General features: G+C 37.4%; 14 protein-coding genes across 48 annotated transcripts; 5 read left to right on the forward strand and 9 right to left on the reverse strand.

The window, feature by feature from the left end:
- Window positions 1–1068: 1068 nt before the first annotated feature.
- On the reverse strand, window positions 1069–12100 carry LOC133845402 (nidogen). The gene is made up of 10 exons (XM_062279864.1): window positions 11514–12100; window positions 7691–8170; window positions 6123–7628; window positions 4800–5213; window positions 4326–4735; window positions 4095–4252; window positions 2717–2971; window positions 2485–2659; window positions 1616–1900; window positions 1069–1550 (listed from the first exon to the last, which is right to left on the reverse strand). The coding sequence occupies exons 1-10, from the start codon at window positions 11760–11762 to the stop codon at window positions 1277–1279; spliced, it is 4206 nt and encodes a 1401-aa protein (XP_062135848.1). The 5' UTR covers window positions 11763–12100; the 3' UTR covers window positions 1069–1276.
- LOC133845404 (uncharacterized) lies at window positions 3658–5287 on the forward strand. Its single transcript, XM_062279866.1, has one exon. The coding sequence runs from the start codon at window positions 3745–3747 to the stop codon at window positions 4084–4086; it is 342 nt and encodes a 113-aa protein (XP_062135850.1). The 5' UTR covers window positions 3658–3744; the 3' UTR covers window positions 4087–5287.
- Window positions 12101–13403: 1303 nt separating the features above from the next.
- LOC133845540 (uncharacterized) lies at window positions 13404–15252 on the forward strand. Its single transcript, XM_062280019.1, has 4 exons — window positions 13404–14550; window positions 14609–14722; window positions 14782–14938; window positions 15004–15252. Exons 1-4 carry the CDS (start codon window positions 14437–14439, stop codon window positions 15213–15215), a joined length of 597 nt encoding a protein of 198 aa, XP_062136003.1. The 5' UTR covers window positions 13404–14436; the 3' UTR covers window positions 15216–15252.
- Window positions 15253–15775: 523 nt separating this feature from the next.
- LOC133846004 (uncharacterized protein C16C10.8) lies at window positions 15776–16694 on the reverse strand (the record flags this gene model as incomplete). The annotated part of the gene is made up of 1 exon (XM_062280701.1): window positions 15776–16694. A coding segment is annotated over one exon (837 nt), but the record flags the coding sequence as incomplete, so codon positions are not given.
- A 1048-nt stretch (window positions 16695–17742) lies between these two features.
- Window positions 17743–22704, forward strand: LOC133842764 (ribonuclease Z, mitochondrial). Its single transcript, XM_062275998.1, has 2 exons — window positions 17743–19057; window positions 20577–22704. Exons 1-2 carry the CDS (start codon window positions 17794–17796, stop codon window positions 21665–21667), a joined length of 2355 nt encoding a protein of 784 aa, XP_062131982.1. The 5' UTR covers window positions 17743–17793; the 3' UTR covers window positions 21668–22704.
- LOC133842761 (sorbin and SH3 domain-containing protein 1) lies at window positions 22626–72915 on the reverse strand. Of its 21 annotated transcripts, XM_062275997.1 has the most exons (19): window positions 63721–67118; window positions 58535–62411; window positions 55013–55309; window positions 53606–53668; window positions 42392–42778; window positions 41272–41370; window positions 40906–41045; window positions 40736–40808; window positions 40406–40438; window positions 39719–39872; window positions 38750–38870; window positions 37853–37905; window positions 37616–37794; window positions 33178–37311; window positions 24671–24977; window positions 24494–24608; window positions 24222–24428; window positions 23259–23491; window positions 22626–23199 (listed from the first exon to the last, which is right to left on the reverse strand). In XM_062275997.1, exons 1-19 carry the CDS (start codon window positions 66307–66309, stop codon window positions 23031–23033), a joined length of 13230 nt encoding a protein of 4409 aa, XP_062131981.1. In that variant the 5' UTR covers window positions 66310–67118; the 3' UTR covers window positions 22626–23030. The 21 variants fall into 21 exon arrangements, with proteins under 21 accessions (XP_062131981.1, XP_062131977.1, XP_062131976.1 ...); XM_062275978.1 differs by lacking the exons at window positions 22626–23199; window positions 23259–23491; window positions 24222–24428; ... (3 more) ...; window positions 37616–37794; window positions 37853–37905 and adding an exon at window positions 72816–72900 and having other exon boundaries at window positions 38435–38870; window positions 63721–66337; XM_062275977.1 differs by lacking the exons at window positions 22626–23199; window positions 23259–23491; window positions 24222–24428; ... (3 more) ...; window positions 37616–37794; window positions 37853–37905 and adding an exon at window positions 72816–72894 and having other exon boundaries at window positions 38435–38870; window positions 63721–66353.
- Window positions 72916–83178: 10263 nt separating this feature from the next.
- LOC133846011 (uncharacterized) lies at window positions 83179–83933 on the reverse strand. Its single transcript, XM_062280708.1, has 3 exons — window positions 83760–83933; window positions 83476–83576; window positions 83179–83395 (listed from the first exon to the last, which is right to left on the reverse strand). The coding sequence occupies exons 1-3, from the start codon at window positions 83931–83933 to the stop codon at window positions 83179–83181; spliced, it is 492 nt and encodes a 163-aa protein (XP_062136692.1).
- A 37-nt stretch (window positions 83934–83970) lies between these two features.
- Window positions 83971–91464, reverse strand: LOC133842766 (uncharacterized). Of its 2 annotated transcripts, none has more exons than XM_062276002.1 (4): window positions 91322–91464; window positions 87043–87205; window positions 85604–85910; window positions 83971–84844 (listed from the first exon to the last, which is right to left on the reverse strand). In XM_062276002.1, exons 1-4 carry the CDS (start codon window positions 91415–91417, stop codon window positions 84019–84021), a joined length of 1392 nt encoding a protein of 463 aa, XP_062131986.1. In that variant the 5' UTR covers window positions 91418–91464; the 3' UTR covers window positions 83971–84018. The 2 variants fall into 2 exon arrangements, with proteins under 2 accessions (XP_062131986.1, XP_062131985.1); XM_062276001.1 differs by lacking the exon at window positions 91322–91464 and adding an exon at window positions 87296–87688.
- A 4538-nt stretch (window positions 91465–96002) lies between these two features.
- LOC133845176 (keratin, type I cytoskeletal 9) lies at window positions 96003–102413 on the reverse strand. Of its 6 annotated transcripts, none has more exons than XM_062279548.1 (5): window positions 102212–102412; window positions 99404–99887; window positions 97846–97921; window positions 96940–97371; window positions 96003–96775 (listed from the first exon to the last, which is right to left on the reverse strand). In XM_062279548.1, the coding sequence occupies exons 1-5, from the start codon at window positions 102230–102232 to the stop codon at window positions 96553–96555; spliced, it is 1236 nt and encodes a 411-aa protein (XP_062135532.1). In that variant the 5' UTR covers window positions 102233–102412; the 3' UTR covers window positions 96003–96552. The 6 variants fall into 6 exon arrangements, with proteins under 6 accessions (XP_062135532.1, XP_062135531.1, XP_062135535.1 ...); XM_062279547.1 differs by having other exon boundaries at window positions 97804–97921; XM_062279550.1 differs by having other exon boundaries at window positions 96637–96801; window positions 102212–102413.
- Window positions 102414–104314: 1901 nt separating this feature from the next.
- LOC133842765 (chondroitin sulfate N-acetylgalactosaminyltransferase 1) lies at window positions 104315–113446 on the reverse strand. The gene is made up of 5 exons (XM_062275999.1): window positions 113362–113446; window positions 107496–108598; window positions 107296–107438; window positions 106014–106313; window positions 104315–105140 (listed from the first exon to the last, which is right to left on the reverse strand). Exons 2-5 carry the CDS (start codon window positions 108568–108570, stop codon window positions 104994–104996), a joined length of 1665 nt encoding a protein of 554 aa, XP_062131983.1. The 5' UTR covers window positions 108571–108598; window positions 113362–113446; the 3' UTR covers window positions 104315–104993.
- On the forward strand, window positions 109315–114943 carry LOC133842769 (synaptobrevin). 8 transcript variants are annotated; one of them, XR_009894434.1, is made up of 5 exons: window positions 109351–109518; window positions 110044–110117; window positions 110298–110629; window positions 112232–112568; window positions 112662–114943. XR_009894434.1 is itself a non-coding variant. In XM_062276006.1 (4 exons), exons 2-4 carry the CDS (start codon window positions 110071–110073, stop codon window positions 112724–112726), a joined length of 444 nt encoding a protein of 147 aa, XP_062131990.1. In that variant the 5' UTR covers window positions 109315–109457; window positions 110044–110070; the 3' UTR covers window positions 112727–114943. The 8 variants fall into 8 exon arrangements, 6 of the variants coding, with proteins under 6 accessions (XP_062131990.1, XP_062131994.1, XP_062131989.1 ...); XR_009894433.1 differs by having other exon boundaries at window positions 112232–112452; XM_062276006.1 differs by lacking the exon at window positions 112232–112568 and having other exon boundaries at window positions 109315–109457.
- LOC133842768 (uncharacterized) lies at window positions 112994–115764 on the reverse strand. The gene is given in 6 exon segments (XM_062276004.1): window positions 112994–113945; window positions 114806–114943; window positions 115000–115146; window positions 115356–115421; window positions 115424–115508; window positions 115566–115764. Coding segments are annotated over 6 exon segments (738 nt in total). The 5' UTR covers window positions 115691–115764; the 3' UTR covers window positions 112994–113768.
- A 256-nt stretch (window positions 115765–116020) lies between these two features.
- LOC133842767 (uncharacterized) lies at window positions 116021–118114 on the forward strand. The gene is made up of 6 exons (XM_062276003.1): window positions 116021–116036; window positions 116098–116248; window positions 116299–116443; window positions 116508–116633; window positions 117588–117737; window positions 117794–118114. The coding sequence occupies exons 2-6, from the start codon at window positions 116130–116132 to the stop codon at window positions 118055–118057; spliced, it is 804 nt and encodes a 267-aa protein (XP_062131987.1). The 5' UTR covers window positions 116021–116036; window positions 116098–116129; the 3' UTR covers window positions 118058–118114.
- Window positions 118115–119055: 941 nt separating this feature from the next.
- On the reverse strand, window positions 119056–127515 carry LOC133840166 (histidine decarboxylase). 2 transcript variants are annotated; one of them, XM_062271850.1, is made up of 8 exons: window positions 127021–127515; window positions 124894–125472; window positions 124679–124788; window positions 123033–123086; window positions 122256–122949; window positions 120481–120626; window positions 120166–120424; window positions 119056–120034 (listed from the first exon to the last, which is right to left on the reverse strand). In XM_062271850.1, the coding sequence occupies exons 1-8, from the start codon at window positions 127046–127048 to the stop codon at window positions 119358–119360; spliced, it is 2547 nt and encodes an 848-aa protein (XP_062127834.1). In that variant the 5' UTR covers window positions 127049–127515; the 3' UTR covers window positions 119056–119357. The 2 variants fall into 2 exon arrangements, with proteins under 2 accessions (XP_062127834.1, XP_062127835.1); XM_062271851.1 differs by having other exon boundaries at window positions 119887–120034; window positions 120153–120424; window positions 127021–127504.
- Window positions 127516–142249: the final 14734 nt, after the last annotated feature.

Genomic DNA, 142249 nt, shown 5'->3' on the forward strand with positions numbered 1-142249 from the left:
AGCGACATGCACGCCTAGATAAGCCTAAGCTTAGCACACCTTAAAGAAAGAAGAAAAAAACAAACAAACAAACAAACATATATAGTATCTATATTGTATAACACTAAGTAATGTACTTAGCAGCCACTACAACTTAGCAATTAGTCAATGTCTCAATGTACAAAACTCAGCTAAGGGCGACGCCCTCAATTGCATATGAAGCAAGAGAAAGAAAGAACCACAAATAACAATTAACAAAAGCAAACAATTAATAATAAAACAAAATGAACAAATGTACTTATTTAATAATGTATAATTGCTATAGAGAGCATATTATGGTTAGATTATATATATATATAAAACTTGCTGTAATATTTAACTCTGATCTTTAAGGCAGACAACATGAAACTTACAATAAATTCAAAATATAGTTGATGAAAACTGAAAAAAGTATTGTTTTTATTATTTGGTGAAACTTAATGAGAAGTGCAAAAATAGTAAAATGAAAATAAATTTGTTTGAGCCTTCGATAATACACCACTATTAATAAATATTGTCTGACAGCAAAACGCAATTTATTGCCTTTGAAATTTAACATCTAAATGCGAATTGAAGTGCACACAACAAACGCAGTTGTTGCTGATTTTGTTCGCCTGGTTGTTTCACTACAAAATCAATGAAATAAATGTCAGTTGTCGCGCGGCATCAAAATAGGTCAATGACATACATAGGTCGAAATGAGGGTTTGAAAATTGCTAAGAGATTTGGTAGAACTTGTCTCCGCTAAGGGTGGGTGAACTTGCTGTCACGTTTGCTCGCCTGATATTTCATTGGGGAAAATCAATGAAATAATGTCAGTGGCCTCTGCAGCATTCGACTGGTATTTCCCAGCTACTACTGGCTGCATTGAAAATAGGTCGAAATGGTGATTCGCACGCGCAAGTATTGGTCGAAACGAAAAGTGAAATTGGTTAAAGTGTGAAGTTGCTGTCGACTTTTGCTGCTCGCCTAGTATTTCATCAGACAAAATCAATGAAATTTCCATTTGCGCAGCCACGCAACAAACCATTAAAAAGAGCTCAACAAATTTAGTTTAATGTATAGAGATTTATTAAATTGAGTAGATTTACAAAAAATGGCACAGACATTAGTATATATTTAATATTTGGTTTTCTTTTGGTTTTTGGTTTGCTTTTGTTCTTAGTTATCTCTCTGTTATGCGTATACAAAAATATTCATTTCATTGCATTTTATAGTTTTCTTTTTTTTTTGTGATTTAATTAATTTAAGTGTTGTTTCATTTGCGTTGTGTTGCAAATGGATAAGGCGAAGGGACGGAACATCCAGTCGAAGCATTGGTGCACTTGCAACTCTTGCCGGATGGCGACTTCCTGTTCACCAAACACAGACGGGCATCGGTGCAGCCGCCGTTGTTAATCTGACAGAGACTCTGGTACTGAGGACAGTTCTGGACCACGGCAGTCATGCCGTACATCTTGTGGCTGCCAAACGAGGCCGTTTGAATGGGCTTCTGACGCACTCCCGCACCATCCACGCTCTCCAGTTTCTTGCTGTGAAAGTAAAAAGCACAAAGTTAAGCATACATCGAAAGGAAGTATTCAAAAGTGAAGCCTACGTTGTCCAGTCCGTCCAATAGAATTGCTCATGAGTGAAGGTCAGACCGAAGGGATAGCTCAGATTCTGGGCAATGGTGCGAATCTGACGATTGGCCGCATTGATGCATTCCACCTTCTTGGTGCCAGCATCCGCAAAGCACAGCTCACCGCTGTGGTCGAGCACCACCAGCGAATTGGGCAGCGTCACAGCATCGGAGCCCAGCAACAGTTCACGGCCAGTGCCATCCAGGTCGGAGAACTCAATCTTGGGGTTAGAGCGATCCCAATCCGACCAGAAGAGTTTCCTGCAAGCCAAGAAAATACGTTAAATAAATATCATACGTTTTAAAGAAGTTAAATTAAAAAAAGTGAGAAGACTGAAGACTGTTCAATTTAAGAAAGAAAATATAGTGCAGCAACTATTAATATGCAAAAATTTAATTGCAAATTTCAACTCGTAAAGTAGATAATACAAATAAATAATATAAAATAATAAATTCTATTGAGGTTAAATTCAAATTAGAAAAAAGACTGAACTGTTAAATATAAGTAATAAAATATTGATACAGCATAACAATAAAACAAATAACAAGAATTTAAATGAGTAAATGTAATGGTAATTATCGATTCCATTAAGATAAATAATTAATAAGATATAATATATTAAATTCAAGTAAATTCAAATAAGCAGGAAGACTGCAAGTATTAAAATGCATAAATTAAATTGCAATTATCTATTCGTAAAGTAGAATTGAAACAACTGATTTAAATACTTATATAAATATTATTGTTTTGGTACGATATTGGTATCGTAAAGTTAATACAAAATACAAAATATTTCAATACCAATTTAAATAATACTCAGATAAAATTATTAATCTGTACTCACTCTCTGTAGGGATCGATGGCAATGCCACGTGGATTCACCAGCTGCTTGTTGACGATGACAGCACGCAGTGTCGCATTATCCAGACTGGCCACCTCAATGGTATCCTTCACCGAATCCGTCCAGTAAAGACGACGAGAGATCACATCAATAGCAATGCCCTCAGGCGATTCAATATCTTCAAAAAGGAAACTATGAATAACTCAAATCGATTGAAAGCATTTGATTGACTCACCTGTTGTGATGAAAGGACGCTCATCGCTGCCATCATATTTGGCACTCAGAATCTTCTTAGCTGAAATGTCGCCCCAGTAAACGCGTCCCTCCACACAATCCTTGTCCAGACCAATGGCCATCGAGGCCACCCTAATGGGATGCGCATCACGGCCATTGAGAGGCACACGAACAATGACAACGCCCTGACTGACGAGAAGGAAGTCCGACTCGTGTTGCTGTCGCTCAAAGCACACAGAGCCATTGCCATAGAAACCTAAAAGAAAAGAGTTGGAGAATAATTGAGTTTCTTGAGTTACTAAACATTTTTAAAAAGTATGAATCGAAATAAATTGAAAAATAAATAAGATTAAACGCAAAGCAGTGTGGCATTATTTTGACAATACTATATACCAAAAAAAAATATAACGCAAAATTACTATAAAATTCCGAAAGATATATTTGGAATATTGATATAGCATAAAAATGATTGCTATTTAGGTATTTATTTGAATAACAAAATGCGAAATAATTATGCCAATAAATATTGTTGCTGAGAGCTAATCATATTATATACGTCTCATGAGATACAATGGCAAATGACGTCTAAAAAGACTAAATCCGTAGGATCTGCCTGCTAGGCTTATCCTTATATATTTGTGATGTACATATGTATACATTACTCCTGATCTCCCACTATAGTTTGTTCAAATATTCATTGAGTTTTATTATTATAAATACTTATACAATATCATACAATAGAATTATAGTAATGTTGTAAGATATATCATGCTCTTCCCCTTTTATTACCAATTTAATCTGTAAGAAAATTATTTTATATTCTTAATACCTAAAGAATATTTTTTCATCCACCTATCACAATGTTCAAATACATGATGTATTTTGCTCTCTATTCAACTAAAGTAGGCATTGATTTAGACCTTCATCTATGTCATTTCTGAGCAACTCTTTAGCATTTTCTACAGATAAATTCTAGTAAATATTTCGACCAAAACAAAACTGTACAAATTAATAAAAGTAAGTCAGAAGATGATGCGATCCGTGAACAGTCTCTTGCTGGCCACATCCCGAAGGGGCATGATACGGGAGATGAGTGTGCAGAGCCATCGAGCAAGCAAGAGATGGACTGCAACCGGATTGGGAAAGCAACAATATCGCTTCATGCAGGATGCGAATCAAATGAGGAAAACATCGACTCTGCAGTCGATGAAAGAGTTCTTTATGCATCCGCTGACCTGGGATCGCAACAATGGCTTTTTAAACGTGGTTCTGGCCTTGGCCATTTTCAGCTTCTGCTTCATTAACTCGTGTTCGAAATGTCCCGAGGAAGGAGCACAGATGACCTCAAAGACGGCAGCGGACAAGGATTAGAAACTTACCTTGATTGCAGACACAGACGAGTCCCGAGTTGGTGGACATGCACTTGGCATTCATGTCACACAGCGTGGGATTGTTGAGGCAGTTCTGCTCCTCGATGCAGACATAACCATCGCCATGGTAACCCGCATTGCACTGGCAGGTGTAGTTAGCCGGATCCCTGAAGAAGAAAGAGAAAAGAGTGTTAACTTCAAGAGGAATTCTCGAGAGGTGAAAGTGGTTCCTCCACTCACTCAGTTGGCTCGCAGGTGGCATGAATGCCGCAGTTGTTGCGCACGTTGCAAGGCGTGGGAGTGCTGATGCAGCCAGCCAAGGCATCGCCCTGATATCCCTCGATGCAGTCACAGTATTGCACATCCTGCTGATGATCCCACTTGCAAATGGCATTCGACCCACAGAACACAGAGCCACAGCGACCAGCTGGCACACAACGATCGCTAGGATCGCGTTCATAACCATCCTGGCACTGACAAACTCCGCCATCGCAGTACGCATTATCGCCACAATGTTCGGCTGCCTGGCACTCGGGGGCCAGCTGACAACGATATCCATCGCCAGTGTAACCACGCTGGCAGACGCATTCCGATTTGCCTAGTTGCTCATTGAAGTTGCACACAGCATGGGAATCACAGATATCAGGTCGCTGTCAAAAGGATTGCGAATTAAATGAATATACCACGAGTGTATAAGTATATAAGACCACTCACAATGGCGCAGGAATCCTCAATTGGTTCGCAGTTGTAGCCATCGCCGCTGAAGCCTTCGTTGCAGGTGCAAATGTGTCGCATCTCGTGTTCGTACCACGAGCACTTGGCATTTTCATTGCAACTGGAATCCACATCGCAGGGCACCAACTCCTCGTTCTTGTCCACATCGTAGACACCGCCGTAGCGACAACTCTTGCTGTCCTCGCTCAGCTCGTAGCCCTCGGGACATGAGCATGTGCCCAAGAAGTCGCAATGCGATTCAATCTCGTGATCATCCAACAGAATAGGCACACAGCGTTCGTGCTCCCAGACTTCATCGTGGCCGCAGATGTGCTGACAGCTGTATCCATCGCCGGAGAAACCTTCGCGGCAGCGACAGCGTCCCAAATAGCAATCCGCATCCGGCGAGCAGCGCTGCAAATTCAGATTTATATCATTATTGTACGGCAAATCAACAGAAGTAAATAAATTATTATTATTCTTTTTAATTTCTACTGATTTACTTATTTATCTATTCTATAATATTAATGCACATAAATTAGGGCAAAATTAAAATGTACCTAAAAGCACTTTCTTCTACTATAATTCATTCATTAGATAATTAATAGTTTACCAATTTGAATATTGTAGGACTATAACAGATTGAAGTCTTCGAGGCCTTTTTTCTGCGTTTTGCTAGCTTTTAAATTTAAATAATTAATAGTTTACAAATTTTATTTTTAAATGACTTTTATAAACAGAATAATTATTTAAGATATTTTATTGATTCGATAAAGAAGGAAAAATAATTTTGAAGATTTTGTAGTGTGGAAAAGAAAATCAATAATATTTAAGTCTTCATAGGACTATAATCAATTGAAATCTTTAGTAGCTATGTATGCTAAAATTTGAATTTAAATTTAATCCGAATGAGGATAGAAGGGTTTTATAAAATTGTTCCAAACAGAACTACTTGGTCTACTTGGTAGTAGTAGGAATTAAATTCGGGTCTTAGTTACTTTATGATAGTTGTCGATTGTATATTTTGAATGTATCAATGTGACGATATACCAAATATATGCATCGGTATACTTTTCTAATTTTTCGGTATATTAATTTTATAATTAATATATTTTAAAATTAATACCACGTTTTGCTTTTATTGAAAATGGGTAGCGGGTATCTCACAGTCGAGCATGCTCGAGGGTAGCTTTCTACTTCATTTATAAAATAAAGTATTCATATAATAAACTATAGTAAATGCTTATGGCAAGAACTTTTGTATAAACTCTTATAATTATAATATTCATTAGAATACAATGTTGTAAATTAAGTTTCACTTACCTGGCATTCATCGAGATGCTGGTTGTTGCCCTCATTGGGTGGATAATCGACATGTTCTCCAGGCAGTGGGTAACCCTGCTGCGAGTAGTCCGGTTGCTGAGGCTGTGGTGGATAGGGTTGCTGTGGTTCATAAGGCTGTTGTGGCTCATACGGTTGTTGTGGTTGTTGTGGTTCATAAGGTTGTTGTGGTTGCTGTGGCTCATAAGGCTGCTGGGGCTGCTGAGGCTCATAAGGCTGCTGAGGTTGCTGTGGCTCTTGGGTGCCATAGCCCTGAGAATCAGTTGGAGGTGTGGAGTACTCGTAGTTGTCGACAGAGTTGTTGCGCAGACAGCCATAGCCATTGCCCTCGTAACCCTCGAGGCAGACACATGAAAATCCTCCCTCAGTGTTGGAACAGAAAGCATGCTCATCACACACGTGAGTGCCCAGAGCACACTCATCAATGTCCACGCAGATCTCGCCCACACGTTCATCCAGCTGAGCGGCAAAGCCATGCCTGCAATCACAACGATAAGTGTCCTCATATGGGACACACACCGCATTCTCGGCACACTGAGCTGAGCCATCATTACAAGCATTCGATTCGGCATCGACGCCAATCTTACTAAGTGCGCTGGTACGCAGCGCCTGATCGCGATCCGAGTAGTCGAGCGTCACCTTGGAGACCTTCTGCAGCACAGTGCTGTCGGTGGGATCGGAGTCGTCGTCGCGCAAACAGCTCTTGTAGACAATGCGCTGATGAACCTGGAAGCCAAGCACACGCTGCTCCTCAACCAGTTCTAATTTATGCGATTGCACCGAGTAAAGTTCTCCGGGATGAAGAAAGCGATACTCATCCGTGTAGTCGGGCAGATGGAGTTTAGTTTGCGAAGAGATACGCGGCACAGTGCCGTTGAGAAGTATGCTGACATCCAGCTGATCCCAGTAGTTCAGACCCTCAAAGCGTTGAGTCACCTGCAGCAATTCACCCGAATCGAACTGCAAAGTGGAACTGTGCTCGTACTGACCTCCAGTCAACTGATAACCATTCGCCGCCCCATTGATGGACTTGGCAAACAACCAAGATACAGTAGTCAGCAGAGGCAAAGCCAGACGCAACTGCGAAGCCAGCTCATCGGTCAACGGGTTGATGGTGGTGTAAGTCCGAGCATCCGAGGTTACCACATACGATTGCAGCTTTGCCTCTTCGTCCACCTTCTGGCCATTGATCTGACCGGATAGGGAGCCAGCCACACGCATGGGTTGATCATTGGCCAGACAAGTGTGTCCATTGCCATAGTAACCAGCTGAACAGACACAACAGTAACCCTCGGACTTGTCGAAGCACTGCGCATTGCTGTGACACTGATGTCCGCTGGCTCCGCAGCTCTGAGCGAGCGCAGGCGATTCGGTGCGTGTCTCAGGATTGTTGGGTTCCTGCACATTCTCACTGGGATTGAGCGGCGCCACACGATACAGCCAGACACCGGGCACACCCAGATTGGTGCCCTCACTGAGGTAGCGAGCCTAAAAGGTAAAGGAAGAAAATTGAAGCACAAAAGTTTCAAAATATATAAAGTTCATATTACATTCTCTGATCCCGAACCATTCAGATTGAAGTAGCGTCCGTCTTCGGAAATGAAACCCGCCTGGGCACGAATGTCGGGCAATCCCAGCTCACCGGCCTCGCCTTGCAACCAATTGAGTCCGCCCTCGGGATAGATGAACTGCACAAAGGTGCGCTGCTCGCTGGCAATCAATGCCACCTGGAACGTGTTCACTTTGTCCGTCTTCGAGTTGAAGTAGCCCACATTGCGCCATGTGGCCACAATCAGTTGTTCGGCCGCAAAATCGAGCTCCTCGCTGTATGCGTATTGCACCAGACGCTCGGCACGTTGCAGCGTCGCTGAATCTCTGGTGTGGAAGAGGGAGATGCTGCTCTCATCGCCGCTGCTCGAGGTGTCCACGTTGGAGTAGAAGGCCGCTATCGAGGGATACTCGAGGGGGAAGGGCTGATTCAAGTACTCGGTGAACTCGACGTTGAATGTCAAAATGCCATTCGTGTTGATCTGTAAGGAAGAAGAAGAAGAAAAGAGGAATGAGTGAGAATGAAAGGAGGAAGCGAAGAAGAAGTGCTTGAAGTGCATATGGCGATCAATTAGGCCGCTGAAGTAAAGTGCCAACAGGCCACTTAACAAATTCTCCTGGCGGAAACTAAACAACAACAAACCATTAACAAGGCCCTCAATGATCATTAGGCTCTCTAATGACTTTGCCTAATTGAGTTCCGTGTCGGGAACATCCGCAATGCGCGCCTCTAAAATTAGTTTCCAACAACTGACGCCGACACTCTCCAGCTGCGCAACTCCTCAACTTCAAATATCTACAACTCCTGTTTCGTTTTCTTTCCAATCTCCCATTTTTCCCTTGCACAACTTTGCAGCGTTGCACAAATTTCCCAATTGCTGCATTTCTTCTCGGTTTTTCTTTTTTTTTTTTTGTGCCTGAATAAACAAAAGAACATTTTTGAAAAATTCCCATTTCGGTTTTTGAACATTTTTGTTCAAAATTTGTTATATTTGAAACTGGAGCACAGGTGTTTCAAATGCGAGTTTTTTGTGTGGTTTTTGTGGCACAACATTAATCAATTTTACACCCAGGGGGAGCCGCCACTTTATCTTCAGACTCTGCGGGTCAAAATGTGTGGAAACATTTGCTAAATGAGTGCAAAGACCACAGGAATGTGGAATGTGAACAGACAGCTGGACAGTGTGTTTAATTTGTTTAACTTTTCATCGCAAACTGCGAAGCAAAATATTTGGCAACAACTGAATCTAAATGGAAACAAATATAAGAAGATCTTAAGGCTTTTTAGACTTGTTTTTCTTACAAAATATGGGAAAATAAACTTTTTAAAGAAAGCAATTTGTTTATTCTATTTTTTGTAAGTTTAACAAAAGAGTCAAAAGTGGATGAAATCGCACTTATCTGAAGTATTTTAGATTTTTTAAGACTTACTATACTTGATTTAAAATTAATAGATTGATAAGTAATTTAAGTTTTACGATACTAAATTGAACATTAACAGATTGATAAGTTCTTAAAGTTGAAATTGCAGACCATCATCCTTTTAATAACTATAATTTAAAACAAATAAAATACAAAATATACAATAATCTCGCTTACAATTTATACAAAACTTAATTTGTTCGTAAACGTTTTGTAATTCAAGAAGACAGATTAGCTTTCAATTTTTTGTGATTCATAATCACATCAAATAAAGATTATATTCTGATACAAATAAATCATGTTTTTTCTAACATTTTGTATATGGTGCTTCCCCTGAATCTTCACCTGACTACAATCTAAATCTAACTTAACCCCATAACCCCAAATTCCCATTTTTCAAATTGATTTTTTATATGCTATGCGCATATTTCCACAGATTTGACACATCTATTTATACACATTATTTTGTCGCATAAACAATGATGAGTTCAACAATAATTAAACTGAATAATATCGTTTTTAGCTGGAACAAAAATGAGGCTTTGCTCATTTCACTTTTCAGAAATATTTTTGTGGAAATTTATGCATTTGTATGGCCATAATACGCGGTAATGCCACACATTTTGTGCCGCGTGCTATTTTTCGACGTCAGACACATAAATTTAGTTAATTAACTAACAAAAATAGGCGACACTTTCGCCTCGTACCGTGTGCTAAGCAACATCATAATTTCTGAACATGAAAAGTGAAAACAAATCGGAAAGGATCGACAAGAAGATACGCTATAGGTCAAGTGTTTAGAACTACTGAGAATGAATAATTTCTTAGAAACAAATATACGGTGATAAAAGAAATCAAAAAATAAACAATGTATGAATTAAAAAAACAAATTAAGATACACTATAGGTAAAGTATTTATAAATGCTTTGTACACAATTATTTTCTAAAATAAATTAAATTATGGTGGCCAAACAAATCAAATAAACAATTGATTTAGTATATATTATGAAAACAAATGTTGCTACCCGTTAGAAATAAATTATATAGTAGCCACATTTATAATAAGATATTGACATTTTTGATTTTGATTTATGCTAAAATGTGTAATTATTTTAGTATTTATAAAGTCATATTATTTAATGATAAAGTTGTTAGTTGATGTATTTTTCTTAGAGTCTCGAAATCATAGTTTGCATGAATGGAGCAAAAAACAAATTAATATATAAAAAAAATTTAATTTTATTTAAATGATAAAAAAAAAGTTCCTTTGCAGTAGAGGCTAAAAATAAAATTGAAAATATTTGAATTCCTACTCAACATTCTTAAATTAGTTCATGTTTTATATTGAATGGATTTCTGCGAAAACTAACTTTATCAGCAATCGTAGAGCTAAATATAATATAATATAATATTTCAATTTTATTTGCGTTAAATGTCTCGTTAAAAATTTGGAAATTACCCATTTGTAGATTAAATGTCATTATATGAGATTTTGTTATAATATAATAAAATGCAATCATATTTATTATGAGATTGATGAGAATGGGAATTTAAACTGTCTTCACTTGCGTTTAAATTTAATCAATGAGGGTTTTTTTCATTTTTTTTATTTTCAATAAGGATCTTTTGGTTGTAAGAAGCTGACTGACAACTCTGATGTATCTTCTATACAATATTTACAGGGTATGCAGTAAAAAGGCGGCTAACACTTTGGGAATGTGCCAAGGCGGCATAGCGACCGAACACGAAAAGAAACATGAAGAACACGAAGAGCAGATCACATCAATGGGTTGACTGCTTCTTCGCTATTTATTTGTAGCGTGTGCTTCTTCTGCCTCTCCGCCTGTCGCTTTTTAGGACCACCCCCAAGTGGACCTGCCTGATGATGATGGTATTCGGGTTGAGTGCGTGCGAATTGGTTTTGCGGTGTCGTCGTAAAATGTATCTCAAAGATACATTTTGTCGATTTTCGTTTCATGTTTTCGGTTTTCAGTTTTCGGTTCTCAATGTTTTGTGTGTGCCCAGCAACATTTGATAATTACACAGTTCTCGTGTCGAAATCGTTCTTTTCTTGTCCGCCTGTCATGTTTTGCCGAATATTAATGTAGACTTCTGTTTGTCTCTCTGGCTATTAATAAAGCGCACACAAGCACCCACACATACATTCTCATACGCTTAGATTAAGATGCCTCACAATGCAATTTGATTGAACTAAATCAACTATTAGCATAGACTCTTCTTATTGATAGCTCTTATCAGCAGTGTGCGACGCTTATCAGCCTGCAGTAAAATGCAAATTTTCATTCAGCGCAAAATTTGCCATAGCATATATAGTACGTAGCTCGACTTTGTTGTCGAATCTATCAGATAGTACCCGCCATATACATACATATGTATACTCACATAGATCTGTTCGTATTTCTCGCCATAGAAATTGATGGGTTGATCCAATTGGAGCAGCAGTTGCTCGCTGTTGCCCTTGGGCAGATACTGAATGCTGCCATCGGTGCCATCGGCGAACTCGTAGAGCTGATTGGACTGCAGAGAGTCCAGGTAATGCTCATACTGACCATTGGCCAGTTGGGGGCCAATGGAGCAGAGCAGAAGAAGCGACGCCAGAAGCGTGCATAATTTTTGTTTCATTGTTTGCATTGCAAAGTCTAAAATTTATATTTGTATTTGTTTTCTATTTCGTTGAAATAAATGTGATTTGTGTCCTGTGTGAGTGTGTGTGTGTTTCACAATTTTGCCAAAGACATTTTCAGACACAAACGCACACGCACTTGGCCAACACACTTCTAATTTTTTTTTTGGTGGATCCAAAAATATCGGATTTATAAATAAAACACTCTAGTGAAATATGTATAGTTTCTTATAGTTTTGTTTTTTTGGAACACTGTCTTGGAAACGGCGACGACACTGCGATCAACGATCGCTGGGCCGATTCAAACGATCTTCACACGAGCGAACGAGCCGATAAACGAACCGCATGCGCTGACAGTAAAAACTTGACTGAATCACAGCTCTGCTCAATTGGATGCTCTTTGCTTCGGTCTGCCATCTGTGTGACTGTCTCTATCGATGTGTGAGTGTGTGTGTGTGCGTGTGTGTGGGCGCACGAGACTGTGCTGCGTTTGCTGGAGTCTGCAATGCAGATGTGTGTATGTGTGTGTGTAGTGCAGGCCAGTCAACATAGCATCCACAAAGTGCATTATGTTAACAGTTGTGTGGATGCTATGCAGCTTGCTTTCAGGAGTGTATGAAAGAGAGAGAGAGAGCGACACAGACAGACAGCGATTTGCTTATTTATTTATGACATTTCGCTGTCGCTGTTGACATTTATGATCCACACGCATTAAGAACGAGAAAGCATTCTGCGAATAACTCGATCACTTCGGTTATGAGCACAAATAACAATAACAACAACAACAACAAAATAAAGAAAATTCAAGATACTAAAATAGAAGTTGCGAAAATGTTTATCGCAAGTTTATTGGGCGACAGCAGAACAAAAGAAATTCACTGTGCCACAGCATTATAATGATCTTTATTGAAGTCGTTGGTTTGTTTGTTTGTTTTGTTTTGATTGAGCAGTCAAAGCTGCTCAAAGAAATTTTTAGTTTTATGGATCAGAACTGCAAGTAAGAATTTTCACACTTTTCATTATAAGTCCTTGTACCAAAGTGGAGAGAAATTAAATAATGATCATTTACCTAACTATTTTTAAGGATCAGTATTTCTAAATAAATTTAAATTGTTTTTTTTTGTTTTTAAATGTAAAATATAATTAAAATGAATATGAATGTGAATTTTTTTATTTTTATTCAATCTTTTGGATATCATTTTTTTAAAGTTCGTTCTTATAAACATGATCTATACATTTGTTATTAAACTTTTTAGACTATAATTAATAAGAAACCAATTTCAAAATTTATATTTTAATTCCTGAATGATTTGATTATAAAAATTCACATTCAACTGAAATAATCAAAACAAAATAAATTATTAACACATACGTATTAGCATATTAAAATTTTGTATTTTATTTTTGATAAATAATCAATTTAAAATGGGGTAAGAACATTTTAAAAATATTTGTTTTATTTATTTTTATTGTTCTCAAAATATACATGCATTATAGATACATTTAGTTTATCTCTAGATTCCAAAGAAATTATGCTAAATCACACTCAATTCTACGAAATATTTTTAATTAAAACTTGCGTTATTTTTTTTTTTTAAGATCTAAAAATAGAAGTAGAAAATTCCAAAAGAATTTATTTTGTACTATCCAACTAAAAATAGATCAAAAGAAAGAACTGCTTATGTCATAATAATATTTCGAAATTGTAATGAGCTTGTTACAACTCCAACTATGGACATCGATGGGGCAAGAATCCGCTGCAATTCTCTAGCTGAAGAATGAGGCGCGTTTGCCTCAAAAGAATCGTAGGTGTGGCAGCCACAAGAAAGGTGAATGAGGTAGGTGGGGGAGGGGGGCGACCCAAGATTGCAGTAGGGCGACCCCAAAATACAAAAAACGAAATCAAAACAAGCCACACGGATGCGCCCGGTTGCCTGGGCGCGTTCCAATTCCATCGAAATGAACTTCAGGCGCGGATAAGGCACGTGCCGCATGATTGCGCCTGCTGTTGCTGTTGCATGCCACCATGAAGCGCCGCAGACGTAGCTGAAAGGGAGGAGTGGGAAAGAGGGAGGGAGGAGGCAGCACACCCAGTCGAAAATAAACAAATGGGAGAAGAGAACTTCTGAGGCAGCGACGCAACGTCTGCGCCTTTGACTGATGATGATTGTGCCAGGGGATTCGTCGAGTGCATTCCCGTAATGCTATTTATGATGTATTTCTCGGTTAATTAGTTGCAGCTGGAACGGCCAAGGGATTGCCTTGGCTTCCGCATCTTCAACAACATTCCCACCAACTCTGACTCCCATCTTCATTTCCATCTGCGCTCTTTTTGGGCTGTCACATCTATTCGTGCTGCTTGATCGCTGATGGATGGCTGCCTTTTCATCATTTATCTTCCAGGGAGTTGCACGTGGAACTGCAACGACTTCCCGGAATTGGAGCAGAACCTCAGTGCCACACAGTGGCAGCTGCAACGCCCTGAACTTCCCTCCCCTCTCAATGACTTGGCTCCCAAAAAATATTACGATCCACAAATTCAGACGAATAATTATAAACTTAAATTAAGCTCGCAATTAAGTCGTTAAATGTTGTTACGCAAAATTAACTCGTCTCTCGATCAAGTTGAAATTGGCATTATAAAAGTCGGATGAGCATTGTGAAGAGTCAAATCCATTGAGTATGTTTTCCATTTACTTTCATTTGATTCTCTTTGGCTTCGGTTGCCTGCTGCTTCATGTGCTGGCCAAACCGCAGCTGAACGAGGATTGCGAGCTCAATGCAGCAGACACCATGGTGACCAAGATGAGGCAACAACCATCATCTTCAAGTAACCAACTCCATCTCTTTGCAGCACGATTTTTGCTGTGAACTGCACGAGGAATCATCAGAGTTCACCGAGTGCCAAATGGATTGGTTCTCGAAGCTAGAGCCCAACAACGAACAGCTGGAGCAGGCCTACATGTTTGTGAGTGCTCCTCAAATCCTCTCCAGTGTCTCAATCTCACTCTAGTATCTCAATTGCAGTGCACAGCTGAATGCGCCTTCAACGCAACTGAGTATTTGGCTGGCAATCGTCAATCGTTGAATCTGCGCAGGATTAAAGAGCATCTGGAAGACGAGCTAGACAGCAAGGCGGAGCAGAAGCAGCTCTATGAAACCTATGTGAAGTGCGACAAGCATGGTAAACAGGCAGAGAAATCTCTCACTCCAACATGTTATTTAATTAAATTGTTCCTTCCCTTGCAGCTCTTTCGCTGCTGCGCCACAAAGGTGTTCAGGCAATTGCCAAACATTTGACCACACATGGCTGTCATGTGTATCCTGGCCTGGTGCTGGAATGCGTGGCTAACGAGATGATTCTCCACTGTCCAGCTGAACGGTTTAGCAAGGTGGCACAATGTCGAGCCACACGCGATTATTTGCGACAATGCTTCGCGTATCTGAAATACAAAACCTAAGAGCTAATTAAAGCGTATATACGTAATAAAGTAGTTCACATTATGTCTGAAAACTACATTTCAGATCTTTCTCTTTGACATTATCCTAAGCATATTTTTCTTTCTTCTAAGGCAGTTTATCTTCAATAGGATTCTAAGAGCAGCATCTTAGCTTCTATTGATAAAGCTCTTGACGTCTAAAAAGATTCTGTGTACAGCATAGCAACAGACTATTGTCAAGGAGCGGCTTCATCATCTACAGTCACATCTTCTTGACTTAAACCTAAGATGACACACCTTCCAGATGACAAATATACGATCTCTTAACAACAGAACTCAGAAGCTGTGATAATCGTTCCATCATCTTGTTTTAGACCTCAGACAAGTGCAAATAATGTTGTTGACAACTATTTAAAATTCAATTGAACAGGCATCTCGAGCAATTCCAGTCAAAACCGAGCCTTGAGACAAGATTTAGGTGCTAGGCTTGTTTTGCCAGCATCTCCACTAGGAACATAAAATTCTAGTCATGACTTCATCTTAAATTAACAGCTAATCTTAACACTCAACAACCAGTCTAATTATTTTTTGCTGCTTATGTGTTTAATGTTTGTCTACAGTTAAGTATTAATTACGCTAGAGACTTAAATGTAGCTTTACAGATCAACATGCTTTCACCAGATCCCCATCCAGCTTCACTTCCTTGCATTTATTGAGCTGCTTGTTGAAACGCTTCTCAAATTTCTTGGCTTGTTTCTCGCTCAGCTCCGTCACAGCCAAATGCTTTACGTATTTCTTCTCCAGCTTCTTCCTCAGCTTCTCCACAAAGATGGCACCGGGTTGCTTGGCCAACACCTTCTTCAGCTGTGCCGCCCAATCGAATTCGCGGTTCTCTGCAGCAACAGTATCATCAGCAGCAACATCTGCAGCAGCTTCACCATTTTCCACCTTGGACTTCTTCTTGGGCGGCTCCTCAACTGCAACAGCTTCTTCTGTTTGCTTTTGTTTCGCTGCCTTGGCAGCTGCAAGTTCCGCCTGTTTGGCCTCCTTCATTTTGTTCAACTCCTTCTCGAGTATGTTCCACACTTCAGTGGCCTGGTGGCGTGGCATACGCATGCAGTTGCCCACAAAGTTCTCGAATTTCGCCTTCTTGCGTGGAACATTGTCAACGCTCTGCAAACGCTGGAACGCATTGCGCAGCTGTGGCGTTAGTTCATACTCTGGACTGTCGAGGATGGCGCGTATGATGTCCATCCAACTCTCCTGTTTTTGGGCATTCTTGTTCCTAGGTTCCTTGGGCACAAAGTTTTGATTGGAGTACTTCTGGGCTTCGGAAATGCATTTGGTGTGTGCCACATATTCCTCCTCGTAGAAGTCTTTCAGGCAGTCCATGCACGACACGTTCTTGACGTTGCCACGGCATCTGGTCTGGTAGTGCTTCTCCACGGCTGGCTTCTTTACGGACTCGCCGCAAATGTTGCAGGTAAAAAAACACCATGTTTAATAGAATATTTATTCGAAATCCTGGATGCTAAATGCAACACGTGCGCGGCTAATTTTTTTATTTATGTGCCGCGTTCCATGTGTGACCGTAGTTGGGTTTTTAAGATATGCAATTTGAGGCATAAAATATACCAACATATACCACCTTCCATAGTTACGCGCTAACATTTCTTTTAACGTTTTTTTAAATACGCTTATATAGATTTAAAAATATTGATTGCTCTATTACCCGTGAACAATCAAAATTTTTATATCTATATAAGCTTTTATGTTAATTTTATACTTTTTTTTTTGAAGCCAGTCAAAATAGTGAAAGCACAAATGACTTATATATTAATATGCTTGTTATTAATATTAAAGAGGGCGTACAAGCCATTTAGACTCAGTCATCCTTGAAAACACGCAATGTAAGGAAAATAACATCATTTTAATTATAATATTTAAAATACGTTATAGTCCGCTTATAGTAAATCGTTTACTGTTATTTTCGGAGTCGCGTTAATGCTGCGTAACAGTGGCGCCACATTGAAGTTACGTACCAAGCAGTTTCTGAACGATTGCAATATATCCGACTTTTGTCATCTATAAATGTTGCTGTTTGTGATGAAATTACATCGCTCCAGTTGTTTTTCATATCATACGCATTATTTACAAGGTGACGTCATGCCCAGCACCCACATTTTTATGCCGTCGCTAGCGCCTAAAAAACTATGGCGAACTGGCGATGTTGCTGTCTATGATGAAATTACAATGCTTCAAGGAGTAGATGCTTATGGCACACGCATTATTTACATATTGTCATCACGTCAGGCAAATAATCTTTTCATGGATATAATAAAATAATACCATAATAATATATCATCATATATATACTACAATATTATATAAAATATTTACCATAATTGGTCATTTTACAAACATGATTGCCTATACTAAATTGATAACTGCCGTTACTACTCCGAATTTTCGGAGTTGCGATTGTTATGTGCAACAGTGGCGCCAGTTGTGAAGTTACGTAACAAGCAGTTTGTGATCGACATCAATACATCTCAACTTGTGCCATCTCTAGCGGCTGAACAGCTGTGGCGCGCACGCTATGTTGCTGTCTTTGGTGAAATTCCAACGCTTTAAAAGAATTGTTGTTGATGGCATACGCACTAATTACAAGGTGACGACACACCCAATACGCAAATTCAGCAAGAGTACAACGGCCATGGATGCCAAATACGAACGCCAGCCAAATGTGCTGCGCAAGAAACTATCTAATGTGGTGCCAGGATCAGTGAATCTCCAAGTGCTTGGCGCTGGTGCCAATGGATCTCCCAGTGCTGTTTACCTCTTCACCGATCAGTCTCGCTATCTGTTCAACTGTGGCGAGGGAACACAGCGACTGGCGTATGAGCACAAGACGCGACTGTCGCGCTTGGAGCAAATTTTTATGACACGCAACACGTGGACTTCGGTGGGCGGCTTGCCGGGCTTGGCGCTGACCATACAGGATGCTGGCGTACGGCAACTGGGAGTGCATGGACCGCCGCATCTGGACACCATGCTGCAGAGCATGCGACGCTTTGTGATGCTCAAAAACCTACAGATGCAGAACATAGACGCCACTACTTCGCAGCACTTCGAGGACTCCATTCTCAGTGTGCAGTCGGTGGTGTTGCGCAGTGAGAAGCAACCAGAGCAGTCTGTCATCAGCTACATCTGTAAGCTGAAACCACGCCCAGGTGCCCTCAATTTGGTCAAGTGTGTGGAGCATGGAGTGCCGCCTGGTCCGCTCTTGGGACAACTCAAGAATGGTCAGGATGTGGAGCTACCAGATGGCAAAGTGGTTCGCTCTGCCGATGTCACGGAACCAGGAGAAACAGCGCTCTCCTTTGTGTTCATCGATGTACCAAGTGTGGATTATTTGTCTGCTCTGCAGGCTCAAGCTAAGGAATACAAGCAACTTGCTGAATCAGAGCTCACGGAAGTGGCGCTGGTCGTGCACTTTAGTCCGCCAGCGATGACAGAACATGCAGACTATCGTCAGTTTATGGCGGAGAATTTCTCGCAGTGCACAGAGCATATCTATCTCAACTCCCCTTCGAATAGTTTCTCTGGCTATGCGGCTACTCATCGCATACAGTATCAACTGCATCAATTGGCTCCTTTGGTGTTTCCGCTGCTCGCCGAGTCGCTGGAACTACAGCACAACTGTCCCTTGAAGAAGACAAAGCTAGACGAGGAGGAGACGAAAGAGGAACTGACTGAGGAAGAGAAGTCGAAGCAAGAGCAGCCAAAGAAGGAGGACCAGAAGCAAAGTCTGAATCAGGGCGTTGTGCCCATGACCAGCTTTCATCTGCGACCCAAGAAAGGTGAGTGAGAGATTTCAAACTGTATATTGATATGAGGTATATTTGATATTTATTTAAAAAGAGCAGCTTGACTGCCTTAGTCGCTTTTGCTCATCTCATTCCAATATAGAATTCTATTCGTTATTTCAATAAAATAATAATTAAGAGCTAGCTTTGACACAGAGGTCAGAATCTTTTCCAGAAGGATTTTAAAATTGACATAATTTTACCATAGTTCTGGGTTTTTCAAAATTCCTTTTTTAACTATCCTACATATATCGCACATGAGGATGAAAACTTTTCATTACTTGTAAATTTATTTTTTAAACCTTTGAAATGGAGCAATAGTATATAATTAATGAAAGTATGGAAAACCCGTTTCAGAAGAATTAAATGTTTTTTAACAAAATTATCTGTTCTGACCAAATTGTAAAATCTTGAAGGCTGCCGTAGTTTAAGTAAGGTTGAATTTCATAATCTTAAGTCTCACATTAAAATTAATACGATATCATAGTTTCGAACGTCAATTACTCGCAAATAAGGAAGCAGAAGAAATGAATAAACAAATTATGCAGCAACCGTTCCAGCAAACATTTATGTTAATTATCTCAATAGGTCAGCGATTTCACAATGAATGGAAATAAATTCTATTTATCAAAACAAGTATTCCAATAGATGCAATCTTGATCCAATTATTAGTGTTCCTTATTCAATCTGTTTATACCCGCTACCCATAGGGTAGAAGGGTATTATAACTTTGTGCCGGCAGGAAATGTATGTAACAGGTAGAAGGAGGCATCTCCGACCCTATAAAGTATATATATTATTGATCAGCGTCAAAAGCCGAGACGATTTAGCCATGTCCGTGTGTCCGTACTGGATCTCAGAGACTATAAGAGATAGAGATATAATTTTTTTTCGACAGCATTTGTTATGTTTGCACGCAGATCAAGTTTGTTTAAAATTTTTGCCACGCCCACTTCCGCCATCGCAAATCAAAAATCGAATAACAAGCGTAATTTTAAAGCTAGAATTTTGGTATAAACAATAATTACTACAGTAGTTATGATTCCTAAAAATTTTGTTGCAATCAGATAAAAATTGTAAAAGTTATTAAAGAAATACTTTGTATGGGTAAAAACGCCTACTTACTATGGGTCTGAGTTGCTTTGGCCGACAATCTATTACATTGTGCCATCTATGGTATATTTTGAATATACCATTTGGTATATTTTTAGTATTTTCGGTATATTTTGAAAATAATACCGCAATATTTTGCCTTTATTAAAAATGGGTAGCGGGTCTCTCACAGTCGAGCACACTCGACTGTAACTTTCTTACTTGTTAATTTATTACCATACTAACAAGCCTTGCTTTTCAAATGATGATAAAGTAAATGATGTAAATCAAATTTGCACATGAATTAGAAGATATTAAATTAAGCGATTAGCCTACAACTTCCATAAATCATACAGCATACAATCGATATTTATGGACTTATAGTACTACATCATAAATTAATCAAAACCAAATATTCAAGGTCTCGATCGCACGCTGGAATCGAAATTGACGCCCGAGGAGTACATCAAGGAGACGCACGCGGTGCCTGGAGTCACAGAGTTGTTGGCCAAACTGAAGTGCGACGCAAAGCTGAGCCAAGAGTCAGAGCTGGCGACAGAAGGACGCAGCCACTATCCTCGCATCATTTTCCTGGGCACCGGATCGTGCATTCCCAACAAGACGCGCAATGTGAGCTCCATTCTCATCCAGACAGCAAAAGAGGCATTTGTGCTGTTGGACTGTGGGGAAGGAACTCACGGACAGATTGTGCGACTCTATGGAACCAAGCGTGCGAAGGAAATTATGCTGCAACTGCAGGCGATCTATGTGTCCCACTTGCATGCGGATCATCACATCGGACTCATTGCACTGCTGACCGAGCGACAGCAACTGGCTCCTGAGGCGCCTCTGCTCTTGTTGGCGCCACGTCAAATCGAACCTTGGCTGCAGTTTTACAATCGTCAAATTGAGTCTATTGCTGACTCTTACACGTTGGTGGCCAATGGCGAACTTCTAGAGCATCCACTAAGAGGCGAGACTGTTGAACGCTTGGGCATCGACTCGCTTGGCACTTGCTTGGTGCGTCATTGTCCACATGCCTTTGGCATCAGCCTAACCCTGCAAGCCGAGCACGAGGGCGAGCCCATTAAGATCACCTACAGCGGCGACACGATGCCATGCGAAGATCTCGTCGAGCTGGGACGCAACTCCACGGTGCTGATACACGAGGCGACCATGGAGGATGATCTCGTCGAGGAGGCACGCATCAAGACGCACAGCACAATCTCGCAGGCCATTCAGCAGGGTCGCGACATGCAGGCCAAGCACACGATACTCACACATTTCTCACAGCGCTATGCGAAGTGTCCTCGACTGCCCAGCAATGAGGACATGCAACATGTGGCCATTGCTTTCGATAATATGCAAGTGACTGTGGACGATTTGAAGGAATATGAGAAGCTTTATCCCGCGCTGATGGCCATGTTTGCCGAGTACACCGAGGAGTTGGAACAGCGGGCAGTGAAACGAGAGCTCAAACAGGAACGAAAACGAAAATTGGCGCAAACGTGATTTTGTAGATTTGTAGACAGTTTAACGCATCCACTTTGCCTTCACTTAGTTTCAGTTACAACGTTTATACGAACGAACATTTAATAAGGCATTTTATATATTTAAAAAGTAGTTAATGGGAAAGACAGTTCACTGATTAAATCGAGGTGACGGCAGCTTTCAATAATTATTTAAAATATTTTGTATATCGACTACTTTTAAAGAAATATTTTTAGGAAACTAAGTAGTTCAAGCTATGTCATCGTATTCAATTTCCTATACCTTCCAAAGGCAAGAATTTCAGATTTTATATATCTGTTTCATATCTGCAAATATTTGGTAACTTGCTATCAACAGCAGTAACAACCCATAAACTTTATTTCACACCTTGTCACATCGCATAAACGTTGTAAATTTGTAAAAATATGTCATTCAGTTGTAGATTTGGATCTTTAACCTCAACTCCAGTGTTAAGCCAATTGTTGAATTACTTACAATAAAACTAATTGTATTTTTACACAACAAAAGATAAAAAAGAGTCGATAATTTGTTTGTTGGTGTTTTTGTTTGATTTATTTACTTAATACGCATTCGCTTGCAACAGGTGTCTGTGTATTATTAAAACGCTCATAAAATTACAAATTTTGTTTTCATCATTTTAGTTTAGTTTCTCAGTTATTATAATTATTAATTATTAGACAAAAAGGGCACTTGATTTTCGTTTCATTATTTTAGTATGCATTAATTATTATTTACTTTCTGTCAAAGTCAATAAACATTTCATTTTTTTAAGGCACTTTTTGTGTTCAACATTTGAATTATTTTAATATCTGTTGATTATTTTTTTTGTATGTGGTTTTTCATTTTGTATTTTTTTGGAAATTAGCTGTGACTAGTTAAAATTAGTAGATAAACGAAATTAAAAGAAATTATATCAAATATCGCTGCTGATATTCTGTTTGGTGTGTCTGTGTTCGTGTGTGTTTGTGTGTGTGTGTGTGTGTGTGGAAAAACTTCTGGTTAATAATAGATATACTTTTTTTTTTTGGTTTTATAAATAAACATAATTTCAACATGTTCTTTAAAATTAAATAAATAGTTGTACATTATTTAAATTAAAGAGAAAACACATCCTCGGCAGACGGCGGCAATCGGCAAAAGTGAACAACAATTAAAATAATTATTATGATTATCATTGAACGCAAGAGCTCAACAATAAATAATTGATAATTGCTAATGCCTCGACTGCGCTGCAAGTTATTAGACTACAAATTCATTACGATTAGGCTTTAAAACTTCATCTCTTCTTTTTTGGGGTCAAAACAAAACAAATATCTTAACGGTTCTCCAGAGGATCTTTTCGATCGATTTTTTGGGTTTCGGTCTAAGCACGTTCCACATAGTTGCCGGGGAATGTGCCAAAGCAGCCGGTGCGCTGTGATGTGCCCACAAACCAACCATCATCGCACTTCTCCAGCACATGAACCAGATCTCCCTCAAAGAGCTCCAGCTCATCGGAGTTCTGTGGCCGATACTTGTAGAGTGCGCGATAACTGTAATTCAGATTAGTTATAGAATCTTTGATATATTATAAGTTGACTCTGCAACTCACGTCAATGGCTCGGAACTTGTGTCCACATGCAACGCATCTGTCTTGTGCAGCGTCCGGGTGTCCTTGAGTATTCCATTGGGTGGCTGGGATCCATTCTGTGTCAGCGTGTTAAACTCGTTGTTGATATTTGTGCGCAGCACGTCCAAATTGGGACGCAGATTTGTCGTGCTCTGACTGCTGATGACCGTTGTCGTTCTAGCCGCAATGTCCTCGGCTCCAATATCAGTTAGCACCTAAAGTGGGAAGAGTGATCTTAGATTAGACTTGGCTTCTTGATGTGTGATGAATATTCTATATTCTATTCTAAAAAGCTGACTTATCTATGGAACACAAGGTTGATATTAAACTAACTAATATTGAATGTTGGTTCAATTGTTTAAAATGAATTGAAATAATAACAGACATTTTAATTTATTATGCAACTTTTGTGGATGTGAAGATGAAAAATGTATAAGCTTATTAATGTAATTTCATAATTAAACAATTTTTCATTCGCATTCCAAAATGTAATTAAAGTAAATTGAAATCGATTTATTATTTAAGTCAAGAAAAAAAAAAATTATCCTTTTGAATTGGTTAAAAAATGCAATAGCACATATTTTGTGAAATAAAATTGAAAATTATTTAGAAAGTTAATTTGAATATTAAATGTTTTGCTTTTCTCATTTATTTTTGACAATTTATCTTTAGTCTTTAAGGTGAAAAGTTTGCCTGATCTTTATTTGTAATAAAAAACAACACAAACAAAATAAATCATAAAATATTTTTATATAATAAACAAAGAATGAAATATAATTGTTTTTATATTTTACTAAAGAACAAATAAAAATATATATTATAATAATAATATAAAATAAAAATAAAACTATTTTTCTACTACATAATATTAAAATATCACATAACAGAATTAAAATAGATCACCCCATCGTATCACTAACTATCTTATGCTGCTCTTTGACTTACTTCCACATAGGAGACTGGGAAAATGCCCTTGCGATTGGCGATTTTGCCCTCGAACCAGTTGCCGTCGACTCGTCGTGTCAGTGTGACCAGCTCTCCCTTGTTGAGGGACAACTCGACACCGGACTGAGCCTGGAAGTTGTACTTGGCACGCGCTTGGCCCTCCGATGGACGCTTGGAAGGTGTGCGAGCGCCATCGCGACTAACAATCTGCACAGCAAAAAAGGTAGGGTATTAAAATAGTCAAAGAGGAGAAGAGAGAGAGTTTAGTTTACCTCGACGTAGCTGGCGGGCAGCAGTCCAATCATCGCATTGTGTTCGCCCTCGTACCAATTGGGATCGATCTGTCGTCGAATGTAGATGACGTCGCCTTTGCGGAACGAGAGTTCCCTAAGATAAGAAAGAGTATTATAAGAAGTACTATTTTATATATATTTTATAGCCACTCTTACTTAGAGCTCTGTCCCTGGAAATTGTAGAGTGCCCGGGCAACGGTCTTGGGACCCACAAGAGATTTGAGGGTCACGTCTGTGGGGAAATCATCGTAGCGATTGAGAGCAATCGGTGATTTCTGTGAGGGTGTGAAATTGTCGGTGTGTCGTCGCGAATTCATGTCCTGCAGCTCCTGTAGATACTTGCGTCTGCGCTCCTCCTGATACAATTTCTGCATATGCTCCGCTTGTCGTATGGCTAATTCCTCTTCCGATAAGTTCTGCTTATACTCATGCCTCAACGGTGTCTTGAAGTGAACATTCACGTCTGTGTCGATGGGAGAAACAAATCGAAAATTTATTTTGACTATATGTCGATGCATTTATTTTGAGTAGAGCAAAGGCCAAAAGCCGAAAGCATTAGACGAAATTCGAGTTGGGTTATCGATCCATAGGTGTTGGTCTCGTTCTCTCGTAGCGCAACTAAACAATACCCTGTAGCAGTTAATTAAGACATTAACTGAAACAATGAACTATTTATAAATACGTAAAGAATTCTGGTTGAACGAGTTGGGCATTTTAACTAAGTATTAAAATCTGTGATTCCAAAAGGTTTACAAATTTTAGAAAATATGTAGTATAAACTTAAGCTGATACTCATATAAATATAATCTCCGTGAGAATTTTCTATGAGATCATAGGTAGATAAATCACATTTTAAATGTAACATTTCATATTCTGTACTCGAATCGAAAAATAAAACAGCGTAATATGGTTATAAACGAAATAATTATTATGGTTATAAACGAAATATTATTATTATATTATAACAATTATATATTATATTATAACAATTATAACAATTGAAAATTCAATAAAAATACCGCAAGACTTTTTGGCCAACCTAATATTAGAAGTTTTAAATAAGCTAAAAAGGATAACAGCCAAATGGATTGCATTATATGAACTCGATTTCTTCTGCTGTCGAATTCTTATGGTGATTTTACGTTTTTTAAATTATAATTGAACTATTTACTAGTAAAGATCAATTTCAATTGCGTTGAGTTGAGAAATGTGATGTCATCTAAGTAATAAAATAAATAAATACAAAAAACAAAGATAAAAACAAATTAAAATATATCGAAGCATAATTGCGACTCTGTTTGTCCCGAAAGGATAAAAATATATTTAATTTAAAAAAATGGTGAAATTCAGAATCAAATTTGATCTTTTTTTGGAAATCGTTAGCAGAAATCTTGACTATCTTTCTACTACTACATAATTTCTTTCATTTTACTTTACGACACAACAATAGACCCCCTTAGCAGTTGTTAATAAATACAGGGTATGCATGTTGTTGACACTAAAAATAGCAACAAGAGTCGTTAGGGCAAGTGTAAGACGAGCTAACCGCAGAAATATTGTCGCCGTCGCCGTCGCCTCGTTATGAAACTGCTGTTTTGCTCTTATCTCTATCACTAACTGTCTACGTAGCTTTAGCTGTATCTCTAACTATTGCTCTGGCTGTGGCTGTAGCTGTAGCTGTATCTGTATCTGTAGCTATAGTTGTAAATGTATCTGTAGCCATAGCTATGCTTGCCAATTGGTAAGCAAATAAACAACTAACATTTGTTAGCTGACACTGTCTCGAACTCAGCTCGGTTGTTGATCGCACGCTTCGCCAAGCAGATAGATCGCAGATAACCCCGCCAAAGATAGAGATGCCAACAAAAGAAGAGACAGAGAGAGAGACAGAGAGAGAGAGAGAGAGAGCAAGTGCTCGTTTAGTATTTGTAAAATTGAATTAACATTTCTCCATTGTATCGAAAATGAGCCGCAATTGAAGTTAATGCTCGTTAGCCAGCCACTTTTAGCTAAATGGGAGACACAGTCTCCTTCTGCTTCTTCTTCTCCGTCTCCAATTGAGACAAAGTGGTGCAATCCACATCTTTTCTGGGGAGTGGTCAATGCAGAGTGGAGAGTGGGTGACCAACTGACAGCAAAGTGCTAATTGACTTATTGCTTTTAGTGGCTTTTTTCTTTATCTCAAGCCATCAAAAGGGTAATTTGAATTGAAGAGCTACAAGCACAATTGTATGAATGCACTTAATGTGTTCTGAAGGGAGCTTAGAAATTGTGTATAATATGTGAATAAATAAGTCTATTATATATTATATTCATATAGAGGATTTTACGATCTAACTTTGAGACTGTCATTTAAAGCGATCAACTTAAATCAACTTTAATGATTTCAAATGGATTTGCATATATAAAAACTGTTTACTGACAGGCTATAAACATTGAAAATTTATGGCATATTATAAACAATTTATTGATTAACTATATCAGTAGCATTTCACAACTTAATAAAAATCACTACACAATTCAATTTTTTGATATAGTTAGGATTAATCAATATTTTAAGAGGCATTTAAAGAGAAAGTTAATTGTAAAATTTATGAAACACTTTAGCTGAATTATGGTTTGTATCAATAAAATTTCGCTATAAATCTGTTTTACTATGTTGAGTATACTATTTTCATTAGTTTGATTAATCGTTTTAAGTAGAAGAACTCCTGTGTACTCTTTATTCTGTATTATAAATTCAAGTTCACTTGTGAAATATATAATTTATTTATTTGAAAACTATCAACAGCACCAATAGCACTTTTAAAGTTTAGTTTTCATTAAAAATGTAAGACTTTTTATAACAAAAATTTGACTAATTTTACACAGCATTGAAAAAACTTTAAAAATAAAGAATTCCCTAGGAAATTAAAGTATTCACAAGTAATTTAAAATTATTAAAAATCCGCCATGGTTGTGCAACTCGCAGTCAATTATAAAATAACTGCCATAACTTAAGCACCCCCATTTATTTTAAAGGTCTCACTAGTGCTAAAATCAGTTGAGTTACTGTTATTATCTAAACAAAACCTCAACTCGCTCTTGTCGTGATTTATGAGTTCAACAAGATTGTCTAACTGAAAACAAAAGTGAATAATCTGCAACTTGAAGTCGAGTTAACTAACTATTTGTGTTTTGACCTTGTTTGGCATAGTTTTGAAGATACTATTTTATGCCAGCAGATAAAACACGACAAGTTATTCATGAACTTGAGCTGATGAATAGAATTAACTGAATGAATAGGAATGCGAAGTGAGTGACAAATCAATTGAGAATGCACGCAATGAAATTGCGCAGCTGTCTTTACATGAAGTTTCTTCTCCCGCTCTCCACCCCTCCTCTAACAAATAAATTGAAAATTTCTTTTGCGTCAAGTTGTCAAAAAAGGCCATTTCATGGAAACTTATTTGTGGGGGGGACACAAAAAACTTTGGAGCAACTGCACAAATATTTGTGTTTACACAGCGACAAAATGTTGAAAACGAACAACAAAAAAAAATGAAAGAAAAAAACGCCATAAACTATAAAGCAACGACAACAATTACGACAACAATTTGTTGTACAACAACAAGTAAAAAAAAAAAGCTTAATTGACACTTGAGGAGATTTTTCACTTTCACTGATTTTGCTTGCTGTGGCGCCGCAATTTGCAGCGTTTTGAAAGTGTTGCCGATTTTCATCTTTCACTGCACACACACACACTGACACTGCACTAAACTGCATTGCACTCACACACACACAGACACACATACACATAAACCAGTCTTGCCGGCTTTTCCGCGGCTTTTCCTGCACTGTTAATTGTTAATATGCTAAGCGAGTCATTTGGGAATTTGCTTTGCTTTGCTTTCTTTTTTGTATTCCCTACTTTACCCTATTCTCCCCACCTTCTCCTGCTGCTTAGTCACACTTGCAATCAATCAAAATCAGAACAACAACTCAACAGCTAAGTAGCCGAGAAGGCTACGAGCAACTGATAAAGCTTAACACACGAAGACCGAAGACGCGACACAACTACAAAAACCGACAACGACAACAACAAAACAGCACAGACAACGATCTCTGTCTCTGTCTCTGTTTCGCTCTCTATCTCTGTCTTTCACACTCACGTTGCGACTTGTAGCCAACTGCTCTGAAGCACGCGTGGCGCTCAACTGAAAACAGAAAACTGAAATCGAAATTGAAATTGAATGAAACTGAAAAACGGCGCAACTGAACGCTTGAGAGCATGAACAACTGAACAACTGTTGAACTGACTGAGCGCCAAAAGACTTGGTTGCTGTGAATCGTTTTCAGTTATCGTCGTACTACGAGTGCCGTTTCATTTGGCGCCCCAACCTCACGTTTATTCAGACATTACAATTGTTGTGGTTGTTGTTGTTGTTGTTTCTTCTTCTACTTCTGTTGCTCTTCTGCTTCTTCTTCTTGTTCGGTTTTAGTATTGTTGTGTGAATTACTCATGGCGTACAGTGGATCACATAGCACGCGCAACAACAGTGGAAACTATTCTATTGATAAGCGTTAAAGCAACCTGCGTGTTTTTCAAGTCTTTTCAGCTAACAGACGAATTGCTTAGCGGCATTTATGCTGATAGCCAGACATGTTAATGCAGCTTTTAACATTCACATTAACAGCAGCTGTGAAGATTTGGCATCATTGATAGTCAGACATGTTAATGTTTAACAGCAGCGGCAAAGACGTTGGAAATCGCTCATTCGACATGTTAGATGAATTGATAATTGATGACCAACATTTTAATGCTGCTGTTAAATTAATGTAAGGTAAATTGTAAACTTAAAAAATTACGCATTCGACATGTTACATTTTCAGCAACACAATTAACAATGACTTCTATGAACTTTTAAACTAAATATTTAATATATTTTAAAGCTTTTTTTAAACGAAATCTAGATCAACATTATACAAAAGTAGAACTATAAGAACTCAACGATTGATTAAATTGGAATTACCCATTACCAAATTATCGCAAACAAAATTCATATATAAGAATCGCAGATTTTTTATAGGGAACCAGAAATTATCAGCGAAATTAATGCAAAGAAATAACAAAAAAAACCCATAGGGAAACACTTCTTAAAGAAATCTCACTTCTGCACAAAAATCTGCAAACTTTGAGCAAGGTTTACACATTTAATAAAATTCTAAAAATAAAAATTTATAGATTTTGCAAACAGATTTTCAAGCTTTCCCTTGGGTGCGGCACTGTCTCAAGACTGAATATTTCCCATTAAATTTATTGTTATCGTTTTTTTAGTTTTATAGTACAACGAAAACTTCCTAGAATTTTTCCACAGCTGCGATGACGTAAGACGCAGCTTCGTCATACATTCCACGCCCATGATTCCGCATAATTAGCCGCACAGTTAGCTATTAGCCCCACTGTAGTTGCTGCAAGATCAGCGGAGAAGATCGTTAAACCCGAAAAAGCTCAAGCTTCAAGCTTTTTATCACGAGTTGCGCGAGACGTGAGCTGCCTGGTAAAAAGCTATCGAAGTTTAAGGTGAACTATCTCCCTGAGATTGTCTCGCTCTGTCGCGTCATCGCTGTTTCTCCCTCTGTATGTCTCCCTCTCTGTCTCTTGCTCACTCTCTTGGCTCTCTTTCCCCTCTGCTTGTCTCATTATCACATCAAGTGATAACAAGTTTTCATCGTATTTTGCACAGCAGAGAGAAAAGCTGTGAGAAAGCGCTTAAAAGCGGAAGGTCGCTTAGTCAAATGAGAAAGTCTGTCTGTGGCACTTAAAGGGAGCAAAGTGCTGAGGGGCAAGTTGCACGAAGGCTGCAACAAAGAGGAGCAAGTTGACTGCAATACTAACTGCCGCTTTGCCAGTGCAACTGTGGCTGCTGCTGTCGCTGTTGTTGTTGCTGTTGTTGCAAATGTTGCTGTTGTTGGAACTGTTGTTGCTGTTGTTGTTGCTGTTGCTGCCACCTGAGCAGCGGCATGGAGCCGCCAATTGCATGCTGATTGGCCAAGTACGCTTGCCGCTGTCCAGACAACGGCAGCGGCGTGTGTGGCAGGCCCACAATGTGATAGCCAATGCTTAGTTCACTCGCTGGCGGTGTTGGCGGCGGTGGCAACATTGGCGGCGGCGTCGGCGTCGTTGTTGCATAGTCGATGCTGCGTCGTATCCACAGCATCTTGCCGCAGTTGGGCATGTCGCAGACACTGCGATGCAATGAGGCAGGCGTAAGCTTCTCGCTATTGTTGTAGCTGCTGTCGGCGCCGCTGCTCAGCGGACGCTGCGGCCACTCAACAGAGGAGTTATTGTTGGTGGCCTCAAAGGAGGCATTGTGGCGCCACAAGCGTTGCCGCTGTCGCTGCAAGTGCGTGCTGTCATCTGTCAGCTCTAAATCATTGCAGCTGCCATGCAGCTTCTGCTTCCAATGCACGCGATTCACAGCTGTCGAGGGAATGCGTCTGTTGTTGCTAATGTTGCTGTTGTTCCGGCTTATGTTGCCGCTGAGGTTGTTGTTGTTGCCATGGAGATGCTGGCCTGCGTAGGTGTTGCTGCGTCGCGGCGCCAGCGTTTGATGTATCATGCTTTAAGTTATTTGCTCCCCTTTTTGTTGCACTTGCCACACGCACAAACACTTAATGTTGCATTATGCAACCGGCTAGCGCATTCTATTTTTGCCACATTTAATTAGGCAAAACACTTTGTGGCACACAGTTCTCCACTCGATACGACGTTTTTGGCACGGAAAAGTGAAACTAACTAAATTGTTGACGAACGTTTTACTTTTCCCTGAGCCACACTTGTTTTGTTGCCACACTGTTTTGGCCATGGCAACGTCGCCCTCTTTGGGGGTGGCTTTCCAATAACGGTGGCAACTTGCCTCGGATTCGTGCCTCGGCTCGTGCCTTGGACAGGTGTCGCGTGGTCGTCGTGCTAAGCGGGTCAACATTGTCAACTGTCCATCTGTCCGTCTGTCTGTCTGTCCGTCTGTCCGTCTGTCCTTCTCTCTGTCTCGCTGTCTTTGTTATTGGTGCTATCGATTAATTTGGCCAACTAATGCCGGCCGCACCTTCAAAATGTAATTGCAGCATTTGCGGAAATTTGTTGCGGTAGTAAAAAAGCACCAAACGGAATTTCACAAAGGTCATTCAATGAACTAAGCACGCAGCGGTGTCGTCCAAGGGGGGTTGTAATAAATTAACTGATTGTACAAAGATTTCCGAAATAAATTGACAGTGTTTTGGGGTGGAATTGAACTACCAAAAATTGGTAAATAAAATAAAAGTGGAGTATATTAAAAATAAATTAGGGGAAAGAATTTGGGGTGGTATCTATAAAGAACAGCGTTACATTAATGAGTACTGCTATAAAAATCGTGTAAGGTATTTTGAAATTATGAAATAATAAAAGGAAGAATTTCTGAAGGTCTATGCAGTCTATTGTAATGAATCTAATTTTATCATAAAATGCTAAGTACATGAAGTATTATTTGAAACGATCTATAAAAATTAATTTTTACTACCAACAAGTGACTGCCAGTGCAAGTTGTAATAATAAAAGTTTCGCTAAATATAGTTCCAAAAAAAGGAAACGAAACACTTAGGTAATTGTATTTTTCACATTGTGCAAAGTTCATTTCAAGCATTTAAAGGAATAGTTTTGATTATTATGAACCAGAAAAATAAACTATTTTTTGACTACGTCAATTGTAGAATTCACAATGAAGATTTAAACTATTGTTCACGATCATAACTTAACTAAACTAATCATAACCAAAATAGCTAAATATATGTAAAATGCATGGACATATTTTATATTGTGCATTACTTCAGATCCCACTCAAAATTTGTCATGTCAGCTTCTAAAGTTAGGATAAAGTTCAAATTTCTATACAGAGGGTGAGCTTTTTGAATGGATTTATATATTTTTTAAAACAAATTCGAGAAATTTGTACTTATTTTAAAGTTAGTTGGTTAACAAACTTCTAAGTACACAATTATATTTAAATTGAATCAACTCTTTATAATAAAATTAGCATGAATAAAGAGGAAACGATTGACAATTTTCTTCGTAAGTATTCCAAACAAAATACAATCAATAAGAAAGAAATAAGAAAATGTTTAGTAATTTATGACTTTTGAATAGACACAAGTGAAAAATTTATAATTAATTTGAATCTCTAACCAACAATATTTCATTAAATTAGTTTTTAGTAGAGCTCGAAGCAGCGAGTTTAGTTGGGCAAACCCAATTGTTGAGGCAGATCGCAAAGCGTGGATCGAGGGAGCGATCGGCTCACTCACCTGTACCTGAATCAAGCTGATCACCATTGGTGTGATGGCTCACCGCCGAGGAGGTGGAGGAGTAGGGCTCGTAGTTTAGGCCCTTGAGTGGCGGCTGTGGTGGAATTGGCGGTGCGGCGCTCGAGTCGAAATCTGCGCCAGCAATGACAGAAGTAAGGGAACAATTTGGGAGAAGTGTTTAAAAAACCAATAAGGATAATAAGAGTGGGGAGTGGAAAGCCTTGAAGAACCAAGCGACACAACACTACGAGATTAGCAGCAGCAAAAAAAGAAAGGAACAAACTGAACCACTGCACCACCGAGTTGTTACCTTCGTTGTTACCTTTTCAGCACTTTGTTACCTTTGAATGTGACAGCCATGCTGCGTTTGAGACGCTCCAAAGTGTTGACACCGCCAGCGCGCTTTGCTGTTGTTGCTGTGTTGACTGCTGTGCTAGTTGCTGTGGTGGTTGCTGTGGTGCTACTGGCATCGGCTCCGTCGGGCACATAACGTGCCTTGGGTCGATGCATCTGCGGATCGAACTTTTGGTTGGCAAAGATGTCTCCAAAGTTGGTCTGCGCATGTCGCTGGGACTTCGGAGGTCTTATGGGAGAAGTGCTGCTGGCACGCAACATTGCACCACCTGCACCACTTGCAGCAGCTCCACTGCGTTGTGGCTTGCGTGGCAATGCTGGTGTGCGTTGCGGATGCTTGTGTGCCACCCAATCGCCGCTTAGATGTGGCGAAATGTCGTGCACATCGCGCAGATCTGCCAGCGAGGTGGACAAGTAACGCGGTGGCAACTCTGGCGAGGATTCGTAGCGACTGCGCAGACTCTGCACTTGCCCTCCGGTGGCACAGCTGTTGCTGCTGTGACTGCGCGTGGGGCTGCCACGTGGCAAGAGCTCACGCTTCAGCGCTGCCGTCTTGCTGATGATGTCGATGTGTGGCATCAACAGGCCACGTTGCCGTCGCCTGCCACGCTCTGGGGATGGCGTGGCGCCACGTCGTTCGAATTTGTGCGTCAGTTGACTGACGTCGTCGTCTCGGGGCAACGCATCCGTGGCAGTTGCCAAGGCGTCTTTGGATCCTGCCTGAAATTCAGGATCGCTGCGCGCCTTCCGCAGCGTGCTAAGCCCAAAAAAATCACGCCTCTCATTGGATTGATCCCGCTGAATGCTCTCGAACTTCTGCTTGATCTTCTGCACCTCGCCGGTGTATACACGTTGCAAGTACGAACTGGAGCATGCCGAGATCTGGGATTGCGGCGACAAGCTACGCGATCGATAGTAAGCGTCGTAGAGCTCAAGACTGCCAGCGGGCGAACCAGGCGCGTAGCTGAGCAGCTCGTGATCCGGTCGAGTGTTCCCTTCGTTGTCTTCTTCGGGTGGACGATCGGGCGGGCTGTGCAAGTGAAAATTTACACGTGCCGCGCTGCGTTCGCCAAAGATGCCGCTCAGATCGGTGAGCGAGTTGCTCAACTCCGTGTGGGTCACTTGAGTTGATGTGTGCCTCGCCTGCTGTCGCGCCTGCATGTTCTGCTCGATGAGACGCATCACCTCCGCCTCGTCGGGGGAGCTGTCCTCGCGTGCATGGTAAATTGTCTTGGGCGGCTCCTCGAACTGACGATCCTCAAAGTATTGAATCTTTTGATTGATGGGATTGTCCTTGTCCAGCTGGGAAGAGTCCTCCACTGGCTCTACCTTGACAGGCTTGGGTTCACTCTTGGGCTTGGGACGCGGTGGCACCTCGGGTGCTTTAGTCAACGTCAGCTCTGCGTTTTTGGCCGCAATGGCGCCGCGTGTTTCTCTGGCTACCACCACGGGCGATTGACTGCGTGTGGCACGTGGTAGTGTTTGCGGTTGTTGCTCCTCACGCTTACGTAGAACGGGACCCAGCAACTGTTCTTTGGTTATGCTGGAGTTGCAGCGCACCTTGAGAGTGTTGGCATGACTGCTGGGCTTCGAACCCTTCTCCACGGTGACCACAAATTGCTCCTCGACGGCGGGTTTGCGATTACCCGCATAGATTTCGTTTAGTTGTTGGGTAATTTTCTTGATCTGATCCTTGGACAGTGTGCTGACGAGATCGTTGCTGAGATGGCGCTCAGGATGAGAGTCACGCGGCTCCCTTGATTCCCTAGGCTCTCTAGATTCCCTCGGCTCCCTCGATTCCTTCACTTCTCTCCCCTCCAGGCTGCTGGCCAGGTCCGCCACCGTGTTGCGGCGCCATTGTCGCTGCACCGGCGGCAGTTGTGCCGCCTCCTCACGCTGTTGCTTCAGCAGCTGCAGCTGCTCAAAGTTCTCGCGCAAATCCTCCACAGACTTTTGCTTGGCATGCAGCGCCTGATCCGCCTCGTGGCGCCACTTGATGGCGCTCACATCCTTTGAACGATAGTGCAAATCGCGGTCCCGCTGATCATCCTGTAGCTTGCCCACAAGATACTGCAGCTCCTTCTCCGCACGCTCATGCAGTCGCACCTTGCGCCACTCGTCAAAGTCGAGCAACTCGGCGTCCTTCCGCAACGGATGAAAGTTGCTGGCAGATGTGGCACGTTCCAGTTGCCCCACGCGCTCCAGGGTGCTGTAGAAACGATTCAGCTCGGTGAAGCGTTCGCAATTGTTGCGATAGCGGCAACTCGGACTATGTCGCTCCAGGTAAGTCAAGGAGGTGGCACTGTGCGCCAACTCTCCGCATTGATAGAGACTCCCTGTGGCTGCCACCTGCGCCTGTCGCTTGCTGCGATCGTCGGCGCTGCTCAGGCTGCTGGCGCGCGCCACTTGCTGTTGATCCTTGTCCTGGCGCTGACTCGATCGCAGACTGTCGATGCGACGACGCGATGGGGAACGCACCTCACGTTGCGGCGTTTGTGGCACACGTACTTCGCGTGTCGGGGAGAAGCGACGTTGTCCCAGCTGAGGTTCACCTTGCGGGGATTGCGGACGCGCAATGTCCGTAACAGGAACGGGACGAATGCTGTGCTGTCCCTTGTTCTCATACTGCCAGACGAGATCCTCAATGCAACTCGGAGTTTGCTGCTGTTGCAACACAGCCTGAGCCTGCTGCGCTGAATAGTCGTAAGTGTCCTCACCGTAAGGCGGCTCATGCAACGAGCAGTATTTGTAATCGCTGCTGCTGATATTTGTTGCCTGTGGCAGCGAGTGTGGCATCTGCGTTGCCTGCTTCGCATTGTAATCGTTCCAGAAGTTGGTTTTCTCGCGAACGCTCTCACTGTAAGCTTGCTTAGGTAGCGTCTGCTTAGCCTTTGGTTTCGCCTTGCTTGCTGTGCTAGTTGTGGCACGTTTGCGCGGCACATGCCCCTCGCTGCGGCTTGTTTGCAGCGCCGGCTTCGCTTTGCCCACATAGGTCTTGGGTGGCGCCACTGGCACCACGTATTCATGCCGCACCATCGAATCAATGGAGTAGGTGGAGTTGCTGCGTGGCAAACTATCGTTGGAGGCGCTGCGATGCACGGTGGCAATGGCCTTGACCAGTTGCCCCTGTCCCGGTGTTGTCTGCAACTTGTTGCTGCCACTCTTCGGTAGAACCTTCTTCAGCGAGCGACTGCAGTCGAGCAGATTCTGTGGACGCACCTGGGGAAAGCACATGGTGTGGCGTGTGGTAGTGCTCACGGTGCTCTGCCGCAAGCGTGGCAAGCTCTTGCTGCGCGTATGTTGCGCCTTGCAGGTGGCATACGAACGCACAGCTTCGCGGACTTCCTGCGGGGACTTCAGCGACGGATCACGCAGTATGTTCGTGCTGGCCTCGAAGTTGGTGCGATTGGCGGGCAGCGTGTTCTCCAGTCGCTTCTTCTCCTCGGCAAAGCTGCGCTCCTTCGAGATGCTACGACCAAAGGCCACCGGACTGCGACTCGAGTGGCGCAACGCCAACAGCCGAGCGGGACGCCGACTTGGACTGACGGAACGGAGGCGAGCGTGATGCTGATGCTGCTGCTGCAGATGTTGCACTCGCATCAGGCAACCATCCTTGCTGCGCGTCTCCTTGGTGGCGGTCAAAGTGGCCAGCAGAGTGGACACCGCGCCAGCGGACTTGGAGCGACAGATGGGTTCGCGACGCGAGCTGCTGACTTTCCTCAAGGTAATCGAGTTGCTGTTGGAGTTTCCTCCAGGTGGTTGAAAGCATTGATCATGACGCGACTTGGAGCAGCTGCTGGAGACCTTGACAGTGCTCTTGGTGCAGGAGGAGCGACGATTGGGTGGCAAAGGAGGCGCCTCCTGGACAAGTTGCTGCTGCTGTTGCTGCTTCTTGCTCAGCGGTATAAACGAGGGCAGATTCTTGGAGAAATGGGAGAACATGGCGTTGTTGTTGTTGGTAGGCGGCGGCGGAGGAGGAGGCGGTGGAGGTGGTGGTGGAGGGATAAACTTCGGAGTTGTTTCTTGTTGCTGCTCTTCTTCTTCCTCCAAGGGTTTTGTGCTCACGCGTATCTTCGTTAACGTCGGCGTTATCTGTATGAATTCAAATTCTTCCACAATTTCTTTTTGGAACGGAAATAAAGTTTATATTAACACGCGTTCTGACGTCTGCAACATTTAAGTGAGGTGCCACGGTGCTTGCTGTGCTGTAAACTCGGCTAACAACTTCAAGTGAATGCAGTGGTTCAATGTGTTCAATAGATTACCAAAAAAAGTAGTAAAGAACGAGTTAGGCTTGAGAGTTTCAGAGAGAGAGAGAGAGAGATAACCAACACCTTTTTGATAAACCATTAGTAAGAGAACTGCAAACTTAGTTCTACAGATTAGTTAGAAATTCAAATACTTTAACAGCTAGTTTAAGCTTACCTTTGGGTTTCTCAGGCGCTGGCTTACGGAAGCCCAGCAGAGGCGGCTCTCCACCCGCTTGCAGACTCTTGTAGGCTTGACGCTGCTCCACGGGACTCAAAGGACTGCTCACCGGCAGTTCCTTTTTGCGGAAGACTAGATTGGAATCGCTAGTATAGCCAGACTCTTTAGCCAGAGCTCTGTAAAGAGAGAGGTTATTAATCATTCGGAAAACTGGGTTGAGTTTAAATTCCTCACCTGGATAGATTGCCTTCAGTGTAGAGCGGCGATAGTTTTGATTGTTCCAAGTTCTGCGCAAATAAAAGAGAATAACCGAATTAGAAATACAATTTGTAAAGTTAGTTTAAGTTTTCTGGCTGGCCAAGATTAGTATTACGGGTGCCGTCTTCTGTTGTGGACACAGTGATGCCTGCAAACTGTCTACGAATACCACACACATCTAAACTAAACTATTTCATTAACTTACTGAATAGTAATAGTTATCAAAATCATCGACGAACTCTATGATAATACGCGGTATGCGAGTATGTTCCCTGAGCCACTTTACGTGAAGCATAGCAGAGAGATAGAGTAAATAAAAGATACTTTTTTATACAAGGATTGCGGGAAATATTATATGACAAGGAACTCAATGTAAATAGAGCTGATAACTTGTGCTTCTAAAGCACACTTAACGTATAATAAAAAAGAAACTCTATAACTAAAATTAGTTATCTATTTTATAAAAAAATCAAACAATATATAGAGATTAGAGTTCATACCCCGTTAAAGATGTCCATCACTTCGTCCCACCACTAGAATTGTGAACAAGATTTGAGATTTGAGCTGTGAGTTAGAATAATTGCTATGCGTTTTTTGTTGTTGTCAAATTTAAAGAGTGTGTGAAATGAGTGCTTTATGATTCATGACTGAGATGCAGGGAATTATTCATGATTAAAATGGATCAAATGTTTTAAAAAAGTGTTGAACGAATTCAAGCAGTCGAGATATTGATGGAGAGAAATCGAAAAAAAGTGTTATAGCATCAAGCATTCAGTTGAGTTATAATGGTTTATTGATATGCTTTTTGTGGTAGGGAGCGCAGTTTGATAGTTGTGTACACATGACAAAAAAGCTCACTGCTGCGGCACTTGCCTCCTTCTTCTCCTTCTCCGACACAGACGAATGTCCAGTTGTGTAGTTCTCAATGCGACCGGGTTGATTTTTGTATGAATTCGATGCCGATTTTATCGGATTGGGCATAGTACCATACAATCTGCAAAAGAGTTGATAATTGAGTATTGTAATTATTGAATTTAAAATATTTCATTTTTATTAAATTACTTTATTCAAATAATTGGGTGGTAACCTCAAATAAAAAATAAAATGATTTATTTCTATTAACCGAAAAACTAATGTAATAATAAAATCGAGAAATTCTTGTTACTTATATAGAAATTTCTTTATACAAATGTCTATGATAATTTAAAAAAAAGTCAAGATAAATTATTTCATTAAATAATAGATTCAATTATTTCTAACATCCAATTCACAAAGAAGTTTAAATGAAATTATTAAACTAAATTATGATTCTGATAAATACAATTTATCCGAAAAATGAATTTCCAATAACAATAATATTTATTAAAGAGTCGTGGGTGTTTTAAAGAATTTCTTGATATCATTTTCTATTTGTTGTAATTATAAATTCGACAAATTGAAGTTTAAAAAAAGATTAACATGCTAACAATAATTACATTGTTATAAAGAATTTTTTTAAATAGTTTTAATACAACTATTGGGAACTAAAAGTGTACAATGAAATTAATATGAACGCGTTGAATCGAATGGTAACTAAAAAATATATAAATCAAGCTAAACCAAAGTAAAATTTGAATAAAAATAACTTAGAGTCGTGACAGTTTTAAAGAAAATCTTTACATAATTTTCTTTCTAACGATGAATTGAAATTTGATTATAAAAATATTATATAGATTAAAATTAATTAACATTCTGTATCGATTATCTTTGTAGTAGATATAAAATGAATACACTACAGATTAATAAAGTTAAAAAGAAATCTATAGTAAACTAAAATGTACAAATTTGTGGTATTAAACTTACTTATCGTCCTGATTTAGATTGCGCACATTGACAGCCGAGGATACAGACTGCACACGTAGCGGATTCGGTGTGCGATACTTTAGAGTTGAGTAATCGGAATCGTAGTTGGGTTCAGGTTCAGACACATAACCATTGCTCTTATACGATGGACGAGCTGCATTTGTTTGTGGAAGAGAATTTCATTAGTCAAATAGATGCAAAATATTGGCATTTAGATTAATATTAGAAATTACTACGGATGTTGTTGTTGTTGTTGTTATCGCTGTTGCTGCAGCTTTTGTTGCTGTTGTCGTTGTTGTTGTGTTTGTTGTTTTTTGTTGTGTTATGTTCGGCAGACATGATGTTAGCGCTTTTAGCATGAGTTAAACCTTTGATTAGTGGCGATTAGTGTGAAAATTTAGTACAAAGCAATCCAAATCTATGGCACGTAAAAATAAACCAATAATTCGCATGCAATCCAACGAAATAAATGAAATGAAAATTCGATAAATAAAGACTACCAATTTAAAGGTCGCTCGACATTTTTATCTGGCAGCGCAAAGCAGAAAAGAAAAATAATATATGAAGATGGGTAGCTACAGACTAGAAAGTACTTTAAGGGCAAGCTTAGGCAAGAGTTTAGAGTACAGTTTACGTATACGAATATATATATATAGTTATATAAATTAGAAGAAATTATTGAATCACCTCTGGGACACTTGTAGCGTATCACGTAATCGTCTGTGGTTTTTTGGTTTTAAGTAAGCGTTTATGGGATGATTACGGTATGGATATCAATTTCGATTTCAAATTCAATTTCGAGACAAACACATTTAGAGAAAAAGAAAGACAGAGTGAGAAAAAGTGTTTTTTGTTTGGGAGAGATGATTAGAACTAGTCGAGCAGGCAGCGAAAACTGAAGCATTGCAAAGGAGTTAAGGAAAACGGGAATTGATATAGGATATATATATATATATACGATATATTTATAGGAAGAATGCTTCAGTTTTTCAAATTGAGATTGGCAACGACAATTACCGCCATTCTTCTGCTTATGTATGGTCTGATACAGTCGCTTGTACCATTCATGCTGATGCGGTTCCTGGACCTCCTGCAGCGTCAATAACATTCAAATAGATAAAGATACAAGATACATAGATAGAGGAGAACTGGGGGGTAATAGTGAGAAGAGTGTGCGAACTGTTTACCGATCTAAGTATTATGGGCATTCCATCGTTGGTCACCGGACCGATGCCTTCGTATTGCCGTCGACCTAATTGCGCCATTTTGCGCGGACGATCGTATTCCGTTTCCGGTTCGCTCAAATACTCGTGCTTGACTTTGTAGACTGTAAACCGTAGATTGCATTTAGTACTTTTGTGGGTGGTGGTTTGACGGGGGGAAACAGAGTGGGTATAACGTGGGTATAAACAAAGGGGCAAAAAAAGGTGTGTGTGCAACAGTTAAACACAATTAAAGTTGCCCTTCTTCTCTGTGAGTTTAGTTATATCGTTTTTTTTTCAAAATTGTGTATACGACGCGTACGCTTTGATCATTTCTTGTGGCATACTTACTGACTTCATTGGGCCTGTAAACAGCTCGGCTATTGTCTGACAGCTGACGACGCACAAACGGCCTGTTCAACTCCGATGTGGAAGCAGAGCGTTCAAATGCTAATAGCGTTTGAGAGAGGAGGAAAAAGAGTGCACAATTCGGGTTGAGTTTGGGTTCGGGGGTGGAAGAGAAGTGATGAGAGAAATGTTCAACATTAGCAAATGATTGGCAAAAATATCGCTAAGCGATCACTAATTATTATCTAAAGCAGCAAAATACGAGTGAAACATGACACTAGAAACTCTCATACTCAACACATATAATCAACTAGTTGAACGAAGTGGAAGTACAACTTTTTTTAAACAAAGAGCAAATGGTTTTAAAAAGACTGCTACTAAAAACTTCCTTTAAAGATTTAAGAAATATGAAATTATTGTAATTTAATAAATATATAATAATACTTATTAATAATGCAATATTCCGATCCGAATTTAAAACACTATGAATTTTCATTTGATGTAATCTGCATAGTGATAAATGAATTGCCCTGAAGCATATATAGAAAATACGTGCACTATACAAAATATTATAAAGTAGACAGAAGTTATATAAGCTTAAAAAGAGCTCTCTATAGAGGGTTCTGATATTCTATATATATATATTCAGGCATTCGTTGATGAAGATGTAAAATTCAATCACTAATAATGAATTATAATTTTGAACTTAGCTAACTCATTATTTATAAAAGAGTAAAAATTGCGATGTGTTTGAAATTCAATTCTCAAACTATGCTGATTTAGGTTGTCAAAAAGGAATCAAATAATAATGAAAATGGAATAAATGTTACGATGAAAAGTACTTGAATTAAAATATTGAATCTTTGTATGCAGCTTATTGTTGCAAAACGAATCAACCAATTATATAATTATTTAAAAAGTTTAAATGCTTAGAATGCAGAATTGTTCCATTTTGAAAAAAGAGTAAATGTTTTGATGGACTCTTTCTGAAACTTTCTGTTTAAAAAATTGTAGTTTTTAAAATTTACTAAAAAAACGAATAAAACTATTTGCTCTTTGCCTAATCTAAAATTGCAGTCCTAAGTTCAACAAAGTTATTTGTATTTCTTCTAGGGGTCAGTACTTTTGATCTTATCGGAGACGCTGGCAGAGGGCGCCACTGGGCCAAACTGAGTGGAACAATCGGTTTCGGCGTAATCCGAGTTGTTGGAGCTCAGAGTTGTGGTTGTGGCTCCGTTTGTATATGACCACGGTGGTATTGTCGTCGTCTGTGGTTGCTGCTGCTGCTGCTGTTCTTGTTGCTGTTGCAGTGCCGTGTAGCGACGTGGCAAGGTGGGCGACTCGAAACGCACGGGGCGAAACTCCTTGCGTCCGCTGAGCGCTGGCGATGGCTGTGGCGTCCACACGGGCTGTGAGGGGGGTGGCGGTGGTGTGGGGGCTGCCGAGGAGCAGCTGTTGGCCAGATCGTTGCTGGAGCCGTGCGGTGTTTGACTTTTGGGTGTCCAGACGCCTGTCGAGAATTGGGAATGATGCTGTTCAGTTTGATGCGTGGGTGGCTCAAGTGACACTAATGACAGGGACAGTCAAGGGGCAGGGGCGGGGGCGGGGGTCAGTGTGGCAGGTGGCAGGTGGCAGATCGCACAAGACACACATGACATTTTCAGGGGCGCAAGTTCAGAAATTGAGTTGAGGTTTCGTTGGCTTTTTTTTTTTTGGTTGGTTTCTGCTTCTCGTACTCTGACATTTACACTTGTCAACAAATTTATGCTCATCTAACGCAACAGTTTTACGGTTTTACGGTTTGATTTTTGGTTTCCGTTTTCTAACCGAAATAAATGTTGCAGTCAACCAACGGAGCGAAGACAAATTGACAAACAAACATCGCGACGTTGAACAGCAATAATTAATACAACCAAGGAAGCCGCATTTGGCACCCATTCAAAATTTGGCCACAAAAACCCGACAAAAAAACTATCACACACACATACAGTAAGCACACACACACATGAGACACACATACACATGCACATCGGGTGTATAAATGCTGTTGGATGAGTCAGAGCATTTGGCGCATGTTTAGAATTTACAAAATGACTTTTTCACAGCATACAACAAGAAATAGACAACAGACAAGAGTCTGATATAAAATTATATTTGAATCGAAGCGACACAAGGTGCTTCAATTGTTAAACACAGTGGAGCTTGACTAAGTAAACTTTAAATATCTAATGTAACCTGACAAACAAATGGACAAATTTAAAAAAAATTACAGCTATAAAAAAACTATGTTGCTATATATAAATATAGTTTTTTTTTTCGTTAACTCTTTCTAATATTATTGTATTTTTACGAGCGTTTCCCAAATAAAATTAAAAATATATATTAATAGCTTAATTCCCCTTCATAATAATGTGGCATTTGAGCTATCAACTTAAGCTAGCTAGCAAATAAAAATATAAAATAAAAAAATCTCATTGTGAAATATTCTCATGGTATAACTTTTTGTTTGTACTAAGACTGTAAAAACAAATTGTTTATTTTATTACTTTCTGCTTAATAATAAAGATGTAATCTCTGCTAGTTGAAATAAAATTTTTATTTTAGAAAAAATAAGTTTAGCACGTTTTTCTTTTACTGAAGAAAATTTTAAATTTATGCTTTATTGCTTTCTACGGTATATGTTCAATGCAGTACTATATCAATAACCGTCGTCGCATGCAGACGTGTATTTATTGTGCTCCGGGAAAAAATATTCAATAAGATCACATAAGTGCAGTGACTGGTTTAAAAAATCTACAATATCGCGAAAAGACGCTCTTTGCGATGAAATCGCTAATGTTTATATTGATTGATTAATTAATTAATATAAATCATAACAATTAAAACTCTTATTAATCAATCTCGATTACAATGAGTCAAAACGACATTCGTGCACAACGTCACCGTGAGCAAGACGAGAGACGGCTCTCACAACAACGAAACAACGCGTACTTCTCTTTTAAAGCGACCGAATATAATGCAAGCTCTGATCAAGTGCGGTCAATTACCCCAACTCGACCGAATTCTTAAACGTAGAGAGTAATAGAGCGCGCTCATGCTCTCCCTCGCTACCATCGATGTCTCTGCAGCCTAAGAGCGCAGTAACCAGCACCGCAATTTCGCTGACAACGTCAACCGTAACAACAACAACAACCGCAACTGTATCGACAGCGCGTTTAACGACATCATCAGCTAGCAGCGCAAACATTACTACGTCTGTCGCTGCGCTGCCCGAAAAAAGAACAAAACAATGAACCTATTAAGCCGGCTGTGCAGACTGGTATGGATCGCTACATTCAAATTAAAAGAAAGATGAGCCCTCTAAATTCTCAACGCAAAATAACCCGTGGCAATGCTAGCCTAGCTGCAATAGAAACGGACATGAACTCGAACCGATTCAAAATCTTGGCAGACGCCTATGAGGTTGAGGCGGCCGAATCTACTGAAGTCGAGAAAAGGAAGCCTAAGCCTCCGCCTATTTATATACGAGAAAAAGTTCCAATGTTCTCGTCAACAAAATTATTGAGCTTATTGGCAAGGATAACTTCCACATAATACCCCTTGTAAAGGGCAACATTCACGAAACAAAAGTTCAAATGAAGTCTGAAGATAATTACAGAGTATTATCGAAATATCTTACCGATAATAAAAAGAACTTTTACACGTATCAGCTTAAAAGCAGCAAGGGTTTGCAAGTCGTACTCAAGGGTATAGAATCTGAAGTAACGCCTGCAGAGATAACAAAGGCACTACAAGAGAAGGGATTTAGCGCAAAGACAGTCTTCAATATCCTTAACAGGGATAGAAAGCCGCAGCCACTCTTTAAGGTTGAGCTCGAGCCAGACAATAAGCCCCTGAAGAAATACGAAGTGCACCCTATATACAATCTTCAGTTCCTGCTGCATCGCCGAATTACAGTTGAGGAACCGCACAAACGCAATGGTCCGGTACAATGTGCGAACTGCCAAGAATATGGTCATACAAGGTCATACTGTAAACTGCGCCCGGTGTGTGTAGTTTGTGGAGAGCTTCATGACTCCGCACACTGCCCAGCGAGCAAAGATGACTGCAACTCGAAAAGTGCGGCAACTGCGGTGGCAATCACACTGCTAACTATAGAGGTTGCCCAGTTTATAAGGATCTGAAAAGCCGCATTCATCAAAAAGGAATTACCGCCCGCACCCAAAATAAAACGTTGAAAGTCTCCAGATCAAACCCTGAAGTCTTCTTCTCGACTGCAGCCAGATCCTCACTAGGACCTATTAACTCTGACAAAAGTGTGACATACGCAAGCGCTTTAAAATCAGGACCGGCTATCCCTGCCTCAAAAGTTCATTTCTGCAATCAGCATACCAAGAACCAAACATGGCTCAGCAACATCAATCGCCGGAGCAGTCAAAAGCAACTTCGAAGCTATGATATGCAGCTTACAACAAAGCCTTACAGAATTTATGTCATTTATGCGCACAACTATGCAAGATTTAATGCGAAACCAAAATCTATTGATTGAAATGCTGGTTTCACAACAATCCAAATAATGACTCCCCTACGGATCTCTACGTGGAACGCTAACGGCGTTTCACAGCATAAACTTGAGTTAGCTCAATTCCTACTCGACAATCAAATCGACGTAATGCTGCTTTCAGAAACACACCTTACAAACAAATACAATTTTCATCTTCGAGGATATACTTTCTACGGAACAAATCATCCAGACGGTAAAGCACATGGTGGGACTGGAATTCTAATCAGAAGCCGTATTAAGCACTACTATCATAACAAATTTGCTAAAAACTACCTACAGGCCACATCTATAAATATAAAACTAAATACCGGCAACGAACTTACACTAGCCGCCGTATACTGCCCCCTCGCTTCACTATAGCTGAAGATGAGTTTATGCAGTTTTTCAACTCACTAGGAGACCACTTCATAGCAGCAGGAGACTACAATGCCAAGCACACACACTGGGGATCTCGTCTCGTGACTCCAAAAGGAAAGCAGCTCTACAATGCCATTATCAACGCCAAGAACAAGCTCGACTATGTATCTCCTGGCACACCAACATACTGGCCGGCAGACCCAAAGAAACTGCCCGATTTAATAGACTTTGCGATTACCAAAAACATTCCAAAAATCTGATAAGCGCCGAATGCCTTTCGGATCTTTCATCTGACCACTCGCCTATACTGTTTATTCTACTCCGGCATCCAGGAACATTGGAACAATCACTAAAATTGACCTCACAGAAAACTAATTGGATTAAGTACAGAAAGTATATAAGCTCACACATTGAGCTAAGTCCCCATCTCAATAATGAAGCCGACGTAGACAGCTTTGTTAATTCACTGGAGTCTGTACTTGTCTCTGCAGCCCAAGCTTCAACACCTCAAACCATAAATACACAAAGCAATCGAAAGAAGACAAATCTACAAATCGAGCAGCTCGTCCTCGAAAAGCGACGCTTACGTCGAGAGTGGCAATTCCACAGATCGCCATCTTCTAAGCAACGTTTAAGACATGCCTCACGTGAACTTACTAAAGCTCTACAGCAAGAAGAAGCATATGTCCAACGCCACTACATAGAGCAATTGTGTACTTCTAGTACGAAAAACTCACTATGGAGAGCTCACCCTACTCTGAGCTCACCGAAAGAAGCCGTGATGCCTATAAGAAATCCCACAGGAGGCTGGGCGCGTAGCGATGCAGACAGAGCCAGCACGTTTGCCAACCACCTTAAAAATGTATTCCAACCAAATCCTGCCACGAGTGCGTTTACTCTGCCGACTTTATCAAATGAGCCTCAGCTTCAACGTGAGCCAATCGAATTTCGCCCAAATGAAATCGTTAGCATCATCAAAAATCAACTGAATCCGAAAAATCCCCGGGATGCGACCTCATAACTCCCAAAATGATCATCGAGCTCCCATATTGCGCCGTTTGCACTATCACCCAGCTTTTCAACACCATCGCAAAACTTGGCTACTATCCAATGAGATGGAAGAAGTCAATTATAATAATGATAGCAAAGCCGGGAAAAGACCACACAGTCCCCACGTCGTATAGACCTATAAGCCTACTTTCATGCTTATCTAAACTCTTTGAAAAATGCGTTTTGATTCGGATAAACACGTACCTAAGACTCCAGGAAGGAATCCCGTCACATCAATTTGGGTTTCGTGAAAAGCACGGAACAATTGAGCAGGTCAACCGGATAACATCAGAAATTCGGAACGCGTTCGAAAAACGAGAGTACTGTACTGCCATATTTTTAGATGTCTCTCAAGCATTTGACAGAGTCTGGCTAGAAGGTCTAATGTACAAGATCAAGACAATGCTCCCCAGCAACACCCATAAGCTTTTAGAGTCTTACCTTTACGACAGAAAATTTGTTGTGAGATGCAACTCTGCTATATCTGATGTTTTCACTGTTGGAGCTGGAGTTCCTCAAGGTAGTGTGCTAGGGCCAACACTATACGTCCTCTACACAGCAGACATCCCGACAAGCACACGAATAACAACATCTACGTTTGCTGATGATACAGCTATTCTTAGCCGCTCAAAATGCCCGAGGCAAGCAACTGCGCAGCTAGCTCTTCATATGGTCGATGTTGAAAAATGGCTATCAGATTGGCGAATTAGAGTGAACGAACAAAAATGCAAGCACGTTACATTCACCCTGAACAGACAAAACTGCCCGCCGCTAACGTTAAACAACACTCCACTCCCGCAAGCAAACGAAGTGACATATCTAGGAGTACACCTCGACAGAAGACTCACATGGCGCCGGCACATTGAAGCCAAAAGAACACACCTAAAGCTAAAAGCCAGCAGCCTTCATTGGCTTATCAACGCTCGGTCTCCCCTTAGCCTTGAATATAAAGTCCTGCTGTATAACTCGGTACTAAAACCTATATGGATGTACGGCTCCCAATTATGGGGGAGTGCCAGCAATAGTAATATTGACATAGTCCAGCGAGCTCAGTCGAAGATCTTGAGAACCATCACCGGGGCACCGTGGTACGTTCGCAACGAAAACATACAACGCGACTTAAACATCCTACCAGTCAAAGAAGTGATCGCAGAACAGAAGGAAAAGTACTTTACCAAGCTACTGTTGCACCCTAACCACCTGGCGAGAGGTCTAACAAGGTTGAGCAACCAATCACGTCTTCGTCGTAATGACTTACCTACCCAGCGACCGACCTGAGGGACGCGCAACCAGAATGCAGTTTTAACACACTGTTAGCTAAATTTTAATGTTAAGATTCGTAAACTTATTGTTAGTCTCAAAATCTAGAGAAGATTCAATAAATAAAAGCAAAGTCCTCAAAAAAAAAAATATTCATTTGTCACTTTTGCGGACAACTTAAGCTCATAATTTGCCGTTTAACTATTTAGTCGAACAAATTAATTAATTTTGGTTTTTATTTTTAGCTCAAATTGCAATTAACATTTTTTAGCAGGCAAGCGACAAAAAAAACGAAAACAATCAAAATTGTGTGAAACATTTGAACAATAAAAAAAAAATGTGTGAAACATTTCGAGCTACTCTCGCAGTTTGTGGACTAGTCAAAATCTTTGACTCTACAGATTTATATGCCACCTGTAAAACACACACACAGAGACAAACACATACAGTCAAAGAGATATAGATGCTTGCGGATAGATATGTTGCTCTCGAGATATTCCTATTCTTGTTGCCTGCTGCCTGCCCTCTGGGCGCTTAGACGCTAGACATTGACACGTATTTCGTTTGCTTTTTGGCTCTGATCGAAATACACAGCATATACAGTTATATATAGTTGTATATAGTATCGATGTTGTTGTTGTGGGTGGCTATGCTGACGTCTTAATTCAATCAGCACTTAATCGAATTATACAATCGAATCAAAGTCTTTGCCAGCGTCAATCAAAATCACAGTCCTTTCGCTCAATGCATGAATCATTCGCACTTTGCTGCTGCACACAATTCTTTGGCGTAGTAAACTTTTGAAAATTACCCAATACAGGATGCACTAACACACACGATATATATACAATATAGGATCGATTGCGATTGCGAGTTCTGACTGAGACTGAGTTGCTGACTCCGCGCGCGGCTCAAAGCGACTGAATTTTGCGTGTGCCGGCAACATCGAGCAGACCAGCTCGATGATTACATTTTATTTGTTGTTGCTTTTCCATTCGTTCTGTTTTTCATTTTTGGGAAAGCGTAACGTTTGCTGGCTGGATGTGAAGAAGCAAAACAAAAGGCGCAAATCACAAGCGACTGCTAAATGACTAAACACACCCAGGCGCAGCGACCTCTTTCACCCTTCTTCCCCTCTTTTGTGCTTTATTTGCGTTCAGCAATTTTAAATAGAAGATCAATTACGACGACGAATGCAATCAAATGTGGGAGCGCTCGGTGTGCTCTGAGCTCTGTGCTCCGTGTGCTCAATGAAGCGCGCACTTCAGTTTCAGTTCAACATTTTATTCGATCTTGTTGGTCCGTTTCCCCTCTTCAGACAAAAGCCAAAGTATTTTGTATTTGGTGGAACGCCAATTATGCGTGCAATGCGAAATGGAACGGATGTTTAAGCGACTAAACTATACTCATGACTCTACTATTCCATTCAACGGAACACTATGAGTCTCTGGAGTTCCTCTACCCCCAAAAAAAAAAAATGTTTGTGTTTTCATTTTGGGGTTTTACGCACACAAAAGACAATTTCTGACAAACGGTTTTGCTGTATTTTTGTGTGTGTTTTGCTTTTGGCTTGGCACTTCCGGTTGGTTTTTTTTTTGCTTTTACCTCCGCTTTAACACTCACTTTAGAATAAATCAAACGGAAATTTTGTTGGCCAATGAAACAAAGCTCATAAAACTTGGCTGGCGTTTTAACTAGTGATACTGCTTCTGTTGTTGCTGCCACAGTTCAGCTCTGGGTGTGCCCCAAGGAGCGCCCGCGTTCGTTCGTTCGTGAAGAAGCGCATTTTACTTAGGAAATTGACTTTTGCTTTGGCTTTTGGCTCTGGCGCTGCTCTCGATTTATGTGAAATTTATTGATTCGCCAAATGGAAATATCGTCAAAGCATTTATCTACTCGAAGACGAGCATAAAGAAAAGTCACATGGCTACCTGCAATTTTATAATAGAATCGAGGATGCAAGTACAGCAGCACTTAAAACAAGAAGTAGAGCGAAGTTTAAATACCCTGCAGTGCAGCTGATACAACAGAATATAATATAGGAATTAAATATATTTTCAATTTATGGCACATTTTGAATATACTACAATATCACTATGCCAAATATATCCATTGGTATATTTTAAATATTTTTACGGTATATTAATTTGGTGTGTTTAAAAACGAATACAGGCATATTTTAAATCTATCACTATATAAATATACCAAATATAACAATTGATATATTTTGTAGTACTTTTGAGGTATATTAATTCGGTATATTTCATAATAAATACAGCACTGCCTTGCTAATAATGTTTTTATTTATAGCATTATTGTATTAATATTAATACATGTAATAAGAAATGTAATTCTGAACTGTTGCTGATAAATTATATATTTGCTTCATTAAATTAGCATATCAAGTTTATTTATTTTACATTTTCTTTATACCAATTCTTTTTATAGTTTCTTATTATTTCAATTTACTATAATATGCAATCTTGATTTGTATCGTATACTATTATTTTAATTCAGTTCATGAAAATGTTCAAGGCTCTTCACATAATTTAAATAATTTACATTATCATTAAGAATTATGTTCATTATTCTCATATGAATTATTTTCATAAATAATTATTTTCATTACATTTTTGAAAATGGTCAAAGCTCTAAAAAAATTCACATGATTTACATATATTTTATACAGTATTATTTTCATTATTCCCATATGAACTAAAAGCTGTCAATTGAAATGCATTTAGCTCAAAACTACCCTCCTACAAGCTTCCTAAACTGTAGGGTATTCAGAGTGCAAACTATTTTTTTAGTGCTACCCTATGGCCTTGCAACAAACACATCGTTACTCTGAGGCTGTCCGTTAAAGTGACAGCAACCTGTGCGTGCGCCCATTCATTTGTGGTATTGGGATGATTGGGATGGCGATTGAATTGTTGGGTTGTTTGTTGGCTTCGAATAAGGGAGTGGAGAGCCACGACCTGGCAGTCGTCGAAGCGTTGTGACCCAGCCTATGCTATGGTATATGCTATATACAATAGAATGGAATAGATGAAGAATAGAAGGTGTGCCACACTCTACTCTACACACACTATTGTTGCTGTGAGGCAAATTGAGCAGCATTCTCGCATTGATTTATTTGGTATGCCATTATTAAGTGGACCCAAGTATTTATGAAGTGAATGCAGAGCAGACAGATCAGTGTAAAGAGCAGTGGTGGGGGAGGAGGTTGAGGCTTAAGGGAGTGGGGCCCTTTTTTTCGATTGGCGGCACAAGTTTGATGTTTCACATGAAAAGAACCTGAGCTTAAAAGGCACGGCAGGTTGCAAAGGTCAGAGCAGCTCGAGTGGAAAAAGCAAAGGCGAGTTGATAAAGCAAAAACAATTTATAGAAATGAAATTAAACGTTTCATTAATCCAACTAAATCCCTGACTCAGTTTCCATTCAACATATCAATAAGAATGTTCAAGTTCAACAGTTTTTATAATAACTATAAATTATGTTCAGTCACTAAAAGTCGCCGCAAAAAGAAAATAAATAGAATTATATATACATATATTTTCCTCACGCACATTGGTGTGAAGAAAGCAAAAGAGTCGGCGAATGATTTAAAAATAACAACGTACAAATTAATGCTTTAAATAAATAAAGGCGCCTTTATGGCCCAAAAAAAAGTGCTGTGAATATTCGAAAGCAAACTAAACCAGGAGATTTTCGAACGATGAAAGATGTGGGCATCATTTTAGTGACGCGGATCAACGAGGCGTATACGCAATTTGATAGATTAGTATCACACACATCAGACAAATTTCATCGAAATATAAATCGCCATAAGGTGTTCATAAAGCTAAGCAAACAAATCAAAAAAGAATTCATGGACATCATCAGAAATGTTACTACGATCGTATTCACTAATACTAGTTTAACTATCTGTGTGTGGGGTTCGCTTATTCATTCAAAATGTTGCCCATCTGGATTTTCGTGATGTTTACGTTTATGTATTTGCCATTTTTAATGGATACTGTAAAAGGCGGGCGGAGGAATCGTGGGCGTTGCGTCTAACAAGAACAATTCCATTGCACACAAATAAATTGTAATAAATATTGCTCGGCCAAGCAGCATTTTTGGATTGTACGTCATTTTATATATTTAGCACAGCGTAAAGTAAGCGCAAATAAAACGAAATGGAAATGGAAATTTGGAAGAGGAAAATCTACGATGGAGAAATCGCGCACCTTCAGTTCAGTTTCAGTTCCAGTTTGAGGCAGCACAATTAACATGAACTAATGTGAAATATTTAAAATAAACATTTGCTGCCAGCCAACAAAAATCAAGTTCAGTTCTATTAAAGACTGAATGATATATGCATAATAATCATCATCATCATCAACATCATCATTGTGATCAACGTCATAATGAGAGCTGGAAAGCTAACTGAATCATCTATAAATAAGTGCCAATAAATTTCGATAAATAAGAGCAAAATGCTTAGAAAGCAAAACGAAAGTTGATTAGAATATTTCTTGTCTTAAATAAATAAAGAAATCATAATCAAGTGGAATAAGTGGAAAGCTGATTAACTGTTGCCAAGACAAGAAAGAAAAACAATAGGCAAATATATAAAAATTTGAAGAAAGCAAAAATAATAGATTCATAAATTATCATTTCATGGTTTTATATTTTCTACCCTTTTTTCATAAATTGTGCTTATTACTGGCACAATTTACCACTTCTCTTACCCCTTTTTTCAAGGTCTTAAATCTTATTTAATTGAATTATATTTACAGTTATGCTTTGAACATTTTGTGAATGAACCATTCGATTTGAATTTGCACGCACACAAATTCAAGACGCCTTCAATGAAACATCATCAAAGAATTCGTCAAGCTTTTAAAATGCCAACAACCAAAAAAAAAAAAAGAAACTAAATAGAAATAAATTGCTGCCCATTGAAAACGTCATGTTAGCCAGTTTCGGGATTTGCCGGATAGTGTCACATAATTTTCAAGATGCACTGCACAAACCGCCCACAATGCTGCCTGCATCCATGAGATACAGTATCTTTTTGGGGGGCGGAATATATAGTATCTGATGTGCTTTCGTTTTTACCTGAGCCAGTTGGTGCGCGTGCTTTGAATTTGGGCGCAAACATTGTTGTGTTTTGTGTGTGTTCTGCAAAAATTGTTGCAGAATGCTGCTCGTTAAAAATTATGTATTTGATTTTTTATTTTCGACGGAAACAATTAGGCAAAGAGCCGCACACTTTACTTCACTTTTTCACTGCACATTAAACATACTTAAATGGGTTTTTGTTTTTGTGTGGGGAGCACAGACATAAACAGAAAATTTGTTGCGTTTACAATGTAAGAAGGGAGAGAGAAAACACTCGACTAACCCTGCCCCATATTTTGAACTCGATCTCGATTTTCAGTGGAAATATAGAAATGCTGACGCTTTCGCTTGCTGCTTGCTGCCTCCGCTGCTTATGATGCTGATTTTGATATATTTATATATATATATACATATAATATTTGTATATATCTTTTTTTTTTGTGGGGTTTCTTTTTGTATTTTTCACGCGCCTTCGCGTTGCGCACACGACTTAAACACGACGACGACTACGCCAGGCAAAAATATTGTACAAGTTGCTTGGATTTTCTCAAAACAAAAAAAAAAAAAAGATCTTAGACCGTCGCTAGATGAAAAACTCAATTTGTGTGAGCGGGCGAAAAAGAAAAACAACAAATGCGTTGAATGTTCGTTCCCTCATCAAATTTGATTTTTTTTCTTTTTGTTCGTTTTTCACTTTTCAGTGTAGCATAAACAAAATGCCGATGCTTTCGTAAACAGAGACACAGGAAGGTGGCGCGGCAAGTGGTAAAAACAACTTGCAACAACAAAACAAAGTTCTCCGTTCACACTTTGGAGCGCACAAAGAGCGGCGCTGAGAACGCGAGAGAGCGAAAGAGAAAGAGAGGGAGAGTGAGAGAGATGTGTTTGTGAAGTGGGGCCATAAAATTGCTAGACGGGCGAAAAAATGAAAAGATAAAGCAAAAGCTAAAGATAAAGATACATTTTCACAGTCGTATTACCAAATGACCAAAAGTCGCTCACGTCCACGCGTTGCCCACACGTCGTATACACAATTTTTCATACGATGAATGTTAAAATTTTTCGTTGCATACTTTTCGGCTGCAGGTGAAAAAGAATTTATAAATTTGGCTAAAAATAAGAATGGCATAAGTACGACGAGTGTGATTATTAAAAACGAAACAAAAACGAAAACGAGCGCAACAATGTTATATACACATATTTAAATATATAGATATTTTGGTGTGTGTGTGGATTATATATACACAAATTTTTGGCCAATTAGGTAGCAAAGCAGCTGCGCTCATTTCCAAAACAGAGACAGTTGAAGGGCAGACACATAGTTATAGACACAGACAGAAACAGACATAGACAGTGGGGAGAGGAGGGGTGAAAGTGGGGGGGGATCTTTGGGCTTACACCGACCGTTGGCAAAGAGAAAGCCCTTGGCCAGCTGCAGCTCGTTGTCGATCTCCTTGAGCAGATCACTCTCCGACCAGCTGCGTCGCTGTCTCTGTCGCTGCAGCTGCTGCGGTGATAGCAGAAATCGCGTCTGTTTCTGGGGTCGTATACGCAATTTCGCAGTCATCGCTGGCGTCATCGTTGGCATCGCTGCTGACTGCGGCTGAGGTTGCGGCTGCGGCTGCGGCTGTCGCTGCTGCTGCTTTTGTTGCTCTTGCTCTTGTTGCTGTTGTCTCGGCCTCTCGGATTTAATTGCTATGGCTATCAAAATGTTGGCATTCGTTTAGTGTGCGCTCTCTTTTTGTTTTTCGTTTTGTATTCTCTTTCTCTTTTTTTTTTTGTAAGGCATGCCACATGCTGCACTTAGTCTAAGAACCCTGTGCTCAATTGTGCAAAACAAACGAATCGCTTGTTCGCTTTCTGCTGCTGTCATGCAATTGAATGGAATTAATTAAAATTTCCGCTTAATCGCGAACCCTTCCCCTTGTCTACCCATTCGCCCATTCAATGCAATTTCTTCTTGCCCCAGATAAACCGTAGACCCGTACACTACGGACAGTTGAGGGGATCTGGGATTGAGGCACTTATGCGACGAGTGTCTCTGTCTGTATTACAAATTGCCTTCTCTAGCGGGACACTTGAGCGTAGAGTTTTTGCTTTTTGTGAAATACAAACACGAAAGCTACTCGATTAACATTTTGAGTATACTCGCATGGCGTTCGCTAATGAGAATTGTTCAGTTATCGGCCTAATTATGATTCAGTTTATAATTTATAGGAATAAAGCGCCATCAATTTGAGTTAATGTGCCATTTATTCTGAATGACACGAGCTGCTCATGGCCACTTTAACATTTGATTAAGCGTTGAACAACTTTTGTATAATGAAAGTGAAAAATGAAAATATATTATATTTCAAAACGACTTCAGGTTCTCAATGTTGATTATAGCTTAAATATATTTTATGAAAAATATCATATACTTTCACTTAAAGTTGGGTATAATAAATGTGGTTATAAGCTTACGACTTAAAGCTTTCAAAGCTTTCTGATAATGAATGCCACACAAATTAGAGGCCTACTGTCGACTTATGATTAACTGAGACATGAGATTTATTTCGGGGATTAGTCAGACATACTACAATATTTATGTATGTGTTTATTTCTAGTATTAGTCAATCAAGCAATGCATCATTTACAAGCGCTAACACGCAACAAATTCTCTCTGTGGTACAACTTACGGCTAGGATAAAACACACATAAAGATATATAATAATATAATAAAGGTATATTTATATAGTAGAAGATGTATATATTTATGAGGAGCATGCGTACAAAATAAAGACGATAGAACAATTTGAGTTTGGTTAATCATTTTGTCATTTATTAAACATTCAACAACACTAGAAATATTTAAATAATTTCGTATTAATTTCAAAAAACAATTAACTATAATTTCACAAGAATCATTTGTCATTTTATTCATCATTTTAAGTGGAACAAATTTTGTTTAATATTTTATTTATTTTATTTTTATTTAGTTATAAGTAGGCTGCATGCTGCAGGGTCGAGTATATTTTATGCTGGGTTTTTTTTTTTTGGGGAAGAAGGAAATTTGATTAATGTGAAAGCGTTTGCTGGCGGTTCCATTTCAACAAAGGTTGCTGCGCGTGCATTATTTTTGGGATGTCAGAAACGAACGGTCTATGAGGTGTGCTCAAAATTACGCCAATATTTGTCAAACTCCTCAAAGATTTTCGAACGGAAAGGCGAATGGGCAAAGAGCTCATCGAAATTGCTATGCAAGTGGCCCAAAAATGGCGACGATGGCGATGTGGCTGGAGTTGATCTTCTTGGGCTCGGAATGGAGCCGTGACTCGATTTGGAATTGGTTTCATGTTCTATACGACAACTTTGACGCGATGTTGTTGTAGATGTTGTATTACTGTTGTTGCTGTTGTTGTTATCGTTGTTGTTGTGGATATTGCTGTTGCTCTGGTTGTCTATGTTGTTGTTGTGGTTGTTGCTGTTGGTGTTTTCATTGTTGTCGTCTGTGTGAGGGCGGCGATAGAGAGAAATTTGATATACAAAAGAAAGAGACACACACACACAGAGACAGAGAGACAAAGAAATAGAGAGAAAGAGAGAGAATTGCTACAACAACAAACACATTTGTATGGGAATATATCAAGAGAGCGAGAGAGAGTGTGATGTGTGGTGCTTTGTGAGATGAGCAGCAATTTATTGTATGTGGGGTATGAGCCATCACCAAATGAGTTAATTATACACTCTACAAAAGTAAACAATCTGCTAGATTTTATTAGGAAATTTACAAGCAACAAATTCCATTTAATATTATAAACATTTGCGGATTACTTAGCACACAATTTGCTGTTTTTTTGCATTGGCATATTTGTTTGCTCCAAAAAGTATGCTATAGAATATTTTGTGATTTGTTAACAGTTGAATTTGTATTTTAACTTCTATTTAACTATGTCTGACTTATTTTAAAAAGATTTTCAATTTATTTCGATTTAAGGTCTGCATTTCTTTTAAAATAACACCAAAAAATTGCTGTGAACATTTCTTGGAAATTTATTGCAGCACCAAAAAGAAAGCTATGAATTATTTTGGTAAGTGTAAACTGAGCTGAATTTATATTTTTATTTCTATTTAACTATGTCTGATATATTTAAAAAAAATATTTAAAATTCACTTTGCAGGCCACAATGTTTTTCAATGTACTTCTAAAACATGTATACACCAAAAAGTTTGCTATGATCAATTCTTAGCTAATTTATTGGATATTAGTATAAGTATGCTTTGAAATATTTAGCAAATTTTAAGCTTAGTAGAATTTTTATTACAATTTTTTTGTCTTTCATTATGCCTGGCATATTTTAAATATATTTCCAAATTATTTCCCCGGCAATTACTATATATTTCTATATCATTATTTTAAGTACAAGTTGCAAACACCAAAAAGTATGCTACGAAAATTGTATGTACTTTGGTAAATTTCCCATAATAAATTCTAGCAGTTTACTCCGTCGAGTGCTTGGAAAGAAAGTTAGCTGAACTTATTCCAGGCCGTCAGCACAGACAGTCCAAGACGCAGAGCTGTGCTCAGAATGCTGCCGGCTGTCGACGATGCGCTTGCACTCGCAATATTATTGTTGCTATCGGTTAGGGTCGAGGGAATGACTGCGGGAGAGGATGCAGTGGAGGAGGTGGGACTGGGGATGGGAGAGGAACAAGAACAGGAACCTTTGGATGGAACTTTGGAACCGCAACCAGTGTCAGGCGATGGGGAGCGGCGGGAGCTAGTTACAGAAGCGTAGTTGCAATCGCTGTTGCTATTGCTGTTGCTGTTGCCTAGTTGCACATTATGACTAACGAGTTTCGCGGTATTCGCACGATTGCGATAACGATAACGTTGAGCAGCAACGCCTACTATGGTCGCTTGGTCCTGCTCAGCGGCACACTCACCCTGTACGGAAGGCGGCAGCCTGGACACCTTGTACGTCTTCACAATGCTCGACTTCTTGCTGGCACTGCTATGCGAATTGTCCGTGATCATCTCGCTGCGCTCCTGCTCCTCCATGCGATCCACATGCCCTTGGCCGCCCTCGAGCTGCTCGCTGCTCGCGAACTTGGCAAACTCGCGCAAATGTCGCGGCAACTCGCGCAGATTTGCCTCCGCCTTACCCTCGAGTACACGCATCGATGGCGCCTCCACATCCGACGATTCGCTGCCTGCCGCCTGACCCGATTTGCTCAGATTCGGTTGCGATTCGGCGCCACTCTCCCAATCGCTGTCTGCGGGCATTGCGAGCTTATGCCGACGTTCCTTGACGCGATTGAGAAACTCATCGCTGATGTTCGCCTGCTCCTCGGTGGCATGCTGTTGCTCATCCTCGATCTTTGAGATCTTGATGATCTTGTGCTGGCGTCGCTCCTCACGCTCCGCCACCTTGTTCATCCACTCCTCGGCCATCTGCTGGCGGAACACTTCGTCCTCGCTGAGCGTGGGCAACTTGGGCGCCGGTCGATAGCTATCACGACGTGGCGGCGGCGCTTGCAACACCGTCGGGGCACGTTGCATCTCGTCCATCAGGCGACGGCGTTCATGCTGCAAACGCTCAAACTCCAGCTTCAGTTCCTCCTCCTTACTGAGTATGTACTTCAGCTGCTGTTCGTGCAACTCGCGTGGCAAGCTCGCGCGTCTCTGCTGCCGATCGTAAGCGGGCGGCTGCGGGGTGACAGGTGCCGGTGGGGCGGGGGAGACGCCACGCCTTGAGGTGGTGCTGATGTACGTGGGATTCGGATCACGTTCGATCATCGAATAGCAGCTGGCGTAATGTGGTCGCTGTTGCTGCGGCGCCTGTTGCAACATCGGTGCATGCCTCCGCGCTCCGCCATACGCATTGTAGCTATCGTAGCTACTGCTCGACAAATCGTTGGTGCTCATCGACAAGCGGGGAGCGCGTATTCCCAGCGGTTGCCTTTGATGCTGCCGCTGATAGCAAATCTCCACCTCGCGTGCAAACGGACGCGCAATGTTCTCCGAGTAGCCCAAATCGCTGGCATAACGCGACCAATCATCCTGTTGCTGTTGCTGTGGTTGCACACGATAATGTTCCGCTGAGCTGTGCGGACGTTGGAGCGGCTCCTGCTGCAGATTGCAGAGCGATTCGGCGCGTCGTGCACGATACTCCACAGGCTGTTGCTCCTCGCTGCTGCGTGGCACCGAGGAGAGACGCTCCTGGCGGGAGCGTGCGGAGCGTTCGATTTCACGCTCCAGCTCCTGCATGTGCGCATGGCGTCGCTGCTGCAGCTGCTCGAGATGCTGCTGGCTCTGGTTGTTGGTGTGCTGCGTCAGGCGACTGAGATCGTAGAGCGAGGCGGATTTGTCGCGTTGCTCGCGTTGGACGCGACTTGTTTGCAGTTCGGCATTGAGCTGCTGGGACAAGGCATCAAAGTCCTTGAACAGCTTTTCATTGTCCAAAGGCGGCTGCGAAGGTTGCGTGTTGTTGCTGTTGCTTGGCTGAGCAATTGCTTCGATTGCTGCCTTGGCACGTTGCCGAAATTCCTCATAAGTGTTGCTGCTGCTGCTGCTGTTCACCTTGAGCTGTTGCTCACTGCGAGAGATGTTGCGGTTGCTCTCAGTGCTCAGTTGTTGCTGTTGCTGTTGTGGTTGCTGCTGTGCGTCATCAATGAAAGTGTTTGGCTTGCCATTTAATTTGGTAGCTGACATAATATTTGCTGGTGCCGGCGGCGGTGGCACTGGCGGCGCTTTATCCACCTCATCTTCGATCAAACGCACTGGGATCTGATGCACCTTCAATGGGAATTTGCCATTTGCTGTTGCTGTTGCTGTTGTTGCTTGTGGCTTCTCGCCTTCCTCTTGGTGCTCCCGGCTGCTGTTGCTGTAATCGTAGACAACTTGTCCGTTCTCCACACGTTTCTTCGACTCAAACGAACTCGTTTCAATGTTCGAGTAACGTTTTGTTTGCGCAGGTTTCAAGCTCTGCTCGATGTTGGAGAAACGCTTGCGTTGCTCATCAAAGATGTCGCCTTGCTGCGCAATGCTTGGAAACATGCGTGCGAGTTCGCTTTCCATGCTGGCTGGGAATTTGTTGTTGCTGCTGCTGTTGCTGCTCATGTAGCTGCTGTTTCTAGTCTGTTGCTGTTGCTCTGTGCTGCTGGACGTGCGCTGGTCAAATGAGTGAGGCAACTTTTCGGACACTGACTGTTGCTGTTGCTGATCAGCTGCTGTCGGTTTATTTTCAAATGATGATGTCGCTGATGTGATCACCTTCTGATAGCTGCTGCTGCTGCTATTGCTTCTCAGCTGGCTTACGTCATCGCCCTGGTTGCTCTTTGCCTTCGCTGCGGTCTCAGCGCTCTTCACTGGCACCGGCGGCGGCACTGGCGACAATTGTTGTTGTGGTTGCTGTTGTGGTTGCTCTTCTGGCTGCGGCGTCAAACTCTTGCGCAATTCACGCATTTTCGCCGCCGTTTTCAGCATCTGCTCCTGCTCCAGTTTCAGTTGCTCGCTGTCCATCGCTCGAACCTGTTCAGCGCTCAACTCGTGATAGCCGCGACGCTGCACGAATTTCTCATGTGCATCCAGCAGCTGATCGGGCGCCGATTGCTTTGATGATTGCTGCTCGACCAAAGCACGCTGACCGGGCGATAGACAGACCAACAACTTGGGATCCGCTTGCGTCGGCAATCCCAGCCAGGCATCATTCTTGGCTGCGCCCAGCGACAGTTGCAACTCGCTGATGTGCGGCAAATGTGGCAAAGGATAAGGCATGTTGTTGCTCGATTGTTGTTGCTGTTGTTCCTTTTGTTGCTGCTGCTGTTGTTGTTGCTGTTCGGTTATGTTTTGGGCAACGCTGGCGAGCTCCTCAAGCATCTGCTCGCCATAGGGCATAGAGGCCAAGGTCTCGGTGCATAGCAGACGCAGTTTCTTGATACGCTCCGCTTCCGTTTCGCCTGCAAATTGTGAGATTGCACTAAGCTCCAATTCTGGTTGCTGTGTTAGCTGTGGTTGGGATAGTTCTTGTTGTTGTTGGGATAGTTGCTGTGGGGGTGCGAATGGTTGCTGCTGCTGTTGCTGGCGTATTGGGGGCGTGGGTGGTTCGTTTGTGGGTGGTGGCGAGGCCATGTGTATGGCAGTGCATTGACTGTGCTGTGTGCTGTCGGAGCAATGCGAATCATTTGATTCCTGACGCTTCAACAGCAACGAGGTGAGTTGCACGTGCGTTGCCTGTGTTGGGGGGGTGGTGGGAGTGGGATAGTGCATGCTGCTGGGTGGCGGTGGCACAGGCGGTGGCGGTGGCGATTCTACTGTTGACCTACGTTGCTCATTCACGTTTACGTTCCCGTTTCCGTTTCCGTTTCCATTCACGTTCACGTTTACGTTCACGTTATTATCATTACCATTTCCGTTGTGGTAAGCACTTGCGTTGCTCGCGACGTTTTCCTCTTCGCGTCGCGTCATTTCGATCAATTCGCGCACTTTTTCCATATTGCGAACAAATTCCTCGCGCGTTGCCGACAGCGACGACGCTGCAATTGAACTGTTGGCCAATTTGTTCAGGCCAAATTCGTTGGACTCAGCCGATGTTGTCGATGTTGCTGCTGCTGCTGCTGTTGTTGCTCTCTCTCGCGTGGGCGTCGCTGTTGGCGCCTCTGCTGGCGTCGGCGTCGTCGCAGCACTGAGCAGCGATGATAGCGAACTGCCTGGCGATGGCGATAATGTTCGCTCTTCGTTGCCTCGATGAGCATTAACAGGTGTGCTCTCCCGACTCGACTGAACGTTCGTCTCCGTTTCCGTGTCCACTTCCGTTTCGACCTGCAATAGTTTGTGTGTTTTGTTTTTTTGGTTTTTTCGCTTAGCTCAAGTTGTTTGTGTTATTTTTCTTTTTTTTTTAGTTTTAGCTTTTTGTTATTACTCAATAAAATTGCTAGGCATTCGATTATTTCTAGTGCGTGCTATGCATAAACATGGCCTACATCATGTTTATGGCGCATTCAAGAGAAACCATTCGCCAACCTGACCCCGATTTGCCCGTTTTGTATCAGACACCCCTCACCTTGTCTCTCGACGATCACTAAACGCTGTCTACGTCAAATGCTAATCTGTTGTAAGAATTTGCATCAGAACGTTGAAATACATTCGTTTTAAAAACTATTAAACATTGTTGAACAACTAATTTACTTTCGAACATTTATCGCAATGTACGAAGACATTAAATGAAATTGGTTAATGGAAAACAAAAAGGTATTTCTTAATTGAAATGCCATTCAACTTATCTCAAAGTATTGAAATTTTTTTTTCTATTGCAATTTTCACTTTGATTAATAAATTAATAGTTTACATTCACTAAAACATTTAAATATTGATGCCTGATAGATATTGTATTATTTTTAAATTTAAACGTATCAACGCAATACTATTCTTAGTAAAGCATGCAATTTATTTATTTGTAATTGTTTCCTAAAGAAATATATCGATTATATGCACATATGGAACTCTTAACTTGAAATACACTTTAATGATTCATATTGAATCTTTGATATATAATTTGTAAATTTTATAGATGAATACTTATTGTTAATGGAAAACCGTATTGGCTCTAGTTATTTGTACTAATCTCTTCGAGCAATCTGTCATAGAAACTAAGTGATCTCAAAGGAACCTTTTTATAGAGGCATAAAATATAATATAAGGTTTATGTGCTCAACATGTACTATACGCTACTATTATTTTCTTTTACAAGGAGGTTACACTGCAGAATGCTAAAAATATTTCTATAATTAAACTAATAAAACGTCGATCGCTCTTTTGTAGTGTATAAGCCTAGAATGTAAGTCGATAATTTGTAAACTATATCAATTTGTATATTTGTACTTTTCATCGAGCAATGTATTTCAAATTTCATGTATATATTATTTATCAATTAGCGGTATACGCTTCCTTGAACTCTAATCTGCTGATAGCCCCATGATAGATTAATAAATTTATAAATTATTCAATTGCAATTTATAAATTTATACTCAATTCTGATGACTAATTTATACTATCAAAAATAATTATCGATCATCAAGTTTTACGCCTTAAAGTCTCCATTAGTTAGTTGATTAGTTATCGCTCTACGAACCTCGCATTCGCCCTCGGTTTCCGTTTCATTGGCTGAGCTGATCGGTTCCGTTGTGGACGCTGTAGTAGCTGGACTGAAGCGGTCAGGATCGTTGGGTCGATTGATCAGTTTGCTGGCATCCGTGTCGAGATCGATGAGAGCACGTTCAGCCAAGGCGGCAGCTTGCTCCAGTTCGAGTTCCATTAGATCGGAGACGCTGCTCGAGGCTGAGGAGCTGAGGTAAACAAGTTCGGCATCCTCAGACTGAGGTGACAGTGTGCTCTGGAGTCGGGTGCAGCTCTCCAGATCGCTGGGCTGATCGAGCAGCTTTGTCTCCAGCATGAGAGCCACCGGCTCCTCGCGACGTCTGTGCCGACGACTGAAATCGAGTTGACTGCGAGGAAACGATTCGTTTGCCTTGGCAGCAGCTCGAGTGTGATTTTGATCGTTGGAGGAGCTGCGACTCAAGGCTAGCTCATGGCCTGAGGCTGTGGTTTCGCTATTCTCCTCCAGTATGCTGTCCAGATAGCGCGGACTGAGCAGCTGCGGCAGAAAGTGCGATTCAAGTGCCACACGTTTCTGGACGCGTCTCTGACGCAGCTGCTCCTGTTGCTCCGCTCGACTGTTGGACGGCACATCTGGCGAGAATGTCGCCACAGCTGTTGTTGGTGTTTGCGGTTGCGGTTGCAGTTGTGGTGTCAGAGGCTCTGCTTCCACCTCCGAGTCCACCTCACACACCACCGGCGATTGCATGCCATAGAAATTGAATTCACCTGAGCTGCAATCGCTGTTCAGTTCGAGTTCTTGGATCTGCACATCGCGAGCGAATCTGCCAAATTGTGCCACTTGTGATGGTGTCTTGGGTGAGGGGGATTCGACCAGATATCTGGGTGGTGGTGACAAAGTGCCGCTGCTCGGTATGCTGCCATTGCTATTGCTGTGCATTGTGGTTGCTGCTGTGCCTGCTGCTGATGTTGCTGTGGTGCTGCTGATCTCTTCGATCGTGGGCTTACCTTTGCGCGCACGTTCCTCCTCGTCTGTTTCCACTCTTATCTGATGGATTATCACCTTCGTGCTACGCTGCTGCGGCAATGTTGCTGGCGCTGGTTGCTGGCGTGTGGGTGATTGCTGTGATGGGGCGAGCGGCGGCTGTTGCTGTGGCAGTTGCTCATGCTGATGTTGGAATTCTAATGGCTGTTGCTGTTGTAATTGTGGTTGCTGCTGCTGTTGTTGTTGCTGCTGTTGTTGTTGCTGCTGTTGTTGCTGTTGTTGCTGCTGTTGTTGCTGCTGTTGTTGCTGAGTTCCATCTACTTCATCGACTTCTTCACGCACTATGCGATGTACTATAACTTTAGCTTGACGTGGACTTCCAGGCGCTTTCGGTGTTTGCTGCTGCTGTTGTTGCTGCTCTTGCGGCAACTCTTTTTGTTGTTGCTGCAGTTCTGGCAACTGCTTTTGTTGCTGCTGCTGCTCACGCTGCTGCTTCGAGTGCTTGGCGCCCATGTTGCTGCTTGTTGTTATCACTTCTTGCTCAATAGTTACAGGAATAAAGTGAACAACAGGTTGCTGCTTTAACTCTTCTTTTGGCTGCTCCTTTGATTGCTCTACAGTTTGTTCTGCACTTTGACTTGTATAGCTTTCTGTCTTTTCCACAAACACTGGCACTATATGCACTGTTGGCTGCTGCAACTGTTGCTCAGCTGCAGCTGACTGCACTTCAAATGGATTACACTCCTTTTCTAGGATCACAGGCACAATGTGCTCTACTGGCTGCTGTGGTAGTTGCTCCACTGGCTGCTGATTGCTCAACTGATTTAATTGACAGCTTTCTTTCTGCTCAATAGCTTGCTGATTTAATTGCTGCTGCAGCTGATGCTCAGCTTGATTATTGAGCTGATTATTTAGCTGATTTGCAGCGATTGCTTGCTTCTCTATTATCACAGCAATTGGCTGCTCTTGTGCCACTTCCTCTGATTGCTGCTCTGGTTGCTCTTCTGCTACTTCTTTTGACTGACGCTCTGGCTGCTCTTGCGTAGCTTCCTTTAGCTGTTGCTCTTGCTGCTCATGTGCCGCTTCCTCTGGCTGCTTTTGCACCTCTTCCCTTGGCAGTTCCTTTAGCTGCTCTTCAGAGTTATTTTCTATTTGCTGATTTAACTCCTTTGGCTGCTCTGCAGCTGCAACTACAATCGCTTGCTCAGCTTTGCTCTCTGCTTTTTCATCAATCAGTTGCTGACTCACTGGCTGCTGTTGTTGTTGCTGTTGTTGCGTCTCTTTAGCTAAATCTTTTGGCTGATCTTCTTCTGGCTGATTCACTGGCGCTGCTCTTGTCACTTGCTGTGCGTTGTTGTTGCTAGAGCTGTTGTTGTGGTCAGCAACATCGTTGCTGCTGACTGTTGATGACCCATTTGAAATGCTGCCAGAATTTACATTATTATCATTATGCTGATGATCGTCAGCGGGTGCCAATGATGATGATGATGAAGTTGTCGTTGCTGGCTGCTCTATTTCCTCCTCCTGTTGCTCCTCCTGCTGTTTAGTTTGATTTGCGTTTTGATTCTTATTGCGCTTGTTACGATTACGATTCCGATTACGATTACGATTATTTGGCATCGTCTAGGTCGCGTTTAAGCCTGTTAAACTGTTTACTAATACCACTTTAAGTCTCTTTATGTAAGCTACTTTCGAGTGTATTCGAATGTATTCGAGTGACAATGTGTGTGTGTGTTTGTTTGTTTGTTTGCGTTGTATCAATTTGTTGCAGTCTGTGTCTGGTTATTACGCATACGCCGCGTTCGTCGCTTCAATCAGTTAAATCTAAAAATTGCTTCTACTATATTCGTGTTTTTTTCTTCTTGCTTGTTGCTCGTTTATTATTTGTCGTCGTTGTCGTTTTGTGGGATGTATTTTTTTTTGCTTTTTCTCTCGGTGTCACTCGACTCGCTGGCAGAAACACAACTGAAACTGAATAACTGAACCATGCGGCGCCGTCAGCCGGATCAGCCAAATGCCCCAACCGGCATTTCAAGCAGTCGCGACGGCAACGTCAACGTCAACGTCAACGTCAGCGGCGACAGCGACGTCAGCTGCGACTGCGACAGCGACAGCAACTGCGAAATCACGTCCGCCCGGCATAAGTTTGACACGCGTCCGACGCTGCACACACAAAATTTTTTTGATCTATATATTTCTATATATACTTTCTGTATATATAAATATATATCTCACGTAATTGTTGGCCACACACCGAATAGGAAAATTGAACAAATTCTACGTTTCAGTTTTCGACTTTCGCTCTCAACGCGCCATTTCGACAAGATTCTGCTTTCTCGACTTTTTTGCGCTGCGATGCGCTCGCGTTCCCGTTTTCTTCAACTGGCGATCAAGGAATGGCCCATGGGCTGTTCCCAGCTGCCAAGCGGGGCCCCCAATATAGGCACAAAAACACGAACAGCACAAAAAACACGAAAGAAAAACTCAGAAAGCAATATACAAAAAGAAAACATCAACGAGTCGAAGGAGAGAAGGAAAATTGTAGTATTTGGGATTCATAATGAGGCTCGTCTGATGATCATTTTAAAAATAGTGAACGAAGAGCAACAGTTGCCTCAACAACTACAGCAAGTAGTGGGAGTGTGTGTGTGGAGAGAGGGGGAGATAGTGGAGGAAGGGGAAGATAGAGAAGACAAGCTAGTGTGTGGCATAGCATAAAGTGCAAAGCAAACAAAGCTGCAGAGCTCTGTTGTGTCGAGAGTTTTAAATAAACAAATCGAAAGCAGAACCCAACAAAAAAAAAAACAACAGAAAATACAAATACAAATACAAAAATCAAGACCAAGTCGCGTCACAAGGATTTGAAAATCAAACAAATTTATTGCACATATTAAAAATAAAACCGAAACGAAAAATCCTATAATTAAAAATCTATAAACAAAGAACCGAAAATCGTACCGAGAAATAACTTTTGCGCTGCAAAAAATAATGTCATATTTAATTATATATATTCACAACAATATTTTCTTGGCTGCGAAACTAAAAGTTCATTCTCACATTTGGCTACTACTCGTAGATGAGAGCACGATTTTAAAATGCTGCTTTTATTTATTCAATGAATACGCCAACTGACAGTCCAACAAATGAAGAGCTCAACGTTTGTGAGCTGTTTGAACTTTTAAACAAACAAATAAATTTGTGCAAGTTTCCCCCCACGAATCTTTTTTTTTTTTTTTTTTGCGCATATTTATTTATTTCTGAACAAGAATTTCCATTGGAATTTGCCACATGAAATTGTTTCAAATCATAAATTAAAATGTTTATTGGCAACGTTTAAACGCATTTTCAATTTTAATGAGCCGCCAAACAACTAAACATTTAATTTGTGCTAAGTAAAATTTTATTCAAGCTCAATATTAAATTTTTAAATAAATATGATGCCAACAATTTGTTGTTGCTCGGGGATTTGCTAAACATTTTTAAATGGTTTTTATAGCGCCATCATTTTTGTATTATATTTCATTTCATTTTCGGTGATCTCTTTTTGTAAAACAAAAAATGTCTTTGAAGAAAGGTATTTTTGATGTTTGCGTTGAATGAAGACTTTAAGTAAGAAATTTTCTGTGATTTTTGTGTTAATCTTAAATAAAATTCATTGAGAATTTTTTCACTTGTTCATTTTACTTTTCTTGGGATTTCTATTTGTAAAATATATTTCTTAAATCTCTTAGGAATGTATTCTATGACTTTAATTTAACTGAGAGTTTTTGAATTGAGAGTTTTTCTATAACTTTTTTATTTAGCTCAATCAATCAAATAAAGTTATTTTAAAATCAAATTTTGTTTGGCGACCCTTCACTGTTTAAAATTTTTCTTCACAAAAAACTAATTCAAAATCTCGTTTATGACAAAAATTTGAATTTAACCTTTTAAAATTTAAAATTTTCAATGGCTTTTAACTAGCTCAAAATTAGTATGAAACCTTTTTGAATGTCTTGTATTTAACTCAAAATGGATTTTAAGTCTTTTTAATATGAGAAGTTTATCTGAAGTTCATTGAAGGTTTTTTTTTTGTTTGCAGCCTTTAATTTTGTGTAATATTTCTTTACAGAAAATTAATTTTCTTTTCTATGAAAAATATTTGATGTGAAATCTATTTAAAATTAAGTTTTCAATGACTTTTATTTAGCTCAAGTTAAGTATAAAGCCATTTTTAAATAAGAGTTCTTCTATGACATTAACTCAAATTATTGTTAAAATTGAGTTGATTTAAGAAATCTAAAACACATTTTTTCAAGGTAAAAATATTCTTTTAATATTTCATTAAAACAGGATTTAAAAGCTATTTGATATGAGAGATCTTCTTGACTCTTTTCTATTTATCTCATATGAAGTTCATCGAGTACTTTGTTTAGTAGGTCCATCAATTAATCAAGTAGCGTAATATTTTTGGTAATTTTTTTTTATAAAAATGTATTTAAAATCTATTTGAAAGAAGAGATAAACTAATCAGCTCAAATAAAGTTTAACACCTTAAAAAAAAGAGCTTTAATATGAATCTAAAGTTCATTGAGTCTATTGTTTAGTTTGTAAATCAATTGAGCAATTAAGCTACCTTCACCTCACACAAAAAATAAAAAATAAAAAAAATAACAAACTTCCGACATCCCACTCGATATGCCCAAACAAATTGATTACAGCGCATTTAAATTACACATTCAATACGGAAATATACTCGACGCAGTCTCTCAGTATCTGTATCTGTATATGTATCTGTATTTGTATTTGTATCTGTATCTATGTACAACTTATGGCATTTTCAAGATATTTTTCGTGCGTAATTTCTTTCGATTCTTTTGGTCTTGTTTCCTCTGACTACGAGTAGTTGTCTAACTTTCTGTCTGTCTGTCTTTCTGTCTGTCTGTTTGCCTCTGCTTCTTTCTTTCTGTTTGTTGGGGTGTGTGTACACTTGAATAATTTTTACGAGTTGAAATTGAAGCAGTTTCCGACGCACAAAGTGTGCCGATATACTATACACATATAGCATATATACATATACATATATATGTAAACACATATGTGTGTTCAGAGAGTATCTGTGGGCCATGCGGTTAGTAGTATTTGCTTTATTTTTAAAGGTACTTAATGGATTTCAATTTCTTTGCCTACTGCAACACGATGATGATGATGATGATGCTGATAATCATCTTCATTGTGGCGCAAATAGAACTGTGACTCCCTCAGCTTCACTGTGATGTGTCAGGTGCCAGACGACGAGAAGGAAAGAAGAGGGAGAAGCGGGAGGAGCAAGCAAGTGTGAAATGTGCACGTGATGCAAATGGGAAAATGCCGCGGGAATTGTGATTATGCAACAATGTGTGGCACAGTGGCACACACACACTCACACACATACACACTTAAAGAGTGCAATTCACAGTTGAATTAACAATAGTTCTAGAATTCTGAAAGTGTTTTTTTTTTTCCATTTTGCTGCGGCGCAGCTAAAGTGCCAAGCACACTTAACATTCGCTACCTAATTAAAATGCCATTAAAATGGGCAATTTCCTCAGCCAGACAGACATTAAACGAGAATCTAGCACCTCCATAACAACCTCACTTCCCCTTCCCCTCCACCTTCTCCATCATCATCTACTTTGGCTGAGTTTTATTTCATTTGGTTTCGCTTCCGTTGTCTTTGTGGTTTTTGAGGTGCTATCAAGAAGTGTCGCTCGTAACTGAATGAATTTCATTTTCCAACACAATATTATTGCGCAACCAAAATAACAACAACAACGACAACAACAACAACAACTAATTGCAATAGATATGCATTGCGTTTTCTGTTCAACATTTTTGTGCGTTATCTTTTATTTGCAATCGATGTAGATATCGATAAGAATTTTGCTTTGCTACTCGAAACATTTGAAATGAAATTTCTGTGCTTACTGCGAATTTCTCTAAAAGTTGATATCGAGTCGAACAAACGCTGCACATTATGCAAAAAATTAATAAGACGATTCATTCAACGATCATATCCATAATTCTATTTAAAAGCATTTCATTTGTTTGATGTTTAATGATCTATCAACTCTTTGGCTGGAAATAGAAAATTCAAATCTATTGAATACTATTTTTAAAGACAAATTCATTGTGTTCTGAGGCAAGTTTGTCATGGAAATTATATGCGAGAGTATAAAAATAAATATATAGAGCAAGTCGAATTCAACATTCGCCACAGCTTGACAAAGAAGTTTGCATGAGAAAGGTTTTTGCAGCGGTGAAAGTTGTATAGAATATGTTGCAAAGAAATGCGGCATAAAAATAAATTGTTAAGCAAAAGTTATTAATAGAAAAGTTTGGCCAAAAGAAAAGTTACATTCTAGAGAAAGCGTTTTATAGTTACTTTATTTTTCAAAGAATGATAGAAAACTGGTTTTGATTATTGCTTTCAATTTTATACTTGGTAACTTTTTAATGTGTCAACGAAAGAACTAAATTTTGATTATATTTCGATAAGAATTTTAAACGAATGTAATTGTAATTTTTAGGTTTTTTCTGTATATAGTTTAGTTTTTTTCCTTTTTTTTTTTTGGGTGCGTTTAACACTTCAACCGAAGCTAATAAGTAGTTGATAGAATAAAGTTAATTCACAAAGCAAATAAACAAATTTATAATTGTAGGTTTTTTACAATGGAATTGTAATTTCCATCGCAATTGTAGCGGCTAACAAAAGTCTCAATGGCCTATTGATTTGTGTATTCTCTTTGGCTATTTCGCAGCGCATTTTCGTTTATGTTGTTGTTGTTGTCAGCTAATTAGCATAGATTTTTAAGCGTTCTGTTGTTGTGGTTGTTGTTGTTGTAGCTGTTTCTGCTGCTTCATTTGCCTGAACTTTTGGTGCTGCCTGTCATCGTTGTTTTTGTGTTTACGTATACGCAATTTATTTGGGCAACATGCTGCACGCTCTCGCTCTCGCTCTCACTCGTTGTCTTTATTTATTTTTTACACAACACACACACACACACACACGAATACACTCACATAGTATTAGAGTACACCGTTGTAATACAAACAAAATGCTGAGTATATTAATTTATGGCTCTGCAGCCACCCACAAACAGCCAAACAGCGACATCGACGTCGCTGTCGCTGTCGATGCTTACTGCGACGCTGACGTCACTGGCTGACGTTGACTGCGCTGCTCTGCGCTGGACAGCAGCGCAGAGAGGTCAACCGTAAGGCGGCGAATTACAAACAAAAACTACACAGCACAGTACAAGAAAAAAAAAATCGCAACTAAGAACCAAAGCGGCGCATTTAGTACTCAATTAATTGGAAATTGTCGGTTTATATCAAAAGGCCAAGCAAAAATACGTTTGTTGTTGCTTTTGTTGCAGTCTTCTTCTTCTTTTGCTGTGCACTCTCTGTGTGTGTCTTCTCTTTGCCGTCTGCCGTCGCGTTCTTCAATGCATCGCGTACGTGCGCCAACTGAATGTGAATCTACATTTAAATCTCTGAGTCCGAAATCCCAAATCCACAAACAATAATACTATACTGTGAGCGCCCAAAAGGGGCCGCTGTCGGTCAACGGACTGAGTGCGCACAGTGTGTCGAAACCCATTTGTCACTATTCAATGCAGCATTATACATCATTTTCTATATCTGTTGTCTTATCTGCAAGTTTCTGTTGTTTTCCTTTTTTTTTTCGTTTTGTTGTGCATATGTATAATAAATTTTTAAGTGCCTAAAAATCGAACAATGATCTCAGCGCCAAATTTATCAATCGATTGATTCCCATTTGCGTTGCCATTTCTCATTTCTCAGACCTTGGCACTAAACCGTTCAACTTGACGCCTAATTGCAGTTTTGTTCGCTACCTTAGACTTTACTCTCCAGCCCTTTGCCTTCGCCTTCCCCTTCTCTTTCTCCTTCTTCTGCTTCTTCTTCTTTTTCTGCGTCTCCATCTCCTTCTCTTTCCCACTCAACGTATGCAAATAAACAAAACACATTAGCAAAGAAAACTTTGGCGCATTGATTCCCAAGTTTTTACAGTTACAAACAAAACACACACACACACAGTCGAATACACGCGAGTGCTATTTATAGCTTAGGGCAGAAGAACTAACAACGTGTAGCACAGTGTTATTTGCTTTTTGGTATTTTCGTTTACGGAACGCGCTCGCGATCGCACAACGTCAAAGTCGAAGTTCTAATGGCAACTGAAGCTTCGGCAAGCTTCACAGCGAATGCGTCAACGAGCAAACCTACAACAACAACAGCAACAACAACAACAGCAAGAAACTACAACAACATTTTGTCACCTGGCAACCCGGCAGCTTCTACAGACACATTAACAGACACAGACAGCGAGCCGGCCACAACGACAACAACAATAACAGCAACAATAACAATAACAAAAGCTGAAACTGCGGCGATAAGTTTGCCAAAGTTGTTAACTTGTCTATTGTTGTTGTTTCGGTTCTTTTTGTTATTGTTGTTCTCAACAAAAGCTAATTATTGTCGCCCGCTCTGCCTATCGCCCTCTCTTTTAGCTGTCTTGCTCTCTCTTTCTCTCCCACTCTTCCGCTGCCTCTCCCTCTCGCAGACGCTCTGTTCTGTTTACTCTCTCGCTCTCTAAGTTCGATTTCCTGGTATTTCTAATCAATCGTATTCACCAATGGAAAGCTTGTCTTTTTAGATACTCTACTTTAAAAAAAAAAAAAAGCGTTGCTTCAGCTAAGAGTTTGATTTCAAGATTGCACTAAAAGACTTTAAAATAAATTAAGCACACAAGGCATATGCAAATTTCATACCATAAATCTGATCATGTTTTAGAGATTAAAATTATATTATATTAAACACTGAACTACCAAATATGGTGCTTAGCAATACAACACAATTCCCAAACGGAAAATTAATACAACATTTATATTAACTTTTTCGAATAGTTCAAACACATATCTCAAAGCTTTAATGGATTAAATTAATTTTAACATATTAAAAACAGCTCTATCAAAAATGGTATTAACATGAAAAACTAACAATAGGACTGAGAAAAATGGTGTTAACATGAAAACTAACAATAGAGATGCAAAAATAAAATTATTGCACCTATTGTTCCATCTCCAAAAATGTAAAAAACAACATCATGAGTATTTTATTCCTCCGCCTTCACTTTAAAAATAAATAGAAATACATTTAAAATTATTTCATCTTCACCTTAAGTATTTATTGGTATTAACATATTAAATCTATTTAAAACCAATTCTCTTTAAAGTTGAGCTAAAGTTGAGATTGAAAAAAAGCTATAACTAAAAAACAATTTTAAAATTTGTTTTTGCTTTTTTCAAGACTGATATGATATATGATATATTGTTTAATTTCTAAACAAATAAATAAATTGAATTTAAGTAAGATTGTCAATCTTGAAATTCGAATTTTCATTTTAATAAAACAATTATCACTGTATATTACATATTAAAGAAATTTTCTATATAGAAATTCGTAGTTTAACATAACACATTTGGAAAACGTAGATATAAAATGAAGATAGATATAAAATATAGATATTGAAATAAGAAAAATTCAAAAATATTAGTCTAGAATATCATTCTTTTCTTCCAACATTTAAAGTTCTTAAAAAAGAAGTAATTTAAATCATTTGCATCTTTAAAAAAAAAATTGAAGCACTTCAATTTAATATTTCAGTTTTCCGTAGATCCCAGATAGAGTATTCAGACTTCGTGATGCAGCGAAAAGTGTTAAGTTCTATTTGCATTCTATTGGTTGAATGATGCCAGCTGTTTTGCTGAGCACCTGGTACAAGCGAATAGAAGGTTTTGGCATTTTGCCAAGCGATTGACAGCTGGAAACAGCTTTCAATTTCAACGCCATCAGCTGGAAGCGTAAAGCGAGACAGGCAAAGTGCGATAGAGAGGCAAGTCGAATGCTTATAAACACAATTAACACACGTTAATCAGGTATAGAACGTTTATTTTGCCTCTTTTTTTTGTTGCTTTTTTTTGCTTAGCGGCAATTACGAGTGCAACTTGGACGGGTTTCTTTTGATTTTAAATGCTTTTTTTGGTTGGTGAGATTTTAGCAATGAAATCATGCGCATAAATACAAAAAATATAATCGCAAAAAGTGGAGAGAAAACAAATATAAATAAAAAAAAAACTACTTGATAAAAGTCTAAAATCAAAATGTTAACTTATCAGACATGCAACAACAACAACATGCGTTCAACAAGCGATTATACAATGTCTATATATGGTATATGTGTATACATTTGTGTAAGTGTATGTGTGTGCTCGCTGAATTTTGTACTTTTATCAATATTTAATCAAGCATTTGGCTTGTTTTCCTTTTGGCATAGGAAATAAAAATGAATGCGTGTTAGAATCAAGGCTGATAGACTGGGTATTTAAAATACCCTTCTATGCTGTACAGGGTATTCAAAGAAATACTTTGCAAAAGCAATTCAAAAATGTACATAAAATAATTAGAAAACAAACATGGGCGTATTTTGGGTAACGCCCAACATTTAAAATTTGAATAATCGCTTGGTCAATAGATAACAAATGAATGCTAATTGCATTTCAGTTCAACTAAAAAATCGTAAAATATATATTTAAAAAAAAAGAACAACGCAGTATTTTCTGATGCGGGTTTCAGGCTGAATCATATGCCAAAAATCTCTCGCGAGCCAAAAAGACCAACAAAAAATGGTGAAAAATAAAAACTGGTAACACAAAATACAAAATACAAAAAATGCCAAAAATGAACAACAATAAACGTCAGCTGTCAGCTGAGCGGCGACATCGACAACAACAACAATAACAACAACAATTGCCACTCAAAGATAGACATAATAAACGAATGGAAATTATCATAATGAAATAATAGCTGTCGAGTTTAGGCCACAACGTCAAGTGTGGGCGCTACAAATGGTCAATATGAAATGGATATTGTGACGAGGGGCATGCAACTTAATCAGTCATTCATGCTTCACACCCAATTAATGCGATGCGAAGGCAATTAAATCGACACTTTTCGATTGAAGTTCGTTCGCAGGTAACAAGAAACCTCACAACAAAGACAATTAAACTGCCACCGATTGAAAGTTTTTCGATATTTCCTTATTTCGCGTGCCATTGACCGTTGATTTAAGAAGTGTACAGACCCAAGTTATATACAAACTATTGAGTCACCCGAAAGCCTGAGAAATTCAACAGCCGCTTTAGCTGTTTTCTGGGTTATGCTAAGTTTAAAATACTTTACCTTGGCTTACTTAGCTGTGGAAATTTATCAGTATAAGCAATTACCGATTATCGATTCGAAATGCTTGCAGTTATCTATTAGGCAAATTGAAGTTTCCTTTCACGAGTCGAAAATTGGAAAGCAGCAGCAAATTGCCTATCAAAATTGAACAGGTTTTCACATATGGTAAATGCTCTTTCACGACTTTCAACTTCTGTTTTTTTTAGTTAGCTAATTTATGCTGACATTTAGTGGCTATCAACTAGCAATCAAAGGTTGATTTTGCCAATTTTAAGAATAAATAATACAAAAATTTTCAATTTTAAAAGAGTTGGGATCAAAAGAACATTTGCAATTTAAAAAAAGTTTGTAATTAGTATTGAAAACAATATAAATAAAAAAAAAATTTAATATTAAGAAAATTTAAAAAGAAAATAAGAAGTGATATTGAGAAGATTTAAAATTTTTATAAGGTGATAAATTAATATTTAGAATCTTTTAAATTAAAAAATCTAAGATTTAATAGATTAGAATAAGATTAAATTTGTGCTCTACATTTTAAATTTTAAAAAGCTTATAATATGCAAATTTAGTGAATTAATATTAACAATATTTTAAATTTAAAAAAGATTAAGGATATTTTAAATTTAAAAAAAATTATAAATTTAATGTTAAGAACGTTTTTAATTAAAAAACCGAAGATTTGATAATAGGACCATATGAAATTTTAAGAAATTTAAGAGTTAATATTGAGAGAATATTGAAATTTGAAAAAAATTAAGAATAAATATTGCAAAATTTTTAAATTTCAAAAAAAAATATGAATTAATATTAAGAAAATTTAAAATTTTAGAAGAAAATGTATAGTAAAAAAATCTATAATGCGCTCCAAACAAATTCTAATTTATTTATAGGTCATTCTTGACTCTTATCTTCTTGTCTTGATTAGAATATCCAATTAATAAGGAACTGCTGCATCAAAGATTCGCATAATTTTCAATTAAGAACATAAATTAGCATTTAGTTTCCATTTAAGAACTTAATTATTTACATTTTACTTTACTTGAGAATTATTCAAGATCTTCATCAGCTGTCTGTCTCAATTTATTGCTGCTTTAATCTAGTCGCTCGATGCTTATCAATTGTCTTTGTTAGTTTGAAAAGAAGAATTAGCGCCTTTGTTGCTCACATACACAAAGTAACTCAGCAAAATCTCGAGTGTTTACTAAACGAGAGTTTACAGTATAAAGTTGGCACTTTTAAATACTCACACACAAAAGTATTTGCAAGAGTCTAAAACTGTTTTTTGCCGGTTGTCTTATCAAAATTTGTGGCATGTCGCTGTGTTGGCAGCGTAAACAAAGGCAGAATAATAAATAATAGCACAATACATAGAAACATTCGCAATGGGCTTTCTTGTTGGCGCACAGTGCGTATGATTAATATGCGGCAAAACAACGCTGTAATAAATAATAAATTAATTGAAAGTTTATAGTTGGGGAAATTTTGACAGGTGAAATTGGGCTTTCAAAAATAGATTTTGTATAGAGAAAAAAGCCTAAAGCAGGGCAAACTTCATTTGCATGCGATGTCTCCCTGCAAGCATCCGGTCATTAAACAATTAATTGAACTATGACCAAATGCCGCCTCGTATAACTCTCGTATGGTATAATTTAAAATGAATTAAAATCACACACACACACATACACACGAAAATAAACTGTGCACACACACACACAGACAGTAACAAGTTATCTAGATCCATGGACAAATAGGGGCAAAAATATTATATATGCACAATATATGGAGCGTATACCATAAACTGTATATATTATTATTATTATTATTAAGTATTATCATATCATATGCGAGCATAATTAAGGCGAATGTGTTTGTTATATCTTTCACGCGTCCACAATCGAAAACCTTATAGTATAGTATTACTTAATATTTCCTATAAAGTGCTTATCGCACTTGGATTTAAATATTTAATGAATCGAAGGTCGTCGACGTGTATAACACTTTAGTTGTTTTTTTTTTGTAGCACACTTTGGGCTTGCCTCGGGGGGATTAAATAAAAGTAAAGCTCAACGCAACTCAACTGAACTCAACTCTGAACTTTGCGTTCGCAATTTGCGAACTAATTTGATAAGGTTAATTAATAGCTTGGGCCATAAAAATTAATAACTCACGTTGTGCCAGAAAAGTAAACGTTGTTGTTGTGACTGGAAACGCCTTTAGCTGCAGCAACACACACACACACTCACAGTGATAAATGCGAACACTCACGCACGCGCACACACTTGCAGTGAATTGCCGTAGGACAAGAAGAAGAAGACGAAGAAGCGCAGCAGCAACAACAACAAACTAAACAAGACAAATTCACTTAAATGCTTACAGAGTGGGAGGAGAGAGGATTAAACGCAATTCACGCGCGCGCTTCTTAACTGTTGTTGTTGTTGTTGTTGGTACTTGTTCTTTCTCTTCATTTATGCTATGCTGCTTCTTCTGCTTCTTAAGAGCTTAGCGATCGACGCGTCGCAGCATTCACTGTTGTTCTTCTTGTTGTTGTTATTGTTGGGTGCAAAATATCACACACACATTCGCACTGCGAACTTTTCGACTCACGACGACGACGAAGACGAAGACGACGACGATGACAACGACAACAACGACGACGCCGACGACGATGCCGACAACTTGACTTGGCAAAACTTCTGTAGTAACTAAATAGCAGGGGCCTACGGTATCGTATAGCACAAAACAACGGCGTATTTGGCGACAGCGGCGCAAGCACGCTGGCAGCAGCGGCAGCGCAGCGTCTATTCGGCACAGTGGTTCACACACGGTGCGCCTGCATTCAAATGTTGCATTTGATGACAATGTGAGTAAATGTAAAAAAATTATAATTTGAAATTTAAAAAAAACTGTAATTATTTTTGGATAAGTACTAAATAAATGCACCGTATTGAAATGTTGCATTTAGCAACAATCTAGGAAAATGTAACAATATTATAATTTTGAATGATTAAAAAACACTGTAATTATATTTAGAGAAATATTAAATAAATGCATTGTATTGAAATGTTGCATTTAGCAACAAGCTAAGTAAATGTAACAAAATTATAATTTTGAATCATAAGAAAATACCACAATTATTTTAGAAGAAATACTAAATAAATGAGGATTAAGTTTAATTATTAGTTTTTTAAAAGTCAATAGAAATTGTGTCCCTACAAAGGACATTGTCAATTACTAAATCGAAGAAGAAATAATGATTATGTATATTACTAATAAGGTTACTCTACTGTGGCAGGGTATTCAATCTTCGTAGTGCCTAGTTTTCATTTTTATCGTCAGATTTACAGCACTTAAATTACATTTACCATACACAATGTAAAATCCAAGCAATGTTTCCAACTCAACTTTTAACCGTATGCCCTTTAACCCATTTTAAAATGAGAAAAAATTGCTAGACTAATTAAACCAATTAAATATGCATATGTTATCATAACGCTGAACCACTGTACGCAGCTTTTTGATTAGTTTGACGTTGACTTGTTGCTGCTGCTAGCGCTAACTGCGACGGCAACTGCGATGCGAGTGGTGGGTGCTATTGGGGGACTCACAACTCAGTCTCCGTGTCTGTCAGCTTCGCCTCACAACGGTCTCTGTCTGCTTTGCTCTGCTCTGCTCTGTGAGCTGTGTTCTGCAGCCGGCTTTGGCGTGACTTGTTGACGATTTGTTGCTGTTGCTGTTGTTCTCTCTCTATGTTTGCCTTCGACGCTTTGCGCTGCGTTTCGGCGCTGGGCACGAACCACAGATCCGATATTTTCCAATTTGTATGCATAAATTCACACACAAATGCACACAAGCAGCGTGTAAAAAGGGGTGCGGAGTGAAGCGGACTGGTTGAGGGGGAGTGGGATTGGAGTGTGTGAGTCAGGAGACAGCAACAACATCAACAACAACATGCGCTTGCCCAGAATCAATGGGTTAGGCTTGTCCAAGCAAAGCAAAAGGCAAAGCGAAAACTGAAAAACTGAAAACCAAAAACAAAACAAAAGAACCCAAACAAACAAAACAGCAAATGAGTGCGAGAACGAGTACTCGTCTGAGTACTCACATGGACACTCACACTCACACACTCACACTTGCACATGTGCGCATCTGGTTTAGGGCAGGCACGAGGCCTGGCGACTGCACATGTGTGGGATGAGTATTTGGGGGAAAGGGGGAAGGAGGTCATAATGATGACAACGACGGCACAGTGCGGGTGGCGTTGCCAGAGTGTCGAGGGCTGTTCAACAAGTTCCCAGACCAATATGTCGATTATATTTGGATATAATCTATGGAAATTCCCTTGAATACTATCTTGATTTTTATAGAGTTTTATAACTTGGCAATTCCACATCAAACACTGTATGCTTTCGATAAGGAAGCTTATAAAAATGTTGGGTGTAGTACATGCATGCAAATGTTAAGGTAATAAAGGAACTTTATTGTTTAAGTGAAACTATTTTTCATAGCCAATAACAATCTGTAGATATGGATATGCTACACTATGAAATACTTTTTGAAGACACAGATCGTTTAAATAAATGGAAAAATTCGTGTGATAATAAAATTTAAAATATTTGACAGAAATATTTGCTTTTACAGAATTAGATACTTATTATGACAAAGATATGTACATATACATATAAATCTATATGATACTGGATTCCGGCTCTACCAGAACCACACAACGCACCCTCGCTATTAAATGGATATTGAATATTGATATGGGAATAGTTTACTTCGACATACTAGCTAATTATTAAAAAAAAATATTCTTCTCATTTACGAAATTCAATTAAAATACTCGCATGTTAAGTAAATTAAAAATATACTAATCAACATTACTTCTTGTAGAATATTTAATTATTGTAAAGCGGGTATATCTGGAAGATTATTATGTATATTCTACATATATAATACACGCTTATTTATAGGATATGAAAGCTCTATCTGTCTAGCGATATATGCTTTATAATAAATGAATAATTAAACGATTAAATATATTTTCATAATATTGGTTTAGATATGAATTCTAAACTTAAAAGAAAATACTTTTATTTTCTGTAAATCTATACCATCATATAATAATTGTAAAACTGTTCTATAGACAATGTAAACTCCATCTCAGAGAATGGATAAGAAGTGAATATTATACAAGAAACAATTTTTAAAATATTTTTAATTTATTTATCGAGTATTTTAATATGTAATTTATCTATCAAATACGTAAACTCTATATCAGAAATGTATTGTAATAATTGAAGATTGGAATTATTAAATAGATATACATATTTTTTGAATTTCTAATTTAAATAATGCCTTTTCTCTTTTGAATTTACAATTCATTTCTAAGTGCAACTATACCACTAAGTTAAGTTTAATTTACTCTTTTATCTCCAAACAATATCCCCTTAATTTCCTGCTAATTTCAGGGGTATTTACATTTGCCTGTTGCCGGCTTTGAGCGCTGTCCACTCAACCCTCTCCCCCGGTCAATTCCCTTCCGCTAGCCATACAGCAAAGTTCCAGCACATCGTCATCGTCATCGTCGTCGTCATCGTCAAGCCCCAACAGGCAGCAACAGACAGCGGCAAGGGCGCATTCCCTCAGCGGCAATGTGGCAGCGCATAAGTACTCAGACAGCCACAATACGAATACACTCATATTCACTTATATGAAAGGGGCTACGGGGTCAGTTTGTGTTCTGTTCTAGAGTCTAAAGCTAAAGCGACGATAGTTATTATTGCCACAGCGAGTGCTGTATAGTATTTTTTGTTTTGTTTTCTGTTTTTCAGCTTTTGTTATAATTTTTTATGGTTTGTTTTCGTTTATGCACTGAAATGTGTCCCATGAACAACACATCGGATTAACAGCAGCGAGGGAGGGGAGAAAAACAAAAGCGACTAGCGAGAACATTCCAACATTATTACGTATTGTGAATACAGAGCACAATACGAGTATATGTATGTTATGATGGGGGAGGTTCCCAAGCAATGCTGTAGACATGGTGAGCTCATTTGTAGTGAATAGTTGGACAGGTCTAGGTTGCCATGGAAGCTGCATTGCTGAGCCTGTCCGCTGATTGACAGCTCCAGGACAACGCAGGACTTACGAGTGGCTTGTTATGGGAAAAGCACTGTCAATTTATTTAGAAGATAAAGCAAAGTGACGAGAGATTCAGAGAGCGGGTTGAGGGAGCGAGAGAATAAGCTATACTTGGTGCTTAGTAAAAATAAATGGAAAGCTAATAAATGAACATCAAACTTGAGAGAGTTGTCGAGAAATTTTCGAGAGAATCGAACTCAACAAGATATTAAAGATTAAAAATAATATAAAAAAATGAAATATGAAACAGAGGTATAAGTTAGACAATAATAAAATACGATTTGCCATTGAGATACACACGAAATATATGTATAACATATAGAAAAATAAATTAATAGTGAAATAGTTTAAAGATGATAAAACAAGTAAAAATACGTACACAAAAAATAGAACATAAAGATACAAATGGTTGGTAAAATATTTAGTTAGAAAATATCAATAGAAAATCAATGCCAGAAAGTCACATTGATTTAAAGATGACTTAAGTATGATATAAAGATATAAAGATGAATAAGGAATAATGCAAAGGCAAAGACAATCAAGCATAGAATTACGTATTTTGAAAATACTTATTAGAAATACTTGAAAAAAAGATTATAATCATTAATTTTATGATTGTAGAATTTCTGTAGAATTTTGGTCTTGATTTAAAAATAAACCTTCTTGGTTTTATTTTAACATCATATAATCTTTATTTAAGATTCTATTCTTGATTTCAGCACTTTCTTCTTTCTGTGTAAGAAATGATTTCAAAGATTTGCTTTTTGATTTTAGCACGATTTTTCTTTATATATAAGAAATGATTTCAAAGCAAATAAAGCAAAGAAAATAAAAGTTCAGCAAGTAACTTTCATTGACTTGAAGATGATACAAAAATAGATTATAAAGTCGAAGAAGCCAAATGTTAATAGAGTGAAAACAAATCAAATAAATTTCAACGTTAGATAATAAGTAAAATATTAGATAAAATTCGAAGATGAAAAATCCTTAAAAGATTAAAATCAAAAGATTAAATATTTGGTCTTACGGTTAACAAAATTGTGGCAATAATTTAGCGGCTGCCTACAAAAGTGAACGTGACAAACAACAAGCTGTTAACAACAACAGCGTTAAGCTAAAGCTAAGCTCACCTGCTGTTGCTGCTGCTGCTCTTGTTGTTGTTGCTTGTGTTGCTGGCGTGTCGCCATTTTGAAGTGCTTGGCTCTTGCGTTTTAAGTATGGCGTGCCGCAGTGATGGCAAGCTTCCGCTTCCGGTATAGCTGTTGTTATAGCAGTTGGGCTGCAAGCGCACAAATTAGCCAAGCTGTTTTCTAACGTATTGCAGCTGCTGTTGTTGCTGTTGCTGTTGTTGTTACTTACCTGCTGAGTGCCAATATTAAAGGACCGCGTGCACGCTGAGCCTTGAGCACATTTAATAGCTGTGCATCGCTCAAATGGACATCCTGCAGCCGCAGCGACGACTGCAAAAGGCCAAAAGGCGCATTAGCGAAAAACCAAAAAACCAAAACGAATCGAAATTAAATTTAACTTAAAGCACAGTTGTGCATTTATTGAGTAATAGCGAAACAAGTTGCTTAGGTACTACACACACACACACACACACCCACACACACAGACACACTATGAAATAAAGTGAGTCATACACTTTTGGACACACGTTTGGCGGGCAACGGTGGCGCCTCCGGCTTGGGCTTTGCCCCACGACGCAGCGAACAGAACTTTAGCATTGAATATGGTACAAAATATGTTATATGTGTGTGAAGGCAACAAGCGACACCACAAGACTGACTCGACGGCCAAAACAATCTCGACTTCATGCTCGAACAGCAATTTGATGGGCGTTTCGTTCGCCCGGCGCGGCGATAAGAGCGACAAAGCCAATCATCGCCAGATGAGCGGCAACTACGCCAGCGCGCAGATGCCACGCCGCTCCATGAAGACCTCCAGACATGTGGCATCCACACGATCGAACAGCAGCGAACCAAAGCGTCGCGCCGTATAGTCCACAATCAGCACCATTTTGCAATTGATGCACTTGTCGCGATAGTGAAACAACAGTCCCACCGTCTGATGGACAATGTGATCCACGAATCCCGGCGCCGAGCGATACACCTGATGATTGCCCATCTCCACAATCGCTCGAGCATTGACCACCACCTTGCTGCGCATGTAAGCGGGCATCACTTCGAGTGTCCTTCGTACTTTCGACTGCGTGTAGAGCAAACGATTCAGCGTGTGTCCGGGAGCATTGAAAGTATCGTTGCTATCGCGACGATAGAAGAACACATTGCGAAACACAAATCCCGAGGTGCGTCCCTCGTCGCATTGCCTCAGATAGTCAGCTAGTGAGTTGTGCTTCAGCGGCATGAGCACCTCATCCAAATCGACGACAGCCGCATAGCGATGATTGTCTACGACGTTGGCGCGATAGACGCAATCGTTGAACTGTGCCACAATCCCAGCGTAGTGCACATCGTGCAGATGCGCTTGGACATTCCATTCGAAGACATCCGCCAAGCCTAAACGTTGATAGTGATCGAGCACGCGACGCACTTCGTCGCTGGCCTCCACGTAGTAGAAGTAAAAGTGTGTGGCGCCTTGCAGGCGATACATTTCCACAAACTCCACGAGTCGCAGCACATTCGAGTAGTTCTCCTGCAGCGGACCGACACACACGGAAATCGTGGCACGAGATTTGCCAAACATCTCCGTCATGTTGCGTGGATAACTGGGAAATGAATAAAAGATTAATAATCAGAATACATATAAATTATAGGAGGGCGAGCTGATAAGTAGTTGATTCTCTTTAAATAAATTATACTTGCTGCATTTGGTTGAATACGGTCTTTATGATTTATTGCGATCAGCTAAAAATCTAAAAAGTTGTTTAAGAAACAATTTTATATCCCAAAAAACGGAATTTTTCGCATATTGTGGTATATCAATATACAACATATAGCATTTGGTATATTTAAATATGTTTTTTGGAAATATATTTAGTATATTATATTTTTGTTATATTATTTATTCGGTATATTTAAGTATTTTTTAGGTATACATATACTTTGTATATTTTAACAATAATGTCGAATGCAAGAATTTATATTAATGCGGTATTATTGTCAAAATATACAGCGTATATTCCAAAAAAATACTTAATTTTCCCGAATATATAATATATTGTTTATGATTTCTGATTAAATATCGTAAAAATTGTTTTAGAACAGCATTTTTTCGTGCTACCAATATATCCAATATAGCCCTTGGTATATTTTAAAATTTTTTGGTATATATGTATATTTTAACATTATATGACATTTTTATTCTTTCATTAAAATTTGCTAGTGGCTATCTCACTCTCAATCGAATTTAACTTTCTCACTTGTTAAAAAAAATGTATCTTAAAGATTCAATTTGAATGACAAAATCTCAATGGATGTCCACACTAACACATTACTTATCAGCCCACTCGCGTAACTTAACTCACCTAATCTGTATAAAACTTGGACTTAGATGACTCAGTCGATTGGAGGCATAGCTGAGTGCCACAACTTGTGGCAGCCGCACCAGCGAATCTTTCTTCACGTGCAGCGGACACATGATACTCCAGGCTGCAAAGCTATTGTTGTGCACATCGTGCATCGCGCCCGCCTCCTCAGCCACAATCTCGTGGCTCGAAAAGTCCGCATAGCGAACTATGCAACTCACCCTCGAGTCGCGCAATCGCTCTGGCAGGATGGCAAAGATGCGCAGGGATCCCACAGTCAACAGTTGCTCATCCAGCTGCACATTGCCTGAAAGGAATCAGAGGTAAAGAATCAGGGTTGAAATATAATTGACAAAGCAGTTCAGGTTTTATTCTTATGGCTTCCTTTAGATTACCAAATAAATCTTGCGCACTTTCTTGTCAAACTACAATTTAATATGGGGTAGGTAATAAAAGGATTGTAGCATATCAATGAAAGTGTGTATCCCAAAAGAAAACGACACATGTTCGAGAAACATTAACAGACGAGTTTGTTATTGCTGGAATAGATAATTACAATCTTATACGCAGGTATAATGTTTCCTTTTTATTCACTATTATTTCAGTATAGGGTAGAAGGTAGAAGTAGAACGCCTACTTACTAAGAGTGTTAGTTACTTTGGCTGACAATCTTGTATATTTGGCACTTTGTGGTATCTTGCGAATGTTGTACTATATATCCTATATAATTTTAGTATTTTTGTGGTTTAATGGTAAATTTAATCAATGGATAGCAGATATCTCAAGTCCGAGCAGACTCGACTGGCGCTTTCTTACTTATGTATATGCTTATATTGAAAGCAGCACTCAGAAATGATGACATATTTTGAAATTTATTTATTTCTGAATTTAATTTGCCTGCATTTAGAGCTAGCTTCAGTGACTTTAGATTTATGAAAGCTACGACTAAGTAATCTATATTACTTATTATATTATTTAAGATGGATCATGAGAAAATATATTTGTAAATAGCTGATTCCCTTAATGATACATTTCATTGTGTTGCTTATAATATTCTTATTTAATTTAATCTCTTTAATTAAAAATGCTCAATTTGTGTAGTGCCATTTCTTTTGCATTACACATTTTAGTATTTATATTTTACACTAGCGAAATGTTTATATTTTTAACAGGTTATAATAATTAAATCAAAATGAACTATTCAGATTTTTTAAGTTTGACCTTTTGCTATATTATTTATTTATTGAAATCGAAAGATTCATTTCACGGAAAATGTTTTACATAATAACACAACCTACGCCTTGTATTTGATGTGAATATTATCTTTTTTTTAAATAAACTTTCTACATTTATTTAAAGTTATTATTTTAACTAGAAGATTTCACGAACGTCATTCATTTTCTCTGTTATAACTTATCAATTTGTTATTAAACACTCACGTATGATATCAGTGCGCACATCGAAGTAGGCTGAGAATATTTCGTGCCTCAAAGTTGTGTTTCCAATGCGTCGCCAGCTGTTGTTGTAGTTCCAATGTGGATTCGGTTTCTCATAGATGAGTTGTCGCTGCAGCAGCTTGAGATCATCGCGCAGGCGTTCGTTCTGCAAATGTGTCAAAAGATTATCCCAGAGTCAAAGCACAATCACACACACACATTCTCACACACACACACACTTTTGATAGAGACTCACAATTGTTGTGCGCATGGAGATATAGAATAGTATTAGCATGGTGCATGCCACGAGACCCGAGAGCGTAAAGTAAACATATTGAAAACGATTCTCTTGCGCCGCCAGCATTTTCACAACATATATCCCGATTTCATATATACATATATGATTCTTTATGTATATGCACCACCGTTTAAATGTATGTTCTCTTTTTCTTTTTTTGTCTCGACTTTTGAATTTAAATTAATTTAATTTGTTTCTAAGCGAACGTGACCTTGAGTGGCGCACGCAGCCGTAGTAACCACTTGAAGCACTGTTCTATATATCTCTATCCTCTTGGTCAATAACTGTCGATGTCCAGGTGTGAATTACAGTTATGCGACTTGTGCGCCAAGCTGCCTACTCGTGACTACCACAAGTGTCATGCTGCTCAGGAGTCGCCATCGGCATCGCAATCGCCATCGTCTCAGCTGGCGTCGCTGTTTGTTTATTTTCAAACGTCGCCAACTGCGACGCCAACAGCGACGTCGACGTCGACGTCAACGACGACGCCGTCGCCAAACCCCCCAAAGCAACTCCTGTTGCTTGTTTTGTTGATGGGCGGCCATCGATTAACGATAACATGCTTAGCAGCGGGGGCAAGTTCTGGTTCAAAGTGCCACCAGCGGGTGAGAACGAGAGGGGGTGATAAGAGGGAAGGGTAGGGGAGGGGAGGCATTTACAACGAGCGCATAACAACAAAACTCGCGCGTCTTTCAGTGTCATCATCGAGGGCTGTCCCCAACCTCGGCATTCTTTGTTCAAACTAAAGCCAACTATTCAGCTACACTCATCAAAATAATTGCTTGAATTATGTAGAATACGACAATAAAAAACAAGTTCTAATTGGGACATTATTTAGATACAAAAAACTTTCAAAAGATTTCCATTTCTTTTTAATGACATTAGCTGAAAGCGAAAGCAAATAAAAGAAGAATCTATTAAAGAAATAAATTTGAATATTATGAAGAAAACAATAATGTTAAATATAAAATGATCTACCAAAAATGTGCTAAGACAACATATTTTTGGTAGATCATTTTATAATAATAATAGATAAGTCAATTTTCATATTTAGAAATATATTTTTAGAAAATGCTACAAGAGTATGCAAAAATAATAATAATAAGTAAATAACATTTGAATATTCAGAGGGAAACAATCAAAGAAGTATCCAAATATTTTGATTTATAAGATTTATATTTATATAATTCAAAATATTTATAATAGAAAAACTTGCATAGCAAGAGCAGTGTTGAAATTATAACTTATTCAGACACATTTTTCTTGGCATCAATTGCAATAGGCAATAAATCTGAATTGTCATAAACATGGCAGAACTGTCAAGTAAATCTGTTTGGTTGTCCGTCAAAGAATAATTTAAAATAGAAATATATATAAATATTATAGAGAGCTGACTTATAAAATAAATACATGAAAGAATAATTTTTGTAAAAATTGAAATTGAGTGAACGGATTAAAGATTTGAATTGCAGAAAAATTAATAAAATATGATAATTCGGCTCATTAAAGTTTGATTTGAGATTTCTTTAAGAAATACACGTTTTTATCAATAAGAAAATATAATTTAAGAATTTAGTAACACAATTTTTTATTTTAATATTCATTCATGATTTTAATATGATTCATGATGATTATGAAAAATCTTTGAACTAAAAATCAACATTCAAATTTTTAAGCTTGTTTTAAGAACCTAAGAAGTTAAATACGTATAACAATAGAGAACTGGCCTATACAATAACTGCAGAAAATGATCATGATGTAAATGTTGTACAAAATGAAATTGCATTTGCGGATTAAAGATTTAAATTGTACCAAAAAGAAAAGAAAATAAAATGAGTAAAAAAAAAACGAAATTTCGAGGATTGAAAAAGTAAAATATTATTCACCAATTTTATATAAATTTATTTATTGGTATTTTAATGAAATTTTGAATGTTTTGTCTTAATTTTGTAACTTTAAAAATTAGCTTCACTGTTAAACTGAAGCTCTTTTAACACTTCTCAGTCACAAAATGTTTGCAGTGCTTTTTGCAATTGCAAAACTTAATCCATATTTGCACATTCAGCTAATGTCATTAGTTTTTATTGGATTTTAATGCGATTTTCTCTATGGTTGGGCATTATTTTTGCGAGTGTTTGTTTTGTGGTTTGTTCGCAAACACACACGCTGACCTGCCGCAGTCGCAATACGCAAATGATGATGACACCCACGCACTCACACACACACACACATACATACAGAAGCACTCCACTCCCTCACACAGACGCAGACACAGACACAGACACTGAGAGAGAGTGGGGCACAACAAGTGTCTGGGGCAGGACTCTAGCGACGCGTATGCAACAAGTTAATCAACGTACGTTTCGCATGAAACTGGCGCCATTGGCGACTCTCTGTCCTCGCGTCATCCGCTGTCGCCAGCAGCAGCGTCAACTGCGCAGTCAGCGTCGACGTAGCTTTGCTGTTTGTCAGTGTATTAGTGCGAGTTGTTGGGGGGCAGCGTCGATTTATATGTCTCTGTGTTAGTGGCATGTAAACGCACTTCAATTCAACATGAGTCGACTTTATAAATTGTAGGTTTTGTTTCTCAATTGGAGTGCTCCACTAACACTGTGCGGGGGTGTGTGTGTCCGTGTGTCCCTCAATAAGTGTGTGTGTGTCTGTGTGTGTGTATGAGACATTATAAATTTAAGCTATTTTTGAACAGAATATATAGAAGAAAAAATAAAAATATATATATATATATATATTTATATACTTGTTCCAAAACTCTTAATACATTTGTCTTGGCTGTCCAATAGAAAAATTATTATTTGCTCTGTGGCTACAGATGTAAATATATATAGATTATATATACACGATATTTATGTTGTAGCTGTGTTTGTTCAGCAAATTAATTTGCTGTTGTTTATCATTGCCAAGCTGCACCCTGGGCTGCAAACACAACTTACTTTATCAAGTTGAACAAATTCAATATTCAAAATTTTAAAGAAAAGAAAAAAAAATAATTATATATCAAATTTTTCATTAAAATCGTAAATAAATAATAATAATAAAAATGTTCCAAATTTCATAAACATTTTGAAATAATGTTTTTATTTCCCATTTAAAATTCAATAAAACTCAAGGCTTTTAATTTATTTAATAATAATTTAAATAGTTAAATAATGAGGTGTGTCTAATTTCAAAATTCAATAATATCCCAAATTCTTAAATTATGTATTTAATGACCATTGAAATATGAAATAATTCTCTATATTTTTAGTTTACTCCTCTTTACAAGTTCCATCATTTTTATTTCCACTTGCCGATTATTTTCGTATTTCGACTTTAGCATTTTAATAAAAAAATTTAATAAAATTTAATATGAAAATGTTACTATTACATTCCTATTTAGAATTCAATATTTTTATAAATTTTTAAATAATGTTTTATTTACTTTCCGTTTAAAATAATAGTGTATTTACTTTCACATCTTTTTTTCTTACTTTAGAATTTTAATATACATGCTCATATATGAATATGACTATCACATAACATATTATTTTCCCATTTAAGAATTAAGTGAATTTCTAGCGTTTTGATAACGTGGTAGTTACTTCTCTTTTTTTTTCCTTTTATTTCTTAAGAATTTTAATTGGCACGCTAAAATAATGTTTGAGGGTGTCACTATGACTCTCACACATTATTTTCTCTAATTAATTTATGAATATTTTGCTGCACTTTGACCACTGTGCAGTAGGCGGTTTTTGGGGCACTTTCCAATGAGAAAACACGAAACGTTTTCATTTCAAATAAGAAAGAAAAACGGGCTGCTTCGATTCATTTGAATTAATTTTTCATTTCATTAAGCACGCAAAAGATTTTCACTTGAATATGACAATATGTTGCCAGAGGGAAACCCCTCTCTCTCTCTCTCTCTTTCTGTCTCTCTCACGTTCTTTTTCTCTGTCGGAAAATGAATTAAAAATACTTATAGCTTACACGCAGAAATGAGTGTTCGTAGAGTATGAAGAAGTAAATAAATACAACTAAACACAGAAAATGGTTCAACTTTGGACGATACGATAGACGAAACATTTTCAACGCTTGCCCGTTACAGCAAACATGACTTTAACAACTCGCGAGCCAGGTGAGAACTGGAATCAATATCGAGTCGAATTCATTGCGCCACCTTATCATGCAGTCAACTGATAAGAGCTCTTATCAGTGAGGTGTGCGCTCTCAATGGACTGAGTAAGATAAAGTTAATAGTTAATATTGCTTTTACCTGAGTGCTTGATCAATTCGGCTTTAATGCAGCTGTCGCTCCTCTTCTCATCTTTACACTTTTACTTTCACACAATAAAAAAAGGACAGCCCGCATTTGAGCAGTAGCTATTCGAATGCCATAAAATTCGATAGTCAGCAACCAGCATAATTGTCAAGCTGCCCACCAGTAGCCAAATGTCTGACGCAGTCGCATTAATCTCACCCCAAAAGAAAAAAGAAAAAGGAACTGTGTGAAAAGCTGGCAAATCTCCCTTAGCACAGCGTGAGAAAATGTGTTTTGGCAGATCAGTGCCAAAGGGAAGTTTAAGGAGAAAATCTTGACTGCTTTAATATGCACTCCACTACATAAAAAAAGCGTATCAACTGGTTGTTATTTTCCCATACACCACAACAAACTACACCATTAATAATTAACCATTCCCATACACTTTATGTTGGAGAGTTCGAGATCTTGCCGTGTTGGCGGTGGTGGCATTTACTTTATTTTTATACCCGCTACCCATAGGGTAGAAGGGTATTATAACTTTGTGTATGTAACAGGCATAAGGAGGCATAAAGTATTCCTGATCAGTGTCAACAGACTAGACAATCTAGCCATGTCCGTCTGTCTGTCCGTATGATCACCTATGTAGATCTCAGACACTATAAGAGATAGAGTTATAATTTTTTTCGACAGCATTTGTTATGTTGCATGCAGATCAAGTTTATTTCAAATTTTTGACATGCCCACTTGCCTCTACAAATTGACAAAAATCGAACAACAAGCGTAATTTTATAGAGTCGAATTTTGGTATATACAATAATAACTATAGTCTTAGTGATTCCTGAAAATTTGATTGCGATCAAATAAAAATTGTCGAGGTTATTAAAGAAATACTTTAGTAAGGGCAAAAGCGCCTACTTAATAGGGTTGAGTTGCTTTGGCTGACAATCTGATATATATTTTTCTCTATAGAATATCTTGAATGTAGTACTATATAAATATACCAAATATACAATTTGACATATTTTTAGTATTTTTATAGTATTTATTATTTTGATATATTATGATAATACCACCGCAATATTTTGCTTTTATTGAAAATGGGTAGCGGGTACCTCACAGTCGAGCACACTCGACTGTAGCCTTCTTACTTGTTTACCCTCCACCAGCAGCAGCAACAGCACCAAAGGCACCACCACCAAAGGCACTTAGCAACAACAACTCTTGGGATCGTGTGCGTGGCATACCAGCATAAACACATTTCCATTTCAATAGAGACCATGAGCTCGTATATCTTCAGAACCCCCTAGCTCAGCGGAACCAGGGAACCCAAAGCAAAAGGGCACGCCTGCGTTCTGGACGCAAAACATTTTCATTTCATGCGAAAGTATTTTTCAATTGTTGAGTTGCCCCTATTGTGTCAGAATTTTTGCTTTATTTGGTGGTGGGTTTCGAATGTCGGTCTTTTACTATAAATAGCCAGACGATCTGGCAGTTGAGCACAGTTCAGTTTGGAGTTTAACCAAGTGCAGAGCCACAAGCAATCAAAAAAGAAGTTTTAAGTGCCACAGCAACAAAGTAAAGCAACAGCATTTAAGAAGAGAGAGCACACAATTCAAAAGGCGGCTGAGCCGTCGCCGAGTTCAAGGTGGCGGCCAGCTTGGAAGAACATAAAAAAAGTACAGTTTGAATATAAAATGCATTTTTAAATTTAATTTGTGAAAATGTTTAACAACGTTGAATTGCTGTAAGTATGCCCAAATGTTGCCACAAATACAATTCTCTAATTAAACAATTAATTTTTATGCAGCTTACCGCATTTAAAAAAATTTTATGAAATGAACAGACAACGCTCAATGGCAACTGCTTGGAAGAAATACTTCACCAGAGTTCAACAAATCATTTTTTTGAAAGCTCAACTAAACATATGTCCGAGAATTGAAGCAATCAATCGAAAGCTTAAGAAAATGTTTTTATGAGAGCTCAAGACAACTCTTTTTTGAGAGAGTAACAAAAAACATTCTTCTTCTCGACAAAATATTCTTATAAGAGCTTAACAATTCACTCTTAGGAGAGCTTAAGACAACTCCTCTTTGATAGAGTAACAAAAAACATTCCCATGAAAACTCAACAAAACAATCTTTGGAGAATTTTAGAAAACATTCTTATGAGAGCTCAACAAATCACTCTTATGAAAACTCAACAAAGATTTGTCTGAGAAAGTTAAGAAAACACTCATCAGCTCAGGAAAATATTCTTATGAGAGCTCAACGAATCCCTCTTACAAGACCTCAACAATACCTATAAAATACTTATGAGAGCTCAACAAAATTGTCTCAACGAGCTAACTCTAAACCTAAAAACTTAACATTTACAACAACTACTATCAACAACGTGTTTGACTCACACAACTAGCCAAACACTGAGTCACCTTCGTCAGTTCGTCATTTTGGATCATCTATCTTCGTATGGCTACAATTCTGGAGCTAAGCAAGAAGCGAGCATTTCTTATCAGAGACATTGCGACAATATTTGTGTAGTTTCCAGAGAAATGTCATAAGAACGCGACACGAACGATTTCCATTAATTTTTTGTGCCTTTTTTAGTTTGAATTTTCGGTTTCGATTGCTGTTTTTTGTTAACTTTCGTTATAAAGCTATAAATTTGTTGGTCTAACAATATCCTTGTTGAAAGTTTCCGGCAAAAAAAAAAAAATCAAATTCAGAAATAATTATTAATTACTTAAGAAATCCCAATGTAAAATCGCGAAATTTTTAACGATGTATATTGCCAATAGCAGGCGTGTTTTTGTTACAATTGAAAAAAAAAACAAACAAAATATTTATTAGTAAGTTAAGTTTAAAAAGTCCAAGAATTTTAATTTCCAATTCTTTTTTACAATTTTTATTTGGTAAGTTTTCAATTTCATTTTTATCATTTGTGTTTCGTTATGTTTCAAGTTTCATTTTCAACATTGGTTTCTTTACCATTTTATTTATGGGTAAGTTTTTATTTAAATATCTTATTTTCGTTCTTCTTTTTTATTATTATGTTATAATATTTTAAATTATTTTCTTTTACTCTGTTCTTATATTTTTTATTCAAAATATATTATAATTTAATGTAATTTTTCAACTTTATTTCACATTTTTTACAAATCTTTCAATATTTCTTTTTTATAATATTAAAAAGTTCTTATATTATTTTGATATATTATTTTGATTTATTGTTTATTGTTTTTTTTTAGTTCTCCCGTTATTTTCTCATTAATTGATTTCCCAAGAATATTTTTTTAACTTAAATTATTTTCTTTATGATTTATTTGCTGCCTTTTAATTATTTCTTTTTGAGCATCCTTAACTTATTTTCAAGTTTTACATAAGTTGTTTTTTTTAAGAATATTAATTTATTAAATTTTTATATTTTATGTTTCAAAAGTTTTCTTTGATTTTCGTTATTATTATGATTTTAAATTTTATTCAATTTTTTACAAACATTTTAATTGTTTTTTTCTTCATAATGTTAATTTATGAAGTATTCATTTTAAATCTGAATTTAATACTTTATGTTTCAAAAGTTTTTCTTGACTTTCGTTATTTTTATGATTTTCAATTTTACATCTGTTTTACAGTGTTTTAAATAAATGTATTTTCTTTAATGATTAGTGAAACTGAATTTTATTATTTTGTGTTACATTTATTATTGTCTATTGTTCTTATTTTATAATCTATTTTATATATTTTTTATATATATATATTTTATTTAAACCATTTGTTTATTATTTATCTTTTACATTTTAAATATTATTTATATTTTATTATTTTTTTTAGTTTAATAATATTTATATTTTTTAACATACATAATTTTTTGTGATATTATATTTTAATGGTCTCAGTTATTTTAATTTTTTGTTTCATATAGATTGTTTTTATAATTTCTGTTGTTTATTCGTTTTTATTTTCATGTTCCTAATTTTTATACTTTCATTTTTTAAAACTTTTTTTTTTAATTTTTATACATTACATCTATTTAATTTTATATCCTTCGGTTTATTTAAAATCTGGTACTTTGATTTCCTTTATTTCAATCATTAAATATTCTTTAATTATTTTTATTATTTTTTTTTTTATTTTATTATAATTTATGATTTCTTGTGATATGATACAACATTTTTTAAATTATTTTTGTTTTAATTATATTGTTTTGTATTTTGGTTTCTTAATTATGATATGAAATGGTTGCCCATGCCATAAAAATAAAGAAGAAAAATTTATTTTTTTCCAACACATTTTGTTTTTTATTATTTATTTACTTTTTAAAGCTTTTTTTGATGATTTTTTCATTCATATTTTATATACATTTTTATTTCTTTTCCCTTCCCCAATCTTTTGAATAAAATATAGAGTATAATGAAATGTGTTTTCCAACTTTAACTGGCCTTATTTTTATAATTTTGGTTTTTATAATATGATTTTTGTTATTATTTTGTTCAGTTTTTGTCATATAATTTCATTTCGATTATTCACTTTGTTCATGCCCATATTAGTAATAATAATAATCATAAGGAAATTTATTTTCCAAGTTAAACTGGGCTTTTATAAAAATATTCAATAAGCTTTGTCTGTTCAGCGCTGACAACAAACAATAATAAAATAACTAATGAATAATTTTAACAATAAACTGTACTTCCAATGCTAAATATGAATTATTTTTCTTTTTGGGGGAATTAAGGAATCGGTTTTGAAATAGTTTTTGAGAATCCTTTTGAATTGTTTATTGAGCAAAATCGCTTCGGCGTGCCACACATAAATATTTCATTTAGTTTTATAATGTTATGTTATGTTAGCTTAGGAATTAGGACATAAATAGATGAAATTAAGTTAAAGCCACGCCAATGAGGCTGCTGCGATTGCGGTGGGAGGGTGACATTCTGTTTTGGCCTCCTTTTCTATTTCGATCATTACTTTGTTGCCTTGTCCTTGACGTTGTCGTTGAGCTGAGACTCGTTGGGGGCAGGCGCTGTTTGTGCCGCAGCCGCTGGCATTTTGTGGCCACCACCATCACCACCCGGACCATCACCATTTGGGTTAGCGGCATCGCTTTGACTCTCCGGGACGGCGTTGCTGTCCCGATCGAACAGATAGCTGCCGCCTAATGGGCGAGGTCGGCCACCATAGGAAGAGCTACAAGGGGCGATAAGAGAGCAAGCCTATCTTAATGATTTTAACAATTCGCGGCAGCTTCAACGCGCTACAACAAAGACGAGAGACTGCGAAACTGTGTGTGAATGGGTGTGTATGTGAGTGTGTGTGTGTGTGTGTGTGTGGCAGCACCCACTGCAACTTACCTCTGCGCATCACGCTCTCTATCCCGCCCGCCGCCAACTCCACTCGCCACGCCGTTGCCTGCCACACCTGCAGCACCGTTGCTGCCACTTCCACTGCCCCCGTTGCCGTTGCTGCCACCGCGTGAACTCTGCTTATCCTGATCACCGAGGTAGGTCCAACCACCCTGACTCAAGGGTTTGTCACCACCCATGACGCTGGTGTGGCCACCGCGATAGCCATCGCTGCCAATGGCCGAGGAGGAGACTTTGGTGCCGCGATCGCCGTAGGGACAATTGCTGATCAGTGGGCCGCAGGGTGAGGCGGGGGAGGCGGGCGAGGAGTGCGACTGGGCGCGTTCGCGATCGTAGAACGGATGCGAGCCGGAGCGACTGTCATCGTCATCGCCGGCAAAATAATAGCCACGCCCCGAATTATCGAAGCCCGACTGTCCTCTGCTTTGGCGTTTTCAAAAAGTGCGTTGTTTTGTGCAGTTGTTGTTGTTTTGTAGTTGTTGCAGTTTGCAGTTGCAGTTGTTGTTGTTAGGGTTTTGAAAGGACAGTACAGTAACAGTGGGTGAAGTGGTGCAAGATTTTAGTTCCAAGTTTTGAGTTCAAGTTCAAGTTCGAGTTCGAGTTCGAGTTGAAGAGCGTTGAGTATCCAGAGTTCATGTTTAATGTGTGCGATTAGTAGACATTGACATTGTTGTTGTAGTTGTTGTTATGTTGTAGTTGTTGTTATGTTGTAGTTGTTGTTGTTGTTGTATGTAAGTAAAAAGCGCAAGAGCGTTAAAAAATGACAACAAAGTTTACACAATGGTGATTAAGCAATAAGCATTAAAAGAGCAACTTTAAGTATAGTATGAATAGAAAATAGGATAGCGATACCTGTAGGTCTCATCCCAAGGACGATAGTTGCGAAAATCATACCTTGAATAGTAGCGATCGTACGGATCATATTTGTCATAGCTGTTGTACGCGGTGCGCGAGCGATCATAATAACGATCTGAAAAGAAGTTCGGATTAATATTGAGCCAAGTCTGATGCCTGAGAAAGAAAATCTTTAAGTACTTAACAAGTTTAGTAATAATAATATAAATCAGAACAAATATTTCAATTAACATTTATTTACACATCTCTTAAAATGAGATAATATAAATAATATAAACACAATTCGCGAAATCTCAAAACTAGCTAGAATAATAATTCATATATTCATGTGTGCAACTGTGAACATTGAAATAGCAGTGCTTACGACTTTTACGTTTAAAACTGAAAAGTACTATTAAAAGCACAACTTCGAATCCAAATTTAAGCATAACAGCATAATGTATTTAATTTTTAATAATTCAACACTTTTTTCCTTTTTTTGGTATTTCAATATTTTAGAGAATATGGATAATAACAAAAGAACATCGATGCATTATGAGGTTCATTGAAATAGCAGTGTTCAGAAAAATAGAATAATATTTAAAATAGCTTATAAATAACTTAATCCCAATAAATGACGATGAATGTAATGTAATAGCCTAATATTTCTTATTGTAACATAAAAAAATATTAATAAAAAAGATATTAGCAGAATATTAAAGGTTTTTTTTTAAATTATGATTAAGCTTGTGTGAACGAGTTTGCAAAATCATTAATTTAGACAAATGAGCACAATATTGTATAATCTTAGAAAGTGATTTCATTGAATTTTAAATTTGAGATCAATAAATTTAGCCTTGCAATAGGAACCGGTGCACAAAGTAGCAATGCAAAAATGAAAAAAAAAGTTTTGATATTCCAATAATTTTGAATATAAATATTGCTTGAATAAACTTTGTATAATTCATTCTATTATTGCAGTTCACATAATTTATTTGTGATATCTGCCTTAAACAGAACAACACTGTGAAAATCGCTTTTATAAAATTAGCTAAGCAAAGTGCTCAGAGTACAAACCAGTTCAGTTAATATGTTGAAACAATAAATAAAATAAAAAGAAGAATATTTAGAAATAGGTTATTTGCGAATACAAATATTAAAAAAATCTCTCAATAAATATAAAACAAATATTTACAAAAAAGTTACTTGCCAAACAAATATTTTTTATATTCTATAACTTTGGCTCTATCATTACAACACAATAGAACTATTGTAAACTATGATTTAGAATGTAAAATTAAAATGTAAGCCAGTTAAACGAATATTTACAAAAAAGCTTTTGATAACCAAATATATTTTAAACATGGCTCTATCATTAATAACATTTTAAAATTATGTTTTGAGGTCAATACAATGAGCATTTAGAAAAAAGTTATTTGTAATATATTGTAAAAGTATGTAATAAATGTGGTTACAATTATCAGGTAATCATGATAATTGTAACCACATTTATTACATACTTACAACATATAACATTTAAAAGCTGCCTTTTACTACTACATTAAATACAAAATATAATCAATCAAGCAGTCAATTTGTTTCCATCACCCCCACTTACCCCTTGAATTGTCACTGTAACGATCACCATAGTAACGATCCCTGCTGTCGTAGGCAGCGTATCCACCATAGCCATAACCAGATCCTCGATCGTAGGATCCTCGCCTGTAGTAATCATCGTAGCCACGTCCCTCGTAGCGATCATAAGTACGCGGCGCATAACGATCATCGCGACCATAGTAACGATCATAGTCACGATCACGACCAGCGCCTCGATCATCATAACGATCATAGGAATAATACCACGAAGCACTGCGAGGATCGTCGCCAGAGCGACTCGAGTAGCCGCCATAGCGATCGCTGCCCGAGCTATAATAACGATCCTCGTAGCAGCGCACGCAACGCGACTGACGACTCTTGCCACGCAGCACGGAGTCGAGGACACCAACTGGGGCACTCAGTGACTTGACATCCTTGGGCGAAGCACTTCGCGCCTCAGGGCCCAAGCCGGAGCCTTGGACAGAGACGACGGCCAGGCAGAGTAGCTGAAAGAGTAGCAGATGAGTTGCATGATCATTAGCTGATTGTTTATGGATAGATTTCACAGTTCGTCGATCAACTGGGCCAAAGCCCTCACAAGCTGAGACTCCAATCATAATTGAGCCGCGTATTAAAGTGCTGGTCGAAATACAAAAGCCACATGTGTAGAAATCATCAGCAGCGTCATTATCATCATTAAAAATGGACACTCGGGCGCCAGCGAGCGTGAAATATGATCAATGCTGAACTCCGTTCGCTTCTCCCTCTCTTTTACCTTTCCCCCCCGTTGATTATGCAATAATATAGCATAGATTAGGGCTCAAATGGTGACCAACAACAACACCTCCAAATGCTCGCATTTAATTTGGAATACAAACAATAGAAGTACGAGAAATAAAAAAGTTAATTCAAATAAAACTCATATTCATATGCATAAAGTAGCATTGACATCATTTTGTTTTCATTCATGGCCTGCAGAATTGAACTCATAAAGCTCGCTATGAAACCACACACACATTGCCCCCTTCCCCCGCTGACTACGACAGAAAGTGGTAAAAAAAAAACCAAATATAGCCAGAGAGTTAATCATGAATGTGTGTGGTGAGCTCTCCGCCACGCTTTGTTAGTCAAGCATCAGGAACAACTTCCGCTCTGGGGTCGAGACTGGCCCAAAACTCAAAAAAGAGTTAAAAAAAAAAGCAGCCCAACTGGCCAATCTCTGTATGTGGATCTCGCAACTTGTGACTTGTCGCTTTATTAGAATAATTATTATATATTTTTTTTATTCGAAATAACCACAAACGAGACGAATGAACAACAAATTATTTGAAATTTCTACATATTCCATGGCTTGCGGCCATAGGTCGTTGCCATCGACAATTTCAGTTAGAATTATACAGACAACTATTTGTTATATTTGTTGTATTTTTTGGCATTTACGTAATATTATAATCATTAATACTCATTTCCATAATTATTGCATCATAAGGCAAACAGTTACGCACATGGATTTCACTAATAGCTATTACCCTAGGGGTAGGTCAGCGATGGAATCACAAGCTGACCATCTGCATATATCATCTAGAAATTACTCTCACTCATTATTGGGATTCTAATCTTACTATCTTCATATTTCATCTGAAAATTACTCTCATTAGGTGTTCTATATAGATCTGGCATAAATCAAGTTTAAAGTAGCATTCAAACATTTTTATTCTATCTACGATACTTTTAAAGCTCTTTAAAAAAGTTATTAACATAATCTTAGGTGATTAAATTTCTTAATGATTTTATTATGTCTGGCTAGTAAATTTCTGAATAATGCTGACTAAGCTAATAACAAAATTTATGTAATTCATGTTACAATAAAAAGGTATGATTAATTCTAATTATTTTAATTACGTCTAGCGATCATAACTCATATACAACAACTCTCAACAGATCAACGATTGCTATTACTTGAAAGAAAATTTATTCTTTGACATACATTTTTGTTGATTTTTTATTATAACTTTTATGATTTTTTTCCTTAAGTTTGCCATGAAACCAAAAACAACATTTTTTTTAAAAACAAATTTAAAATAAAAATTGGTATGCACTTTTATTAACATACCATACGTTAACTTGTTAAAAAAAAAAAAATTGGGCGAATCCGAATCATATAATGAAACCACAGGCCCTGAAAGTTACAAATTCGTAACCCTTCAAAGTGCGGCTTTTTTTGTGGCGCTGACTGTATGATGCAGAAATCCTCTCAAAATGTTTCTTAAATTTACTAATTCTGAAATTTTGTTTGGCAAGGATTAAAGACAGCTTCTTTGCATCACATCTCTATTAAAGGTACCGATCTCTTTTTTATAACAAAAATATATAGTAAGTTATTTTTACTAATGATTTATCAATATTAACAGAATCTATGGAGCTTAAATTTCGAATCTTCCAACTCAAATGCAATTAGGTTTTTTAACTATTTTAAAAGAAAATTGAATATTTAAAGCATTAATATATCCGTTGAATTTCATAAAATGTTATTACATTTTATAATATCAAATTTTTGCAAGCTTATATGAGTTATCATGCAACAAGTTATTAATTTGACTTATGTATTGTAATTCTGTTAAATTGATTATTAAATTCTAGAACCATTTTTCAAAGATTTTAAATTTTGTACTTTTTAGCATAGCAATTTAAAATAAATGTTCACAAAGTTCATCTTGCTTGTAGTCAAAAAGTTGCTATATATCACTATACATTTTTTATGATGTTTTAAAAATCAAGAAATTTTGGGTAGATCACTTTTTTTTATATATAGTACTCAACTAAAACTCACCAATTGTATAAAAATGTGCATTTTGAAATTGTTTCACTTGTAAGTTGTAAAATCACTCGCACAAAACTTGATGTGAGGCACGTGTTGTGCCCTTTCGAACTGCGTTTAACACTATGGATAGTTAGGGGTTCACAATCCTTTAGAAATATGTTGGCTCGACGTGTTGCTGGCAACAGAGAATTGAAATCACGAATGTGCTGTTCAGGCTGGAGACCGAGGTATTTATTTGAAACTGCCGCCAAGTTCGTTGGAGCGCGTTTTGTGTTAGAACCGAATCCGAGACCAAAAATAACTCACAGAGAGACGCACTGAAGCGCGAGATCATATGGAACGACCAAAGAGAGAGACGAGAGGAGAGGAGGGGAACTGAAACAGGTCTGCGCTTGGGTTTGCTTGTGGCACTGAAGTGCGGGCGGCGTTTTGTCACTTCACCTGCAACACCTTTGGGTGTTGGTCCCCAACCCCAAGTCAGAAAAAAAGCTGAAAAAAAAATACAAAATAGTGCTGACGCTCCATTTTTGGGGGTTTTCATGGTCAGTTTGGCATTCGCGGAATGACAGGAGGATGTTTTAGCGCTGAGAGACCTGTCATTATTCTTTTTTCCATTTTTCTATTTATTGTGCTGTCTTTAATCTGCCACACACCTCAGCTAATTATACATCCACTCCGATGGCGTAATGGTCAAGCGAAATTCCTTCGAACTTTGGCATTTTATGGTGTGGCTCTCCGAATTTCCAACCATGACTCAGAACAGCGGGATATACTTATATAACATAAATAGTGCTTAAGTAGATCTCGACTTAAAGGCGTGAAATTAGCATTGCTAATCGCTGACGAACAAGTTCAGCTTTGGCTCAGTTTTTTTGGGGGGCGCTTACATAATCCAAGACCGTGACCATGAAAAGGGTTTATCTTTTTGTTTTTGCAATTTGCCAGACGAACATTTTCAAGATTTCAAGCGAAGAAAATATAAAGATTATTAATGATCTTTGAATTCTCTTAAAATTTAGTACAGATAAAAATAGGCAAAGAATATATGTTAATTTCAGAGAATTACATCTACATATTTTAATGTCAACTTTACAACGACTAAAGAAGCAAGAAATTAAATTCAGAAATATATAAATTAAATAATTGCTTTCATTTAAATTCTAACGTAAATAAGAATATAATTTATGGTCAACTATAAAGCAACAATAGAACCCGAATTTGGAATTAAATTTAAAAAGTGGACTGAAATTAAAAGAAAAATTAGAAATAAATGTGTATATATAATTACTTTTAATAAACACTCCAAAATATACATAAATGAAATACTAAACTCAGATTCTTTTAAGCTCCCGTGTTAATATTTAAAATACTCATGAAGACAATCAAAAATTGTTAGATTTAATCACGATATGTTTTATTGATTCATAAACTAAATATCGAATTTAGAATTGGGTTAAGTATTGAAATGTTTGCTGTATACAAAATATTAAAAAAAAAAAATTTGTAATTGAATTAGCAGAAAATCAAGTAATTACATAAAATATTAATAATATTATTAATTTAAAAGCTAAACACTTAATTTTAGGATTAAGTATTTAAATGTCGGCAGTATAAAAAAATATAAAAAAAAATAAAATTTAAAACTTAATGAAGAAAAAATCAACTAATTTCAGTAAATATTTTATTTATTTAAAAACTGAAATCAAAATTTAGAATTGGATTTAGAAACTTATCACTAATTTTACGATTAAATATATAAAAGATTTCTGTATTACAAATATTTAACTGAATAGAATTGTTGCAATTTAGATTGTAATTCAAATAAAAATACAGATAGCGTTTAATTAAAGTTGAAATGTAGGCCAAAAAACATAAATTTAAAAATGTTAATTAAAAATAACGTAAAATTAATTGGTTTCAAAATTCTGAAATCTGTGTTGTATTTAATTTTATAAACAATTTGTTGTCCATTTAAAATGTGTTGTAAATTAGTAAATAAAGTAATTTAAGTTAAGTGACCCAATTAGAAACGTACTCGATAGATAATTAAATATTATAATTTTTGTATATTTTTATTATACATAATTTGGTTTCAGTTAAGAATACAGATATATTATATTAATTATAGTTAAATGATAGTCTGCTTGTCTTATCTATGCAACATATGCTAATAAAATTGAGCTATCTAAGTGCCCCACAAACAACATGTTGTAGTCCAAATGCCCCAAGACGAAGGGCACGAATGCCACATGTGAACATGTGAACTTTACGGTAGAGTTGAACAGAGGGGCGGGGGAAGCGAGGCGACTCCTGTGGCATCTTCGTTGGTCTGCATGCTCGGTGAACTCTCTCGCAATTGGAGGTCGTTGGCATCCAAGACTACACATCCAAAACCATAACCAAACCAAATGGCGACAAGTTTAATTAAACGATTTAATTTTGTTTATCTAATGCGGAGCAAAAACACAAAAGTAGTAAGTCGTAATTTTAATGTAATTTCACTATATAGTATGGTATATGATATACATTGCTACAATTTGTTTTAGGTTTTGTATTCGTGTTTACATTTATTGTATTTTGTATTGTGTGTTTGAAGATTGCATCTAGTTTGCTTCATGGAAGAACAATTTGTCATAAGTTAGGAGTGTTTAAGTACGAGTATCTAGGCGCGGCACAAAAAACATAGAGTCAACAACGATTGGCTAAATACAAGTTACTTATTGTCACATTGTGGCTGAGTGTTATCGGAAAGCAGAAGGCCAATTACAGATACGACTACAATCCAGCAGTATCACGAATGGGTCACAGACATCGCACTTGCTGCGGCAATCTCGTCCTGAAATGCCAGGAAACCCAACTGGGCATGAGAGGCTTCGTTAAGAGCACGCGATCTGATGCAGGCACGATACTGGTCCGCACTTAACGAGCTGGTGCAGATCTGGAATTAAAATAAATAAATTTATATATAATCGCATTAAAGTTACTTCTTATACCCGCTACCCATAGGTTAGCGGCAAAAACAACTACTGCATTGGGATCTTTGTTGCTTTGGTTGACAATCTGGTATATTTTATAATCTATAGTATATTTAGAGTTTATTACTATATTAATACACCAATTATAGTCTTTGGTATATGGTAGTATTACTTATTGTTAGTATTACTTAGAATGTAGTACTATGTTGATATACCAAAAACAGTCTTTTCTATATTGCAGTATATCTTGTACTCTTTAGTATATTTAGAATGTAGAACTATATAGATATACTAAAAATAGCCTTTGGTATATTTCAGTATTTTTATATAATTGTTGTACTCCATAGTATATTTTGAATGTAGTACAACATTGATCTACCAAAAATAGCCATTGGTATATTTCAGTATATTTGTGATATATTAATTAATTAAAAGAACGTTTTGTTTTTATTCAAAATAGCTAGCGAATATCTCAAATAAGCTATTGGTATATTTTAGTATTTTTTCGGTATATTAACTTGGAATATTTTTAAATTATTGCCGCACTATTTTGCTTTTATTCAAAATAGGCAAAGAGTGTATAAATTCAAGTATTTTTTCAGTATATCCATTTGATATATTTTAAAAATAGTGCTGTATTATTCTTTTGTATGTTTTGCTTTTACTTCAAATAGATAGCGGGTATTTCTAGAAAATCCTTGGTGTATTTTAGCATATTAGCGGTTTATCATTTTGGTATATTTAATAATAATGTTGTGTTTTATTCACAATGGGTAGCGGGTATCTCATAGTCGAGCTCACTCGTCTGTTGCTTTCCCAATTATTTTTTCCCTTACCTTTGTGTGCCAGCGATGAAAGATGCCCGGATCCGTGGCACGTATTATTTTGATTTTCGATCGCACATATTTGCGATATAGCATCACATCCTCACCGCCCCAGCCCACAATTTCCTCGTCGAAGCCGCGTATCTGCAGAAAGTCAGATCGATACTGACACGTCATCCCGTACCCAAAGTCTCGCCAGAATCCCGTGTCCCTCGAGATGATCAGCTGCTCCTCCTCGCTGGGCAACGGTTTGCCCTGTAGTGTGTACACCACATGCGGATTGTAGAGACTAAACACAACCGGATAGTATACCTGGGAGTATATAAAATGGTAGTTGATTTATTTTAATAGATCTTATATAAAGAATAATATTTTAATATCTTATTTCCAAATTATGTAAAAAAATCGTAATCAAAATCTTAATAAACATAGTTTTACAAGAATTTTAGTCCAGGCAGAGCGAAAATTGGAATTGCGTTTCTATAATATTTTAATAAAAGATTTGGATATGTCAATTTAATAGTTAGTCACTAGTTTAGACGAAAAAAAACTTTGTTTAAACATTCTTAATGTTATCGATATAAACTCAACATGATTGCCATAAAAAACGTTTACTTTTAACACCGGTAAGTAATATTAAAACAAAAGTGTAACTAAAACTTTTGTAAATAATGAAAATTAATAAAGATACATACAGATAAAAGATACAAAGATACAAATATAAATAGAGAAAATTATTTCCCTATTTTTTAGAAACGATATAAATTTAAAAATTTCCCTATGATTAAAACATTTGTCTGACAGATAGAATTTAATATTTCATTAAGAAATTTGATACTAGTATTTTGGTCGAGATTGAATCTTGAAAATGTTTCATTATTGATTTAAGAATATATTCTTTTTCTTACAAACAGTTTTATTTCAAGAATTGCCAATCTTCAAAAGTTTTCGTCTTTAGTTCTTGATTTAAGAATTTTCGATTTCTGCTTAAAACATTGATTAGAAGTATACTCTTAATTTGACAATGTTTTTCATTCATAAATTTTTCTTTATTTATTTACAATCTATCTATCTAAAGATAATAAGTAAATTCTATGACGAAGAGAATGACAAAAAAGATTCTTAAATGAGCTTTGTAGAAACAATATTATTCATAGAATGAAGAAATTATTTCAAAATTGAATCAATGAATTGATTCGCGGCTCTACAAATAATACAGTTTGTATCTCATTGCCATTTTATCACTTTTTCTTCTCTCTCTCTCTCTCTCTCTCTCTCCCTCTGGGCCACTCACCTTCTTGCCAGCTGCTGCATTCCAGCGACAACGCTCCAGAAACTTGGCCGTGAACACAATGTCCACGTCGCACATAAAGAGCAGCGCATCCTGCGATGCTTTGCCCGTCTCAATGTGCTCGGCGCCCACACGCAAAGCCTTGGCTGCAAAGATGAATACATTATTAGGTAAGTAGATCCTCTCTAGCAACCTTTACCCACCTCTGCTGAAGGTTTCGTTGAGAGCCAAGAGCTGAACACGTTCCAAGTTCCCAGCAATGGATTGCGCCTCCTTCAGGCCACTCTCGCCAAAGTAAACGATTAGGAGTTGAAGACGACGATCCTTCAGCTGGCCAAACATCTGCATAAAACTGCGAAAGCTGCGCAGGCGACCGGCGAGTGGAACTATCACATGGATGACGGCACTGGGCGCCACCTCCGACAGCTGAACGGTCTGCAGCGGAGCAAAGGGACGCATGATCAAAGCTTTGCGCACCACATGCGTCTGATGCTTGATGCTCTGGAAGTACAGTTCATACTGGCTGCCCGTGGTGGGTTCGGTGCGATAGATGCCCTCCACAAAGTCATCCAGCGTGTACTTGGATACCTCGTTGAGCGCCTGTCCGCCTTTAGCCTTCGCTCGAGCCGTGTGATTGCGATTGAGACTGTCGAGCGCCTTGTTCACAGCCTCGAGGAGATCACGACGACGATAGCCAATGGGTTTCTCAACCACACGCTTGCCCAGACCCAGATCGATGGGGTACACGCGTGTGAAGGTGAAGTGATTGAAGGGCATCATCTCGTATTCGTTGTTCAATGGCAATCCATGAAGAATTTCAGCGGCGCCAACTTGTTTGCGAATGTAACTGCTGCAATCGTAATGATGCGTCAGCGTCGCAGCTGTCGTCTCGGGTATCTGTTGTGGGTGCAACATCGTGCCAGGCACGCTGTTGTTGCTGGAGATCGAGGAGGAGGCAGCTGCTTGCAATGGCAGCAGCGGAGGCGGTGGCAATCTGCCTGGCAATCCATTGTTGCCGCTGTGATTGTTCTGTAGTAGCAGTATTTGTGTACGCAGCGTGAGCACTTCTTGCTTCAGACGCTGGATTTGTGCATCTTTAGCATTCAATGCATAATTGTAGCCATTTGCCTCGCTGGGATTAACGTGCGAATCCTTGTCGGTTTGGGCAGTCAGCTCGTCAAAGCCCCATTTTGTGAGTATGGCGATGGATACCACAGTCACTAGTGCGAACAGCAACAAGAGTCGCACTAGCAACCTCGAGGCCAGCGAGTTATGCATTTTCCATACTACGTTTGTTGTTCATGTGCTGCAAGAAAGAAATGACAATTTAAACTAGGCGCCAAGAAGGAAACAAACACTGCCAGACTGTCGACTGTCGCTGTCAACGTTGCCACACTACTAAATGTCAGCGGAGCAGCGAAGTTGTACCGTAGTAATCGATAGCAGTTAACAGTGCCTTACGAGCTACGTAACTTACTTATGTTAATTAACAGAAATGTTATTTACAGTTGCGGAAGGCATACAAATTCAAATTAAAATAAAAAATGTGATACCTTAAGAATATCCACCATAACGTGAATTAATGTTTTATTTAATTTAGAGTTAGCTCAGCATTTTATTAACGAATGATTTTATGTAAATTGAACACTCGTTCATTAGAACTTGTTCTTAGTGGTTGAGAAACATCGATGTATGCAAACTTCGATATATTTATTGTTGTGCATCAAATATATCGTTTCTTTTAAAAATAATAAAAATTTGAAGAGCAAACACATCTTTGGGACCTATACTATTTTATATTTTTTGAAATGTTAATTAACCAAATAAAGTATAACTTATTTCTTAGACTTTTTATAGCTCGGTATGTTCCATTCACGTAAAATCGTATATCTTATAAATGTTGCTTATGGTCACATTCAGAGAAATAAAACAGATTTAAAAAAGCAATACATATTTTGGAAAATATGTCTAAATTCCTTTAAAAAATAATTGAAGTTTTATTTAATTTAAAAATATCGATGTCTGCTATAAAATCGATGATTTAAAAATTGTTGAGTCGATATATCGCTATCGATGTTTCTGCACTTCTACTGGTCAAATTAACAACGTTGCGTTACTGACATTTTCGATCAAAATCAAACGAAAATTGCAACAAGAAACTTAAGGCAAGAAAATAGAAAGCAGCCGTAAAATAAGTCAATTAATTGTATAATTAACGCTTAGCAGGTGAGTAAGGGCGTAAAGAAATAGGGCGAGGTCGCAAACACAATGTAAATATTGTGCGTTGGCAGGCAGGCGGTTGTAAATTGTTGGGCAAGCAACAAGTCATTTTTTTTTTTTCGTGCCGCTGGAGCTGACACTATTGTCACTGCCACAGTGAAGAGTCACTACATAAAAAGGACTGGATAACAAGTGAAAATAGATAACAAATTGCCAACAATTTAAAGAACGATACAAGGCTACAAGTGAAATGTAAATACAATACAAATGACTCAATAACAAGCAACAATCTCAGCGCTTGGCGTGCAAAGTCACAGTTTTATTAGATTGACGCGCATCACTGTTTTTGTGAGCTAGTCCAAGTTCGGCAATTGATGATTCACTGAACAATATTGCGTAGATAAGAGTGCTTTTCTTGCTATTATTAATCGTCTAATCGCAACAAAACTAGCTCGAATTGTATACAAAATACATTACTTGAAACAAAGCGAGTTCATTGTAACAAATTTATACGCCTTTTCTCGCTTGCAGCTTTAACATAGAAAACAACGCACAAAGATGGAGAACAACGAGTCGCCCGCACCTTCTGGTTCCAACAACAATGAGTAAGTGTCGAAGTCTATTTCTTTTTTTGTTGTTTGTCTGTCCTGCTCTCCTTGACACCGTCGAACGCACAAATGAATCCTGGGTTTTTTGTTTGTGATGATTCACATAATTTGATTACATTCGTGCGTTTGTCGTGCTCTGTGAGTCGCGCATTTCTTTCACCATATAATATTATACAGTTTTCCCATACTTCCGCCACCGCCAAACAACAACAACTACAACAACTTTAACGATCCGTCGAACAGCAACAACAATGCCGCCCAGAAGCGCCTGCAGCAGACACAGGCCAAAGTGGACGAAGTCGTTGGCATTATGCGCGTGAATGTCGAGAAAGTGCTGGAACGTGATCAGAAACTATCGGAGCTGGGAGAGCGTGCCGATCAATTGGAACAGGGTGCCTCACAGTTTGAGCAGCAGGCGGGCAAACTGAAGCGCAAGCAATGGTGGGCCAACATGAAGATGATGATCATTCTGGGCGTCATCGCTGTCGTCTTGCTCATCATCATCATAGGTACGATTGCAACCATATTTTCTACGTCAGCCGACTATTGGCATGCTTTTCCTGCATTAATCAAACTGTCATTACTGTAGTAATTACTTTAAATTCATTTGGAATCAATTTAATACTGAGTAATTTAGTAATTTGTAATGACAGTTTGTGTTTTTGCACTTTTTGTGGTTGCGGTTTCATTTTATTTTAAGAACACATTCACCAAGCCACTGTTACATTTTTGGAATACTAATCATCAAGACTGGTTTTCACTTCTGTTCTTTTGGAAAGTCAGGAACAGTCACTTAAATGTTTGTTATTTTTGTTTGCTTAAAGATTATTGCATTGAATTTCTTTAACTTTCATAATGGAACTTTGCATGTGTTTTTGGTGACTCTTTTGGAATTGAAATTGTGTTTTCAAGCAATATTTTTCATATTGTCTCAGTTATACATTTCTCAAACATTTAATTGCAGTTTTCTACTATCAATTAAACTTGCATATAATTTATTTTAATAACTCGTATCTCAGCTAATACTTTAGGTCTTTAAAGTAGTTTTATAATGCAACAGGTTTTTACATCACAAAAGTTCTTGAAAGGCTTCGCAAGTTACTCTAATTATAATGCAATATAATCCAGTTAAATATAATATTATATATATTATATATATGTATATATATATATATATATATATATATATATATTTATATAATAGTATAGTTTATAACTCACTTATTTCTTTCTAAATTAACCATGTAAATATTTAATGAATTGAAATTAGTTAAGTGCCACATACTTGAAAATTTAACCACACAATATTTACAATTTTAAATTAATTGTTTCACAAAATTTTTTATGAATTAACCACGCAATATTGAGCATATTTTTAAAAGTTATTATACTAAGTTTTCTGTTAAGAATTAACCACGACACTAATATTGATTAATATCAATAATATTATATTAATAAAGATTAATGATTTAAAATAAGTTATACTAAATTGGTTAACGATTTTAAAGTAGTTATTATACCATATTATTTAAAAAACTAACCGCGACATATTTATCATTGGAAACTAGTTTTATACACATTTATTTTTAACTACTTTGATTTGAATCTAACTAGGTGAATACTTAATATTTAAAAGTAATATCTAAGGCAAAAGTTCAATGAATCTAAAAATCGAATTCTAATTTAATTTTATACTAAATGCAATTTGGGTTTCTTTGCACAAGAATCGTGTAAAAACTACTGATTGTTTTAAGTGGTTGGACTTAAGCAAACACACACACACTCACAGATATTGGCACACACACAGACACTAGCACAAACAACACACACACACATACACTGTGGCACACACATTTGTTTTTAGTATAAAGCAAGCAACTTGTTGATAAGACGCGCATGACGCGTCGCCTCAACTTGTTTGTCGTCTTGTTGGTTATTGTGTTTTTTTTACATTCTTTTGTCCGTCCTTGCGGTTTTTGGGTGTCGGTTAACGTCAGTTGGTTTTGGCCTGGCCAATTGACTAACAACAACAACAACACAGCCAACGTTAACTTATGACCACAACAAAACTGTCAACCTATTTTTTTGTTCTCTCTTTTTTCTATTTGCAGTCTCAATATACAATTGATAAACACGAGAAATAGATAAAAACAAAAGTATATAAAAAAACGTGCAGCAAGGCAACTTGTTGAACTTGCAACATTACGCATTACTCTAAGGCAGCTACTACTACATACACACACGTACACACACACAGATACAAATCCAATTTTATGTATTTGTGTACTAAAAAAAAGCAGTTAATACAAATGAAAACGTTTATAGTCGAAAGGTAAAAAGAAAACATTCGTCGTTGCGTGTTCTATGTGCTAATTTGTTTATTTGCCCCCGTTTATAAGCCAAGTTAGCAACGAGATAATTTTTGTTTTATAACTTGTACATATAGATGTGAGTGTGGGCAACGTGCAAAAGAAGCAGTTATTTCCCCAAAACTTAAAGAAAACATTAATAATCACACATTTTCAATTTCAACTTTTACAGTTTGCGCCTTGCCATCGAGCGACAGCAGCAGCAACAGCGTTAAGGCAACGGAGCACGCCACGTAAGACGCCTCTTGCCACGCCCCCTCCAAAAAGCAACATTCAACAACAAAACCAGAAAGAAACTAACAACGAGGAAAATGCGATAGAAAGAAACTCTGTTGCCTTCTGTATTGGCCTTATGTCTAAAGAAAACTTGTCTAAAAAAACAATTAATATTAACAAAACTTCAAAACCGATTGTAATTGTTATTAATAATCCTTCGTCAATGTTACCAAGAAAACATTATATGCACAATTAACTATTGTAAATGCAACAATTTTGATGCCAACCCTTTGTTGGCATCGTAAAGAAAATCGTTAAAAAAAAACAATAATAATAATAATGAGGCATTTGAAATGTCAATGTGCGTGTGTGTGTGTGTATGTGAACGTGAGAGGATTTTCCTTTTGCAGCACAACAAAAAAAAAAGAAAGAAAGAAAACTAAATTTATATATACACATAATTGTAAACACCAGACAAACACACAACACAACGCGATTGTTCTATAAATTATTTATACTTGTGTGGAACAATTTATACTTTATACATATACATATATATATATATAATACATATAAACTTAATGGCATGTAATTTGTTATAAAAAAAAAAACAAACCAAACTTTTCGGTGTTGAAACTAAATGTATTGCAACGTACGTTTGCCACAAAGAAACGCGAACATCTTTTTTTGTAGAAAAACTATTGAAAACCAAAACAAAACATCTCAACTGTTATTATTATTTACACATTTCTTATTTTTGCACACTCGTATGTATTTTACTGCGGAAAACTTTTATCGATCGAAGGATTCAATGTTCCGAAACACGAGACGCAAACTTGTTTACACACGCCGCACGAATGTGACGTAAGTTTTGAGCAACTTGCAACTGAGAAGCGTAAACATTTGTCCGTTTGCCTGAGTAGAGAATCAAGTGGCTGAGTTAAGGAGTTGAATGTGCTTCGCTTCTCTCTGTGTGTTCGTGTGTTTGTTTGCCAAACAGCTGTTTTGTGGACATGCGCCTAGGTGTGCAACTTGCAACGCAACCCTGCCACAAAACAGATATTCAAATCTTGGGGTTAATGCCAGCCAACTCGAGGCCAGCAGCAGTTGTCCACACGTAGCCCATGTAGAGTGCATAGAAGTTCAGATAATACAGCTGACCGATGAGTATGTGATCTCCGATGGCATCCAGATGATAAAAGTTCGGCTTGCGTATCGAGGCAGCAAAGATAATCACAAACTGCAATGGAAATTGGTGAATATATTGAGCTTAGCGTAAGGTGACGAGATTAAAAGAGACTTGGAAAGCAGTTGTAGCTTTCAGATTCTGAATGTTTCATTTCAATTGGATTAATGTGCTTTTGTCAGCTAGCAAAGAAAGAGAACTTTTCGTTCAATATATCTAAAAAATAATCACATACTGAAATTAAAATTGATGAATTAATTGAGCTTAGCGTAAGATTGGGAGTTTAAAAGAAATTTAGAAAGCATTTGCAGCTTACAAATTCTGAATGTTGAATTTTGTTTAGATTAAATTTGTGAGTTAGCAAACAAATGGAGCTTTGCGATTAATATATCTAAAGAATTCGCATTTTCTGAGACGTCAGATGAATATAATTTTGAAAGCCTTGAAACATTAGATATATTGGCCATAAAAGTTGATCAAAATAAACTTGCAAAGGGAGATTTAAAAGCACGCTTTCTATTTTCTAAAGAGAAAGTATATTAGAGCTGCGTTGAGACTGATATAGAGAGCTTTGAGTTTAATATAGCAATAACGAATTCAATATTCTAAGCCCGTGAAAGTTGTACTCATAACATAATTTCGAAATCGTAGAAAAAGCAGATAAAAATTACTTTCGATGAGACCTTACTGTAAGGAAGAAAGGTATATAGGCAGCCTTAGCAATGGCTTTTGAAAGTGACTGAAGCAATGTGCTTTTAAAAGCACATTTAAGCTTTACGAACAAGATACGCATAAATCCGAAAGCTCTACTCCTAAGTTTATAGTTTTTTTTTTTTAGAATAATCTGATAGCTGAGCTCTCATGTGCTTTCCCATTTTCGTTATCAATAAGCTTAAACAAAAACATATCCTTACTATATTAGAGAGCATGCTGTACACGAAAAGTGTGGGAAATTCAATAGTCACACGCCTCATTTCCGAGCAGACAATAATGCCAAAGCTGGTAAGCACAAAGAGACGTTCGCTCCAGCGTATGACATTGTGACGAGTGACCTAGAAAATGCAGCATAATTAAAGAAATGCATAGAAAAATTTGAGATTGCACTTACAAAAAGTCCACGGCGATGTTTCACTGCGATATTGCCATATATCACACTAACTGCCATGATGAAGAAGGTCAGACCCCAGGACACAAGGAGACTTGTATAAGGAGCACGCTTGGCGGGTTTCATGATGGAGATTGTGTTGACTTCGAACTGCGGAAATAATAAAAAAATTAATAATGATGTATTTTTATGTAAACAACATAATAATAAAAAGATATTTATAGAAAAATAAAGATATATTCTTAAAAACAAAAATGAATAATATAAAAGGAATTATATAAAGAATGAAAGATATATTTTTAAAGAAAATAATAGTATAAACAAAAATAATGTATTTTTTTAATGAAAAGTGAACTTACCGTCCAAATTCCAGCTAGTATGCGTTTCCAAGTCGAAGTGCGCACAATAATGTGATAAAAAAAAACACATAAAGTTGTATCGATATAAAGCTCATAAAAAACTGTATCAAACTGAGGTAATAATGACGCCCCAAGAACTCTTTAATAGAATCACTGCAATAGATAAATTAATCAAATGAATGTAAATATATTTTTAATTAATTTTCATACATTTCCATAACGATCATGACCTGAATCTGGCCAATAATTAGCATTATTATAGTAACTTTATAAGTTTTTCTTAACAAAACTCTGGCTTTTTCCTTTTCATCTTCGAGATTATGAGCTGCATCCATTTGTAAAAAATTGTTGTCTAAAACAGAAATTTAAACGCAACTTAAATATGAATTATTATTATTATTTTTATTAAGACAAAGCCAACTGTGTAGTAAATAATCGAATGGAAATTTAATTTTAGAATACAATAATTTACTAATAATATTTACTGCTTGTAAATTGTTAAAAAATAGCAACAAGCTTCATTGAAATTAAACGGTGGTAAAGTCTTTCGATTTATTATAACAATATATTATGTTAGAAGATTTATGAAATATATATTTTAGAAAAAATTTCACTTTTTTTAGATCAAACTTGCTTTGAGTCTTATGCTCTAGCTAACAAAGACATTGCACTAAATATCAGGTATTTTCTAAGCTCATAAAAGTGAATTTTAATTAGGTTTTAAACACACTATTTATATTAGTTTTGTTTTAAATTATAAGTAAAAAACACAAAATGGACGAACGAGTCGGAACCTATCAACGCGCTCGACGGAAATTCGCAATGATTGTTTATTTAGTTACCGTTCTTTGGCTGCTCATCGCTTTGGCTCAATGGCTGGTCGTGAGCCTAATGTGCGTATACTTGATATTTTAATGAACTCTTGTGAACTCCTTAATTGCAGCTCGGATGTGAAAAATGTATTTACCGATTATGAATGGATAAGCGTCATATGCTTTATGCTCGGCATCGCTCTCACTTTGATCTTCATATTTTTCGAGCAGTCGCGATTTGTGCCCGTCCTCAACTGGGTGTTGACTTTTGTAATTGTGAGTATCTACTTTATTTCGGGTAGCTACTTATGTTGAGGTTGAATATGTGTTTGATTCATAGGTGGAATTTTCAACCATTGGAGTGTTTGCCTTGGTGGCACGTTCCAAGTGGGCGGACATGTTGATGTGGTATTTCGTCTGTCTCCTCCTGCTCTTTCTATTCATACTTGTGGGTGCCGTTCTACCGGTGAGTATTTTAATCGAAAATCTAAGGTTCTTAATATAATATTTTGTAGATATACGGGCACTTCTATTCGATAGTTTTACTTTGAGAGTTTTTAATGAGAATTTATTTTAAATTTATGTGCAGATTTCTGCATCCGTTTAAAATAAAATTGGTAAATTGGTACAAATAATATCAAATAAAAATAAACAAAAAAAAGTCTTTAGAAAGATTAGAGACAATTTTGCATATAATAGTTTAAAAAGATATTTTCCGCTCTGGTCTAAAAATTTAAGACCGAATGCATAATAAACATTGTAGTTATTAAGCTTATAGAAATATTTAAAATATCTCAAATATTATTATAAATTTTAGCAGACAATATTAATATGTTCTACAGGCTTTTTCCCAAAATTTATTGGTAATTTCATAATAAGCATCGTATTTATTAAGAATATTATAAAGAAAATTGTTCAAAAAATATAATACAATTTTAGCATACATGAATATATATTTATTAACAGTTTGTCCCGAAAATTTCATGACAAGTGCAAACTAATGAATCTATTATTAGTACAAAGTGCTACCACATATTAAAGCAAGTTATTCACTGCATCAACGATATGTATTAAAACACATAGTTCAAATCCAATTAATTATTATACCAGCCAAGCAAAGTAAATAATTAAACACTTTTGTAATTTAATTGTATACGTTTTCTTTATTGTTGCCTTTCAATTCACTGTCAGATCACAACATTCACTAACTTCAGAGGGATGCGCGTGGAACCGACTCTCTTTTAACTTTAACGTCGATATTAGTTCAGATATATATCATTAATCTATATTTATATATTGAATGTACATACACATATCATAGTGACTTTCCCTATGTAATTTCCAACACTTAATACATACTGCAAGTTCTACCAATATAAGTTAATTACTTACTTACTTAATGTGTTCTTCTTCATCTCAGCACGATCTCACGCTGGATGTCGTCATCATATTTGTCATATCCTTTGTGTTCCTCATCACGTCCATCTTCATGTTGATGTTGTATGTGGTAACCTTGGCGCCATATAGCTTCATTCTCTATCAACTGATCGTTAGCATTATAATACTCTCTGTATGTTATAGATTGAATAGTTTGTATAAAAAGACTGATCACATTTCTTTCTCTAGTTTGTCATGTACCACGCTCAAACAATAACCGGAGGTCGCTTTGCGGAGATGCGAGTCAATGATTATCTGCTAGCCACGATCATACTTTTCTATGATTTCATAATCATCTTTCTGCTAACTTTCTATGTGCAGACCAAGTACAGGATTGCCTCGGATGCCTTGGACCCAGGAAATACCACAACTGAAGATGGCAGCGATGGAACAAGCATCGCAACAACAACTGCAGAAGCGCGGGCTGCAAAAGCACATGCGGAAATAATTTAAATGCCACCGGAAGCTGAGGTTTCCTTTTAACCAAAATAGACACTTCTCTAATCTGTATTTATTTTATTTGCATTGAATTTCCCATTTGATACAGCTGGTTGCATGTTCCAAGAGTTGTTCGCTTGTCGGTTCTATCTTGATAATGATTCCGTGTCCATGAACCATTCACAATATTTTTACTTGTAACTGGTATCGCAAGATGCTTTGCGGGGATAAATATTGCAAAATTACCAGCTTAATTAGCTAATATTTTAATAGATTTAATTGTAATACCTCCAAGCGAAGGGTAGCTGCACTTTGTGGTAATGTCTGCGATCAAGCTTTCAGTTTATTTGGGAAGTTAATACCAACTTTTTTATAAAGAACCTGAACAATGTTATATGGATTGATTTTAATGCAGATAATGGTGATGATTAAACTTTTGACTTTAAATTCTGTTCTATCCTAAGATTTTAATCAGACTTTCATAAATATCAAGTTCTTTGAAAACAGCAATAGTTTTATACAAAAAAGATTAGAGCCTAAAATAAATTATCTTATGACTCCAAGTTATTTTAATGAAAATACTTAAATACTTGCGTGACTAATAAAATAAAATAAATTAGAGAAATAATAAATCAAAAACTTTAAGAAAATTTATTCCTCTCTACTTTAACAGTTTATATTATTGGAAAATCAATGGGAACCAATATCATTTTCTCAGATGATGCCATTTTTGGACTATGTAACTTTTAACAAAAACCTTTTTCCACAATAACAGTTTCTGCTTTTTTCTTACAGTCATTTCTTCAAATTAGCCTGTAGTGTTTTTTTTGTAATATTACACCGTGCTTAATTTTAAAATGCTTACATAAAATACGCGTAAGATATTCTAAAATAGAATAGAACTCCCATAAAAAGACTTTTTACTTTTAACGCTGAAACTTTAATCACAATGAGGAGTAAAACTTGGAATTTACATAATATTTATATTAATATCGAATCATCATCATATGGGCGAAGAGGGAGAGGAGAAAGCCGAGTGCAAAGCAGATTTTTTTAAGTGTTTGATTAAGCTAAGTATAGTATATAGAACTGCTTGTTAGACTTAGTTAAGTATGGGTTTAAATATATATATTACATGGGATTAGAGTAAGGTTCAATGTTAGAGATAAATTTGTATTTATGTTATAGTATGTTATAACCCCGATTTGATACTACGATAGATAACATTATTGATTGCACAGCAGTGAAGGATAGTTACAATTTCTAAGTACACGAATATCATATAGTTAAATATTATGATTATGATTATGATTAGTTAAAGGGACTCCAGCGAAGAGGCCGCCGAGCAAATGGTGGCATCCGAATCGGAGTCACCCAAAGCGGATTGCAGCGGTTGCGAGGGGGAGGCAAAGGAACCGAGCAGTGGCGAAGCCAACTCATTGAGACTACTGAGGATGCTCGGCGTGGCTGTGATGACTCTGGCCAGACTGAGGCTGCTGCTGTCCGTGGATGAGGAGCATTCACCATCGGCCACCGAATGCGAGGAGGACTGAGCATAACGTTCGAGGAGCAATTGATTAAAGGTTCGTGCGGGCCAATCAAAGTCCTCCGTAGGCGTTGTGATGGGCGTGGGCATGTGGTGAATGCTGCTGGTGAAGGAGCTGTTGTCGATCAGGCTGCTCACTGGCTCCAGAAACCGCTTGCCATGATACACATCACAGTGGGTGACCGGCGTCAACAGACTGTCCACCGAGACGGTGACACTGCAAGGCGATTGTGATTGGGACAGAGATTGAGACTGAGAATGCGAATACGCGGTGTAAAGTGCAATCGGGCGAAAGTGATTGGCGGGCGTGGCATTCAGATTAGAGATGCTGTTGCTGATGCTGTTGCTATTGCTGTTGTTGTAGTTGTGTTTGCTGGACTGGGAACTGGAGTTGTTGTGGCTGCTGCGACGTCTGCGACTCAGCTGCAGCAGCAGCAGCTCAGTTTCTGAAGAAAATTTCAAAATTAATCGCAAAGTACAAAATATCAAAGATGAATTCTTGCAAAGCTTTATCCGAGCTTGGATTAACTAGCAATAGAACTAATTGGGGATGCTCTACACTACCTGTGCTTCATACCTTCCGCCGCGGACTCCTCGTTGTCCACATCCTCGCGTATGCTCGCTTGTCCCCCGCCCACCGCCACCGCTTGCCCCGCCTCACGGCCTGTGGTTCGGCCATAGGAATTCACAGCAGTGCTCTGGCTGTGACTGTGGCTGCCACTGTCATCCAGTGTGGTCCGTACCACCGCCACATCCATGTGCGAGTCCAACGAGAATTGTTTGCCGGACATCAGAATTCCTCGCACGCGACGTCGCGTCGAAGGCGACTCCTGATGCTGTGTAGTCGAAATGATATTAATTTGATATACTTTATATGAACTTCTTCACTTACTGCTATGCGTATGCCCGCATAGGTCTTGGCCAGAAACTCATCTGCATCGAAGATCGCCGCAAAGGAACCGTTGACAACCTTTGGCGACAGCGGAGAGTTCGACAGCAGCAAACTGGAGCCAAATGCTTCGCTTTTCTCCTTGGTATCTGTATTTTATTGTCAATTCAATTAAATTGTATTTATTCTAAAAATAACTAGCAACATTTCTACAAGTCTGCAAAGTATCTAATGGCATATCAAATAAAGATTTTAATTAGTGTTTGAATTAAGTGAAATTGATCTCAACAAACTTTGCTTGTGATAATAATATTAAAAGTATCTGAATGCTTATAAAAATTCAAAATAATATTATGTATGCTTTTAAATTAAAATAATTTGTCTATCAATCTCAGCTAAAAGTGTTTGTTTCATTTATAATTTATAAAAAAAGTATGTATCTATTGCTTTCAATTTAATTAATTTGCATATGTGAAAAAAGTAGCTTTCAAGAACTTTACATTGTATGTATTACAAGTCTTCAAAGTATCTGTAGATATATCAAATTATGTAATATGAATTCAATATTTAATTATGCGAAATTGATCTAACCAAACTTCGCTTGTTTTCCTTTATTAAAAAAAAAATATTTTTGTTTGTTTTGTTGTTGGGGAAAACTAAAATTCTATATAATATTATATTATATATGCATTCAAATTAAAAGAATTTTAATACCAATTTGAGCTAAAAATGTTTCCTGTAGTCTTATTTTTTTTTTTAATATTTCTATTGTTTTGAATTTTATTATTTTGTAGTTTTAGCTAGAAGTATTACAAGACTTCAAAATATAGAAATTCTTTAATATGAAATAATAATTTGAATGCTTTAACAAAACTTTGCTTGTTTTTTTTTTTTTTAATTTTTAAGTATTTAAGGCCATATACAAATAAATTTTCTGTTTAAAATGAATGTCACATAAAAATAAACTCATATTTTCATGTTGAGAATACATTAAAAGTTAATGAAGTTAACCTCAGCATTTACATTTTTCCAAGTAATTGTCTTTTTGAAATGCTCTTGCTTTATTTAAGTAAAAGCATCTTCTATATTTTCTATTCAGTTTGTTATTATTTCGCTGCATTCACAGTATTAATTAGTCTATTTCACTAAACTACCCTTTGTACTTCAATTGATTTCGAATATTATATTTAATATGCAAATAATTATCACTTATGCAATTAACACAGGTTATTCCTATATAGCTAATACAATTCTTTCACCTATTTTAGTTTAATTTGATATGTATTTTTTACTACAGTTTTCTATTCTTATATTATATTCTAAATAAATGAATAATATACCTCTGATTATTTCTATCTAATTTCAAAGTCATTCTATCTATCTATTTGATTATTTCTATCTATTTTCAAATTGATTTTAAAAGTCAGCTAAGTTGTATTTATATGTATAGAAGTTTGAGTTCAATATGCAGCTGTTAACTACGTTTTTGCCATTTGCATCTTTCATCTAATGCTGCTAACCAGCAGCTGCAAAATGCTTCTAATTAAAGATAATTGAACTGATGTATCTATGGCTAGTGTTCGATAAACTGAAAGAGAATGAGAGTCACATGCATTTTGGGTGGATCAAAGTGTTTTATACAATGGACAAAACATAAACGTAAAATAAGTAAAATATGTAAATTACAAAGAAATGTCAACTAAACTAAAAAAGAACGTAAAAGAACAAATTCGAAATGGAGGCGAATCAATTATAATTGGGTAACGCCCAGTGTTTACCCTTGAGATAGACACGATTCGAAATGGTGATGTTCATCTCATCGAGCACCATCGATGCCACCTGCTTGATCTCCATCCAATCCTTGACAATGTCATCGAGTGTGGTGTGCGTCGACGTGATCGTAAAGCGAATGACATATTGTCCTTTAAGCGATGACGGCACACAGTGTTGATTGCCGCGATAATTCAGACGCTTCAGCAGACGCTCGGTGATCTCGTTATCGCCTCGAATGCGAAATACAACGAGACCTAGATGGCGCTTTGCGGGCAACTCGAAGCGATGATCGGCGAGCACAAGAGCTTCGAATTTCTGGGCTAAACGAACGCCTTCGCGAATGTGTCGCTGCAGTCCTTTGATGCCAAAGGATCGCAGCACAAACCACACTTTGAGCGAACGAAAGCGTCGACTCAACGGAATTTGCCAGTGCATAAAATCGACAGCCACTCCAGAGTTCTCATGCTGCAAATACAACGGCTCCACGTTGAAGGTGCGATGCACTGCGGTGCTGTCTCGCACCCACATCGCTGTCGCATCAAAGTGCACCATCAGCCACTTGGACGGATTGAAGGCAATCGAATCCGCACGTTCGATGCCTCGCAGCCAGGTGCGAAACTCGGGACAGATGAAGGCGCTGCCCGCATAAGCGGCATCCACGTGCAGCCACAAATTGTACTCGCGACACACGACGCCAACCTGAGAGTTGGAAATGAATTTAGTTAGAACAGCAGTTTCATATTGAGATACAGATAAGTTTGATAATTGCACTGTGCACTCACTTCATCCAGATTATCAAAGCTGCAGCTGCCAGTGCTGCCAAGTGTGGCGCAAACCTGCGAAGAAATTGTAATTCAATTATTAACTACTATTTAAAAATGATAGGAAAAAGATACTTTATATTTGCAGTCAGTGTTTTAGTAAAAGTGTGAGTTTTAATTTTACTTATACATAACATTTTCAAATAAAAATGTGCGAAGACATTTACAGCTGATTTTTAGAACAACTTTTTAATGAGAACTATGGTTACGTTTGCTATTTTTATTTTAAAGACAAATTAAACACAGAGAACAAACAATCTATTATAGATTGAAAAAATCTTGATTTAAGATTTTTTTGATCTCAAAAATAACAATCTTGAAATAAGATTTTTAGGTTGCAACAATATTGCATCAAAATTTGCATTTAAAGATTAAAAATATTTTATTTGAAGATTAAAATCTTGATTCAAGATTGAATATAAGATTGCAAAGCGTAATTTAAGAACTTTTCGAGTTATTCCCGACTAAATAAATGTAAAACGGATATTTTGTTAGTGTAAATTTTCACTTGAAACTACAAGGAAATTTGTTACGTATGAAGAGCCTTATAGCATCATAGCTATTTTAATAAGAAATTATAGTCCGGGATACGGAAATGTAACTGCTATTTATAGAACATTTAAGGAAATGGTGGAAAGATATTTGTATTATATTATTGTATTACTGAGATTTTGAAGCTAGTTTTTGAATGAATCTTAATGAGTAATACATTGCTCATTATTATTATTTAAAGATATGACGATCAAAATTGTAACACGAGTTCAATACTCTAACTTGAAAGCGCTGTAACTTCTGTTCTAATTTATAAATAGAATATAATGTAATCTTAGCTTTAGGAAAAAACACAAAATAGAAAATTTATTAATTAATTAGGCAAATTGCTGTTATTTGTTTTATTACTTTTAAGAACGGATAAGTAAACGAATTTTAAGGCAAAGTGTTGTTATTTGTTTTAATTGCTTTTAAGTAAGAACGAAAATAGAAAATTATATTTTTATTTTCATGAATCGATAAATTTTAAAATAAACCTTTTCAATAATACAATAATTATATGTTTGAAAAAATTTGAATAAAATAGTTATAAACCCAAAGAAATTATAAATTTCAGAGGCGGCAAAAAAACTTAAGTAACGTTCTTATAGAAAGCAGAAATGCGAATATAGTAGATCAAGTTTTTAATGTTTTTAAGTTACTTCTAGGTTTAGAAAACCTTCTGCAAAAGTATTGAATGACAATAGCTCTCCTGAGAGCAGAAGCAATTTGTAAGCTGCCTGCTAAACGTTTGCGAATGAAGGTGGGCAAAGGATAACGAAAGAGTAGCCTCCGGAGAGAGTTAAGTAATCGGCTAAAGAAGCCGCTTAAAATGCGAGCGATAAGCAGAGCGCAACTCGCTTGCTGACGTTTATTAATTGGCTCCGCTGGGAATCACAGAAGCAGAGAGTAAGAGAGACAGAAATAGCTCGACGGAGTGCTAGAGTGAGAGCAGCTGCTGCTGTCCACAAATCCACTCAGCGCCTAATTGCACGACGGCGGCGTCCAATTAATTTTGACAAGTGCCAAGCGAAGATGAAAGCAAAGTCGAAAGCGAAGACGAAGTGGAGACTCACCCAGAATGGAACAAGGCCCTGCTTAATGTCGTCGTCGATGGCCTCGCGCAACAGTTTGCCTCGCATGGCCAGCTGCTCGTCTGCCTCAATATAGCGCATACGCACGAGTCCTGCAAAGGAAGAGAGAGAGAGGGGAAGGGAAAGAAGAAGAAGAAGGTGTTGGTGTTGGGTTGCATAAGCCGCTTAGATGTGCGTCAGTTGAGCAGCGAACTCACCAATGAGCGCCGCCTTCTCAACGCTCGAATGCGCCTGATCCGAACAATAGGCCACAAGACGTGCATTTATCTCGGCATCCTGATACCCAGGATTATGCTCATGGAATCGCTGAATGGCGCGTGTCCTGCCAGCGAGCAAACACACAAGCGTCGCCTCACTCGCCGTCGTCTGTAGCACTCCGCCGCCCTTGCTGTTGTTGCTCAGATGCAGAAACTCATCCGGCAGGCCAATCATCTTGCCCAGCCAATTCATCACCACAATCTCCAGCTCTGTGCACGCCGGTGAACTCGCCCAGGTGAAGCCCAAGCAGTTGATCGCATCCGCCAACATATCCCCGAGCAGCGATGGCATCGAGTTCAATGCCGGAAAGTATCCGTGCATATGAGGCGACTGCCAATGCGTTACTCCAGGCATCACAATGCGTTCCACATCTCCAAAGATCTTCGGCCACGATTCGCCCTCCACAGGTGCTGACTCTGGCAACAGTTGTCGCATGTAGCCAGGACTCACATCCGGAAAGACGCGACGCTCGCGTATGTTCTCCAAATAATCGGCTATATAGTCAACCATCTCCTTGCCTGTAAAATAATGAAGGAAATTATATAATATAGTATGTATAATATTTTCTAAGAACAATTTTTTCAACATTGAAGAAATTTAAATAAAACACATTTTATAAACATTTTTTGTGTAGTCAACCATCTCATTGTCTGTAAAAAATATGGAATTATCTATTTGTAAGGAAATTAAATAGTATAATATTTCTAACAACAATTTGTTTAACATTGAAGAATACTTTAGGGTAGAAATTTAAATAAAATATATTTTGTAAACACTTTTCAACCAACCCCTTGCCTGTAAAAAAAAAATTGGAATTAGGTTTGATAAGGAAATTATATAGTATAACATTTTCTGACAACAAGTTGTTTAGCATTGAAGAATAATTTAAATTAGAAATTTAAATAAAACATATTTTAGAAATACTTGTCAACCATCTCGTTGCCTGCAACACAATTGATCATTAATAGAGTATTAATTTTTATTTAAAAAAAAAAAAAATAAAAAATAATAATATAATAGAGTATTAATATCTAAAATATTTGTTAAAATGTAACTAAATATTTTCTCCAACTTAATATCTATTCAAAATATATAATACAACTCTGCAACATACCGTTCAATCATAAGATTTGTTTTTAAGGAAAATTTAAATAGAAAACATTTTCCAAAAGTTCTTGAAATATGATTAACAGCTTATTCTACTTTATTTAATTTAAAATCTAAATCGTACTCCTTTTATTTAAAACAGTTTTCATTTAGGCATATCTTTCATATTAATCCTTTAAAAGTAATACAATTTTTATACTCATTCGACTTATTATTGTGTTATTTTTCAAATGAAATCGATATCTAAAGCTGATTGTTCTGTTGAAAAAGTATACTGAAAATGTTGACATGTCTTAGATCAAAATACTTAATTTTTCAATTAATATTTTTAATAATTCTCCAAGTAGGATTTTTCCTTTAATTGATATAACATTTTCATATTCTTTAAAAAAATATTTCAAAAAAAAAATGGCTCAAATTATTATAAATAGTATTAATTTAATAGACTATTTTTTGGGAGAATTATAAATGTCTTTTACAATTTTATTTTTTGTAATGAATTTTGGATGGTTGTTGAATCAGTAATCCAAATAATCTGAGCGAACAAAAAATTGAGCAATAAACAAAATAATAATAATGATAGACAATGTCTGGAAAATTTTGTTTTCAATTCTTATTCTCATTCTGAATTTTTAAGTTGTGATTATATTAAATGAAATTGAAATTTTACGAATAGACTTGAACTGCACATAAATTGCATCATTATTTGTTTTTTGCAATATTTCTCAACACTTTTCCATTGGAATGGAAAAGAAACTAATAAAGCGTGGGCACAACGGATTGGATTAAATCAAGATATACGATGCGAAACAGTTGTGAATTGAACTAGGCAAATGTGTTGGGACACATTCGTAATCCTTTTAGGACTGCAACAAAACTGCAAATCAAATTAAGCCCACAAAAGATACAAATGTATCTGTATCTTTGGAGCTGCTGCTGTGCGTTTTATTATCACTTACCCCGTTGCCGATACTCCTTATAGTCCATGGCGATGACGTCAGCAGCGAAAGAGTGTGTGTGTTAACTGTATTATTTTCTTCAGAGCTTGGGGCAATAAGTGTGGAACTTAATCCTTGGCTGGCTTTTGCGACTGGAATAACTGTTGCTCTGGATGCTTTTGGTTTTAGATTTGCGCCATTATCTGTGAGAAGAGTTTTTTATTTTGCGGTGTTAGCGAGGCAACTTTGATTTTTCGTTTTTGTTATAGAGTAGCAAATTGGAACGTCGACCGTTGACTAAAAATGTATAAAACTTGGACAGAATTTTCCGACGTTGTGGGGCTTCACACTAATTGGAAATGAAAAGCAAAGCCATGGAATGAAAATCGTCGTTGTTCTGTTGTGTTGTGTTGTGTCTCGCCTGGGAAACGTGGCCAGCTGTGAAAATATTGCTGAGCTCTAGGGTTGCACTTTTGTACTATTAACCGTACAATATAGTATTATTGAGCCACAGGTCGTTGTTTAGCAAAAAGGGTTTAATGATGTGACTGCACAAATATTTTGATAGTCCACTGCGGTGTTTATGGATCGAGTGCCTGGCACGTTCTATTTGCCAATTTAGTTAGTCCTCCCTACTAATATATGCATTAATTCCCCATTTTTTTTAATTAATGAACGCAATTTGTATCATATGTTTACAGATTGTCAGTCAATTACGATTGCAGCTGCCAAACATGCAATATTATGATATATATTATATATTTCGAATATATATTTATTCTAATTGGAGCCAATTGAACATGGTTAAGATCAGCGTGTGGAGATTTTCCAACAAAATTCCGCTTAAATGTTGAGCGCTCTTTAATTGTTTATGCTGGTATTCCATTATATTGTTGACAATTTAAATGGCCAAATCGCATAACAATCTCTCATTTATTTACTTTAAACACAATGCACATAGTACTATGTCCATATAAACTGTCGTGTATCTGTGCAAATCCCAAATGCGAGCAGCTGATTGAACTGCATTTTGTCATGCATTCACATTTAATTACCGCAAATAAAAATGTGTATAAATAAATTAAACTTTGAACTCTGCTTGGCAACAAATTACAAAATTTATTACAAGTATTTTCATTGATTTATTATTTGCCGTTTTGTGGCGCAGAAAGTAATTAAATGAATTAAGAAGCAAAGAATTTAAGATATTAAAAAAATATTCATAGAATGAATATGAATAAATCACAAAAGCTTTTGGTAAGATACAATTCTATATCTAACGTTCCTTGTTATGTCTTAAAATGCAACAAAAATAATAATAAAAAAAAGTATTTATATAAATTATCTTTTATATTTTTGGATTTCTATCTGCCAGGTAGTTAAATCAAACAAAAATAATATATTTCTCAAATAATTTATATATTCTTGGCACACTTTAGTTCATTATTCAGCATCAGAGATGTTGCACTTTTATTCACAATTTACCCAGTTAACACACACGTTTATTACTCGCACTTGTTTTTAATTTCGCTATCTGCGTTCAACTAGGAACTTTCGCTTTACATTGGCCCTATTTATACCCAAAATTATGTGAGCCTGGCCATAGAATCCCTTGAACAAATTGTCCTTCTCTACAATATGAGTAAAAGCACTGGTAACTACCACTGAATGAAGTTGAAGTCAGTTAGAGAAATTCTTATGACAAGCAAGTACACTTGCGTATACTCTTTTATTAAATGACCTACAAATTTATATATTTGTTTTATTAAAGGAAATTGGAATTAGTAATAAACTTTAAAAAACCTTTGCCTAACCTTTATTTCAATGTTTTATTAAAATTAATTCTAATATTAGTGTTAGAGTAATTCTAATTTATTAATAATTCAAAGATTTTACATTATACAAAATATTAATGAAACTTACTTAAAAATACGCTTTAGATTACATTTTTTTACTTTATCATATTGCAAAAATTAATTCATAACTTAATCTTTTTTACTAAACAATCCACTGCAATACATGTAACTTGTATACTTTTTAGCTGTATCCAACAAATTATAAATTTTCATTTCCACTTCTTGTAGAACATAAAGTTTGACGAAATGTATCTATATTATAAAGTATACAAAATTTAGCTATCGCTATAGAAAGCTAGGATTAAAGTTTAAGAAAAATGTATGAATATTCTTAAAGTATTTATTCAAGTGTTTATTAAAAAAAAAAAAAAAAAAATTAACATATTATAATACACAACCAAATACTCTCAAATAAGCGAACAACTCAGATATAAAAATAAAATTGCGAATATATACAAGAAGTTTATAAAAATAATAAAAGTATTTGAATGCACAGTCAAATGCTCTCGCATAAGCCAACAACTCTCTCTTTGTGAAGAGTAACAGCGCGTGCAACAGGCAAATGAAAGAGGACACTGCGTGGGCAGGACACTTCGGCCAATGGCAGGCGAGCGAAGCCTGACGCATGAGTTCGACCAATCAGCGCGCAGCGCAGCCGAATGAGCGAAGGAGAGCAAGAGTTGGAGAAAGAGAGAAAAGCACACGCACAGTAAAGCAGTGAAGCAATGTGCTGCACAGTGAAACAGGATCAATGTTGCAGGCAATTTGTGCTTAGGTGCAGTCGGCATGCATTACACAAGTGTTGGCCGGCTTTTACTTGGCCAATAACAATATTTGCCAGCGGCTTATCACTAATTCAAAGATTGCAAAAGACACGCGCAATACAAACACACGCAGTCCACATGCAGTCCACACACACAGCCCACAGCTTGCATAAGCTAGTTGTTGTTGTTGTTGTAGTTGGAGTGCAAGTTTTTTGGGCACAGGAAGACATAAAACTCTGTGCTTAAATTACTTTAAGCGCGACTTAGAAACGAACGGAAGAAATCAAATGCAAAAGAAAAAGCATAAAACAAAACGTCGGATGACTTCTTGCTTCTCCCCTCTCGCTCTTCTAAAAGCTTATTACACAGTTACAACTGTGCTAGCGACGACGGCTGCTGGAGGTCAATGAGCTTTGCTTTGCTTGTTGTTGTTCGACTCAGAAATTTCGTCAATTCAATGGCTTTGTGTGTGTGAGTGTGTGTGTGTTGAGTTTTAATTGTGTGCGTGCGTATTACCAAATATTGAGCAATATAACAAGAATTTTCAGTTTCTTTTGACTTGCTCGAGAGACAGTTACAAATAATATGATAACGCCCGCTCTCTCTTTCCCACTCTCTCACACGGTCTTTCTCCTATCCTATCGCCATCTTGCTTTCGCCGCAGCTTTTGAAATGCAATTTTGTGTGTTGGGCATGCGTTACAGAAATTCTTGCTAAAAATACATTTCGTTCAGGTTATTTTCATAAAAATACTTTACAAAATGCATATCGCATAAATTTTGACATTTCATTTAAGCGTAAGTACGCTGTCTCTTCTCTTAGGGTATGCTCTTTAAACGATCTGTTGCGCGCTCTCTCTCTTCGTGTTGATCGCTTTGCTTTGCCTTGCTTTCTCTCTGCGCACTTTCTTTATGCGCACACTCGCTCTCACTCTGCCGATGACGCTCTCTTTGTGTGTGTGTTGTGCGCTCACCTCTCTCTTGCGTTCGGTCGCTCGCTCAGTTTTTCGTGTTTTTGTGTTTTGATTCCATTCTTCTTCGCTAAGAACGTTCGTTGACCTTTTTGCTTGTGGGGCTTGTACGAATGTGTGGTGTGCTGGCCTGGCTCTTGTTGCTGTTGCTGCTGCTGCGGCTACTGCTGTTGCCAATGCTGCGAGTGCTTCTTCTTCCCGCTTAGCGGTACTTCTCAACCTGTTTTATTTCATTTTTTTCTTTCTTTCTGTCTTTCTCCTCCGCTGCTGACTTGCGATAAGTTTTCTCTTGCATGCACGAATGTGAGTCTGTATATGTGTGTGTGTGTGTTTGCTGTAGAAGTCTTCCTGTTTATTTAACGATTAAAGTTAAAGGTGCGCTGTGAGTGATTGTATGGGTGCTCTCTCTCTATATATGTATGTATGTATGAGTGTTTGTGAGTGCAACTGCAGCTGTAGCCTGTTGGAGCTTCGATGACGCGGCCCCCAAGCAAACGTCACGGACTCCAGCCAAGACTTTGACTCTGAATCTGAATTTCAAACCGACTCTGCTGCAGTTTAGCGATGCACACGAAGCGATCTATCGTTATGCAACACAGTTTTAAGCAAAAGCTTAGCTTAGTTAAATGCAGATCACAAAAAAACGAGCTTTTACTTAATTGAGCTTTTGTCTATAATACTTGCATTGTAAGCAATGTAGAGAAAGGGTGTTTTTTGGAGTAATTTTGCTATTAATTTGTCGTCTAGTGCAGAGCTTCATTTAAAGACTTTTAGCTTTAGTAAATTTCATTTTTTACACAAGCTTATGAAATAATTCAGTAAAATGTTGAGCTAAGGTTTCTACAAAGTTTAGTTGATCCTTATTTAAGATAGGTTCTCGATTTTATATAATAAATAATTGAAGAAATTGTGGAAGTTATGTATTTCCCTTTATTGGATCAATCCAATCAAACAATTTCATAAATTTATGTTCATGTCAAATATTCGATAAGCAATATTGAATTTCGAAAAGTGAAAAAACACTTCTTTTTAATAGTGAAAAATCTTTTCTTTTCAATAGTTGTTCCTAAGCAAACTTAAACAAGTATTCAGTTGGCTAAGTTACTAACTGTGCAGTTAATAAACTTCCTTAGAATAGTGGAGAAAGTCCACTTCAATAAGTTGATACATAATTAATATCTATATACTTTAAAAGATTTTCTTTTATAAATTTTATATTAAGAGGAACTTTTACTCTTAGTTCAATTTCATATTGATTCAAATGTCGTTTGTTTAACTTTACCAAAGATAATTCTTGCATGCTTACAAAATGTAATTTCTAGAGCTTTTCATTTCGTAATATCATGAAATACAGAAGCTTTTCACTCGTGTCACGCAACCATCTCGAGTTTTGTGTGCTTGTGATGAAATTGTGCGCATGACTCTTGTTACTTTCGTGTTGTCGGGGTGTATTTTTGAGCGATGATCACGCATTTAATTAGCAGGAATTCTTTTGCGCGCAACTCTCAACTGTGTGTGTGTGTGTGTGTGTGTGAGGCAGGTGAGGGATGCAGCGGGATTTGTGTCTGATAGCGTCTCTCTGGCAGCGCTTGGTAAACTCCTTTCTCCTTTCTTCGAAATGCAATTGGCCGCTGGTCGCGACGTCCGATGTCCGACGTCCGACGTCCGACGCTTGTTTTGGTTACCACCTTCCGCACAGGTTTTGCCTGTGTTGTTGTTGTTGTTGTTGTTTTTACTTGCTGGCAGATGACTCCGAGTCAGAGTCGGGGGATCGAATCGGATTCGGATTCAGACTCGGATACCGATTCATCGCCTTGCCGTTTAGTGTTCAAACGTTTGTCCACACGTCCAGTCAAGTCACCGTTGTCGTTGTCGTTGCCCGTTTTGTTCTTACTCGTATTGTCTCTCTCTCTCGCTCTCTCTCTCTTTCGTGATCTCGTCCATCACGCGGGATTCGCACTCGTTCTTGGGCTGCACTCGTGTCGTTCAGCCCACTTCGGCTAATTTACCGTTTGAAAACTGTTTGCACTTCGCCTGTTACAAAATACTCGTTTTTGCGCCTCGAACTAATTAAGTGTACTATCGATATTGCTATCGATAAACTTGTGTGTGTGTGTGTTGACATGTGAACCACCAAAGTTCAGTTGTGTGCATTTTACATATTGCAAAAGATTTTGCTGAAAGCTCTCGAATAACGGTGTTAGATGAGATCAAAGAACGCATGTAACATGCCAAGCACTATCAGAGGTGAGTTTACATCATCATCGTTATTCCTTATTACCTAATTGCTATTAGATAATCAACAATTTGGCCAATTTCATAATTAAGTTAATCATGCTGCTGAATCTCTTAATCTGTCTTAGTTGATGATTTTTAATCAAAATACACTTGAGTTGCATAGCATGACAAATCTTGTAATGAAAACGCAATTCGTCATAGTTTAATGTTTAATTTTTTTTTGTTTAAGGTTTACCTTCACCTTTTCTTTTACCAATTATCGCAGTCCCTTTTGATTTTTGCATATTTGCGATTAGGGTTAAGCGGTTAAATAATTTCAGATCGAAGGAGGAAGTTCAAAATTAATCACATTTCAGTTGCAATCGTCTAAATTGAAGTTTTGACTTTTTATAAACGATGTTATAGTTAGTTTACGTTCTTAAATGATGTCTTAACATTATGTTTTTGAAGTTTTCTTTAAAATAAATAGTTTAGAACTTTAAATAAATTTGAATTATATTATTTCCAATCAACAGTTTCATATTGAAAAGTTTAGTTACAATGTTCGGATTGAAGTTTTCGATTTCACATCTTCACTACTTCTAAAATAGAAAACTGTTGAATTTAATTGAATAGTTAATTTAATTTCGAACTTAATTTTTATTTTATTTTTCCATGTTAATTTAAACATTTGATATTTCAAACAAATAAAAATATGTAATCAATTCAGTTACAATTAAGTTTTTCACACATATTTCAGATTTTGAGTTTTCTAATTTACAATTTGAATTGAATTTTTGAATTGCATTGATGTTTCACATCAAGAAGAACTGAAAAATCTGTAGCTTCAAATGGATAGAAAATTCCATAATTAAATTTGTAATTCAAATAAACCAAAAGCTGCTAATTTATTAGTGTTTTAATTGTCTTTGCATTATATATCAAAGAAATTTAAGATTCTAATGCATTTTTTAAATCAGCGAAATTATATAAACAAATACAGATTACGTTATTTTAGCTAGATCATTAAATATTCTTGTATCCAACCATTTATAATTTAATTACAGTCTTAACACTCCAATAAATTTCCATGCAAATATATTTAAATTCTCTAAAAAAAAAACTTGTTCAACTTCAAATTGTATAAAATTACCAATTACACATTCCCTTTAGAGAAATCAAATGTATTTATATTTTTTTGCTAGCACTTTCAAGGCCTTAATTCTAATATTTATTTGTTGAGCAATATTTGCATTTAATTATAATTGTTTTATTAAGTTAATTTGGCAGCTTTAAAAACAGAAAATAATGCTGGTGATATTTTTTTGTTGACTTGGCCTTGGTGGCAAACACAAAACCAAAAAAATAATGCATTAAATTAATTAATGGATCGTAAACAAAAGCCAAAAGGGGCAACTCGAAATGCAGTTAGAATTTGAGTTGTGTGGAAAAGTCGCTGGAAAAATGACTGAAAAATGCAAAAACGCAGTCAAGCTTCAACGCACGCAATTGCTTTGGCAAGGTTTTCCATTTATTCAAGTTGTTGTTTTTTGGTTTTTTCTTTTCTTGTGCCGCATTTCCGATTCTAGCTGCAGATGTTGCAACATCGCAGCAGCAGCCGAGAAACAAAAGCCAGCTTTATACAAGTTGCGCCTGCGCCCAGCAGCAAACTTGAAGCAAGTTGCCTCATCGACAGCGACGTCGCGACGTTGCAATAAACCAGTCGTCAGCTAATCTTGCAACACAGTTGCGCAACAAAGAATCCGACACAACGGTACTAACGTGTTTCAGTTGTGGTAGCTAGCTGTTTTAGCTTTGCTTTGCCTGACGACGTGCTGTTTTTTTTTTCTACTGTTGTTGTTGTTGCCCCCTCTCTTTGATTTGTTCTTGGCCACAATCAGAGCCAGTTCCACTTTGCGTGTAACAGGTTTTTCCTCTTGAATAACTGGGACTTTCTTACGGGACTTTCTTACCCTGGACCTGCCTCTCTTTCACTTCATCGTCATCTTTCTCTCTCTTTCTCTCTCTATGTTTCGCTGTCTTTGGTCTGAGCCAAGAAACAGGTTAGAATCGCGTCTCTAAGCTGCTGCAATTGTCTGTAACGTGGCCAACAAACAACAGCAAAAAAAAAGCAGTAGTTGAAGAGGGTGGAGCGGGGAGATCGAGGCACGATCGTTACAACGGTGAGGCACACATTTTCACGTTAGAACCAACGGCGCTTCCACAACGTTGCAGCCACAGCAGCAGCGTCTGAGCCAAATTGTAGGCTTACAGCTTAGAACCAGTTAGCTGCTGATGGCTGTTCGCTGTTGGCTGTTGGCTGCTTGCGCAAGCTCTTCAACCTCCCTCTCTCTGGGTCCCCCCCCTCTCCCACTTAATGGCGAAACCAGCACAAATAAATCTAACATGATTTAAGCCAACGGAAAACATGAAAAATATGAGAAGAAGACGCCGCTTGGCCGATAATAATATTATGGCTAATGATGCGCCAAAAAAATTGCTGATGATCAAAAGGGCCCAGTTATGGCCCTCGCGATAATATTGTGTAATGGCCAATTCTCTAACGGGCCATCAGCTGTTCTTTTTTTTTGGGCTAACTGTTTTGGCTGGCCATCAATTTAATTGATTCGCTTGGCTTTATTTTTTGTTTTTTTCTTTTGCCTTTGCTTTTGCGGTTTCTTCTGTTAGTTTAGCGCTTTCATTGATCTATTTACGGCACTTGACTTAAGAATTTGGGTTAAATCAAATCTCACAAAATGTTGTCAACTACTTAAGCGGTTTTTCTCACTTGCAGAAATTATCTTTGTTAACTTATCTTGCATTGTTTTTAAAAACTTTTATGTTTAAATCCTATTTTTAAAGTAATCCGTAAATGTGAATTTAATTTGCATTTCTTTATCATATTTTTCTGTTATCAATTAAATTTAATACAAAATTTGTATAAAAGCAGGCATCACTCATAATACATTCAACTATTAAACTGCAGAAATTATCTTTCTGACCTTAGCTTGCTTTGTTTCTACAGCTTGGGAAAACACTTTTATGTTTGAATTATATTTTAAATGTAGTTCGCAAATGGGAATTATATTATTCTTTTATTTTTTTAGCTATTTGTTATCCATTATATTTAATATTAAATTTGTATAAACGCAGATATTTCTCAAAATTTTGTCAACTATTTCAGCTATATCTCTTATTTGCAGAAATTATCTCTGTGAACTCATCTTTCATTGTTTTTATACTTTTTATAGCACTTTTATGTTGAAAATTACATTTTTAATATAATTCGCAAATGCAAAATATATTTTTCTTTCATTCTTCGATATATTTGTTGTCAATTAAATTTAATATAAAATTTCTATAATCGAAGGTTCCTCTCAAAATGCTGTCAACTATTTAAGTTGTTTTACTCACTTGCACAAATTATCTTTCTGACCAAATCGAGCATTGTCTTTATAGCTTTTATAAGACTTTTATGACTACATTACATTTTTAATGCAATTCGTAAATGTAAATTATATTATTCTTCAATTCTTCCATATATATATTATCAATTAAATGTAATATTAAATTTGTATGAACGCAAACATCTGACGAAATGCTGTCAACTATTTAAACTGTTTTTCTCACTTGCAGAAATTATATTTGAGAACTTATTTTGCTTTGTTTCTATAAATTTTATTAAATTTTTATGTTGGAACCACATTTTTTTTATATAATTCGCAAATGCAAAATATATTTTTCGTTATTTCTTATATATAATTGTTATCAATTAAATTTAATATAAATTTTGTATAAAAGCATCTCACGAAATGCTTTCAACTATTTAAGTTGTTTTTCTCACTTGCAGAAATTATATTTCTGACCAAATTTTCTTTATAGTTTTCAAAAGACTTTGATTGAATCACATTTTTAATGTAATTCGTATATGAAAGTTTTATTATTCGTTCATTCTTCTATATATTTGTTATTAATTGTATTTAATATAAAATAAGCATTAATGCAGGCATCTCACGAAATGCAGTCAACTACTTAAGCTGCTTTTATCACTTGCAAAAATTTATTTTCCTGACCTTATCTTACATTGTTTTTAATGTATTGTTACACTTTTATGTTTGAATTACATTTTTAATATAATTTGTAAATGCAAATAATATTATTCTTTCATTCTTCAATATATTTATTAACAATTAAATATAATATAAAATTTGTATAAATTTTCTATATTTTTTAAATACCTGTTTCTTTGCTTACCGGCAGCGATGAGTTTTGATAACTTTGAATTAATTTGAGGTCGGCTCGCGACTGATGTCGTTATCATTGATTCCTAATTTCAACTGAATGGATATATAGTTTTGATTCGTCATGTTGACTTCACATTTCGAGTACCCGTTTCGTTCGATTCATTTGAGCTGACAACTTAACTTAAATGGAATACGCGTTTTTTCGCTTCTTTTAAGTATTTGAATTTTGCAGCACTGTTTCACGATTATCGATATTTTATATAAGAAAAAAAACGGTTGCTTTTCAAATATATCTAAAGAGACAAACAAGCAGACAATAAACAAAGACAGAACAAATTTTGACGATCTTTTGGATCACTTGGATGTGGAGCGGTGTTATTTTTCCATGGAATCTAAAGTAATTATATAATAGATTAATAATATATTGATTAAAAAAATATTCATTTACAAAAAAACAAAAGAAAATTTGCAAAAATGTTATTCAAAGATTTGTTAAAAATTTTGTAATTAAGTCGATTTTAATTTCATAATCTAATGTCTATTAAGGAGAGTTAACAAATATTTTAAGATTTGGAAAAACTTTTACTAGTTTACACTGTGAAAAACGTAAAAAGTTTTCATTTCTTTACATTTCTAGTACTCAACGATATAGTTCGATGTTTCGTTTTGAATATGTTTTTCCACTTTAGTTAGAAAGAATAAACCAAATAGGAAATATATTTTCTCAATTCGAATTTAGATTTCATAGTCCATACATTTTCAACGTATCTATAAGAAATATTCTAAATTAAGATCACAACAAATAAAACAAGTAAGAAAGCTAAAGTCTAGTGTGCTCGATTGTGATATACCCGCTACTCATTTTGAATAACAGCAAAATATTGTGGTATTATTTTCAAAATATACCAAAAATGCAACAAAATACTAAAAATATACCAAATGGTATATTTGGTATATCGATATAGTACCACATTCAAAATATACAAAATGTTGAAAAAATTAAAGCTCTATCTCTTATAGTCTCTGAGATCTAGGTGTTCATACGGACAGACGGACAGACACACAGACGGACAGACGGACATGGCTAGATCGTCTCGGCTGTTGACGCTGATCAAGAATATATATACTTTATAGGGTCGGAGATGCCTCCTTCTACCTGTTACATACATTTCCTGCCGGCACAAAGTTATAATACCCTTCTGCCCTATGGGTAGCGGGTATAAAAAGTAAGGAAGCAATATTAGAGTATGCTCGAATGTGAGATACCCGCAAACCATTTTTAATGAAAGTAAAATAGAGTTGTATTATACTTAAAATTAATCTAGAAAAATACTACAAATATGCCAAGGACTGACTATATATGTTATGTTGATATAGTACTAGTATTTAAAATATACAACAGAGTGATAAATATACCAGATTGTGAGCCAAAACGGGTATAAAGATAGTTTTCGTATTTTATTTCGTTAAACATTGTAGATTTTTATGGAAAAATATGATTGTATGAATAACGTTTTAGTTGCTAGCACTTCCTTCTTTTAGTTATTATATTATTTTGTATAATACTTATCATTGAAATAAGTAAATAATATGAATAAGAATTTTGCACTGTTTTATTACTTCAACTTAAATGGTTATTTGCTTTGTTAATATCAAATATTATCAAGTTTTCATAACCTTCATTTAGTTAATCTTCTAATCGAATTTTGGCGCGCTCAATTCAAATATGTAAATCAACCCCAAAAAAAGCATCGTAAATTTCCCAAAAGCATTTCACCACAGGCACAAACAGACAGACTTTGGGAAATTCCCAGCTGACACACATACACAGACTCACACGCATGTGTAAATGGAAGGAAAGTTTGCTTAAGGGTAGGAAAAGCTGCGCAACAATGCCGCGCGCGTTTTTCCAGTTTTTCCTGCCGTATGCACTTGGCATTATGCCTACTAACCCTATTTAGCAGCGCAGCGAGTCCCATTTTTCGACTGCATGCAGCACACAAACACACACACAGACACAGAGGCAACACACACACACACATACACAGATGGAGATTCGTGGTTGGCATTGCGAATTTTTCCCATGGCAGAGTCCTTTTTCCAAGCAGCTGAGCAGCCGAGTTGCTGAAAGGCGAAACGGAAAGTGCGGTAACGAAATGTGAAATGTGTTTTTGTGGCGCACTTGAATTTGGGACACATTCCTGCAAAGGACGCAACGCAAAAGGATACGCGGCCAACAAAGCGCAACCACAAAAACTAAAAAAAAAAACACACAGAAGAAGAAAAACACTTCAAGTGCAATTAGTTAAATTAAATTAAAGTGCGTAAATAAATTAGAAAATATGAAATGAAAATATTTGAATTGAATATGTGAAAAGAAAATAGCAAAATGTGTGTGTGATAAACAATGGAAAAACCTGTGGAAAACTGCAGTTGGAATTGCAACCGATAAATAAAACACAAAATAAAATGCAGTCAAATAAATTATATATTGTAAATTAAACAGAAATTGCAATAATAAATGTGAATTGAAATGCATTTGAATATTAAATATTAATTGCAAAACTCGAAAAGCGAAAGCAGTGCATTAACATTGTGTGTGTGTGTGTGCGAGTGTGTGTGTGTGTGAGGGATTTGCATATGTGTGCGTGCTGAAAAATCGATTATTAAAGCCACCAGCTGGTGGTTGTTGTTGCCGCTTTGTGCGGTGGTTGGCGGCTGCGGGGGTGGTTTGTTGTTGCTCCCCGATTTACTTGGCCAAACTGCAGCAACAACAACAGCAACTGCTAGGGTTGCGTGCCGCAATGTGGAAAACAAGCAGCGACTGCGACGCCAGCGGCAGCAGCGGCAGCGACACACTTCCAGTGACAAATTCCAATGGCGCCTTGCAGCCTTGCAGCGACAGCAACAGCGACAATAACAACAGCACGTTGCAGCGCCAGGATATGACAGCAACAACAACAACAACATCAGCAGCAACAGCAACAGCAGCAATTGTGGCAGCATTTGCCAGTTACGGCCACAGATACACACTTGCAACAGCAGCAGCAGCACAATAGCCCAATCTAAGGAGCAAACATATTGCAACAAATCAAATGCATTTCGGCAGCGTGCAACAGCAACAGCAACAACAAACACCAACAACACACAAAGGCGACTGATTTACTGTGCAATAAAAAACCAAAAAATAAAAATATAAATACAACAAAAAAAAAACTGACAGCAAACGCACAAAATAAAAACAAAACGCAGAGCAAATTAAGTATACGACGCATATACCACGCAATGCAGTGCAAACCCAAAGAAAATATACACAAAAAATAGAGACAACATAACAATAATAAAAGGCAAAGAGAAATTCAAAATAATAAAAAAAAATATTCAAAAACAAAGCAGAGAAATAAATAAAAAACTCGTAAAAATATATTAAATAAATATTCAAAACAAAGTTGCAGAGAAATGAATGAAATGCATGTAGAAATATAATAAATAAATATGAAAAATAAATATGAAAAAAACTACACAGAAATGAATGAAAGAATGAATACAAAATAAATAAATGAATGTATGGAAAAAGTCAATAAATAAATGAACGAAAATAAAAGTATTGTAAAAGCAAAAAAGTTAGAGATAAGTATTTAAATAAAATACCAAAAAAAAAGAACAAATACCAAAATAAAGAATGAAGTAAAGACTAATTTGAATTAAACAAAACAAAACCCAAAAGCAATTGACAACAAATTCTGATGTGACAAAGTTGTAAATGTTAAAAAAAAACAAAAGAAGAAAAAGAAAACAAACAAAAAAAACGTCATAACGCGATTTTAAGTGCACTTTTGTAAGGCTGATTTATCTCTCAATTTATTTTGATGTTGTGCTTCTACACTCGTACTACAAAAACAACAACAACAATCCCCCAGGAGGAGAAAACATAAAAGACAAACACCAAAAAACAAAAAGGAGAAACCAAATGCAATTTTTAAGTTGGTGAAAAAAAAAACGCGCACAAAACCGAAGCGAAACGTTGCAACGTAATTGTTGCAGCAGCATTTTCAAGCATCGCAATTGTTTAGGTAACGGCCCTCACAACGGATAGGCCAAGAGATCTCCTGCTGATACAGCAGGCAGCGCCAGCAACAGTTGGCGCCGTTGCAGCAGCAACAGCAGCAGCAGCAACCACAACAGCAACAACCACAGCAACTGGCAGCTATCTGGATGCAGATGCTGCCACAGCGGCAGCGGTGGCAAATTTGCGCAGCAAAGTGCCCTCGATATCGATAATACCGTTGCCAGCAGCAACCAGCATTGTGGCGAGAGCAACAACCACTGGTGCTGCTGCTGCTGTATCGGTTGCTGCCACGCCCGCACGTTGTGTGAGCACATCGAACAAAGCCACATCGCCGCCGCTGGCCTTTCTAACGGATGCGGCAAGCGCAACAACAACCACAACGGCGGCGGCAGCAACAGCAACCTATGTGCGACCACAGCAGCAACATCAATATCAGCAGACGGACAAATGCACGGTGTTGAAGCTGGATGTGGTGCGTGGCCAACGGGAGCCGGTGACAACCATCCGAAGTCTGGCGAGCGTCACTTGCGATGCCAACAACAGCAGCAACAACAACAATCACAACAGCAATCTGGCAGCAACGACGACAACAACCACGTACCTGCAGATCGAACAACAGCTCAGCGAATTGGCTGCCGTCGATGAGGATGACGATGACAACATGGCGAATCTCCTGAACAGCAGCCACAACAACAACAGCAACAACAACAATCAGACGCACAGCAGCAACATAGTGAGCAATCATCGAGCCAGCCAACCGATCATTGTCAAGATCGAACCAACGCAGGCATTTCACATTGTCGACGAGGGCGATACGCGTGTCTTGAGTTTGCCACTCAGCGATGCCGACAAACTGGGCGCCAGTTGGATTGATCTCAAGGATATTGCTGGCCTCCAGACGGGCGGAGGCGCCACGCTGCTCGACGTCTGCTTTGAGTCGGTGACGGGCGAGGAGGAGGATCTGGATGAGGACGATGAGGTGGGGGCAACAATCATAGCGAGCGCATCGCCAGAGCAACTCGAAGAGCCAGCGCCCAAACGTTTGGCTCTAACTGCAACACACCAGCAACAGCAGCAGCAGCAGCAACAACATTCACAGCAGCAGCAACAACATTCGCAGCAGCAATCGA

The sequence above is a fragment of the Drosophila sulfurigaster genome, chromosome 3 (assembly GCF_023558435.1).
Source record: "Drosophila sulfurigaster albostrigata strain 15112-1811.04 chromosome 3, ASM2355843v2, whole genome shotgun sequence".
NCBI classification, from domain to species: Eukaryota; Metazoa; Arthropoda; class Insecta; order Diptera; family Drosophilidae; genus Drosophila; species Drosophila sulfurigaster.

Bases quoted from the DNA above. Each gene is read 5' to 3' on its own strand.
- LOC133845404 (XM_062279866.1), top strand. From the start codon at position 3,745: ATGATGCGATCCGTGAACAGTCTCTTGCTGGCCACATCCCGAAGGGGC.
- LOC133845402 (XM_062279864.1), bottom strand. From the start codon at position 11,762: ATGCAAACAATGAAACAAAAATTATGCACGCTTCTGGCGTCGCTTCTT. The intron at 7,629-7,690 runs GTAATATGAACT...TTTACCTTTTAG, and splicing joins ATGGTTCGGGATCAGAGAAT to GCTCGCTACCTCAGTGAGGG. The intron at 1,901-2,484 runs GTGAGTACAGAT...CTTGGCTTGCAG, and splicing joins GCCATCGATCCCTACAGAGA to GAAACTCTTCTGGTCGGATT.
- LOC133845540 (XM_062280019.1), top strand. From the start codon at position 14,437: ATGTTTTCCATTTACTTTCATTTGATTCTCTTTGGCTTCGGTTGCCTG. The intron at 14,723-14,781 runs GTGAGTGCTCCT...TCTCAATTGCAG, and splicing joins TGGAGCAGGCCTACATGTTT to TGCACAGCTGAATGCGCCTT. The intron at 14,939-15,003 runs GTAAACAGGCAG...CTTCCCTTGCAG, and splicing joins TGTGAAGTGCGACAAGCATG to CTCTTTCGCTGCTGCGCCAC.
- LOC133842764 (XM_062275998.1), top strand. From the start codon at position 17,794: ATGTTGCTGTCTTTGGTGAAATTCCAACGCTTTAAAAGAATTGTTGTT. The intron at 19,058-20,576 runs GTGAGTGAGAGA...CAAATATTCAAG, and splicing joins TCATCTGCGACCCAAGAAAG to GTCTCGATCGCACGCTGGAA.
- LOC133842761 (XM_062275997.1), bottom strand. From the start codon at position 66,309: ATGCCAAATAATCGTAATCGTAATCGGAATCGTAATCGTAACAAGCGC. The intron at 39,873-40,405 runs GTGATTCAATAA...AAACAAATGCAG, and splicing joins ACGCTACAAGTGTCCCAGAG to CTCGTCCATCGTATAAGAGC. The intron at 24,609-24,670 runs GTAAGAGTGGCT...TTCTTATCTTAG, and splicing joins TTCCAGGGACAGAGCTCTAA to GGAACTCTCGTTCCGCAAAG.
- LOC133846011 (XM_062280708.1), bottom strand. From the start codon at position 83,933: ATGAAGTCGAGATTGTTTTGGCCGTCGAGTCAGTCTTGTGGTGTCGCT. The intron at 83,577-83,759 runs GTATGACTCACT...GGCCTTTTGCAG, and splicing joins CCAAACGTGTGTCCAAAAGT to TCGTCGCTGCGGCTGCAGGA. The intron at 83,396-83,475 runs GTAAGTAACAAC...GTGCGCTTGCAG, and splicing joins TTAATATTGGCACTCAGCAG to CCCAACTGCTATAACAACAG.
- LOC133842766 (XM_062276001.1), bottom strand. From the start codon at position 87,403: ATGCTGGCGGCGCAAGAGAATCGTTTTCAATATGTTTACTTTACGCTC. The intron at 85,911-87,042 runs GTGAGTGTTTAA...GATTCCTTTCAG, and splicing joins TGTGCGCACTGATATCATAC to GCAATGTGCAGCTGGATGAG. The intron at 84,845-85,603 runs GTGAGTTAAGTT...TTCATTTCCCAG, and splicing joins CCAAGTTTTATACAGATTAG to TTATCCACGCAACATGACGG.
- LOC133845176 (XM_062279547.1), bottom strand. From the start codon at position 102,232: ATGCACATTTTTATACAATTG. The intron at 99,888-102,211 runs GTGAGTTTTAGT...CTACTCTTTCAG, and splicing joins TGCACATTTTTATACAATTG to CTACTCTGCCTGGCCGTCGT. The intron at 97,372-97,803 runs GTATCGCTATCC...ACGCCAAAGCAG, and splicing joins CCTTGGGATGAGACCTACAG to AGGACAGTCGGGCTTCGATA.
- LOC133842765 (XM_062275999.1), bottom strand. From the start codon at position 108,570: ATGCATAACTCGCTGGCCTCGAGGTTGCTAGTGCGACTCTTGTTGCTG. The intron at 106,314-107,295 runs GTGAGTGGCCCA...ATATACTCCCAG, and splicing joins ATGCAGCAGCTGGCAAGAAG to GTATACTATCCGGTTGTGTT. The intron at 105,141-106,013 runs GTAAGGGAAAAA...TTTTAATTCCAG, and splicing joins TTCATCGCTGGCACACAAAG to ATCTGCACCAGCTCGTTAAG.
- LOC133842769 (XM_062276006.1), top strand. From the start codon at position 110,071: ATGGAGAACAACGAGTCGCCCGCACCTTCTGGTTCCAACAACAATGA. The intron at 110,118-110,297 runs GTAAGTGTCGAA...AATATTATACAG, and splicing joins TCTGGTTCCAACAACAATGA to TTTTCCCATACTTCCGCCAC. The intron at 110,630-112,661 runs GTACGATTGCAA...CAACTTTTACAG, and splicing joins CTTGCTCATCATCATCATAG to TTTGCGCCTTGCCATCGAGC.
- LOC133842767 (XM_062276003.1), top strand. From the start codon at position 116,130: ATGGACGAACGAGTCGGAACCTATCAACGCGCTCGACGGAAATTCGCA. The intron at 116,249-116,298 runs GTGCGTATACTT...CCTTAATTGCAG, and splicing joins TGGCTGGTCGTGAGCCTAAT to CTCGGATGTGAAAAATGTAT. The intron at 116,444-116,507 runs GTGAGTATCTAC...TTTGATTCATAG, and splicing joins GGGTGTTGACTTTTGTAATT to GTGGAATTTTCAACCATTGG.
- LOC133840166 (XM_062271850.1), bottom strand. From the start codon at position 127,048: ATGGACTATAAGGAGTATCGGCAACGGG. The intron at 120,627-122,255 runs GTAAACACTGGG...AATAAAATACAG, and splicing joins GAATCGTGTCTATCTCAAGG to ATACCAAGGAGAAAAGCGAA. The intron at 120,035-120,165 runs GTATGAAGCACA...AATTTTCTTCAG, and splicing joins CGAGGAGTCCGCGGCGGAAG to AAACTGAGCTGCTGCTGCTG.